Below are 144,179 nucleotides of genomic sequence, written 5' to 3' on the forward strand. Positions count from 1 at the left end.
AGTGGCAGCAGAAAGATATCAGATGGTAATAAGAATTGTAGCATTTGGAGAAGTGTTGGGTTTCACAACACTTAAATCTTGGCTTGTTACTGATTTTGATTCTGGAACCTATACAACATAAATATTCAGTTAACTTGTTTCCTACTCAGCTTCAGAAAGGCATGGATTATGAAAATAGGATTCAAACCCTTTAAGTGTACTTATAACTACAGAATCTATTCCTTTCTGATGCTGAAAACAAGTTGACTGAGTATTAATGTTGTATAGGTTCATCTGTGGCATAGATGGTACTAAATAATATGCAATATTGCAAGTCTCTTTGTTTCAGCCATTGACAAGTGCTTCATAAATCTCCCACTCTCATTCTGGGAAAGGAAATAAGCATTTGGAAAGGCTTCACACTTGTTGATAATGGACTTAGCAAACAATCCACAGTCCACTCCCATTGAAATCATTCTGAGAGCTTTATCACACCAGCGTTATACTGTGCAATCACAGCGAATTGCATGCAAAGGACTCAGAAGTTTTCCACCTTATAATCTGCTTTGATTGTGAAGTACTCCTTTGCATCCTGCCTTAATTGTGCTATAAAGCAAAAAGATTTTGCTATAAAGCAAAATGCTGTATTTAGCCCCTACTTTTTGAGCGTATCTTCCGAGCTGCCGCTGGGGCGTAGGAGCAGGATTTTAAAGAAATGCTTACTTCTGCGTAAGCTTTAAAGATAAAGACACCAAAATTGGCACAGTGATAGATATTATGGAGAGCTTTAAGCATACCAAATTTGAATTGAATTGAATTGGGTCATCCATTGATTTTTTATGATTTTTTTTACATTTCCCCCCTTAAACTCACTTCCTGGTATGCAAAGGATCGCTGTCGCCCGGTAGCAAAAACAACAACAACAACCGCGAAAGCTTAGTGCTACAGGGATAATTTGAGGGAAACTGGTAAGTGGGATGAAGCTCTAAATGGGGAAAACATCACTTCTGTGTTACCTTTCATTTCAAAGGAACTTGTGTAGGAGAATTTCTCTGTGGATTATGTCCATACTTTTCATCAAGACTGATGCTGTGCTTTTAAACAGAAAAAGCAACCTGAGAAAAGGGGTTGAACATAGTTAATATTATTCAGGCTTCTCTTTCATTTAAAATTTTAGATAGCATTAATCATTGGCAGTCAAAACCCCAGCAGCTATTCTCTTTTCTTCCAAGTGAATCTATTACAAAAAAGGTTATATATGAAATTACCGTCTTGATGAAAGTCTCTTTCTGGGAAGTAACACCCAATATCAAGTCCAAACAGAATCATACAGAGTGGGAAGTATAATTGTCATTATTATTATTATTATTATTATTATTATTATTATTAATAATAATAATAATAATGATACTCAAAGTAGATCATTTTATTTCCATACTGTGATGCCTTATATAATGTAATGCCAGAGTGGGCAGACTTCAGGCTTCCAGGATTTACTTTGTTATTAATAGAAACTTGAAGTTCACCAATTGGAGTCAGATGCAAAATAGTGTCTCAGGGCATACATATACCAGAGAAATGGGGCAGGGTGGTGGTGGTGGTTGCTGAGCACATGGCTCATGTGAAGAATTTGTTTTCACTAACAGAGTTTGCAGTTTTTTTGCACAAAAATCCACACCTGGTTTAGCCCGCAATCTTTCTTCATATTCACACCCTAATTTAAAGGATTTGCAGTGACTTTTGTTGTTACTGTTGTTAAATCATCAGGTACCAGAAACCCTTACAGATGTATTGCAAGTCACACAAAGATCTACCAGTGTATCTCAATCTTCCTTCTGCCCACCCTGGGATAAAATATATAGACAGGGTCTATGAGCCTGGTATTTTCCCCCATGTGGTTTGTATAGATAATTTCAAAAAGGACACTACAGAATTCAGCCTTTGGATCTTTCTCAGTCCAAGGGCTAGGGTAACCATATGGAAAGGAGGACAGAGCTCCTGTATCTTCAACAGTTGTATAGGAAAGGGAATTTCAGCAGGTGTCATTTGTATGCATGCAGCACCTGGTGAAATTCCCTCTTCAACACAACAGTTAAAGCTTCAGGAGCCCTGCCCTCTTTTGTATCTGGTCACTCAAGGGCAGGGCTCCTGCAGCTTTAACTGTTGTGATGAGGGGATTTCACCAGGTGCTGCATGCATACAAATAACACCTGCTGAAATTCCTTTTTCTATTCAACTGTTAAAGATACAGGAGACCTGTCCTCCTTTCCATATGGTCACCCTACCAAGGGCTGAATTCCAATCTGGGAAATGTCAGGGGGGGCACATTCCATCTGTGGATGGGACCAAAGGTGAAGTGGGTGTAGCCAAAGGCAAAGTAGACAGGAGTAAAATGTGATACTGATTTTAAGCTTACTGAGAAGTAAGGAAGACTAGCTTTTGCATGTCTCCTCAGAAGTAAGCAGGACTGGGGCCACAGCTAGACCTAAGGTTTATCCTGGGATCATCCAGGGTTCGCCCCTGCCTGAGCACTGGATCCCCTGTGTGTCACCTAGATGAACAGGTTTGACCTCTGGACGATCCAGGGATAAACCTTAGGTCTAGCTATGCCCTGAGTCACACAGCAGTACTTTCGAATAGCATCTAAAATACCAAGTCCCTGCATGTCTACTCAGAAGCAAGCATGACAGGAAGTCCACTCACAAGTAAGCACGGAAAACCTTTGCATGGCTATTCAGATATAACCAGAACTGTATCACTCAACAGCTTCCTCCCCAGGCTCCACCCCTTCTCCCCAACATGGAAAAACTCTTATTTCAAATCAGCACATGTTCAGAGATAAGAGCTTTTTTCCTGCTAAGGCCTGAGGAAGGCAGCTTTTTCAGTGCTAACTATCTCTGATAGTTAGGTGCTGATTGGAGTTAAGAGCATTTCCCTGCTCTGGGAGGTTTAATTAATTCATCATCTTCAAGGGGGCAATGGGGAATGCATTAAATGATGTGTGTCAGGATCAGCAAAAACTCCAGCCTCTATAAAGCGGCACCCACAGCCACATCTATAGGTCAGCTTGCCCCAGGCATGGCAGATTCAGGTGTGATAATGTTCTGGGTCTGATATAGTTAAGTCCTTCCTGACTCAGTAGAAGTTTAAATTGATCCATTCTGGGCTACAGTTGGCTGGCTAGACATTTTCCTAAGCAGGGATTGCCTGCATGTCCAAGCCTTCAATCATTTGGAACAGAATCGATCTACTGAGCTTGGGCTTTTCTCAGTTCTTCCCAGGGATTAGTCAGTGGACTAAATGTGGATGGAATGGAAAATAAAGTTGCATTGCAGTATTAGGCCTGCTTGTTCACTTCTGCCGTTTTGGGCCTAACCCATATACCACACACCAGCTGTGAATTCTAGCCAGTGATATCTCTTGACCAGTATCTCCTGGTATCTACTGGCATAGTTCCCAGTTTCACTCATTCTTCAGCAGTTGCATGAGAATTTGATGAAAAGGGCTAGAAGATATTCAAAGTGGAGATTTCACAGATGGAATAGCACTAGGTTGTAGACTAAACTGAACATCCATAAATCCTGCACTTTAAAACACACATGACTAATAGTTCGTGTCTCCACATCTCTCGGAAATATTCCACCCCATCCCATCATTGGTATCAAATTGTAAAGAGACTTTTGGTTTTCCTTTGAAGAGTTTTTACCCATTTTTAACATGATCCAACCTTTTGTTATAAAATAAAATATAAGGAACTTAAACCAAATACACTTGTCAAAGTAATGTACCAAAATAGATATATAACTACACTTGTCAAAATAATTCTCAAAAATAGATATTCTAATGTCTTTCCCAGTCTGTTATGTTCAATTGTTGATTCCAAAGAGAAAGCAGTTTCACTGATGTAACTGAAACTAGTTGGGGTCTTAAATAACACATCAGTGTAAGTGCTTTGCTTCACTGGAGCCTCATAGTCTGTTCTTAAACAATCTATTACTGATATTTATGTCTGTGATTATTCTTAGTCTTTATTTGGATATATTTTTCATTTGTGCCTGGATGCCTTCAACTTTATTTGGCATCTTTAGAGCTTCAGCAAATCAAGAGTACTGCATACACTTGTTGGTTGCTATTTTTGTAGCATACTTTCCTTACTATCATCCTGAGTTTTGCTGTACCAGGGAACAGTACTTATTTTGAAGTGCACTTACTGTAGTTCCACTGAAACATCATAAATCATGAAATTACGTCAGTGTGGGAGGCTTATTTATTTATTTATTTATTTATTTATTTATTACATTTTTATACCGCCCAATAGCCGAAGCTCTCTGGGCAGTTCACGAAAATTACACTAGTAGTGCAGGCAGACATAGCAGCACAAATGTTAGTTTCTTTATTATTTATTTAGTTGAAAGAGGGGTTTTTTTACCCCACTTTTCAGCCAAAAACCATAACCAAAAACCTCTCTGACAGCAGCTTACAATGATCAGTCAATGGTCCCTGCGCTTAGGCTTACCTTCTAAAAGACATGACTCAAAAGGAAATGGGATGGGGAAGCAGGAGGGGGGGAAAAGCAAACTCAGACTTTAGGGCTTAGTTACAAAGTTCTTATAGTGACCAGCTGGAACACTTCAAAGACAGAAGGAGCCCAAAGTTGCTGGTCCCTCAGCTGGGGTGAGGGAGTGGCCATGCTTACCTTCTCTTCCTTCCTCTGCTATAGCATGATGCCATGCCTGCTGTCAGGTAACAGTGGATGGAAGGAGGAGCCCTTCAATGCCCTACTTGTAAGCTGTTCATAAATATACCCTAAGAAACTTTCACAGAAACTTGTACCTCATTGTTGGACCTCCCCTGTAATCTGTTTCTTAAATGTCCTAGAACTACTGAAGGAACTGTCAGTAGATGAGTAGACACAGTGATAGAACTTTGTCCTAGGCTGAGACGTAAACTTATTCTAACCAGTTCTCACAAGAGGCACAACCTAGTTCTAAGCAATTTATTTGGGAGAAAGTTTTTGGGACTCCAGGGGGATTTGATTCCTATGTACCCTGCATTAGTTCTTGCATTTTCTCCAATGATTTCATTATCATGTTCAATCAGGTTGCGCTCTTAAAAAATACCAGGTTACCATTTGCTATTGAAGGGAATCTACCACCGTAAGGAGAGCTCATTTCACCATGGAAAAAATGGCACTAGGTGTCTGATAATGTGCAATTTATGGGTCTTTTTAATGTATGTAACACTAAACTGTGGTTTAGCATTATTTAAACAAGCCTTTGTCTCATCCTCTGGTATGGCTCCAAGGTTGGATGTGATGGGGAAGTCTGGTTAGTTAAATAGCAAAAGTGGATGCTTCCAGTCTTCATTTAGCCCAACCAGAGAAAGAAAGGGAGTGGGGTAGGGTGCAGCCCCCAGGGATGGCGTGTGCACATAACACTAAGCCATAGGGCTTCTTTAAATGACCGTTTTATAGCACACTCATGACTGGCCACTCACGGATATTCACAGGTCATTTTGATGCCATCATGAGCCTCCTGCATATCTTCCACTCCATTTCCCAGTTTTAGCAATAAATAAAAACCACTAGAGGATACCGTCCCATTGAACTGTATTATTACACTGTACAAGCCACTTGGTCACTGCTCTCTTCCCCCTATAATTTCAGCTTGTTTCAAATGCAGAAGAGAAGCAGGAAGCAGAGCCATGGTAAGGAAACACAATTTCTCCCTGTCTGAAAGTCCTCATAGTTTGCATTATATGTCTGAACCAGGCCAAAATCTACAGAAGGCTATATTCCAGACTTACCAGGCATTCTTTCTACCAGGGAAACCACTGTAACAACTGTAATTACATGAGGGTCATTAGGATCTCTAACAGAAAATTCTTAGCATGCTCACTATGCTACAATTCCCAGGAAACTTTGGGGAGAAAACATTCAGAACTTCACAAAATAAGATGAAGGGATCATAACTTAGAGGTCGAGCACATGCTTTGCGTACAGAAGCTCCCTAGCAAAAGGATCTGGTAGCAGGTGATAGAAGAAATCTTCGCCTGAGACCCTAGAGAGCCACCATGAACTAGATGGATACATAGCCTGACCAGGTACAACAGTTTCCCTAGTCCCCCAATAGTAAGCCGGTGTGTAAAAAGCCCAAAACAAAACTAATGTTTGATTTATAATCACTGATGATAATAATGTGCTTAATTTGTTTCAAAGTTAACTTCTACACAATGCAAGATCATAAAAGCAAGGACTCCTGAAGCTTATCTTTGACTGAGAGAATCTTTAATTTTACTAAAACTAAGGGGATATTTCCTTTGCTTGTTAACGAAAACAGAAGTTTTCACCTGAGTGGGATTCCAAGTGTAATCATTAATGAAATTAATAGTCTCCTTTTTTCCAATTCTGTAACTATGCATTCCAATGCTGTGATTATGTAACTGTCATTTCTTCTTGTAGATCAAAAATCAGAGGCATCGTGAATATGGAGATTTTGATCATGAGGTGAAGGAGAAGAACGTGTGTGAACTGCACTGAATATAAATATTGAATGATTTGATGGTTTTATTTTATGACATTGTAAAATTCTATCGGTGTGCCAGGCACTCAGGCACTCAAATTTTTAAAAGGTTTATTATAGGCATTTTACAGATTAAATGAAACAATTTTAGCTTTATACAGGACCTTTCTGGTTTCTGGTCTTTCTGGTTACTTTAATTAAGTAACAGTCATAACTGTTACCCACTCTTATGCTAAAAGGGTTTGCTGGAAGGCAGCTCGCCCACTTCACCACGTCCAGTGGAAATAACCTGCAGGTATATTGCATGCCAAAGGACACTTATGCACATATTCCTCCAAAGGAGGCACTTCCTTTTGAGTGGATTTTGATAGAAGTCAAATCTCTGCAAATATAGAAGAGCTAGCAGCCCAGGCTGACTGCGCAGCACAAAGCTCCTAGTTTAATATAGATTGTATGTATGGCTCGAAATAAACAATTCTCCTTGTGATGGCTTTTTAAAAAAAGAAGACAAGAATGAAGCTTCAGTGGGCTGTGAATCTGATCAGAACAGGACCAGATAGAAGAGATGCTTAAACTTTTCCCATGGGCCGTTTCTCTGATTAAAATGCACTCCCCAAGCTGCCTTTCTTTTTTGGAGAGAAAAGTTACATGGTCCCCCTATCTTTTTTTTCTATTTTTTTCCTCTATTTTTCTTTCCATCTTTTTGTTTTTTCAACAAGGCCTTCTAGCTCACTGGCTGCAGGGGGGAAGCAAGCCAGGGCTATGAAACTGGCCATCTTGTGTGGTAGCTCATCTCAATAAATGTAAAGAGGTTAAAAGAAGTGAAGCACCCATGCGAGTTTAGCAACATGGTGAGGAGGCCAGGGCAGACAACTTTTCTCTGCCTCCTGCTCAAAAATACCTCTTCCCCCCCCCCTGCCCCCAGGGAAACAATCCCAATGATAACAATAACAGAAATAACTAAGCAGGTAGAAAACCACCAGGGATGGGAGCTTTCTGCTTTACTACGCTGACTGTCACATGTATGACTATCTGCTTGCTGGACAGAAGTTTATTTATTTATTTTATTTATTTAAAGCATTTTTATAGCGCCGCCTCACCATTTCTGGCATCGAGGCACTTTACAATAACATGTAAAACAATTCCATTAAAACCCTCAACTCACATTAAGAAAATTCCATTAAAACCCTCATCCTCAAACCATTAAAAGCCCTCAACCCCAATTTAAACCACCCCCTCCCCAAACTCTTGTGAAAATAAAAACGCCTTACAAAGGCGTTTGAAGCAATTGAGAGTGGGAGCTTGTCTAACCTCCAGTAGCACATTATTCCATAACCGGGGGCCAGCCACTGAAAAAGCCCTGGCCCCCACACATTCCAATTTGTTGCGGGGAGAGCGAGTCTGCTCCTGAGAGGGAGTCTGCCAGTGGTGAGACACAGGAGAGAGGCGAGTGCTCAGGTATCCAGGACCCAAGCAATGCAGGGCTTTATACATGGTCAACAAGACCTTGTAGCGCACCCTAGCAGCCACCGGCAGCCAATGGAGCTCTTGAAGCACCAAAGTGATAGAAGACCACTTTGGGAGCCCCTTGACCAACTTGGCTGCTGCATTTTGTACAGCATGTAGGTGTTGGATTTGCTTCAAGGGGAGCCCTGTGTACAACAGATTGCAATAGTCCAGTCTGGAAAGAACCAGGGCCTGGACTGCGGTGGTAAGATCAGCCTCTGACAGAAAGCGGCAAACTTGGCGGAGCACATGTAGTTGATAAAAGCAACTCCGAACCACGGCCCCCACCTGTGATGACATAGTTAGGGACTGGTCAAGAATAACACCCAGGTCCCACGCCTCAGTCACAATCCTTGGTCGGATTCCTGAAATAGGCAAATTTACAAGTTGTGGGCATGTGCCCATTGTGCTCCTGGTCTTCAGAGAAGCCAAGTTTGCTGACCTGGAGAAGTTGGGAGAGGCAGAGAGGTTTGTGTTTGAGAAGTTCAAGGACCTGATAATGGAATGCCAACCCTGGGTGATAGCTCCTCAGCGGTCACAGACAATGGGAGTCTTAGGGAAGCAAGGCATTATGGCAGGGAGGAGGGAAATGACCCCTTAGAAAAGGGATGGGGGTAGGATTTTGAGGAGTACAACATAGAGAGCATCAAGAAAGAACTCTTTGAAACTTCAGAAGCAAGAAACCAGCTAGTGAGGCAATTGGACTGCTGGGTGATAATGGAGTTAAAGGACTACAAGAAGATTTCAGAGAAGCTAAATGAGGTCATCTGTCTTCACTGCAGAAGATGTAGGGCATTTACCCATACCAGAATTGATATTTTCAGGAAGGGAGTCTTAGAAACTCAAGCAAATAGTGGCAACAAGAGACAAAGTTCTAGTCCTTATTGACAAATTGCAAGTTAATAAATCACCAGATGTCTAGATGTCACCCATCCTAGAGTACTTAAAGAAGCAAATGTGAAAATACTGATCTTCTAACAAAAATATGTAGCACATCCCTAAGATCAGCTTCTGTACTGAGGACTAGAAAGTGGCGAACATAACACCAATTTTTAAAAAGGGATCCATTTGGGGTCCAGGCGTTAAGGACAAGCTTAATGTCTGTTATAATTAAAATGGTGGAAAAAATATTAAAAATAAAATATTTGTACTGGTGCTTTTAAAGTTGTTCATAAATGATCTGGAATTAGAAGTGAACAATGAGGTGGTAAAATTCTCCAATGACACTAATTATTTAAGGTGGTTAAAACAAAAAGGGACTGTGAGGAGTCCCAAAAGGAACTCTTCAAATTGGGAGGACCTTAAAATGGCAAATGAAGTTCAGTGTAAGAAAATGTGATTCATGGGGCAAAAAAATCCCAGCCACTTATATACTGATGGTATCTGAGCTGGTAGTGACTGATCAAGAAAGAGATTTGGGGGCTGTGGTAGATAGCTTGATGAAAATGTCTGCCCAGTGTGTGGTTGTTGTGAAAAAGGAAAATTCCATATTGGGCAGAATTAGAAAAGGAATTTAAAATAAAACTTCCAATATCATTATCAGACAAATCTATGATGCAACCACAGTTGGAATAGTGTGGAGAGCCCTGGTCACCGCATCTCAAAAAACATATTGTAGCCTTGGAAAAGGCGCAGAAAAGGGCAACCAAAATGATCTGGAACTGGAACAACTCCCTATGAGACAATGTTACAATATCCGAAACTGTTTAGCTTAGAAAAAAGTTGAGTACCAGGGGCGGGAGCGTGATTGAGGTGTAAAAGGTATGTCTTGGACCAGCCCTGATACCTTGTAAAGAGGCTGGGAACTGAAGTCTGTAAGGGTGACATTGGTGAAAAGGTGTGGTGGGAGGTGAGAATGTATTTATTATATTGAATTATATATTTTATTTTATTTATTCTATTTCTATATTGCCTTCATGAAACCAAACATGGAGCTTTACAAAAACTACATAAAACCCCCCATAATGAAATAAAAACAGAGTACAACATTAAGAACAACCTTAAAAACCATAGCAACCATTTAAAAGGCCAAGTTAAGAAGATTTTGGTTCAAAATAACCAGCCAATATTCGGTTACACGTACCTGTTTTTTATTTTGTATCTATTCTATCCAGTGTTTATCAATGGAATAAATTATTTTTCTACATTCATTAGGAAAATGACTCTGAAGTACTTTTGCCTAGTTGATGCGAGCCCTTATGCTGAATTGTAAAATAGATGGTTTTACTTGGAGCCCATGTAGCCCATGTCAGGTCTCTGCATGTAAGCACCAGTCAGCATTCTTTCCTTTGGCTTAGAGCACTTTTCAGTAAGTGCTAAAGAATTGCTTTAAGAGCTAGGAAAAGCTGTCATATCCCCTGTGAGATTAAATGAATACACTTGCTGGAACAGAAACGAAAGGGAAATCTGCTTGTTCAGGGCAGGCATGTTTTGGCTTGCTGCTGTCAGAACAAGAGTATGCTAGGTACTGCTGGTAAAGATTTTGAGGCCTGAAATATTTCCCTACATGGTTAAGCAACATTGAAGGTAATGGAATGCCATTTCACCCCTTCATTCTTTTCTCTTTTATTACTTTAATAAAAAAATAATACTGACTAACAAAAAATCTAAATACAGAGTTGGATATTAAACAGATCTATCGTTGCTGAAATTTAGACATTTGGGGGAAATAAACCTTTTGTTAGGTCTAATTTTGTACATGGAAACATCTATCTTTCTTTGATCAATTTCTTTGCTTTCTTTTCTTACAATGTAGGGCCACTACAACTAGGGCTCCATCACACCAGTGTTTTATCACACTTTTGTCCTGCATTATTTACCGTTTTGCCCTGTGACCCTCACACAATGTCATCCCTGCCCTGCAGTCATCTCGCATCTTCCCCTCAATTTTCCATGTTTTTTCTAGGATGGGGAAAGTGTGGCATTTTTTCTCCACACAGGATAGACCCATTCTTCTGTCCCCATGTATTGCCATCCTTGTGCTATGTTGCAGAGCCTCTCTTCTTGGGGCCATCTGTGTTGAAGGGTGGTCTTGCTGATGAAAGAGGAGAGTGCGCTGAGTTGCTTGAATGACTGGCTTGTGATGAATTGCTCAAATGGACTTCTGCGGCTCCAACCCCACTCTCATTGCTCTCTCATTGCTATTTCTTCCTCTCAAAAGACAGAAATGTCACCTAATTGATCAAACGCTAAATCGTTAAAACAGTAGACAACAAAACCAGAGCGAGGGGGGAAGGTTCCCACGTCCATCACAATGTCCATCAACCACAAGAACCAATGAACTGGAGGGGGAAGGAAAAGGCATGGAGTGGGGCAAGCACAGTGGCAATACCGGGAAGCGCCAGCCGGCGTAGGTCAAACGGTAAACAAGGTAAAATAACGCAACAACGCAACAATGTGAAAGTGACCAGTGCTTGACATGCTAATGAAACAGAGGTGGAAATCATGGATGCATACCAGGAAAAAAAGTAGGTATGATGGAGCTCCTAATCTAATGGGGATAGGGCTGGGACCGATTGCAGAAAATGGTCCATGGAGCACAATGACAAGTAGGAAAGAGTGGTAGCAGAGTCAAAAGCTTAAAACACAGTTAAAAGCAAGGGGACAATCCAGTGTTGGAGAGGGACAGATATGAAGCAAGTGGGGCAAAGAACAATCTGGATTGTAGAAAGATCTAAGATAAAGAATTAGAGAGACATGGAACGCCTAACTAAGGAAGATGGAGTTCATGGAAGATGGAGTTCACTCCTTTCCCCAGTGAGCCCAAAGCAGATGTGAGTATATGTGTTTCCCTTTCCCCTCCCACCCCAGTATGTGTGTGTGATCCTATTCCCCACCTCAGTGTGTGTTGCCCTCACCCCCACTGGCAAAACCAGATCTGTCTCTTGGGGCCCAAAGGTTGTACAACCATGTGTTCAGGCAAACACATATTGACTGGCCCATCTCCAATAATTAGAAAGTAAACCCATAACAATGTTCTCATCCTCAGAAGCAGCATCCACAGCCTACTCCCCACCCCCACCATTTCTAGAACAACTGTTTTGTAAGAACATTATTCTTACTGGATGCAAAGGAAGGTTGTCGGATCCGGACACTTGGGGGCATTAAAACAGAAAATCAGAAACATTCTTAGGCCTTAGCTAGACCTAAGGTTCATCCCGGGATCGTCCTGGGGTCATCCCTTCCTGCTTCCGGGATCCCCTGTGTGTCATTTACCTGAACAGGGATGACCCCGGATAAAATTTAGGTCTAGCTAAGGCCTCACTCTCTTTAGAAGTTGCTGTTACTGAAAAGTATGGCACTCCCCTAGTATTTATGGTATGAATGAGAGCTTGAAGACAAAGATTTTGATAGGTGAGAAATGGACGAACAGTAGTTAAGTGCAGCATGCAACATAATCAGATCTTTAATGTTCTGCATGACCAAGAGTAATAAAAGAAATGGATTTCAGTCTTCCTGGGGAGGCCTGAATAGTGTGCAAATGTATTATTTTGCTGAACTGCAATGAGCAAATCTCAGAGTGGAGAGACGGCTAATTGCAAAGCTTGATTGCAACAGCTAATCAGAGTCGTAGGGAAAAGAAGTGTAGGGAATTAATTAGGCAAGGACCTTGAGAACAGCAGCAGGAAACCTCCTAGTGACCTTTATTTACAGTCAGTTAAACAGAAGTGTGACTAAAAATGCCAAGGAGCAAATCACATTATTAATATTGATTGCTTAAAGAAAATGAATAATTTAGAAGTAGTCAGAATAAATATGCAGCGAAAGATAAAGAAAAAAGAAAAAAAGCTCAGCACACTGCCTTTTGAACATTCATCTTTCATACAGCAGTATCCAAAGCTCTGAAATGGGGAGTTTTTGCCATCACAAAACATAATTAGTTTCATGACCCAGCATGCTTGCTTATTTGTGCCACTAAGGGATGCTTCTAGGTTGCAAAATGGGGCAAACACACTCTGCTGAACAAATGATTATATACATTTTAAATATAGCACAGTGTTTGCCTTCAGATTTGGTGGTGGTGGTGATGGTAAAGGTGATGGAATACAAGTCTTTCCAAGAACTTACCTGGCCTCTGACAATTCAGAATAAATATCCTCACCTATTCAATATCCTCTATTTACCCTACATCTATCTACTTACAGCTAATGCTTATAAAAGATCCAGTGTGGGCAATACATTTGTCACAGATGGCAAGGACTGAAACTTGTGTAGGGTCACATTTTTTCTGGCGTTTACCTTAGAATATTTTAGCTTTACCCCAGGGAAAGCTGCTGTACCTGTTCATTGTTTTGCAAAGCATGCTGAGTTTCTGCCCTCTCTCATTCAGAAGGCAGGATTGTACGTGTTGAAAGGAAATCATTTGTGCAAATCTCTCTGTCGTGGGCAGAAACTTGGAACTGCGTGTTTTACAGGGACATATTGCAGTCTGCCCTTTGCTCGTAGCAGGGCCTTCGATGTGGAAATTGCTTTTCCAGATATCTTGCTGTTTCTCTCTCCTTTCCTTTAAATAACACCTGGATGCTTCTATATCATCCGTGGCCTTTACAGAAGCTACCAGTGTTTCTCCTCAAGACAAATCATATTTGTGGCTATTTGTGTGATTGCTACTAATGATGTGGAACACTCCACACCATAGTATAAAATGAAGAAATTTCAAGAAAACACAAAAGACGTTATATGTACTGCACGTACTTCGCACAACATGATAATTTGTAGTTGTTATCCTTAATTGCTATCTCTGTTTTCAAATGTTTACAAAATCTGTACAGACAGGGCCGGCATTACCATCAGGCCAAGTAGGCAGCCGCCTAGGGCGCAGACCCCAGAGGGGTGCAGTACTGCCCTTTAAGGGTCACAGTTTTATACAAATTAGCTGTCTTAAGAATAAAACATAATAAAAGGAAAATATAATAGTTCAGAAACTCTTCTTGAACAGCTGAATCAAAGTTGGCAATTTTTGGCTGTGTGTGTGTGTATGCAAGTAGCTAGCCTTGCCTAGGGCACAAAATAGTCTGGCACCTGCCCTGTGTACAGACTTCTAGAGAGGGAGCCATGTTAGGTTGTTGCAGCCAAAAGAATAAAGAGTCTTGTGTTACCTTGGGCTTGGATCCAGAAGCATTACTGGATAACCACCCCCAAAATATGAAGGCATTTTCCGCCCGCAGAAGCATTGCTTGGGTGGATTTCTGACAGATTGCTCCTGATGGTCTTGCAACAGGTGAGGTGAATGCTTAATCTCTAAAAAGGGCTTTAATCTGTGGGGATATATTCCATCATTTTTAAGTGTGTGGGGAGCTGCAATTGCTCACTGGTGAAAGAATCACATTCTGCATATGCTCAGAGGCACTCTTTATTTCAGTTATTTTTTGCTATCATTTTTCAAATGTAAAAAAATTGTAATAATTCTAAATTTGCATGCATACACACGTATATTCACATATTTTAATCTTATATTTTAAATTTTATAATCTTATAATTTTGCTGCGTGGTTTTATCCTGGTTGTGCTTTTGATACTGTATTTTTTATTTGTTTTTAACCTATTGGTAGTTTTATTATGGTTTTAATTTTTGTGAACCGCCCAGAGAGCTTCGGCTATTGGGCGGTATAAAAAAGTTATAAATAAATAAATAATGTACATGCACATCGTCTATCTATCTATCTATCTATCTATCTATCTATGAACATTTCTGTAATGGGCCTATGCCCATTAAATACCTTCACTATTTTTAAGTACTTAGCAATGCCCCTACCTGCTCATGGAAAGGGTGGTGGGTGGGGAGAGATTTTTGCCAATTACCTTTCCTTTTGCATTGTCCAGCGCAAACTCCATCACTGTTATAGAGGGTTCTCCACCCCTCTGGAACAGATTGGGGAGGATTGGGGAATGAAACAGCAAAGGTCCAATTATCCCCTATGCTATGCTGTATTGGAAACCTTCCATAGATGGAAGGATCCAGTCCATCCATGGTAGAATAACCATGAATCCAATCCTAAGAAATTCATTATGGCAAAAGCTTTTGTTGTTGTTGACTTCACTTACTGAAGTGTTTTCCTCAGTAGACAGCTGTATGTGTGAGTGTGTGTGAGGGCTGTGCACGGACCCCCCGATCCACTCCAGATCCCAATCTGCAACTTCTGGATTGGGTCCGCTCTGCCCCGCATCGATCCGCCTATGGTCAGCTCTGCTGCGGAGCTCCGGATCCGGATCGGAGCTCCGTGTTCCTCCCCCCAATAGACTTGCATTGAAATTCAAATACCTATAACTTTTTTACTGTTAACGTTACAAACCTCAAAATCAGCACCATGAGAGCTTATGCATGTATCCACATTCATTCCAAGCAAATCCAAGCATGCCCTGATTTTTGGTGATTTTTTTTTCCGTTTTAAGCATCATCCCCACCCCCAATTCCCACCCTTTTCTAGAACTCTATCAGTTTTCATGTTAGAAACCTCAAAATTGGCCCCATGAAAGCTTATCAATGTATCCACCTTCATGCCCAGTTAAAAGCAAATCCAAGCCTCCACTGATTTTGGAGGAATTTTTGAAAATCCTACACCCCATGTTCAGAAATGGGATTTACTCTGACACTTTTACAGATACAAACTTGCAAATGGGCACCGCCACAGATGTCACATTCATGGTATGTTTCAAGCAAATCCGAGCATGCTCTGATTTTTGGCATTTTTTTTTTCATTTTAAGCAGCATCCCCTAACCCCAATTCACACCCCTTTTGAGAACTCCATCAGTTTTCACGTTAGAAACCTCAAAATCGCCAACCTGAGAGCTTATCCATGTATCCACATTCATGCCCAGTTGGAAGGAAATCTGAGCCTCCACTGATTTGGGGGGGAATATATGAAAATTCCTCACCCCATTTTCAGAAATGCTAATAGCTCTTACATCTTTCCATACCTGCCCATAAGGATCCATTGCAAAGCACTTGCCAATAGCAATCAATAATAGCACAGAATTCTCCATAGAGAAACCACAGGGATCCATCGCAAATCACTTGCCCATAGCAATCAATAGGACAGATGATTTGGGGGAATAAAGATTTTTTCTAAATAAAGATCTTCATCTCAGGTGAAACATTTCAAAAATTCACACACACACCAAGAAATCTTAAACAGGGTGAGCATGCAATGCAGCTGCCTTTTATCACAAGGAAGGATACCCTGAGTCAAAGCAAGACACACACAAACCATCCCTGTGGGATGGGCACAGAGGAAGACAGGCAGCACTGGGAGCAAGCATGCCAGAGGCTTGTGGGGTTGAACCACAAAGCCCATCATCTAGTACATCTCCCAGGCACCAGGAGGACAGAGAGGCAGGCAGAGATGTTTGACTATGCCATATATTTGTAAACTGCCCAGAGAGCTTCAGCTATTGGGCAGTACAGAAATGCAATAAATAAATAAATAAATAAATAAATAAACAAACAAACAAACAAACAAACAAACAAACAAATAAATAAATAAATGGGGAAGTAAGTCCCAGCAGATACCCCACAACAACAGCACCCAGGCGGAAATGGGAAGGCAGGCATGCAGCAGACATTTCTGGGGGCACAAGTAAGTGAGCCAAGGATTGCTTCAAACCGTCCCTGTGAGGCAGGAACAGCACAGAGAGATGCCTTTTCATTTGCATCCCATAACTAATAGGGAGCTAGGAGAATAAGAATAAAGCTTTGTGATCCTTGCTTCAGAGTTGATTGACTGCACTGTGATCACAGCCATTATTAAACAACAACAACAACAACAACAACAACAACGTTAATAATAGCAGTACTACTACTACTACTAACAATAATAATAATAATAATAATCACAACAACAATAAGAAGTTGAACCACAATGAAAGCCTGCCTGACTTCACTGAAGAGGGAAAGCCAGGAGAGCTTGGGCTACGGGGTGGTATATAAATGTAATAAATAAACAAACAAACAAACAAACACAGGAGGGGTGGAATTAAAAGCAGCAGTGTTGCTGAATCAAAACAACAAGAAGATTTTTGATTTTTTTTAAAAAAAGAGGCTATGTCTGTCTTTTACCAGTAAGAGGAAAGTGGACGTGCCCAGGGGGAGGGGAACTATTGTGCCAATTTGACTAGTCCTGTCTAGGTACCAGTCTTTCAGAAGCTACCACACACTTTAACTCGTGACAGGCATAGCTTCCTCCACTGGCTAACCTTTGGAGGGTTCTGATGACCCCCTAAGGCAGGGCAGTGTGCACTGGGCATGTCCACATGCCCTATGGACATCATCCCCTTGCCCCACATCTATTCAGTTGTTCACCAAGGTTAGGGTGGGTAGCAGTGCTGTGTTTCCTATCTGTTATTTATTTACTTAGTAGTATATGATTTAAGGTTGTGTTTGTGCGTTTGGTGGGGCTACTGTTTAAAAAAAAACACTGGAAAAAGTCCATTCAGACAAAAAAAAAGAAAAGTTACCCAGTATCCCAAGTTACTAAGTATCCCGTTTTGCTTATTCCCCCCCCCCCAACATTGGGATTAGAGGATGCTTCATTAGGTGATCATTATTGGGAGTTGAATCTACCTTTCATTGCTTCAAAAAAAGTTACCCCCTCCCACTTTTAGCCAATCTAAACAAATTAATAGCAAGCAAACCACACAATGAAAAGGTCTGAACATCTCCACAAATGACCCCCAACCACCACTCTCTAAGCACAGTAAGTTTCAGGGATATAGGTTTCAAAAGAAAAAAGTTCTATGCTAATCTTTTCCGCAATGCAATCCTATGGGGAAAATTATCCAAAATGGTGGGCGGATCAATCCGTGGAAAGCGAATCATTCCGTTTGTGGTCACTTCTCTTTACTATGCTTCGCTAGCCACTCGACTTGTTTCTCCTCCGCTTTTAATAGAGGCAAAACACTCCGCTCCACTATCGCTTCTAAGAACTGAAGAGAATCGGAACATAGCCCTAGTGTGTGACCATTAATTGAAGCTTAATGTATGCAAAAATAAGTGTATGTCATTTATGTTATTAATGGCCAATGTGCTTATTTCAAGATTAATGGAAGTGGCCCTGTGTAGTTTAATTCCAATTTTAGAAACAAGACATTATCATTAACACATAAAATACTTCTCCTTTTACGTAATTATTTGTTTTACTTCACAATATATGGCATACATGAAGTAAATTCAAAGTAGTCTAGAATGTATAGAGTTATCATCTTTAAATAGTTTAGTTTTAATTTTCTCTGCTGCCACTGATATAATAACATACAAATGTAAAAACAAAACAAAAAACTTGGGAGATTTGTTTTTTCTATCATTGTTTCTGCTTCTGCAGGATTTCAGTATTTGCAGTTAAGTAGGGTGACCATATTTTGGAAACCAAAAAGGAGGACAACATGATCGGCCCCCAAGGGGGCGTGTCCAGCACCAAAGGGGCATGACCACCCGAACATAGCCTTGGTCATATGTCTGATTTTACAGCACACATTTAAGACAAATCTATTCTACATAGCATCTTAATGTTAAAATCACTGAAATAAAGAACAAGTGAGAGATTCAATGTATCTGAAATTAACTTCACTCACTCCTACTTTTGTTGGTTTTGCTGTACTTTGAAGCTTTTGCTATGCTTTGTGTGATACAGTCTCCCCTTCCCTCAAATATCTTTTCTGACTGTGTCTTCACTCATTGCAAGCTGCTGTTGTTGTTAACAGGGTTTGCTACTGGCCGGCCGGATGGCTGGCTTTTTTTAATTTCAATTTTTTAAAAAAGCTTGTGTATAATTGTCACAAGTTTCTCTACTCTAACATTAGGGTGGGTGTTGTGGCAGTTTACCTAAAGACTGGAGATCCCCTTTATGCCAAGGGCTGAAACTGCTCAATATGCAAAACCCCAAAGAGGAGGTTTAACAACCTGAGTTCGAAGGATATGGCTCCAGCAGTTTTAAAACACAATAATTTTAAAACTTTGAACTTTTTAAAAAATCCTAAAAAAACAATGGATAAACAGATCTGAATCAAACCTGGCATGGCTAAATCTCTCCTTAAGAGCTATCATGGTGCCAACTTTCAGCCCTTTATCTTTTAAAAATCTCATTTTTAAAAAATAATTTTAAAACCTCAAACTTTTTTTAAAAATCCTAAAACTCAATGGATGGACAGATCTGTTTCAAACTTGGCATAGCTAAAGTCCTTGTTAAGAGCAATCATGGTGTCAAGTTTCATCTCTTTATCTTTAAAAATAATATTTTTAAAAAGCATTTTTTAAAATCCTCAAATTTTAAAAAATTCCTAAAAATCAATGGATAAACAGATCTGTTTCAAATTTGGTATGGCTAAAGCTCTACCTAAAAGCTATCATGGTGCGAAGTTTCATCTCTATCTTTAAAAATGACAATTTTAAAAATAATAATGTTAAAACCTCAATTTTTAAAAAAATCCTAAAAAATCAATGGATGAACGGATCTGTTTCAAATTTGGTGTAACTAAAGCCATCCCTAAGAGCTACCATTGTGCCAAGTTTCATGTCTTTATCTTAAAAAATGACAGAGTTATAAACATTTTAGTTAATTCCCATTAGAGCTGCTCTTTGGAAAAATCCGGATTCCCCCTCTTCCCGGATTTGTCATCAAAAACCCAGACAAATCCGGTCAAATCCAGTCATATGGTCACCTGTTAAGTTAGTACGTCTGAAATGCTCAGAGTTAAGGCAAGCCCATGCATGTTGAGTTGGATGTATGCACCATCATATTAAACCTGCTAAGGATTTTTTTTTAAGTAGACAACCATGCCTATTAGATTCCCATATAAGGGCCTAATGTATAATAGCACTCACAACCCTAGAGCCTTGTCAAAGGTACTGTTGATATTGTGCCCTTCAGATGACCTGGTTCCATGGGGGATGCACTGCAGGTTGGCTGAGAACATGTCATGTGTGCAAAGAAAGATTTGTAATGAGAGTAACTGAAATTTATGCCAATTGTTTACCAAATTTTGTCATGAATAGGCAATTGTCCATAGTAAATATGGATGCATTAATAAGATGCAATACTAGGGTAAAAAAGATTGCCTGGTTAGACCAAAGACATTCTCCTTGTTGGCACTAATCAATCACATGCCAGGGAAAGACCACATTGAAAGCATCATGGCAATATCCACTCCTTGGCCAGAATCCAATTGGTTTTGCATAATCTACCATGCAGTAGAGAATTGTTTGTTTATTTGTTGCATTTCTTAGATGCCTTTCAAGACTGAAATCTACCTAAGGCAGTATTTTCATTTCCCTTTGCAGTAGCAGACCCACACACTCTTTAAAAGCTGCCCCTAAAGGTCAGGAGAGTGGCATTCCATGAAGTGAAATTCCATCAGTCAGGAAGAGACAGGAAATGGCTTTCCATGACCCAATTCATTGGGGGGTTTTTTTTGGTTTTTTTTTAAAGGGTTGGATTATGCCAGATTGGCCAAAGTTTCACCCGTGATTAGACCAGCTCTGGGAAAAGGCTAAGAAAGAACTAGCTGTGCCATCCATGGTGGAATTGGCTGTGGCAGGTTTGCCCCCAGAGGGGTGACACCAAAGGGGGTTGCCCCTTTGGGTGCCACTTGAGGGAGCCAAGTGAGGGAGCCATGTCCCTTGTTGAATATGAATGCTATCAGGTTCCTGTGTGAGAGTGCAGTGACTCTGACCTAGGGGGAGAGTCTGGATGGGAATTTGTGGTATAAGCCTCTCCCCTTGAGTAAGAGTTAGGGGAGGAAAAAGAGGGGAACATAGATTACAAGCTCCATCCAACTGGAAGTGGGATGTAACCACCCATGTAGTTTTATTTATCTGCCCTTGTTCCTCAGATATTTTCCCCTCCTTTTCCTTCATTCCTTTCTTTCCTTTCTTCTCTTTTTTTCTCCTTGCTAATTTCTTCTCATTATTTATTCTTGCTAAGCCAAGACATGTCAGGGTGGAAGGGAGAATGGCATGGAGGTAGAAGGTGCCCCCATAATAGTTGTCATGGGTAAGGGAATGTGTGGTATGATAGGGAGGAAATTTCATCCGAGTCAAGCCAATCCCCTTTCTGATCCACCCGGCCCCCATCCTGCAGATTCCTGGCAGACTGGCTACTGCCTGGTTGTGGTGTAGGTGAATGCTACGTCAGTTTGCATCAAGACCTCATTCATAATTATATCATGGATGATGGACCTGACCTGGGGGGGGGGAGGGATCTACACTACTGCTTTTAAAGCGCTTTAAAGCACTTTGAAAACGTTTTGAAAACTGTATATGCAGTGTGTCCTGAGCCCAAACAGTTCTCAAAACTGTTATAAAGCGCTTTAAAGCGCTTTAAAGCAGTAGTGTAGACCCCCCCCCATTGTGCATTACAGGGACCTAGGTGGGTGAGCTGGGTTTGTGTAGACATGATCCAGCTTTGCCCACTTGGTTACTCAGTGTAGCACTAACCCAGGCTAGAGGACCAGGGTAGGGGAAGTCATCATGATCAATAAAAGTTAAATCTCACTAACCAGGAAACCCCTCCACCCTGGAATAGATTGTGAGGGCCTGCACCTGGTGTTGGCTAAAGAGATAGATTAGGGATACTGTCCAATGGATTCCCTGACTGAGCTGGCTGAAGCAGTCTTGGATGTGATATTGGAAAATCCTTTGCTCTTGGAAGATTTCAATATTCATGCTAAGGCTGCCTTAACAGGACTAGCTTGGAACATTGTGTCTTCCATGACAACCATGGGGCTGTCTCAGTTTCTCACCAGTCCAACACATAAAGCAGGTCTTTGCCTCTGGGTGTGAGCCATATCCAGTGGTATCTAATCTGTCTCTTTGGCTAACACAGTGTACAGGCCCTCACTGTCTGTTTGAGGGGACATTGGAAATTACCCTTTCAGACCACTATCTAGTGAAATTTGGTCTCATGGCCAGTCCCTCCCTGCAAGGATGAGGGAACCCATTAAGACAGTCTGCCTCCAGAGACTTATGAAATACAAACAATTCCTGAATGTTCTGGGGGATTTTTATGTAGCCAGAGCTGGTGAAGCTGTTGAGAACCTTGTTGCACTATGGAACAAGGCCATTGATACAATCACTCCTGAGTGCCCTCTTCAGCACTGTGGAGCTCAGAAGGCTCTGGACAATGAAACAGGTCAAAAGACGGCTGGAGCATAAGTGGCTTAAGACTTGTCATGAAGGTGACTGAACATACGTAAGAGTGTACATAATCATGCCTACTGCATGGCAGTGAAGGCAGAGAAGGCGGCTTACTTCGCAACGTCCATCACAACCTTGAGTCCAGCCAACTTTTTGTGGGATCAATTTCAGTTTTTGGAGCCTGAGGATGTGGAGAAGACCCTTGCATCTGTTCAACTCATGACATGCTCTCTCAACTTTTGCCCATCATGGCTTATTCAAAATAGCCTTGGGGGGCTGACCAGATAGATCAGGGGAGTGGCAAATGCATCATTGCATGATGGTGTGGTCCCTATTGCCTTGAAGGAAGCAGTGGTATGACAAGTCCTGAAAAAACCCTCCCTTGATCCAGATATTCATGCGAACTATCATCCAGTTGCAAATACTATGTAAGGTGTTGAGAAACTGGTGGTGTCCCAGCTGCAGGCAATCTTGAATGAAACTGATTATTTGAATCCATTCCAGTCTGAATTCAGGCCTGGTTTTGGGATGGAATTGGCCTTGTTGTCCCAATGGATGACTTTCTTCAGGAGAGGAACAGGGGGAGTGTGGCTCTATTATTTTTTCTCTATCTCTCAGCAGCTTTTGAAATCATTGACCACAGTATCTTCCTAGACTGCCTCTGTGAGTTGAAGGCACTGTTCTACAGTAGTTCACCTTGTACTCGTACTTGTAGGGTCAGTTCCAGAAAATAGCATTGGGTCACTGTACCTCAGCCCCATGACAGTTGAATTGTGGGGTGCCACAGGGTCCCCAGGTCTAGGAATTGGGCTGCTTGCCTGTTCTGGATGGGGTTGCGCTCCCTCTGAAGGAGTTGTTCAATAGTTTTTGTGTGTGTACATGGAGGGGGTGCCTGGATCCATCTTTGTCTCTGGAGCCACATGTGGTCTCGCTGGCCCAGAGGGCCCATTACCAACTTCAGTTGGTAGACCAACTACACTGGTTCATGGCTAGAGATAGTCTAGCCATGGTGATCCATGGACTGGTAATCTCATGATTAGACTACTGCAATATGCTCTGTGTGGCTGCCCTCGTGTGTGACGTAGAAGCTGCAACTAGTGCAGAATGCAGCAGTTAGGGTGTCAGTGGGATATCTAGCTGACACCTGTGTTAAGAGAACTGCACTGGCTGCATATTAGCTACTGAGCCATGTACAAGGTTATGTTATTGTCATAAAAGCTCTAAGCAACGTGGAGCCAGGATACCTAGCAAACTGCCTTCCCTTATTCATACCCAGGTAACCTTTAAGATCAGCAGGAGAGGCCTTGGCCGGATCTACACTAGTCTTATAACGTTGCTAGTGTCCCTTTCTAACGTGGTTCTCTGTATCGGTTCTCTGTAGCTGTAACGTTACTGCAGGGCACATTGTTAAATCCTTTCGTTGCTGGGTTTGCTCCGCCCACTGCCTGCCTCATTCCTAGCCAGCAGTGCAGGGCAAGTCATAAGCACTCACAATCTCCCTCCCTCCCAAAACATCTTAACACGAGTCCCAGGGAACTGCCTCAATGCACAGGAGCCAGCCACTTTGCTGAAGCTAAGCTGGGTCGGGTTGGGTCTGGTCAGGGTTGGGATGGGAGACCAAATTGAAAAGTTTTAGCAGCAGCCGCATTTAAGCCCCGCTGGTCATGAGTTTTGGACTTTGGACCTTGTTAATTTTCCTGCAGGGAGCTACAGCTCCTTTGCAAAGAGGGGGGAAATGTTTTTTTAAAAAATCGTTAAAAAATCAACCGATGACCGAATTTGATTCAAATTTTAAGGCAGGATGCATGGGAGTACTTCACAATAAAAGCAGATTCTAAGGTGGAAAACTTCTGAGTCCTTTGCATGCAATGGTCAGTGATTGCACAGTATAAGGCTGGTGTGATTTATCTGCTGTAGCAGATAAGATGCAGGGCAATAGTCATAACAGCTCCCACCATCTGGAAAACACTTTCTAGTGTAGTGTAGAGGCAAAAAAAGCGACATCTTTTTAATGCTCCTAAAAACACCCTTGTTCATCCAGGCTTTCCATGAGCCATAAGTAAACTAATTATGCTGCTCCATTTTACTGCTCCTTGATTATTATTTCTTTACTGTAGTTGAAAAAGTTTTTTTAATGTTGTGTTTTAATGCTATATTTTAATAATGTATTTTAATGCTGTGATTTTAATATTGTGTTTTAATAGCATGAACCACTGAGAGATTTTTCTTGGAGAGATTCAGTGGTATATCCATGCTACAAATTGAATGAATAAATAAAGGAAGATGCTTTTCTTAATTAATCTCTGTTCATTACTGAGTGGTATTGGAAGAACAAAAAAGGTAGGTATGGCTTTATATAATTATTATTATTTTTTAAAAAAATATCCTTCTCTCTATGTCTATGGAAGAGATACCCAAAGTAAGAATAGCCAGTACCTAATGAGTTAAGTATATCTTTGAGTCAGATTGTTCTCAGCAGAAGGAAATGTTATGATCTCCACTTAAATCTCTGTTAGCTTTTACAGATAAAGCTGAATCAGTTTTTTGGCTTTTAGCTGAAAATCTGTTGCATATTAATTATGCCATAAACTTTTATTCCGTCTAAATTCCTGTTGTGTGAATTCTGAGACTGGGCAAACCCTATATGAACGTTTCTATGAATATTTATTGAAATAATTAACTACAATTGGTTGCACTTCTGCCTCTTTTGTGTTTGTATTCTGCCAGCGTTTCATTATTATTACAAGCCTACTTGCATGAGTGCAAAGCAAATATTACGTTTCCAACCCTGATATTTATGACATTTATGTGTTTCTGTAAATAGGAGAAACTGATGTGGTAGGAATAGTAAACCCATCCCTAATTTGCTCATGGGTAGGTGGTTCAGTTTGCTATTTTAAGTGACGCATTTATCCTTTACAGTGTTTCCTTTTCCTCGTTCTTTTTCTGATGCCTGTGTATCAACAGAAGAAAAATAAGGGTAACAACAAATGACTCAAAATGAATTAAACAGAACTCTAGTGCAAATGTACCCTAAGGGGAACTTCAGATATCAGGTTTTAAGAACATAAGAGCTCTGCTATATCAAGCCAAAGGTCTATCTCAGCTTTCCCCACCTGTGTTCTCCAGATGTTTTAGACTTTAACTCCCATGAGCCCCAGCCAACATGGCCAGTGGACTGGAATCTTTGGAGTTGTAAGGCACATGTTGGCCTACCAGGTGTCTATAGGAAGCACAAAAGCATGGGATCCTCCAGCAACAAAAGCTCCCACACCAGCTATGGGGAACTTTTTTTTCACCCTAAGGGACAAGTTCTTATCTAGGGAGGGTCTTGGGGGCACATTCCAGATGTGGGCAGGACCCAAGGCAAAGTTGGCAAAATCAAAATGTAATTCTAACTTATTTTAAGTATACTGAAAATGCACTGAGAGTCACTGTAATGTAGTGGTTGGAGTATTGGACTGGGATTAGGGAAACATGGGTTCAAGCCCCCACTCAGCAACTGGGTGGTTTGGGGCAAGTTACTGACTCTCAGCCTAACTTGCCAAACAGCATTGTTGTAAGGATAAAATGGAAAGGAGACGGATCATGCACGATGCCTTTGGTTGCTTGGAGAAAAAGTTGGGATAGAAATGTGACAAATAAATATATGCAAATAAATATTCAGAAGTAAGCAGGACAAACCTCTGTGTGTCTACTTAGAGCAGGACTGAATTACTCAGCAGCACTTTTAAATCGTATCTCAAATAGCAAGCCTCTGCATGTCTATTCAGAAATATGAGATGTCTACTCACAAGTAATCAGGAAAGCCTCAGAGGTAAGGAAGACTGATTCATTGAGCAGCTTTCTTCAAAAGCCCCACCCCAACTCCCTGGCATCGAAAAGTTCTTATTTCCAGCTAGCAGAAAAGTTCTTATTTCCTTGCCATGAAAGGAGTCAGGGTTCATAGAATTATGGAATAGTAGAGGTGGAAGGGGCCTATAAGGCCATCGAGTCCAACCCTCTGCTCAATGCAGGAACCCAGAGGTGTAGCCATGACCACACTGGCTACAAGGAGGAGGGGAAAGGAGCACAATTTCTGGGCTTGAAGGTCAGAGGCCTGTTTCCAACCTTGGAGCCCAGAAACCGAACAATCCTATGTGCACACCCTCTCACACCCACACCGATGCTGTCTGTGGGGAACATAGGGTCATTGCCTTAAATTAAGACAAAATCAAACCTACAAAAAATAAATATGTTCAAGTTGATAAATCTATCAATAAAGCTAGGTAGTGTACCAACTGATGCCACCTGATAACTATATCTATCTAGGCTACAAAGCTTCACAAATAATTTGGTTATAAATAGCTGGATTTTGTTAATACGTAGCCTGAATAATTTAAATACATCCCATTTCATTGAGCCATTCTGTTCCTTTTACTTCTCCAAAACCAAAGCAAAATATATCACAATTTCTTTCGATTTCTTTGTTGTCTCATGCTTCTTATCTTGAAATTATGGGCAGCTCCGCACACGCTTTCAACACATTCCAGTCTTTGTTTGTTTATTTTATTTAGCTCATTTGTATCCTGAACTTCTTTCTGTGAACTCAGCCAGAGCTTCTACACCACTGAAAAGCACCCTTGGCTCGCTAAAGACACACTATGCATCAGCTTGAAATGCTTAGCTAAAGAAATACATCTATCTCAACTAAACTACATGTTATCCTTTGTGTACAGTCTTTTAGAATCTTGTTACATGTACTCGAGTTTTCTGTCCTTATTAAGACAAATCTCCTATTGAATTTACCTTGCTTAAGGGAAACTTTTGCATGAGTCAAGACGCCAAATGATGTTGAAGCCAATGGAAAATCTCCCCTACAATTCAATATGTCCTGGATCACATCTATATGGACTGGCCCTCCTTTATGTGAACACTTTAGGGAATTTGAAATACGCAAGAAACGCCTTCTTAAACAAAGGCTGTTGGATTTGTTTCTGCATTATTATGTGCTTAAAAAAAAAAAAAAAAGCAACAACAAGCCAGCCTGGAATTGAGGACAATATTCACAGCAAAATTCACAGAGGAGGGGCCATAGCTAAGTGGTAGAGATTTGCATACAAAGGATCTCACCTTTTGCATTAATTTCCAGGTAAGGCTGGGAAAAACTGCTGTCCTGAAACCTTGGAAAACTGCAGCCAGTCGTTCTAGACTTGAGCTGTGTGCAAATGGCATCTCTAAATTCTCCATCCTATTTGTGGGGAGAGAAATTTGTTAGTTAATTTCACTGAATTTCTCAGGTAGGCCTCACTATTGGCAAGGGTTCTAGCGCAGATGCTTTTTCCCCCCTGAAGGGATTTTTGTTTTGTTTTTTCCACACTGCCACTGCAAGTGGCAATTGCATCAACTGTGCTAGCAGCCTGTTTCCCATTTTGCATCCTCCACAATACCCCATACATAGCATAATTCCAGAGCATTGGGCTAGGAGAAAGGAATGCAAACACCCCAAAAAGTAATGGTGAAGAAAATTTGGAAAAAATTCTATAAAGCAAGGTGACCATATGACCGGATTTGCCTGGATTTGCCCGGGCTTTTGATGGCAAATCCGGGCGGGGGAAGGGAAATCCGGATTTCCCCCCCAAAAGAGCAGCTCTAATGGGAATTAACAAAAATGCTTATAACTCCATCATTTTTTAATATAAAGACATGAAACTTGGCACAATGGTAGCTCTTAGGAAGGGCTTTAGTCATACCAAATTTGAAACAGATCCGTTCATCCATTGATTTTTTAGGAATTTTTTAAAAATTGAGGTTTTAAAATTATTATTTGTAAAATCGTCATTTTTAAAGTTAAAGAGATGAAACTTTGTACCATGATAGGATTTAGGTAGAGCTTTAGCCACACCAAATTTGAAACAGGTCTGTTCATCCATTGATTTTTTTAAAAAATAAGATTTTAAAATTATTTTTTAAGCTGTCATTTTTAAAGATAAAGAGCTGAAAGTTGGCACCATGATAGCTTTTAGGTAGCGCTATAGCCATACCAAATTTGAAACAGATCTGGGGCCAGTAGCAAACCCTGTTAACAACAACAGCAGCTTGCAATGAGTGAAGATACAGTCAGAAAAGATATTTGAGGGAAGGGGAGAATGTAACACACAGAGTATAGCAAAAGCTTCAAAGTACAGCAAAACCTACAAAAGTAGGAGTGAGTGAAGTTAATTTCAGATACGTTGAATCTCTCACTTGTTCTTTATTTCAGTGATTTTAACATTAAGATGTTATGTAGAACAGATTTGTCTTAAATGTGTGCTGTAAAATCAGACATGCGACCAAGGCTATGTCTTTGAAATTTTAGCTCTGCTCTAATTGTCATTCTTCAAGGTTTAGCGTCTTTCCTGTGGTCTTCCAAATGTTAAATTTCTGAGGTTTGGTTGTGGATACATCTGATCATACTACTGATCATACCACTCCTACCCTGCAAGCAGCACAGCAGGGGAGGGCGGTCAGAGTTGTATCCAGCTCTAGTGAAGAGGTGGCGTTAGTGCTGTGCCAAATGGGATTTGGACTCATGGGATTTGGAGTCCAACAACATCTGGAAGGCCACAGATCCTTGGCATGATACTTTAATACATAAAGTAACTCCATGTTGTACAGCAATGTGCCTTTATTTATTTATTTATTTATTTATTTATTTCTCTATGAAAGAGAGGTTCTTCCCTTCAGCAAAACAGTTTATATAGGGGAGGGGGGGAGAGATTTCATTTTCTAATAACTAGCATTTGTTGATTTGCTCTCATGTGGAAAAAAATGTTTACCCTCACTAGAACTCTTCAACACTTTCTTTTCTAGAAAATCATGCATTTGTCTGGATGAGAACTACAGGAAAAACTTTAAAGGACATTTCAAACTGGAAGAACAAATATAATAACTGCCAGTCCTTTTTTTAGGTTCGAGTTCAGTACGCTCCAATAGTTGGTTCCAGCTAAGTGATTTGCAAAATCATAATAAAATGCTCTTTCAAAGTCAGTGTAAAATAATAGCTTGGAGCATGGTGGAGGAGAATGAAGCCAAATGCTTTCAAAATATGTTGAGGGAGGAGAAGATAATAATTATTTAGGTTTAGTGAAAGATGGCTTTGAGTAAAAGAAAGAACAAACACATAAATGCTTCTTGAAATCAGAAGAACATTTCTGTAAAGCTCCCATCTCACTTTCCCTCAAGGTGGGGAAGACCCTGATGGGAAATGTTAGGGGCCCCACATTACTATGTGATTCCTTCCTATAGCAGCATCAGCCCTCCTGGAATGTGGAACAATGCTGGTGTGGGGAGGAGTTGTATCCCACATTTCTTGCATGTGGTGCAGGTGTTCTAATGTTAGTCAAGTATCATTGGAAGGAGTTATGAAGATGAGACAAGAAGGTAGCACATAAATCCATGGGGCAGTCTCCATGGAATACTCATAGAAGAAAAGAAGCACAAGACAGAGGACACAAACCAACCACCAGGGCAGGCAACACAACTAAAGAAATACATGGATTTCTTTGTTTATTATTTTTTCAAACGATTTTAAGGGAAATCTGGTGTTATTATTAATGATTCGGTGACTTCTATATTATATTACTGCAATGCAATTCCTTGAAGATGGCATGGTTCAGAATTTGGCTGGTTGTTGACATTTTTATTGGCTCCCACTGTGTTTCCACACTGAAAGCCCTAAAACGTTTGGGTCCTGTATAGGGACATCAGAGAAATCTTCAACAGAACCATATGAGTTTGAATCTGACCTGCAGATTCTGCAGTAGACTGGCTTTTCAAATGTCAAGTGTTTCAGAGTTTTGTGCATAGTTTGTTGTAGAAAAATATGCACTTTTTTAAAAAAATGCCCCAATTGTTCATTTCCCCCAAAGGTTAAAGCATGAAAATGCACATTTGGGGGGAACTTGTGCATTTTTGCATGTGTGAATTTGCACAAATTTGGAAACTGGAAAAAATATAATTCTGTCAATGGACAGGTAACAAAATGAAAGGTGCCTGACAATCTGTGAAACACAGAAGGAGTGGAATTTACACAATCTGTGTATCCCTAGTCCTGAGTAACTCAGGGAGGCCCTTCTCCTATATGACCCCTTCCCCCATCATTAAGTTCTTCCCTATGATGATCTGATCCTGGTAACATTAACTAGGTGGTCCTCAGCAAGGAGTAGGGGGTCCTTGAGGTGCAAGGGTGGGCAACTTGTTGACCTCTATATATTTTGGCCTACAACTCTGATAAGTGAACTGCCCAGAGAGCTTCGGCTATTGGGAGGTATAAAAATGTAATAAATAAATAAGGCCTAGCCATCATAGCCAATGGTGAAGGATTGTGGGAGTTGAAGGCCAAAACATCTGGAAGGCCACAAGTTCCCCATTACTGCTGTAGAAGCTCTTAATTTTAAAAATTCTTCCCATTTGCAAATGGCAAAACCTTTTTTGTTTCAGCAGGCTTTTGGAACTATACTGGACTTGTGTTAATGTATTGGATTCCCCTCCCTTTTAATCTGTTAAAGTTTTTTTTAAAAAAATTTTTTAACATGCTTTTAATTTTACTGTAGATTTAATTCTATTTTAACTTTTGTTATTTATAGTTCTATGTTTTAATTGTACATGTTTTAATCTTGTAAACTGCCTTGAGACCCAGTGCTGGGGAAAAGGCGGGATATAAATATCTCCACCATACATCTACTTAAAGGGGTATGCAACTTGTGGCCCTCCCTCCAGATGTTGTTGGACTGCAACTCCCATCACCGTTAGCTAGGATAGCCAATGCATAATGGGAATTGTAGTCCAACAACACCTGGCAAGCTACAAATTGCCAACCCCTGCCTTATTAACAAACAGCCATTTGAAGAGTGTTGACTAACTAGAGCTCATATGGGCTAATGAAGTTCAACCTGAAAGCATTGAGCAGTTTACATCCTGCCCAATATTGATAATGGCAGAAAGGTCACCTTGGCATGAAAAAACTTGGAACCGTCTAGAATACAAGAGCGGAACTGATTCGGAGACCAGTGTTTAGCCACAACTACCTAATTAACACATTGATATTTTCATATGGTTTAGGCCTTCATTGATGCCTTTCAGCATAGTTAAGCCAGCTACAAACAAAGGTTGACACAGAGTTCCCACACTATAGCGAGCAATATTGAACAATTGCACATATCATCCATGGGGGAGGAGGCAAGAGGAAAGAGAAGCAGATCAAAATAACTATTAGAACCATACTTGGAACAGATTTCTCAGTGCCAGAAAAATGTGATGACAAATAGAAATCAATAAAAGTTATCTACCCCTCCCCCCTTTTAAACCTAATGAATAGGAAAGCAGTTCTTTCCTTCTTTAAAAAAAGAAAGAAAGAAAAACATTCTTAGTATTATTGGTGAGGGTGAGGGAAAATGAGGATTTTGTTACTGACTGATGCTATTTTGTATTTCCATGTTTATTACTTGCTTCATAATATGGCTACCTGGTCAGAATCTTTACCATTCAAATAGATAACACCTATTGCATGAATCTACTTTGTCTTCCTTGATGGAACATTATATGCTTTTAAAAAGGAGCAGCTCAAGTATCTAGTAATTGCCTGCTGACTTACTCCAGTAGACTGTAAAGGATGAGCTCTTTGTGCATCCCAAGGCCCAGCTTTTTAATTATATCTTTCCCATGTTTACATGAACTTTAGTTTCCTTTTCAATGGGCTCATAGAACAATCCTTGCCACTGACCCGTACATACTGGTGAATTTTGCCATAAAGTGAGTATTGATGAGCTGAAAAGTTCAGTGAACAGGAAAATTCTGCTGCTTTTATTGCCAGTGTGACAGGTTACTTTATTACCATGCCTTTCACAGCAATTTAACAGTTACCCTGGTAACGGATTCGGCGAGGTAATGGGATCACAGGCATTAGAGAGGAGGGAAGGCTAGCCTACCAGAGAAAGCCATCTGCTGGCTTATGTTCCTGAGGCTGTTGGCTCATTGGATGTTTCTCAGTCTGACAGTCATTGTACTTGTATGTAAATGAGGTGGGTTAAACCACAGGCCTGCCCTATTTAGCTCGACTCTGGTGATTTGTCTTTCTAATTCTATTGAAATAATAATCAGGATTTGTTTCTGATTAATTAACTAACCTTTTGGTAAAAAGATTAGATAACGAAATTGCTGCCTATTCAGAGATAATGAGATTTTTATTACTCTGTCAAATTGGGGGACGGGGCGAAGAGCATTTATGTGTCACTAGCCGCCATGTCGGGGAACAGGGAGGGGAGGTGGATGTAAATCTTGCTGCCAGACATTTATTTTCCTCCACGGATTTAAGTGTGTATTTAATTCGGTGGCACTGCATCATCTGCTTTAAAACATTTCTTTTAAAAACTGCAAATAAGACAGTAAACACATTGGCGAGGAGGATGTGCTCTGGTGCTAATTTGTTTTAAGGGGGTGTGGGGAGAGAAAGTCTCCCAAATGCTTGGAGAGTCAGCAACCTGCCTAAGTACTATGTTGGTGTTTTTATGTAGGTGTGACAGTGTGAAGAAAGCAGTAAAATCTCAGTGAGAGCACTATAAATTAAGTGATATTTGTAAACACACTGCTTTCTACAGGCTTGCCTAATGGTCCTGGCACATTCATCTACCTGCAGATGGCTCGACTATGCCTAATATAGATGAAAAAGTGCATGCAAAACCATCAGTAGCAAGCACTGGGAATAATCTGTCTTATTTATATACACAATGGGTCACAAAGGACCATGTGTATTATTATTCATAATCTGGATAGCTCTTGTCCATGCACAATATGCTTTACCATTCTTATCGTCTACAATATAGGTTAGAATAATTGATGGTCAAACCAGAGATGACAGTGACAACCATGTTTGTGTATTCAACTCTCTGCACATGGCAGGTGAGGGATCTAATTTTAACATCAAACGGACGAAGGGAACCATTCCACTCTTTACTAGGGATGATTGAAGAATTTGATCTTTGCAAACTCTGATGTCAATAGATCTGTCCCTCCAGGATGAAAGTGCAGGTCAGAACATAATTATTTATTTTATTATTCAAATTTATATACTGCTTTTTACTGAGGTATGAAAGCAGTGAACATAAAATGCAATACTATCAAAGCAACAATAAATGATAACAATAAAACAACACAATAATAAGTTAATCAACTGTAAAACTACATACTCCACTGTGTGCTACAGACCATAGTTGGCTGGGTCACATTTCAGGGAAAGCCTGTGTGAAGCAATGGGTCTTGAGAAGACATCTAAATGTCAGGACTGTGAGAACCTGTCCAATGAAAGTTGGGAAGGCGTTCCAGAGGGTGGGTGAGGCCACCCTAAATGCACTTCTTCAAGAGCATGTGGAACCCTCAGAGGTCCTCCCTCTGATGATCACAGATAGCAGACAGAGAAATAAGGGGTGAGCTGCTTCCCTAAGGTAACCAGGACCCAAGTTATTTATGCTTATATGATAACTACATCTTAAATGTGGCTCAGTACACTTTGGATGTTGCCTTTCTCTGAATTTTGTGATACAGCTCTAGTTTCAAAAATGTACCCAAACACATTTTAAAATATGTATTGTAAGATGTTGCATGTTTAGAAATGCATGCATATAGGTAAAATACATTTATCAATGTGTGTTTTGTGAGAAAACACATTCAACAAGCCTATTGGAATACATGTTTACTGTATTTGCAAACATAAAATATATGTAAGTACATCTTGGTCATTGGAAATGTCACAAATGTACAGGAATATTGGGGGAGTGGGATTGCTGTAGTGTTGATGGTTACAATAAAACCACAATCATTGGATGCTAATAGGCTATTCTGTAATGATGAGCTGTTAATGAATAATATTCCAGAAATCAATGAGACACATAGACATTGAATATGTTGTGTATACCTGACATTTACACCAGAACATGTGATAGAAAATCATGTGCAAGACAATTGCCGCATGTTGCTACATTTGATAGAGACAGACTCATAGGCTCAAGATTCACAGGGAGCCAACATGCATCTTTTAATGGGGAGGGTGGAAGTTTCCTGGTTGGAGACTAGCAAAAAATGGAAGAGCTATTCACCTGTGCATCAGCTTTTCTGACTCATGTGGTAACCCCTGAAACAGACTAAAGCAGAAATATTGGTGGCCAATGTGTTCTGTTGAAGTGAAACTACGAGCATCATCAGACGAGTGTTCTATCGCACGCTCACTACTGCCCACTTAAAAATGTCCATGCATCCTTTAGATGACAATGCCCACTTCCCGGATGTCTCCTGCTCCTTCTTGCCTGTTTTCTGTCACGAAACAGACCCCTTTCAATCGGACTTTTTTTAAAAATGGAATGTGCCTCCATTTCCTGCTGTGTGCAGGAAAAATGGCATGATCAAAACAGCCCCTGAATGGGCAACGTGGTCTTTGTTTACCTTTTCTTTCTTCTCCAGATAGGAAGATGAAGTATTGTGGGACAAGAGCGGGTCCGGAGAAGCGGTGGTAGGGAACTGCGATTCCCACCACCACCACCCGTCTGATGATGCTCTACTATTATTGGTTTGGATCCAAATTTAGTCTTACTTTGAGTAGACCCATTGAAATAAACAAGACTTACATGATTCATGAATAAGTCCTACTGATTTCAGTAAGTTTACTCAAAGTATGACTAAATCAGCATCCAAACCTTAATATTTAGTTTTTGAACCAGCCCCTAATGTTTATGAAATGCTACAATTTATGATGCTAAGCTAGTATAGTGGTCATTGCGTGCCATACATGAGCTGCTTTTCCAGGGTTGTATCTCAAAGAATTGAGACATGAAAAGAAAAGTGTTGAAAAAGATCAAAATTAACACTCTTTATTAAAATTAGCGAAGTGTTGTCAGGCAGCTTAAATGGTGATCCCACACCCCCACCCACCCCGGCACCCGAACAACCATTTTATTCAGAAAATGACATCTGCGGCTTTGCACGTCTTTCATGAAATGACTATACTTAACAACAACATTACTTCATTGTCACGGAATTTCTTTTGTGCCTAGCAGCAACCCTGTAATTGTTCACTTCAATTACAATATTACTATTTTAAACCAAAAACTCATTTTATCTGCATGCCAGCTTTTTTATTTGTTTTACCAACTATATCTATTTCCATTACTGCAAGGCTGGTGGTTTGTCTCAAGAGGAAATCAAATCCATTAATTCGTAAATTTCAAGCACGGCTACCTCTGCCGTAAGCAGCATTTCTTATGCTAATAGCAAATGTGCTGAGAGACTGAAAAGGACTGACACAGACCTGGGCTGGGTTATATTATTTCTTAAGCATTTTTTGTAAAAAGAAAGGAAGAAAGGAAGAGGCAGATCTAATAGCTCTAGGAAAATATAAGTGTTATGACATATAATTCTCTTTAGTGGGATCTGCATGAACCTCAGGTTTGCTCAATGGTAGTTTTAATTATAGCCCTGGCAGATTTTTTGCTTGTTAGGCAGTTTCAGTTAGAACTTTATCTTGGTTATCCAAAGGTACATCTAGAATAATTATGTTAGATTTAGCTGGGTGATCTCAGCCACATACAATGCAATAACTGGAAATCGGGATACATTGCTTTCTATTCAGCTTGAATGCAACAGACTTATCAAACTAGATCTTTTTTGTTTAAAACTAAATGGAAAAAAATCGACTTAAAAATACAATATAGATATGTTGTTGAATCCAGACTTGCGATTGCAGAGTTCTACTCATGTTAGAGGAAGGGGAGAGAGAGGTGATTTTCATCACTTCTGCCTATTCTCTATTGCCCACTGAAAATCTTCTCTGGAGGTTTTGAGATTTTCCTGAGCAACATAAAACGCAGCATGAGGGGGCTTCAGAGAAAGGGAGGTCATTAAAAATTGCCTCCCATACTTTCTCCAGAAAGGAGCCTCTGCTAGATTTCCATCCCCTCTGTGAATGGAAGGAGGCAGAAGAGCCAATCTCCATCCAAATCATGATCTTTTCATCAAATTTGATCATTTGCAGTGCAAGTCTATAAATGCCTACTCAGAAGTAAGATCTGTTACATTCAGTGGGATTTACTTACCAGTAAGTGCAGACAGAAAATTGAAAGCCAAGTATCTCCTGACCTCAGAGGCCATTGCAACATCTTCACTCTGCTGCGTGCGAGGTAAAAGATATATAGGATTGTCTGCCAAGTTTCATAAAGTATCTGTAACTGGACAGTACACTTGAAGCTCACCAATTTGTATGTATCAAACTCAGGTAGCCATATTGATTCATCAGAATAATATTCACAGCATGAATAAAACTATCTTTATTGAGAACAATGAAGTTTACAGTTTGAACTTCTCAGAGTGGCTGTTCAAGAAATTATTTTAAAGTGAGGAGTAGCCATGATGTCGAGTCATAATCAAATGAAATTACTTCCCATGATCCCTGCACTTAATTTCAATGGAGGGACCATATTTGAATGGGTACAAGAACTTCTATCCCCAATGAAACAAATGGATCAACTATGTGCATTGGAGTATCTGAGGTGTTCTGAAACAGGGCAATAATTTACAGCTATACAATGTCTTTATCTCTTCCCATTTCCACAACACACACAAAATATTAACTGAAGGGTAGTAGTTGATTTTTTCCCAACCCAATGCATCAGCAATAGGTTTTGGTCAAGCTATATTAAACAAGTTTGAAGCAACTGTATTCCCGCAAATGCCACAGAAGAAAACCTGTCCCATCCCCCGCCCCAACCACAATCTTGTCTCCTCATTTAATGCACTTGTCTCATTTGTATCACATGGTTTTGTGTTCAATTAGTGGGCTTAACAAGATAAAGCCAGACACTGACCCAGAAAAAACAAACCAGATTGCTGCTGAGTCGCCTGTTAAGCTTTTCTAGGTGCTATGACCTGTTTATGTCAATGTAAAATGCAAGATAACGCTCTCACAAGATTGGAATAAGTTTTTGAGGTTTCTGGGGTTTGTTTTTTTTGTGGGGGGAAGCATACACAAAGCTGGCTATTGCCCATGCCATTCATTTTCACTGCAACCCCCTTCAGTGCTGCAAATCAGAGCTCATTGGAAGCGCTTATATACTGACCGCTGATAAGCTGCTGAGAAGCAGACAGGGCTTTTAGGAATTGCTGAACCATGAAGCTGACCTGCTTAGTGTTTTGTTGTAGGCTATTAAATCCAGGATTGGTGTTTTAAGATGATTCGGCTTTCTTCTTCTCTTGGCCTGGTTAAGCAACTCAACCCCCAGCTCATTATTTTAGCTGATTAAAATAAAAACGGGTATAAGAAAACCTGCTGTTTGAGAAGCCTACCTTCAGCCATCAAATTAATGAGACTGTCTCACGCCGACATAGTTTATGGGCTTATGCAATTTGACACTAATTTTCCAGCTAAGAAAAGATTTAATAACTGTGTGTATGTGCTACCCTCTTTTATTGGACAGGAAGGTGATTCTTCCATCCAAAAGCGAGTTTTTAAATCTTGCACATAATTTGGTTGCCACACTGAACATAGATCCAGGCTACTTGTGCTACAAACTCCTTTCTAATTCATTGGTAAAAGTTCAGTTTCACAAGGAGTCGGGACATAAGGTTAGGGCAATCTCAATGTCACAAAAGCAAGAAAATTCAAAATTAAACAATTCCCGCTTTCAGGGAGCCAGACAGTGCCTTTCATTGCATGAAGACATAATAATAGAAATAGTTCCACAAAATATTAACTAATAACCTATTTTAAAGGCTTACAAATGATTCAGTTGCAAGGATTTTAGCTGAATTAGTACATATAGCTTATTTCTAGATTTCCATTTTTCATACACTTGCTAGGGTTCAGAACATAAGGAAGGCCAAAGGTCTTCTGCTGTCTCAGTTTTGTAAACTACAATTTAACATCTTAAGCTATAGATGATTCAAGGCAGCCTACATTTACAACAGGAATTTTCCCATCATGTGCAAATTTCCCATGACTCAGTACAGCCCTCACTACTGAACAAGATACCCTCCTCTTGTCTCTCATTTGCTTAATAAACCTAAGTGGGGTGTTTTGTTCCTAGTCACGGAGCAATATGCACAGGGCTGATTGTACAACTGCAGCTTTGCACATTGGTATAGGAGAGAATATTGTGTTGCTCAGTTAGACGGCAGTATCCAGTCAGTTGTAAAATATTTACACAATACCTTAGGAGCCTGTTCTCAGATCACTGCACATGCATAATTCCCATTACCATTAATGGAAGTTATACACTGGCAAGAAAATAAAATGGCTCTTTAATTGGAATAATGGGATTCTAAGGATAGGAAGCATTTGGAAACTAGTGGGAAATAGTATTTACTTTAATACATATAACACAAATTCAAATCAAAATTCTACCCCCAAATACTACATACCACATGAAATAAGGATGAAAACTTTGTAACATAAATTTCAGTCTGGCAGCATTGGTTTTAATTTTTGATGGGAAATACATGAGGTCTATATTGGGTGAGCAGAAAGTAGAGGGCTGGGTGTTTTGATTATTTGCCATGCTGGTAGGGTATCTGTGAGTTGAAGTCCAAAACATCTGGAGAACTGCTTTCTGCCCACCACTGTTCTAGAGAGGGAGAAAGAAAGCTCCATTCGACGAGCGTTTTATTGCACGCTCGTTACTGGGTACTCGTGGAGTTTGCTCAGGTCCCTCACATGATGTCATCTGCCTCCCTCATGCCTCCCACCCCTTCTGGCCTTCCTTGTGTGACAAAAGACCCCCTCATTAAGTCCGACGTATTTTTAATCTCGGAATCGCTGTGTGTAGGAGAAGCAGCACCATTATAACAGTGGACCCAATGGGCCTCGTGCGCATTCTGAACTTCCTCTTTTGAAAAGAGGGAGTAACTAAGGAACGAAAACATGACGGTAGGGAATGTGTTAACCCCTGGTGTGATGGAGCTGAGAGAGAGAGAGAGAGATCATCTCTGCAGGACATTTTGCCTTACATTGAGTTTAATCCAATGCTAGTATTACACAAATGCAGACATAGGCAATTTGGTTGGACTACAACTCCCATAATTCATGACCATTGGACATGCTGGCTGAGGATGATAGAAGTTGCAATCCAAGACAGCTGGAGCACATCAGGTTGCCCATCCCTGCACTAACGTAAAGTGCTTCCACTGGCACATGGCATGACACCCAGTTTTCACTGACTTCCTCAACTTAATGCAGGTCCCCATGCATATTTGTAAGAGATTGCGTGAAGACATGCAATATATTGTCTAGATCAGAGGTGGGTAACTTCTCACCTTCCCAATGTTGTCTGATTTCAACACCCATCAGCCCTAGCTGGCATATCCAGTGGGTGAAGGATGATATTAGTCCCAGCAACATCTGGAAGACCACAAGTTGTCCACACCTCTTCTAGTTATTAGGGGAGTCTACACGAGCTGTTTATTGCAGGATTGTAACATAGTCGACACTAACGGAGCACATAACATTCACCTGCTCCCATGGTGATCTTGGCTCCACATCTCACTTTTACTGGAATATCCCTACTTTTGTCATGTTTTTTCCGGCTCTCTCGCTTCCATTGTGAAAAATGTGTGCAGTGTGCCCCCCTTTGTGAGGTTGTTTCTGTTCACCATGAGTTACGGGCTCAGTGAACAGCCAAGCAGCTGCTATGGATGTGGGCATGGGTTTCAGTGTGTTTTACCACTGAGATCTTTTGTTTTTAATATAAGCTTATCTCTGTGCAGGAGCGCATATTTGATGGAGTTCCTATCCCCCCATGTGTTGCTGCATGTCTGCACTCCTGCACAACCCTCACATGTCATTAAACAATCCTGTGCTTCATATCCATCTACCTAGCCCCACCCACTTCTACCGATACACATGCGGAACCACCGGGGTACACGTGCTCCCACAGTGGCACGCCTGTAATTGTGGTACAGATCAGTTGTGGGTGCCCCATGAGGGCCAATTGCAGAAGTGGGGAAACTTCAGGAGCATGTGCCTCTTCTGTTGCAAAAGGGCTGCAGGTGTAGATTAGCCCATTGTGGATGTGGCTTTTCGGGATATCGTGATGTGGTTCTGAGCTTGTGGAGGGAGGCACCACATCCATTTTGTCCCCCTGCCTTGCACAGAGCTTAGGTCTTCAGTCAACACCTTTGCAGACCCAAGACCACTGTGGCTTGTGAAGCCACATCACCCCTCTTTTTCCAGTTCAGCTTTAGCAGTAAAAGAGAAAGCAATATCATGACTGTCTTTGAATGCAGATATGTCCTGACTGATGAGAAAATTCATTTCTACTATGAGTTGAAAACATCTGATTTTGGCTTAATGTTAACAAAACAATAAAATAAATGAAATAAAAAATGTTAGTCTTAGTATGTGCTTACTAGACTTCTGGTTTTATCCCTTTTCTCCCCACAGGATATATGCATTTTGAGCACATGTAGGGAGAGTTGGATGGGGATATGGGGAGTATTCACAGATTTCCTATTCTCAATAGAGGTCTGTTGTACACAAATGCTAGGGGAAATATATAGTAGTTGTCCATGCAGAAGTGTTGCACCTTCATCTGGGAGAAGAAGATCATCCCCTAAATATTATCACTATTTAAATGAAACAGTAGTTTGTACAAGCCCTTTCTAGCCTTTTCACATGGTGCCTGTCAACATTGGGCAGTACATATGATAAGAATGTAATCACCTAATCTTATATTAGCTAAGGTTGCAATTCTAAATTTGTCTCATTCAGAAATAAGCCCCATTTGGTTCAAGGGAACTTACTTTCAGGTAAATGATATAGGATTGCAACAGAAAAAAATGTGATTTATATAGAACCCATGCAATAATCCTACCAATGGGAGGACCTTTTTGGTGGCTGTTCTCCGCTCTGCAACTTCCTGCTGAGGGAGGCAAGGTTGGCTTCCTCTCTGTTGTCCTTCCACTGGCAGGCAAATATGTTTTGATTCAAGCACACCTTTGGCATGTAAACTGGTTTGTTGCTGGAGGGACTTTTAATGGGTTGGAAGCTGTATATTTCCTTTATTGTGGGTTTTAAAATTTTCTTCTTTGTGTGTTATGTTTTAATTAAGTTTTGTTTTAATCTCAGTGTCTTATTGTTAGTCATTCTGAGCACCATTTTTGTTGTAAAGGTAGAATATAAATAAAATCAATAATAATAATAATAATAATAATAATAATAATAATAATAATAATAGTATTTTATGACAAGCTGATCATAGAAAACAGGCACAGTTCTTAAAATTTCAATTACTGGGAGTTCTCCAGGAGGAGGAGGAGGAGAATTATTATTATTATTATTATTATTATTATTATTATTATTATTATTATTATTTCAAACTTGCCACCAGCCTTTTACAAAACAGTGGATGCTATTGTGAATTAACATCTTGAAATTTGAGGGTCCAAAGGCTACAGCTTTGGAGACAGAGGCTGAAATCCCCACTCAGGCATTATGCTTCCTAGGAGGAAAAGCAGGATGAGGATACAAAATATTAATTGGGCTAGGGAAAGGGGGCTAAAAGAACAGTGAGATAATGAAAAGTGATGTGCCCAATATGGGCAGCAACATCACTGTAGTATTTAATGTTCCTTTTATTTGTAGAACGCTCTCCAGACAGCATATAAAGAGTAACCTTTATTGAGTAAGTCACAATACATACTAACTGCCCTCCAATACCAGGTGAATGCCTTTATACAAATCATTGTAACACTCAGTCAAGTTAATTGATACAATTAACACACAATCTTTACAACCACCAGTAGATAAGTTCATAACCCTAAGCTGTCCCCCACCCCTGTGATTGAAAATGTATGATACAGCATTCCCTATTTTCCAAGAACAAAGATGGCAAGAAAATATAGTGAAAATCCAATTTGAACTTCCTAGACCTATTAATTTGCTGACTAGGTTTGGAAACTTTCCTAATTCTTAATGTTTTGCAAAAGTCATCAAATCAAAACCTGCTATTACATCTGTTGAGCACACAAGTGATTAGATTTAATTTTAAAATCCAAAGGGAATGTGTAAGTATTGGTTTCTTAGTGTACCCTTTCACCAATGTGCAATTTACCTAATCATTAGACAAAGCTGACAAATATCATATATTTTCAAGTTTTGCTACCATTTTTTTTACTTTCATGACATTTCCCCACTTACATCAAGAATATATTTAAAAGCAGTATTTATTCTTAATCCTTCTACCTCTGTTTACTGAGAGTAGCTTTCATTAGTATTATACTTTTGAATCATATTATTCTTGATTCTAAAAGTGTCTGGTAAATGGGAATTGCAATGAGCCAAAAATTAATCAGTCGAACACTATAGTGCATGAAAGGAAATTATTAATTTTATCACATTTACATAGTGAACAGAGGGTTAGGAAACTACTATAGAAGTTATCGTGTGAAGACAAGATTTGGGCTTTAGTACATCTGTGCTTTTGTACTGGAATAATGCTAAGGCATCTCCACTCACATGTGGCAAATAAATTTATAGTACTTGAGAGAGTGAGAGAGGAAGTGATATCAACAAACCACTTTCACAGGTTCTGGTGAACCTCTGATGAACCATTGATGAAGGATGTGTATGCTGTATCAAATGAATTACCCTTGGGTGTTGTTGTTTCTTAATACCCTACCTACATTTGGGGGGGGGGGAAATCTAGACCAAGTGATGGGCTTAGGAATTGTGTATTCACAGCCTACAAGGATGGACAACCAGTGCCCCTCCAGATGGTTCATGAACTACAACTGCCATAATCCCTGATCATTGACCATGCTGGTTGGGGCTGATGGGAGTTAGATTCCTTGAGGGCAGGGATGGTAAATCTGTGCCCCCCAGTTGTTGTTGGACTCCAACAACATCTAGAGTTGTAGTCTAGTTGCCAGTCATACATTCTCTATTATTGATGTGGACTGTTTGATATTGTGGATGGAATATCCTTACACATATAATCCTCTGCTTTTCATACCTTTCTTATCAGGCCACAAGCTTCTAAAAGTACTTCTGCTGGCATCTCCCAAAATGTCTGTCACTGATCTTTTGAGCACAACCTGTTCCTGATATGGGTCTTGCTATGTACTGTGTTATCTGTACAGCACCATGTACATTGATGGTGCTATATAAATAAATAAATAATAATAATAATAATAATAATAATGGAGCATGAGAACAAATTAAGATGGTAGTAGCTTTAGATGGGGGGGGGGAAGTTCACACCATATGTGAGCTTGGTAATATATCAACTTCGGGTGAGTACAGGTGTCATGTTTACAATATATAGCTTCATGTCAACGTTCTCCATCATAGCACTACATTCAAGAAGTCTGCTTTATGTGATGGGCTGGCATTCAGCCTTTGTAATACCAGTTTGTACAATGCTGTTTTGCTAGCTAGATGTAGGTGACAGAAAGGAAGGAATGGAGAGAGAGAGAACTGCCATTTTAGTCCTTGTTTCTTGTATATAGTTTATGGCCCACTATATATTTACTATATAAATAAGCATTCTTCTAGGATGCTTGACTTATATGGGACATGGAGGCACTGTGTTGCTGTGGTTCCAGTCCTATTTGGTTTAGCATGCCTCCATCAGAAAACTGTTCTCTGGAGAAAGTGGAAGAGACCCCAATGAATGATGGTGCCCAGATCCTGCCAGGATCTTCACTGCAACATGTGGAGGAGCCAGTGAGGTACCAACCCTCATGATTAGGGGGAATTTCCTCAGAGGAGAAGGCTGAGTGCCTGCCAAATTCCAGGGAGTGGCAGTGTGTTCCAGTGAGTAATGGTGTGTTTGAATCTGGCTCCAACCTGCTACCTGCCTAGAGATATGGCCTTCTGCTTGGACCCCTCTCTGTACATAACATTGGTTTGGATTTGATTACGCTCTCTGCACAACTCCTTTTGTCTATACTATCTTGCTTTGCTATTTGCTACTTTCGATCAGACTAGGACTGTTTGTGGACTCTGACTCAACTTAACCCTTTGTTGTACCTTCAGCTGCTAACTTACCAGACCCAGCCCACCCTCAACACCTGTGGGGGAGGAATAGGACAGATGTGTGTTTTGACTCAGCCCCTGTGCAGTTCTGCAGTTAGCTGAAAATGTGAGTTACCCTGTGCAAAGGGAATGGTTTAAATCTCACTGTGTAGCCTAGAAAATTTAACTGGTTCTGTCAGTAAATCTTGGTCATCTGGTCATATATGTGCTATCACCAAGAGCAAAAGATCCTCAGAAAGTCAACAACATCTGGAGGGAGTTTAACCAGGAAAGGTAAAGTAAACATTTTGAGCTGTCTGTGGAAAATGGCTTTTCCATGTGCAGATGTACTGCAGATGTACAGTTGATGGAACTGCAGATGTGAAGCTGAATGCACATCCACACCTGCATTGGAAAGGTTGTTGTTGAGATTCTGCTGAATGGCCTGGATGCAACTGGAGAAGTAAATCCCAATTTAGGGCCATGATGGATTGCACACAACTAATTCTGGATCAGCCCCATTATCTCTTTATGGATTGCAATTCCTGAAGGTCACACCAATGTTTCCTGCACCAAATGAAATTGTGGATAACAGATTCCCAAATACATGTAACTGGGGACACTAGTACAATCAAGATTCCCAGATGAAAATACATTTTTAAATTTAAAATTATTTTTAAGTTGCCTTTAAGGATAAAACCCTCTCATAATACATAAGCTTTACTCACTTATTCATCCATGTGTTCACTGAACAGGGAAGAGTAGGACCTACAGACATCCAAGAAAACTGCAATGGAATCGAATTTAGATGTTTATGAATCTGACCCATGGATTCTACAGCAGATCAGCTTTTCCCCAGTTGGGCGAATTCTGTGTGCTTGGGGACTCTTTTTCTAACTTTCCAAAATTCTGTGCAAATTTATCAATAGAAAAAATATTCAAAATTTAAAAAAAAACTCACAAGAATGCACATTTCCCCCAGTTTTTTTGGGGGGGGGGATTTGCCCATTGTGCAAATTCGTAAACTCAATGATTCCGTTAATGAGTGAACAATGGAATGAGAGCCCCCTGACAAAGGGAAGTATATGTTTAAAGATTGTCCTCATTTTAATTATAAATAACCATATGAAAGAGTCCCTTGAACAGGTATTATTTGTTCATAAGCTATGTTTTAACAACAACAATCCTCCCTCATGCCACCACCACCCCACTGCACTTTCAGCCCCTTTCAGAATTACTCGCTTCCCTATTAATTTTCAAGTACAGTGTTCTGCCTTCAGGAAAAAGAACAAATATTGTTCTGACAATCTCTATTTGCTGGTATCCGATACTGACTGGAAACATAAACAAGGCCATTGTTCTGCTTGCAACTCATTCTCGCCTCTGTAACTGGAGTGTAGGAAAATGGCTCTGATTATATCTAGAGGTTGACTCTCAAGGTTTTCTTTTTATTAAGTAGCAGTGCTCAGTTCACCAACGTCCTCCTTTTCACAACTTCCCCCTTCCATTACAGACAGTTAAGCTCCACAAACTGGATCAGCTAAGCATCAAGACTCAGTTACAGTAAATGAAGAGCTGTAAGCTTACATCAGACTAATTAGTCTGAGAGATAAAGGCAGGGAGGGGGGAGTGGAAAGGAGAGGAGGAAAGACTTTTCAGGTTGCTTTGTGAAAGGCAGTTTCCTTAATTAAGCCTAGTATTAATTGTTAAATATTTTCCAGGCATTAACAGAGCTACGCTGAGTGTAATTAAATTTTGATTTTAGTGGTATTTGCAGGGATTAAAATCACAATCTGCTGAGGCACCGGGGTTAGTTAATATTCACTTCACCGCCACAGCTGTCCTCCATTACATTACAAAGGACAGGAAAAAAAGAGACAGCAGAATAGGGTGAAGTAATGAGAAAGCTATTCATTCATTTGAACCAGCTCCACACTGTACAGCCTTGTACAAATAGATCTGATCTGTATGACACACAGCTAGGTATTAAATTGAATTTAATTTGATACTAAAAAAAGGAGGGAAAGCTAATCTCTAATGCATTTTTATTTTTATTCTTGAGCACTATGCAATGCATCAAAAACATAATCATATGATTATTGTATGACTAAATTCAACTAGCTTTTCTCTACAGGAATCATCTCTATAGAAATCCACCAGGACCCTAAACCTATCCCTGCTAAGCGGTTATTTGTCTCAGATGTGCTTGAATGAACCCTACACATTTGTGAAATGTGACATTTCATCCTGAGGGGAATATTTACCAGCGAGATCAGTGTTCTAGGCTGCAATTCTATATCACTTCCCTGGAAGTAAGCTCTTCTGAACTCAACTACTTCTTGGTAAACACATATTGGATTGCAATGTTAATCTATCCATCTATCTATCATCTTTCACATTTGACTGGTTAAATAACTATATGGAGAATAGGATAGACTAAAACTACCATACATAGCTTTCCACAAATGTTAGGATGTACACAATTAAACTCCGTCATGAGCAAACCAGCCCAGAAATGTCATGGAAAGAGTTTCAGCCTAATATGAAAAATCTGTTGAGGACCATTCTCCTATGTAACCTTTTAAAATTGCTGATCAGATTGCAATGCAGACATAAGTAATCACAACACTAGATGTTTGCATAATAGAATTGTGGATAACATTAAACATGTAGAAGAAAAACAATAACTTCATATGCATAACATCATAGTCTAAATTTACTTTTAGATGTGTAGATGTTTGCAGCAATTTGTGGACAGCAAGGAATTTAATGGACAACAGAAATGCCCCTTTTGATTCTGAGCAATTGACAGACCCTGATTTCACAGCTTCTGAATGTTTAGTAGTAAAAATAAAACTTAAAATTAAGGCTAGGACAGGAGTTTTTTAAAGCAAATTTTCTAGCTACACAAATGCCCTGTCAGCCACACACACACACACACACACACACACACACACACACACACACTGCCCCCACCCAAGCCAAACACATTATTTTTCTTTCACAATTAGACAGATAATCACCAACACTAATAGCACCTTAAAGTCAGATTGACAGGCCTATACGGATACTCAGGAAGGATGACAGATCAAGAGAAGTACACCACTGGTTGTCACTTACAGTCCCCATTTGAAACCACTGCAACAGATCATCAGTGAACTCCAACCCATCATGAGCACAGACACTTCTCCCTCACAAGCCTTGGGAGGCAGACCAGTCCTGGCCTATAGACAACCTCCCAACCTGAAGCAGATGCTAACCAGCAACAGTATATATAACAGAGACACAGACAGAGGGACCAGACCATGCAATAGACCCAAGTACCAACTCTGCCCCCACATCTATTTAGGTAACACTGTCACAGAACCCAACAACATCAGTCACACCATCAAGGGCTCTTTCACCTTCATTCTTATATAATTTGTGTGACATACCATCCCTGACATTGTCTATTGTTAAGTTCTTAATAAATACATAACATGTGTCTTCTTCTTTTCACCATGTTTTCAACTGCACATTATCAGATTTCCAACTGCACATTTTGTGTCCAACTGCACTCTAAAAAAAACCCTGGGCTAGGACCATGAAATGGTAGCACGTGGTGGTGGGGATGACTGTGGAGCAAAGAAGTAGCAAGGTAGATTGGGGTGGTAGTGGTGGGCTGAGGCCATTGGGCACACCCCTTTTCTCCAGCCCATTTGTTTAGTAAACATGTGGAAAGGCACATCTGAATGGCTCTAAGGGCCTGACTTGATGAGGGGTTTGCCCCAGGGTGGATCCACAGTGGCGGCAGGTCATCTTTATGTTGCAGCCACCATCGTGGAGCTGTCCCGGGCTTTCCGCTGAAGATCTGATTTATTTATTTATTTGTTTATTACATTTATATACTGCCCCACAGCCAAAACTCTCTGGACTTACCCCAACTTTTTCCACTTGGAGCAAGGTGACAAAGGCATCTGCCGTCTGTCACCTTGCTCTGGAGCTGCTTTAGAGGCGTGTCCGGGCAGATGGCAAACCCTGATTGGTCTCCATCTGCCCAGGGAGGGATGGGCCAGCGAGAAGCCCCAAAAGGTTTTTAAAAACAGGGATGAGAGGAGGTGCAGGCACCCTGGTGCATGGGCACAACACCTCCTCCGAAGAAAAGGTAAAAAACTCCACAACCTGGGATGAGAGGAGGTGTGGGCACCCCAGTGCACGGGTGCTCCTCCTCACATGAAAACCGCTGCAATTGCTCATTTTCGTGGGGATAACACAAAGGAGTGCAGATGTGGGGATTTCGGGGCTCCCGTCAATGTGGCGTCATCAAGGCGAACCCTAGGAGGGAATGTTAAGCTGAAACCACAATAGGGATGGTAGTTCCAATAAATAAATAAATAGTTCCTGGAGTCCAAATATTGTTATTGACCGCGGCTGAGATTTTGCTCTTGACCTCTGTTCTCTGTTGTCCCAAATTCATTCAAATGTCTCATACCAAGTAGTTTGCCAGCAGAGAGGATTTGCTCATGATTCTGTACATTCTCTCTGAATGTATTCTGCCTGAGTCCTGAGTGCCAGCCAGTAGCTAAGAAAAGAAGCATGGTGATGAATTGTAGTCTGCCAAAAAAAATCTCTGCTAGCCTTGAGGGGAAGGGGTAGGCAGATCTCTGAGTGGATAGTCCCCACCCATCCCATTCTCCCTGTGGTGCTACTTGTGGAACAATATAAACACACACACACTAAATAAAAGAGAACATTTGAGTAATTTAGGCCATAGTCCACTCTTCCCCATATGTTTTGGACTACAAATCTTATCTGTCCCATGGATGATGAGAGTTGTAGTCCAAAACATCTGGAGGATACCAGGATAAGGAAGGCTGCTAGAGCCAATCATTTGAAGATGGCTAGAAAAATGAAAAAGTGAAGTAAAATCTTTGCCTTTTTATGAAATAGCCAAGAAGCAGTAGGTAGTCCAAATAGTTTTTGAGTCCCAAGTAATTTTGATTGTCACAAAATCCAAATCCTCCCCCCCACAATAAAATAGAATACTAAATTCAATAACTGACAATTGACCACACTTTCAATGTTTTCCCCAACCTGGCATCTAAAGTGAGTACTGCACTTTATCTCAAAGTTATCTCTGGCCATGAAAAAAGAAGGACATGGGCAGGATGAGGAGAATTTAAAAACAAAGAAGCATCCTAATGATTCAGAAATGATTAGTCTACAATCCAGCCCATGATTAAGTATTACTTATGTCTAACAGTGGACACAGAAATACAATAATTGAAAATATATTTTCTCTTAACCATCCAAGGCTTTTCCAAATGACCAAATTCCTTCTTCAAATACAAATTCCTCAAATGTTACCTTTGTCCTAGAGCTACAAATGAATTATTCCATAGGAAAAAAATGGATATTAGAGATTATAATTCATACCAAGATTATATTACATAAGTAAATGAACAATAAAAATGATACATTGTCCAATAGAAAAGATTAGAGAAATAATGCCTTCACATATTCTACATTCATTACATTGACTTTCCTGGGTAATTACTTTAACATTTCTACCTATGATTCACCATGGAGTTTGGGATCATAAATTAGGGAGTGAATATTTTACACATTCTCCTAAACCTATTCCAAAAGCCTATACCAAAAATATGTTAAGCATCCTTCTCATGAGTGGTTGAATAGCGGGACATATCTTGGCAGAATTTCTGTGATAGTCTAAGTCTTTTGAATTGTTGAAGCTTTGCTCCAGGAGTATCATTTCAGCTTTTAGTAGAGGTGGAAGGAAAAGGTATTCAGAGCAAGGTTGAAATGCGCACTATTGAATAATTCAGTATTAAGTTACAAAAGAAGAAAGAAAAGAAAAGTATTTTAAGATAATTAGTTTTGGCTCCTTTTTATTTCTCATAAAAACTATTAGCAATACTGGTCAAACAGTTATCTTTCTTTTTCTTTAAGCAAATTTTTGTCATTGTTGTTCTTAGCTAGTACATAGTCTCCATTATGGACCAAAGAACATGTTACATGGAGATGCATAAGTGCTGTCCTGCCCCAATATTTAGTAGAAGGAAGAAAAACAGTGGGTTTTGATTGGCTGTTGAATGCCAGAACATCTGGATGTGGGATTGGGATGGATGAGGGCAAACAATCTAAAACTTAATCCAGACAAGACTGAGGTAGAGAAATTGACCAATCTGGATTGAGGAACACATCTAGATATGTGATTGCCTCCCCCCGACCCCCGAAGAAACAAGTGTGCAGTTTGGGTATGTTCTTGGGCTCTGTGCTAATGGGGGAATCTCAGATAGTGGCGATGGTCTGTACTTTTTACCAGTTTAGTCTGAAGATGAAGGCTTTTGCCTTGGTCATTCATGTTCTGGTGACATCCCGGCTGGACTACTGTAATGTGATCTACATGGAGGTGCCTTTAGAGATTGTTCAGAAACTTCAGCTTGTGTAGAATGCACCAGCCCAGATACTGGTAGAGCTGGGTGACCTGTTTATGTGACACCAGTACTGTGCCAGCTGTCTTGTTCCAATGTGTTTTTGAGCCAAATTTAAAGTACTGGTTTTATTTATTTATTTATTTATTTATTTATTTATTATTAAATTTATATACCACCCCATAGCCGAAGCTCTCTGGGCTGTTTACAAAAGTAAGCCTTTAAAGCCTTAAATGGTTTGGGCCCAAGTTACTTATTTTATTTTTAATTACTTATTTTATTTTTATTTCCCCACCTTTTTCCCCACCAAGAAACTCAAGGTGGTGTACACAATCTTCCTTCTCTCCATTTTATCTTAACAACATTTTATCTTTACAACAACAACCCTGTGAGGTAGATTAGGTTGAGAGTCTGTGATTGGCCCAAAGTCACCCAATGAGCTTCCATGGCCGAATGGGGACTAGAACCTGAATGTCCTGACTCCCAGCCCAACACTTTAACCACTATACCACATTGGCTCTCCTGTACCAATCTGTCCACATTCTAAAGTCATCAGCAGAGGCCCTTCTCACTTGCCTCCTGTCAATGGTGCTTAGGCTGATGAATACAAGGGAGAGGGCCTTCTCAGTGGTAGCCCCACACCTCTAGAATTCCCTCCATCAGGGGTTCATCAGGACCATTCTTCCCAGGTCTTATATAGTGGTGTTGACATTTAAAGAGGGATTTGGGCTCTAACAAAGAGGAGCTGGGATTAGGATGGGGAAATTATTCCACAGGAAAAAAAGACATATTCTGTCTTTTTTATCACTGTATTTCTGTGGCATACAATACATGCCACTGTGTGCGTGTGTGTGTTTATGAGAGAGAGAGAGAGAGAGAGAGAGAGAGAGAGAGAGAGAGAGAGAGAGAGAGAGAGAGAGAATGAATATGTCTTCAAGGTACCACAAGATTCTTCATTGATTTTTCTCTTTAAAATGGTGTAAAGTACAAACACACACACACACACACACACACACACAGAGATCAGAGGTAACTTTGCCAGTATTCTTTCAGAGTGTTCTGTCTCTACTGGTAGCAGTATGAGTAATGCAAGGTTATTGCAGTAAGTACACATTTCTTATTAGATATCAGAGAAAAATACGTGTGTAAAATGCATGTAATTTGATGGCGCATAGATCACCTCTACCCTTGAGAGTATTGTATCACGGAGCGTCGTATTTAGCACAGTAAAATATTTCCCTGCTTTCACTGAGGAGATTTTACAAATGTGAGAAAGAAAGTCTTATAAATCACGTCCTGCGCACAACAGGCGACACAAGGTGCCATCCATTTTGCTATAGTGACATTTTTGTTTTAAGTGTTCCCTCTCCCACCACTGTTTTTAGCAGTGGCCTTGAATTACAGTCACACTCTTTATGGGAATTCATGCAAGCTTCTCGTGAATACCAAATGTATACTTTATGAGCAAGATGAATTCCAAATGAAAATAGCTTGTGTGTCTCAGTGTGTTTGTGTGTGTGCGTATGTGTGCATGTACAGAACTTAACCTTCAAGACAAGTCAATGCATTTCGTACAATCTAAGTCTTCTTTTCATTTGTAAAACAGATTTAAATAACGTCACAGTTGACGAGAACCAGAGCTACTCATAGCTATGAGGAATGGGGGGAGCGAGGGGTGGGGGGAAAGACGGGCACCGTGAGAGAAAGAGGAGTGAAATGAGAGCCAACAGCAGCTCCCTTGGGGCCTGTATTAATCAGCAGACAAATGGTCTATACCCTTAGCATGAATTCATTCTTCACTATGGAGCTGCCAGCAAGAGATTTTCCTGTTGGAAATACAGACTTAGCTTTCCTCCATTCAGATTCTGGGGGGTGGGGAAGGGGGAAAAAAACCTGCTGGCAAACACTGCTTTGGGCATTTGACACTGCTTTTCGATCTAGTTACAGCGAGAGTGTAAAATGAACAAATTAGGAATTTACTACAAAGGAGCCTCAGTTCTAGCCTGCTTAAGCGTTGCTTGTGCTTTATAAAAATAAAGGCTGTTTCTTTCTTTCTTTCTTTGCCCTCCCTCCTTCTGGAGAATATAAAAACAAAAGCTTCCCTTTTCATTTGGACTGAGCAAATGTGATTTCTCTCTCTCCTCACCACCAGTAATTGTGCTGTTGGAAGCCTTGCAACTATTTCCGTGCAATGAAACCTGACTTTTAAATGGGGAGATTTGTAGATATTTTAAAGCTAATTCACATTTTTCAAGCTGAACTTGGGCACAAAATGTACCTACATTGGAACCCATGCAGCACTAATGCCTGTGAATGTCACATGCATGTCAAAATGGTCAAGTATAAAGGACCATGACTCCATTTCAGTGGCTATTGAAAGCAGCTGTGCAACTAAGTAATTTTAGACCCTGAACTTATTTATGGTTGGCTAAGGAATGATGGGAGTTGTAGGACTTTTTTTCTATCTGAACATGCATAGGATTGTGTCCTTAATGATCTACTGCTACATTCAATGGACTTTATGGTCTTATGAGTGGGGGCCTTTAGATACACATATGTACTACTTTGGTTGTGAGGCATGCAAGTAACATTTCTCTACCAACATTTCCCTCCTGTTGGCCTCCCATTGGTATCCCATGCTTTATATCTGCTTCTACATTACAGAAATTCTAGAAAAACAGCATCAGTCTTTGCCAACAGTGATTGAAGAAAACACTCTGTGCATGTGCAGTTTTGCATTTTCAAGTCAATGGAAGCATAGCACCATCATAACTACAGGAATAAGATTATGTGCTTATGTAGTTGCTGCTTTTTGTGTAGTCATTGGGGGGGGGAGAAGTGGGGTATGGGGGCCAAAGTCCAGCCCTGGCTGCATCACTGATGGAAAGCAGTACTCAAATTAGAAGCAGGCATCTCCATGCCTTTTGTGATGTACTCCGTAGCTCCTGTTTTTATAAGCTACCAGAAAGAGAATTATTTCATTAAAACTGGGCAGAGTTAAGGGTGGGGCTTATGGGTTTCAGTAAGACCCTCCACTATTGCCCTACATAATTTGAACACTGATCAGTGTATGTGTACTATTAAAAATTGATGCTGTCATGGGATATTTTTCCTTTTGAATTTGACACAAATAATTTTTGTACTTGACTTCACAAAAACAGTGTAAATTGGTGCTTAAACATATGAAACACATAAATGTGTATTTCAGAACATCTTTTTCCCCCTATCTGCTTATAGCAAGAGTTAATTAGAGATAGGATGTTCACCTTTTAGCCACTGCAATGAAATGGGTATCCATGTAATAATTATAGTTCATAAAATACATTCCAGCCATTAATTTGCAAAGTAAATTTTCATCTCATGTGTGTAAGTTATTTTAAAAGCATTTTTATGTGGACATAACCCCTGTGAAACATGCGAATACAGAGGCAATGTGCTCTGAAGCATGCTATGTGATGACTGCATATGGGCAATCTTGGAAAACATTCTTTTGAAATCTAATCACATTTCATTTTAGCAGGGAAAGTAAGGAAATGGAAATGAGATAGGAATATCAGCAGCAAGCCAAATATCAGTCATTCCACAAAAGACCTACTTATGCATCATTAAATGTGATTATTTTTGGTTAATTCAGTGATGCAGATGGATTCAGTAGTATAGCAACTTGGCATTTCTTACATCACAAATAGGTTGATAGATATGGATATATGGCTGCAAGGTAGCATAGCATTCTTCTGTCCTATCAGTGATGCTGTTATCAGTCTGCCATGAAAAAGCTATTTCCCGCTTCCTGTGACAAGCACATTACACCTTTTCAAAGATCTTCAGAAATGCATGCTCTGGTGTAAAGGACGGCATCATCATATTATGGGATGACTAAAACTATTTGAAGCAAGTCATCCTATAGGCGATGTTAGAACTTTGCAGGTTTATTGATTTACAATATGTATTTACTGCTCCATATTCAAAGATTTCAGAGTGGTGAACAGCAGATAGGATAAATGAATAAAACACCATGTTAAAATAATTACTATTTTACCACAATTAACCACAATTCCCTAAAATCAAATGTATAATGCAAAGAGAGAGAGAGGGAGGGAGGGAGGGAGAGAGAGAGAGAGAGGGAGGAAAGAACAGAAAAGACTCTTCACCTATTGACCTTGGGTAACAAACAATGCAGCAAAGTCATCAGCATCATAATCTGTTTGAAATTGCTTAAGATTGCAATCCTATGCTTCCTGGGACAGCACCCCATGGTGGATTTCTCCCTCTGAGGTCAAAGAAGGAGCTCTGACCTCAGATCCCTCCTCTCTGCCCTGTCAGAACATCCGCATCTCTCTTCTCTCCTATGTCAGAAAGGGTAGAAAGGGGGAAAATTGGGGGCATGGGGTGGATAGATCCAAAGCCCTATATCCCCAATACAGGGGAGGATTTACTTCAGAGCTAGCATCTCTCCCATAGTAACCAAAAAATGGAAATAGATGTAAATGCCACTCTTCCAGCCAGGCTTCAGGATAAATTGAAGCTCCACCATCAGAACCCTCCAAACTGGGAGGTAGGATTGCACTGCCCATGTACTAAGTGCTATAAAACATTTCATCATAAAAATCAACCAAGATCTGGCCTACATGCTTACAATTGAAAAATATAGGAAAAAGAGAAAAATGTGGAAAAGAGACAGAAATGTGCTTAATGGGGATGCTGAAACTACTTTAAGTTATCACATGATAATGAATGATATTCATCCAGCACCCCACTTTAGCTGTCCAGTGCAGCACAATCCCACTAACTCCTTCTCCACGTTTAGAAGGTACACATGAAGAACACTGAATGGGGCCATTATCTCTGACACTGACATTTTGTCAGATGGGATAAGCATGTTATGATGTAGTCTGTCTCTCCAGCATGAGTCCCTAATATCTTCCACCGTGGCCAAAGCTTCCAAAGTATCATTTCTAATCAGCATCTGGATACATGATAGGGAGTTCAGGCAATCCTTTCACTTGTGTTTCCATTCAGTCTAGGCATACATTGAATAAAAGTCACAAAGGTTGTGTGAATTGTCTTTCAGATCAGTCCCTTGCAGTGTAGCATTAATAACCATGCAGCTACTCAGTTTAGACCCTTATTATGGTAATACAGCCAACATCTCATCCGAGGAAGACAAATCACTTCCAGACTAAAGTATTTGGTACCTTGACTATTGTCCTATATTCAAGCTGTCCTACATGCATCATTTATTCCAGACACATTTTCAAGGCAGCTGGAAATAAACAGAAGAGCCTGTCTGTGAATGTTGACTGTGTAGGCCCTACACTGTAGGGAGACTGGCATTTTTAGGTAAACACTGAGATATTTCATCCATACTATGCAGCAGCTGCTACAGATACTGATACAACTTCTGACACTGATAGTGACGAGTGAAGTGTAATGTCAGTTCAAGATGAGAGACTGCAGCATCCTGGAGAGCAATCCATTGAACACGAATCCCTTGGCACCATAGCAGCTGATTTTCCTGTTTGGAAGATGGCTGCCCTTTACTCAGGCAACAGTGTCAAATAAATTGTCAAGACCAGTAGTAAAAAGTTAAACAAAAGCTAGTTATTTAAGTTCATCCTGAGAGGGTCAGTTCCAAAATAAATCAGCTGGTTAAAAAATCCCCAAAGTTACTACTCTTGTACTCAGAGTGCCACACAGTTGAAGAAGGAGGAGGAGGAGGAGGAGGAGGAGGAGGAGGAGGAGGAGACACTACTCCTATGTACTAGGAAAGATTTACTAATTGGTAACAGAAGGAGTGGGACTGCCATCCCAGCACCAATCTTCTAGGGTAGACCACTGGCCATCTTATTGCAATTGCCATCATTCACTCTGGCAATCTAAATCAGGGCAAGAGGGGGCCCTATGAGGTATGTTTTATTTACCCAATCTTCCATTTTTGGAGAAAGTGATTGAGTGGGAGGTTGCTGCCCAAATTCAGGCACTTCTGCATCATACTAATTATCTGGACCCATTTCGATGGTGTTTCAGGCCTGGTTTTGGGGTAGGGATTTCCCTGCCAGGAGAAAGACAGGTGTGTGTGTGTCCCTGCTGGTTCTCCTAGAACTCTCAGCAACTTTCAATACCATCCTTCTGGTACTTACAACATTATCAAAGACATTAAAAAAAGAGCTAAGACCAATTTTCTTTAAAATACCAAGTCAAGAGAAGACAACTAAAGCATTAGAAAAATATAACTGAAACAACTGAATGTAAAACAAGCCCATCATATGCCAAATGCCTGGGAGTAGAGGAAAGTCTTGACATGGTGCTGAAAAGATGACAGCATTGGCATCAGATGGACCTCACTGGAGGGAGTGTTCCACAGTTAGGGGACACCACTGAAAATGCTCTCTTCCTTGTTGCCATCATCCAAACCTCCCTTGGAGGAGGGCCTCAGTTGTTGATTGTAATGTGTGGGTAGGTTCCTACTGGGACAGGTGCTCCATCAGGTATTTATTTATTTATTATTTATTTATTACATTTCTATACCGCCCAATAGCCGGAGCTCTCTGGGCGGTTCACAAAAATTGTGTTCCTGAGCTGTATAAGGCTTTATAGGTCAGAACTAGCACTTTGAATTGGGCTGAAATGTATATGCCGCCAGCAAAGGCTGGGCAGAATTGGTGTGATATGCCAATCATCTGATCTGCATTATCTAACTGCCACATTTTACACAAGCTACAGTTTCCAAACCATCTTCAAACACAGCCCCGTATAGACTGCATTGCCGTGTTCTAACCTGGAGGTTAATAAAGCATAAATTACGGATGCCAGCTTATCTCTGTCCACATATAGGCATAGCTGGGCCACTAGCCAAGCTGCCGAAAGGCACACTTTTCCACTGAGACTACCTGAGCCTCAAGTGACTGTGATGGCTCCGGGGAAAACCCCAAGCTATCAACTGTCTTCTTCAGGGAGAGCACAATCAAACAAAGACCATCTCTTTAAACAATCAACCAAAGACAATTCAGTACCTGAATAAAAACTCATTATATGCTGCCAAATGCCTGAGAGAAGGCATTGAAAAGATAACCTGGCACTAAAAAGATAACAATGTTGGTACCAGGTTGGCCTCATCAGGGAGATCATTGTTATTGGGGGGCCACCACTGAGAAGGCCTTCTCTCTTTTTGCTGCCCTCTGAGCCTCCCTTGGAGGAGGCATCTGGAGGAGGGCCTTAAATGCTGAATGCAGTATATGGGTAGGTTCATGCTAGGAGAGGAATTCCATCCGGTATTGTGGTCTGAGCCATGTATGGCTTTATAGGTCAGAACCAGCACCTTGAATCGGGTTTGGAAACATAAAGGCATCCAGTGCAAGTGGGCCAGAATTGGTGTCATATATTTGAACCTTCTTGTCCCAGTTAGCAATCTGGCCACAGCATTTGGAATAAGCTGAACCAAATGTCCCCTTTTGGCCCTTTCTGCAGGTGAATATCCATAGCTTACCGCAGATATAACAGGTGGAGCAGATGGGGGCTGTGGTGACACTCCTTTCCACTAGCGAACTGACACCTATGCCATTTCCTATGGTCCCTCTGCAAGACAAATGCAGGCTGTAAGATTAAACCCTAAGAGAAGGAGTAGGTAATAGAATACACACCAAGCTCCAAAGTCAGGGGTTTCCCCAGAGTTCATGGAATGAACAAGAGACAGGGTCTTTCACTTAACATGAAATCTGGATCAGACCAAGTGTTCATCTAGTCCAGCACATTGTTCACACAGTGGCCAACCAGCTGTCAACCAGGAACCCACAAGTATGTTCCATGTTCACCAGGAACTGGTGTAGATAACCTTACTGCCTCATATACTGGAGGAAGCACATAGCCATCAGTACTAGTAGCCTTCTCCTTCAGGAGTTTATCCAGCCCCCTTTTACAGCCATCCAATTTGATGGCCATCACAACATCTTTTGTTAATGAATTCCATAGTTTAACTATGCACTGTGTTAAAAAGTACTTCCTTCATGGGATGACCTTGGGTTCTAGTATTACGAGAGAGGGAGAAAAATGTTGTCTGATCCTCATTGTCCATATCATGTCTCCCCATAGCCTCCTTTTTCCAAGCTAAATAGTCCTAGCAACTGTAAGCTTCCCTCATAGTGGAGATGCTCCAGCCCCTTGATCATTTTAGTTGACCTTTTCTGCACTTTTTCCAGCTGTACAATATCTTTTCTAGCCTTGCTGACCAGAACTGTACTCTAAGTGTGGTCGCACCATAGATTTGTATAAAGGCAGTATGATACTGGCAGTTTAATTCTCAATTTATATAAAGGCAGTATTTGTGCTTTTAACCTGTTGGTTGTTTTATTATGGTTTTAATTTTTGTGAACCGCCCAGAGAGCTTCGGCTATTGGGCGGTATAAAAATGTAATAAATAAATAAATAAATAAATAAATAAATAAATTATGGCTAAAATGGAGTTTGCCTACTTTACAGCAGCTGCACACTGGGTTGACACTTTCATCAAGCTATCCACCACACCCCAAGGTCACTGCTAGCTCAGATCCCATCAGGTTATACTTGAAGTTGGGATTTTTTGCCCCAACATGCATCACTTTGCACTTGCTTACATTGAACTGCATTTGTCATTTGGATGCCCATTCTCCCAGTCTGGAGGGAACCTCACAATCCCTTTTTTGTTTTAACCACCTTAAATAATTTTGGGGGATTCTACACGTCGTACTGAGGGTGCTTCCATGCGCCCCCAGTGCGACCCCAAAGCGATCGTGTACTTGCCTGGCGAAGAGACGAGGAAGAGGCGTCCTTGCCGCCACCCACCTCCCTCCTTGCTGGCCGGGTCGGAGAGCTTGGCGGAAGAAGGCGGGGTGGAGAGCGGCTCTCCACCCCGCCTTCTTCGGCCGAGCTCTCCGACCCAGCCGGCGAGGAGGGAGGTGGGTGGTGGCGGCGGCAAGGATGCCTCTTCCTCGTCTCTTTGAACAGGGAACTTACACGATCGCTTTGGGGTCGCACTGGGGGCGCATGGAAGCGCCCTCAGTATGACGTGTGGAATCCCCCCTGGTGTCATCAGCAAATTTGGCCACTTCATTGCCCACCCCTAATTCCAGATCATTTATGAACGAGTTGAAAAGAACTGGTCCCAATACCAATCTCTGTGGGACCCCATTATTTACTTGCCTTCATTGAGAGAATTTCCCATTTATTCCTACTGTCTGCTTTCTGTTCTCTAACCAGTTACTGATCCATAAGAGGACCTCTCCTCTTATTCCATGACTGCTAAGTTTGTTCAGGAGTCTTTGGTGAGGGACTTTATCAAAATCCTTTTGGAAGTCCAAGTAGACAATGTCCACTGGATCACCCCTGTCTACATGTTCTTGTCGTGGGAAAAAGGCTTGGTCCCCTACTTTTTTTTAACATGCGTTTAAATCCTGCTGACATGCACTTTTACTGATTGGTTTGAAATTGCCTCAAGTTTAAAATGTTTAAACTACTGTTGTATGGTTATGTTGTTTGTTTTAGATGATATTTTTATATGGCTAACAGAGGAAGGGGCAATGGGGACATTGGAAATGGAGGTAGAAGTAGCAGTGGCAGCAGCTGGTGGAAAGGACAAAGGATACTTAGCAGTCAGTTTTATCATAGAAACGTAGGAAGGAATATAGAAAGCTGCCTCATACCAAGTCAGACCATTGGTCTATCTAGCCCAGTATTGTCGACACCCCAGGATTTCAGGCAGGATTCTTTCCAGCCCTACTTGGAGATGCCAGGGATTGAACCTAGGACCTTCTTCATGTTCACAGTCACATGCATTTCCCCCCATAAAACTGCTGAGGTCTTCATGTCACCTGGCACATAGCATAGTAGCATACAAATAAAGCACGGTATGACATTAATGAAACCCATTTCTTCCAAGCCTGACTTTGACTCTGCTTCCCGAGTGTTTGTTTTATACGCCTTCTGTATTCAGTAGTTTCTCCTCTGTTGCATCATAACCACAAATCATACAAATAATAATTAGAAAGCAATGTTCATGTGGCTTCAAAGAGTGGAAAAAAGTTAATTTTGCCTTGGGAGTCTGTGTGTGTGGTACATGCACCATGGGTCTGATGTTTCAGATGACCACATTAGACTTGAGTGGTTGAAGACAATAGAAAAAGCAACATTGTATTTATTTATTTTTAGTTTCTGACCTCCTCCTCCTCCTCCTCCTCCTCCTCCTCCTCCTCCTCCTCCTCCTCCTCCTTCTCTGTCTTCTCTTTCTTACTCATACACTTGGGGCAAATAAAAAGCAGCTTGGAGCAGCAAACCTTGCTGACTCATTTTGTGATTCTCTCCTCTTTCCACTCTCGAGCCTCAACAACATTGATCGGTGTATCCGATGTTTGGCTGCAGAACATTCATAATGGCTTTTGAACTGTGTGCAGGTGGGGAGATTTCTCTAGGGGCACAACATATTCTGCACCAGCGAACTCCAGGCTTTCAGCTGCATAGCCAGACTGAAGCCCCTAAAGCATTGTTTAAAATTACACTTGATCAAATAATAGATTGTCACGGCACCTTCCATTGTTCATAAGGGGGACATGGACTATGTAAACTTCATAAGAGATGTGCAAAGAATATTCTGGGAGATATCAAATTTAGCAGAAAGCATGCATTTCTCAAGCTCGCAGCTGTTCTTTATAATTCCAGATTTTATAAAGAGTATGTTTGTACTGCAATGCTTATTACATACTTGCTCTTCCTGTTCAAAGAGCTATCGGCATTGAGTCAGAGTCTTAAGCTGAGGGAGAGAAAGTCAGAAAAGGAGGTCAATCATTTCCCCTGCCAAACCTACAGCATTACACTTGTGAACAGGTTGTATGAGACCCAGATATATTGCTTTTGCTACTTCTCAAGGAACCAGGAGTCAAACAAATTGTGCAACATCCCTAATGCATGTCTTATCTTTTGCAAGACACCAGGACACTTAAGCTAGGGATCCTGGCTGGACAGTACAGGTGCATTCACCCCTGTGGGATCAAAGCAGCTCTCAGGCAGGAGGCATTATCAACCTCATCCCTGCTGTTCTGCAGTGCTACCCATCCAATCATAGAATCATAGAAAAGCAGAGTTGGAAGGGGCCTACAAGGCCATCGAGTCCAACCCCCTGATCAATGCAGGAATCCACCGTAAAGCATCCCTGACAGATGGTTGTCTATAAGCTTTTCATTTCAGCTAGGTCAAGTGACTCAAGTAACCATATGGAACATAGGAAGCTGCTTTATATTGAGTCAGACCATTGGGCCATCTAGCTCAGTATTGTCAGCAGCATCTCTCCAAGGATTCAGGCAGATGTTTTTCAAGCCTTACCTGGAGAGAACAGGAGATGAACCTGGGACTTTCTGCATGCAAAAATGGGGCTCTACTACTGAGCCATGGCCCAACCAATATGAGTCAACTCATACTGTTGTGTAAAGCTCAGTTCCTTAGCTTCAGCAAATTGTCCCTGGAATAACCATGCAGACTCCCTTGTCTTGCTTCACTTGCCTACTAAAACATAAACACCGACCTGTCTTGGACCCCATTGCCTGCTCCTGCCTTCAGCACACTTTGCTCCTGCTTTTGGAGTGGACCTGGATTCACAATTTGCCTGCTGGGCTCTTCTATTTTGGAACCGTGGGCTCATCAGGGCTACATTGTGCCCAATCATGCCGACTCCTGGTGCTGGCTCCGGCTAATAGAGCTGCCTCTCAGAAGTGAATGGGGAAACCTCCTAAGGCAAGAGCTTTGGGATCCAAAAACAGTGTGTCAGTTAAATATTCAAAATACTGCATTCGGTGAAAAAGAGAATTCAAATGTGAAATTCCTGACAAAACAAAGCAGGCAGATGTCTTTCAAACTACAAAATATGCATGGATAAAGCCAGGATGATGATGATGATGATGATGATGATGATGATGATGATGATGATGATGATGATATTTTCATCATGAATACTATATCACAACCCCAAGTGGAGGTGTGTGCTTTGGGGCTGCAATTTACAGTATTCATCATCGTCATCATCATCATCATCATCATCATCCTGGCTTTCCTCTTTAAACAATCACGTGAATTCTATAATTTCCACTGTGCTAGTTGAAAGTTGAACAAAATGGAAACTCACAGGTATAGAGTTACTAATTTTTGAAAAATAAGGTAAAAGATCTTACATTACGGGTTTGACTTCAGCAAAGTCAGGATTTTGCCCATAAGTTAAATTTTAACATGTAGTCACATGTATATGAGTCCAATTGCCATTAACTAGGCTTACATGAGCATTATTGTGTACAGAATGGCAGCCATAATTTTCTGGTGGATTAGATTCATCTGCACCATTTGCCAAAATAGAACTAACTAGCTTTGCTTTTGAAAGATAGAGCATTTTCTATATAAGTGATTGCTTGGGACACATGGAGGCCTTGCATGTGAGCTGGCAAGTAGTGAGCAATTATGATTGGAGATAATGTAGGAAATGGAACTAAGACAGAATTACTTCTGGGTAATACAGTGGAACTGATTTTCATGATCAGAGAAAATGTAGTTAGTGATTTCCATAGGAAAAAGGGGAAACACTTTGCTTCAATGTATGTTACACAACTAGACATTTAACTCCTTTGCAATGTAGTTTTAACTACATCAGCATAGCTCCTTTAAAGTTACTGGAAATAAATCAGCATTAAACAAGATTTAACTGGTATTTCCAAATAAATGTGCTTAGGGTGGGCTGTAAATTACACTAAAGTGATGACTTGTCTAAAGGATTTGCTCTTAACGGGAATTTTGACCAACCTGGCTAGCCAACTAAATTGTAGCTAAATAGGATTAAATGAATGTATACCAATAGCAAACTAGATTTTGAGGCTGTTATATACAGATTTAAATATCAGGAAATGGAAAGTCTAAAGAAAATAGTTTTAGCATGCAGTTATATCCTAAACACATGTTGTAAAACCTGCAAAAAGTACACTTAATAAATATTGCAAACTCTTGGAACTTCCTGCTCACTTACATGTTACTCAGTGAATACGGAGCAAAGTCATGGAAGACTTGAAAATGCACCTTGATTTGTTAATGTTTATTTTTAACAATGTCAGTAATAATACTGCATGGACATTTATAGTAATATCTCAAGATGCTGGAGCATTAGAACATTAGGAAGTGTCCTTCTCCCTCCATACATGGCAAGCAAGGTGCAAGGAGGGGGAACTCCCCTTGGGTGCACAATATAACTCTATCCTCTGCTGACATGTCTCCCATGTACGGTAGTTGTGCTGTCCTGGGAATGTTGTAATGTGCTGGGCCATTCATTGAGAGCTTTCGGGCCCTTTATTCCCATGCTTGACCTTGCAGCCTCCAGTAGCCAAATCATGAGACAAATTTGATCGTCTTCACAACTGATGAGAAATGTGGAGTAGTAGGGTCATGGTGGAATTTTCTAGGGGTGTGCATGGACCCCCCAATCCGCTTCGTGGCCCGATCCGGAAAATCCGGATCAGGCCCGATCCTCTTCGCGCCGCTCTACCCGTCTCCCGCTCCGCTCCACGGAGCGAGATCCGGCTTCGCCGCCGTCACTATATGGACGGTGGCGGCAGCGCAAGAGAAACCACCCAGCCACCCCGCCACCCCACCCCCTTACCTTTCTCCGTCGCGGGATACAATTGAGGCCCCAGTTGAAGCCGGAAGAGGCCTCGGCCTTCACTTCGGGCTTCAACCGGGGCCTCAATTGAAGCCCGCGACGGAGGAAGGTAAGCGCCCCTCCTCCTTGCTCCCTTACCTGGCGCCGCCACCACCGGCGCATGGATGGCGGCATCAGGTAGGCCAGGCCCCCACCCCGGCCCAGCCCCCGCCCTGGCCCCCGCCCTGGCCCCTGCCCCCTTACCTTCCTCCGTCGTGGGCTTCAATTCACTTCCGGCTTCAACGGGGGCCTCAATTGAAGCCCGCGACGGAGGAAGGTAAGCATCCCTCCTCCCTGCTCCCTTACCTGGTGCCACCGCCGCCGTCACTGCATGGATGGCGGCGCCGGTGGCGCCAGGTAGGCCAGGCCTCCGCCCCGGCCCCTGCCCCGGCCCTCGCCCCCTTACCTTCCTCCATCGCAGGCTTCAATTGAGGCCCCGGTTGAAGCCGGAAGAGGCCTCGGACTTCACTTCCGGCTTCAATGGGGGCCTCAATTGAAGCCCAAAATGGAGGAAGGTAAGCGTCCCTCCTCCCTGCTCCCTTACCTGGTGCTGCCGCTGCATGGATGGCGGTGCCGGCAGCGCCAGATTAGTCCCCCTCCCCCCCCCACTTACCTTCAGGCGAAGCTCCGGATTGAGGCGATCCTCTTCGCCTCGATCTGCAGGCCCCCTGACTCTCTTCGCCTCCGCCTTTTCCGGAGGCGAATTAGGCCGCCTTGCTCCTGCTTCTCTGAACCGAAGAGAAGCGGAGCACATCCCTAGAATTTTCCTTGGTAGGTGGGCAATTTCTACACATGACCAATTCCCCATGCAGGCGGACACTTGTACCAAACAGCAATCTCGTACAAGCAGTGTCTGTGTGAAATATATAATTCTAACTAAATAGACATGTCTGAGGAGGCACAGATCAGTGTAGGGGGAACCAGCAGCTAATCAGCAGCTAAACAGAATGAACCTGACTCTTCTCAACCATTGTTGTCCAATCTTGAACATCTTTGTCAAAGCCTTGCATCTTCTCTGAACTCCTTGGATCAGTGGGCCATTTGCCATCCCCTCCTAATCACTATTGAGCTTCTCTGTGTTAAGGGAAATCCTGTTATTTATCCAGCACTGTTGTGCTTCCTGTTTCTTTGGCAGAATTGATACAAATTGATATGAGTTGGGTTTAATGGGAGAAGAGGGAAGATCCTCCTGCTGTTTCCCAGGCTCCTTTAAATGGCAGGCACAGTTGAATTAAGGGAGTGCCTCTTTCCCTTCCTTGCTCATTGGCATGTGTGCAAAGGAGGTTTTTTTTTCTTGTTATCTGTTTCCTCCCAGCCCACAGGAAAGCTAGAAGAAAGATTTTGTTGTAAGTTCACAATCCTCATCACACTTAGTTGGGAGTAAGCCCAATTGAACACAATGGGACTTACTTCTGAGTAGACACATGTGGAACAAATCTGCCTCCCTTTATTTCAGGGAGGCATTTTATTTATTTATTTATTTGTTTATTTATTTATTTATTGAAAAAGTTGTATCCCATTCTATATCACAAGGATCTCAGGGCGTTGTACAGATAAAAATCATACAAACAATATCAAACAATAAATACCCTCCTCTCCTTCTGTTCAAAGTCCTCCCTCCCTTCCTCAACAGGTTCATAGCATCATTCCAGCTTTACACGATGCCGATTTCATGCCATTAGGGGTTTATTCCAGTTTATCTGTGATGTATTTTAAAATGGAATAAGAGAGGGGACGACTGTGAATATCATAACTATGAATAACATAACTATTATCGCGTTAAAAACCCAGTGCTACAGTGAATGGACTGCTGCATCATGTGTCCTGAAACACAAATCTGTGCATTTATGTCGGGGTAAAGAAGCCGTGTAGACAACCCCCTAATTCAGCACAGCGCTGTTAAATAGACCCAGGGGGGAATCCGCATGTCCTTCTCAGGCCGCTTCTAAGCGACCCCAGTGCGGCCCCAAAGCGAGAAGAGCTGAGGAAGAGACGTCCTCGCCACTGCTGCTGCCACCCAACTCCCTCCTCGCCGGCCGGCGAGGAGGGAGTTGGGTGGCAGCAGCGGTGGCGGCGGCGGCGAGGACGTCTCTTCCTCGGCTCTTCTCGCTTTGGGGCCGCACTGGGGTCGCTTAGAAGCGGCCTGAGAACGATGTGCGGATTCCCCCCCAGAAACTTCCATGAGTGGCCAGAAACGAGCGTACTATAAAGAGCTCATATAGAGAACAACACTTACATAGGGTGACCATATGAAAAGGAGGACAGGGATCCTGTATCTTTAACAATTGTATTGAAAAGGAAATTTCAGGAGGTGTCATAATTGTATTGAAAAGGAAATTTCAGTAGGTGTCATTTGTACATATGGAGAACCTGGTGAAATTTCCTCTTCATCACAACAGTTAAACCTACAGGTGCCCTGCCCTCTTTTAAATCTGGTCACTCTAGTATAGTTCCTGCACCTTTAACTGTTGTGATGAAGAGGGAATTTCACCAGGTTCCTCATATGTACAAATGACACCTGCTGAAATTCCCTTTTCTATGCAGCTGTTAAAGATACAGGAGATCTGTCCTCCTTTTCATATGGTCACCCTAACTTACATGGTACTCTGTTCTAACTAAGCAGTATTGAGGTGGAGGGGGATTTTTTTCCAGAGTAGGAGCAGGGACATTTCCTGTCTGCATACCTGGGTAATGGACAAATTATCTTTGCTCTGGTAAGTGAAGGAGGTGGTAACAAGGCTTTCAGGTTTTATTGTTGTCTGTGATAGATTCACATCGAGAAAGTCAGAGAATGAGGGAAATAATCAAGCAGAGGCTAGAGACTTCATTCTCTCTTTTTGTTGAAGTTCTTACTTCAGCTTTGCAGTTTAGATGGCAGCACTTATATTGCACTCCTTTTGAACCCGGTGAAGACCTTCTTATTTCCCCAGCATTTTAATGTTCTAGTCTTTTAGCTCTGCTATTTCAAATCTGTATTTTAAACCTCATTATTACTGATAGGCTTTATTCTGGTTGTACTTTTATATTGTAGTTTTAATCAGTTATGTTTTAATTTTTTTTTATTTATTATACATTTTTATCCTACCCTATATCATTGGGATCTCAGGGCAGCACCCAGATAAAATCAAACAATATAAAACAATAAATAACGTACACAGCTAAAAATGTATTAGATCATTAACAAGCTAAAATCAGTAGAAAATTTAAAAACAATTAAAACTACATGCAGCTTTATCCCTTAAAGTCTTTGATAATAAGCCATGTTTTAACTTGGGACTGAAACGAAGCCAGCGTCAGCACCAGTCGGGCCTCCAAGGGAAGGGCCTTCCACAGCTGGGGTGCCACAAGAGACGAAGCCCTCTCCCATGTCCCACCATAATATATGTCTTGTGTTGGTGGGATGCAGAGGAGACCTCTTCCAACAGATCTCAAATCTTGGGCAGGCATATTTAGTGAGAAACACTCCGTCAAATATTAAGGTCCAAAGTCATTTACAACATTGTGCTGACAGTTAAAATAAAAACAACATTGCAATTAGTGTTTTGGTTGGTTGGCTGGCTAGTTGATCCTTCTACAGGTCAAAAATGTAATATCTTCATTTGAGGAATTTATATCCCTTGTTTGATCAGCAGGATAAATGCAAAAAAAAAAATCTTCAAATTAAATGTATTTTTGTTGGGAGAAGCAGGAATTAGTTAAAAGGGGGGTTAATAAAGCATTTTGAAAAGATAATTTATACTTTTTTTAATTATTAAAATATTACATCAAGAGCAAAATGGAGTATGGAAGGCTATACAGTTTTTGATCTAGTTTCACCATAGTTGGAAACAAGGAAAATAAAATGAAACTGACATGGAGTGTATTTTCATGGCCATTAATGGCTGGCTGCCCTATGTGTTCTATAGACTACTGTTAACCTTGCTGGACAGGAGGTGGTGCTTCCAAGAATTATTATTCTTAATGGCCTCTGAATACAGCTGTCCCAAGCCACTTAGTCCCTGGTGGATAACATTTTTCAGCCATTTCCAGATGAGAAAATGATAAGGAGCCAGTAAGACAGTTGACCACTCCTGGGTGACTGCCAGCAAAATTACTGTAAAATAAATCACCAAATCTGAGTTTATTTATCCAGTACATTTCTCTATAGCAGATTATAAAAATCCCACTTTGATATCAACTAAAGTGGAAATAATAATAATAATAATAATAATAATAATAATAATAATAATGCTCAAGCAAGTTTGTTCTACAGAGACATTGCTAGTCCTTGTCCACAGTTGATGTATTATTTTACAGTTGATGTATATTTGAACATTATTTTCACTAATATACACATGTTTCACTTGGAGAATTCCATTGCAAAATCTGGGGAGGTGTAACTTTTAAAGTATAACTAAATTGGGAGTTTTGTACAGGTTCTGAAGTTAGGCTAGGTCATATTAAAATACAAAACAAATGAATTTCCCCCCTTCCTATCCAAAGTTTGCCTTTCCCCAAACATATTCCATGATCTTAACTGTTGACTACATTACCAAACCAAGGACTAGGGTTTCATAGGTCACACAGAATCTGTGGATATAAAGTGCTATTCTCTGTGAGAATGGCAGACTGTAAAGAAAGAATGGGATAAATGCTCAACTCCATGGTGAGTGCTCAAAACAAAAATATGTTAGATTTCTAATCCCACATCCAAAGAAACGGGGGTGGGGGTGGGGGTGGGGGTTTGGTTAAACCCAGCTGTCAAACCTTTGTGGTGAACTTTATCTCCTGAGCCAAATGATTTGTCACTGCTATTTTGTGCTGGCAGATATAAAATGTATTTTGTATGTTACTTATTTATCTTGATCCAATAGATAAATAAAATCAACATCATTCTTGTTAGCAATCCCATCTTATATTTAAGTTGAAACCCTATTCCTGGGGGAGAGATGCAGTGGACCAAGCAATAAACTCTGTGTACATTATCCCCTACTTCCTGCTGGCCACAGATATAGAAGTGGAGATTTACAGGAATCTTTACCTTCATTCCAAATAAGCTGAAACATTGTCTGGAATTGAAGAGCAATGAAAGCTTTCCACAGGAGAAAGAACACTAGGTCATACAGTAAATGTAAGTATATCATCAGGTTTTAGAAAGAAATTGCATTGATAAAACAAGTATTGTAAACTTCCATGTCTACATGTATCTGCTTGTCTTATTCAGCAATTTTTTTTTGTTTCGGGTCTATTGGACTCCACCACACCTTTTTAATAAGGGTTTGGCTAACTTGCATAACTGTTGGAGATGTAATGCATCTAATGCTTCTTTAACTGATATGTTTTGGCAATGCCCAGTACTTGCCCCCTTTTGGGAGGAGGTTAAACTAAGGATGAAATTTGTACTGAAACAATCAATAATATGGAATAATGTACATCTCCTCCTAAATTACCTACCGACTTCTTGGAAGTTAACACATGGTCAGTGCAGATGGCTCTTCAGAGCCCTTATGACAGCCAAAAGACTTATCACATTGGAAGGACAAGTTCACACCTCCCATAATGCAATGGATCAAGGACCTAATAACATTATCAACTTTTGAACGACTTTTATATAGACACAACTTTCAAGTGGAAAAATATACAGATATTTGGTCTGTTTTTCTTGAAACCTTTGTATAACTCTCTCCCTTTTTGTTTTTTTAACTGTTCATACAATGGTAATGATGACAATTCTATATACACAATGTATGGGATTCCCCCCTTGTTTTCATGATGTATTTTCAGTTTTGTTTGTTGATATTCACAATAAAAAGGTAAAAAAAAGTATATTTGCTAATTATATTTTATTTTTAATCTTTGTTGTTTTTTCTGCATTGAGCGCTGCAATTTTTAACTCACACATCACCATAATCGGATAGTAGTATTTGATATTCCTTCATCCAGTTAATACTATTTAGCATATCTATATATTGTTCAAGACTGCATTTCTTTGGCAATCTATTCTCCCCAAAATATGGATAATTGAAAATGTTACATAAGCATGACAGTATGTTTTGAATTGTTACTGAAGAAAGCAATCGTCAAACCGGTAACTTGCTCTTCTAGATGTGCTCTGCAAGATCATTGATCTGATATAATAAATTAATTGACAGGCCTGGTTCATAATTATCTTGGGAGCATCAGAGGGATAAGACGCAAATGAATTGTCCATCGGCATTATCATCACAAAGGTTTGACAGCTGGGTTTAACCAAACCACCCCCACCCCCGTTTCTTTGGATGTGGGATTAGAAATGCTAACATATTTTTGTTTTGAGCACTCACCATGGAGTTGAGCATTTATCCCATGCTTTCTTTACAGTCTGCCATTCTCACAGAGAATAGCACTTTATATCCACAGATTCTGTGTGACCTATGAAACCCTAGTTCTTGGTTTGGTAATGTAGTCAACAGTTAAGATCATGGAATATGTTTGGGGAAAGGCAAACTTTGGATAGGAAGGGGGAAAATTCATTTGTTTTGTATTTTAATATGACCTAGCCTAACTTCAGAACCTGTACAAAACTCCCAAATTAGTTATACTTTAAAAGTTACACCTCCCCAGATTTTGCAATGGAATTCTCCAAGTGAAAAATGTGTATATTAGTGAAAATAATGTTCAAACATGTGTTCTATTAGAGGAAATAATTTGCAAAAAAAATGTGCATATTACAGATACTTAGAGATTACTTGATCTCCTACCGGTCAGATCAGTTGCTGTGTTCATCGGGAGGTATGTACCTGGTGGTACCCCAGATTTAGAGGTTTGGGTCATTGCTAGACCTACCTGAAAGTCCAGTCGGGAGGAGGGGCGAGCCTGCACTGCAGCTAGCGCAGGCTGTCGCTCCAGTCTACACGTCAGATGCGACGGGCTACAGGAAAGCTCCGTTGCGTCTGCCATTTTTTTCTCTTAAAGGGCCAGATGTGCAGGAACGCACCAGCGACCAAGATAAGTTCCTTTAAAAAAGGGGGGTTCCCTGCTCCCCCCTGCCCCTGCTCCCCATCTCTCCCCGGCTGCAATCTCTACCCCCCCGATCTCTCTCCCCAACTCTGATCTCTTCCCCCATCTCTCTCCCCAGCTCCGATCTCTTCCCCCATCTCTCTCCCCAGCTCCAATCTCTTCTCCCCCATCTCTCTTCCCGGCTCCGATCTCCCCCCCCCCAGCTCCCCACCCCAGCTCCAATCTCTTCTCCCCCATCTCTCTTCCTGGCTCCAATCTCCCCCTGCCCCAGCTCCCCACCCCAGCTCCGATTTCTTCTCCCCAATCTCCCCACCCCAGCTCCGATGGGCCCAGTGCTCATGTGGAGCGCTGTGCCCCGTGCTCGGCTTCTCCCAGCTACACGCGAGTAAGCTGTGTATCCGGGAAAAGCTGCGGAACGGACTAGACCTTCTGCGATCCCAGGCTCAGCCTGGGACTGCAAAAATACCGGGCTACAAGTGGAGCCTGTTACCCCTGGCCAAGGGAGGGTTGACCCCTGCCTGAGCCCAGGATCCCCTGTGCATCATCTGGATGCGCAGGGGCGAGCCCTGGTATCAACCTGGGCTAATCCGTGGTCTAGCAATGGCCTTGGTCTGTCATGGCTTAGAATAGGGTCTTTAGTGTTGCAGCACCCACTCTTTGGAACTCCCTACCACTGGAAATCAAGCAGGTGCCAACCGTCCTGTGTTTTTGGCACCAACAAAAACATACCTCTTCCAACATGTGTTCCTAGGAAGGTGGTCTGGTCCACTGTATGAAGAATTAGTTTAGTATATCACTTTGAAAATTCTTTAATGTAAGTGATTCAGATAGATAGATAGATAGATAGATAGATAGATGATAGATATATGGCAAAATTGCATGCAAAACACATTAGAAGAAATGTATGCAAAAATGTATAAGAATTTTCCAGTGAACTTTTGGGAAATCTCAAACTGATGTTGAATCAGGATGAAATGAACTTAACATTGGAAAAATGAGAATCAGAGAGAAACCCAAACTGACAGATTTATCATGGACAGTCAGAAATTTCACCCTTTGTGCTTGTCGGTTCCAGGAGAGGAGCAACACAGAATGAAGCATCTCCAACATATACTCTCAGCCTGCAGGCACTAAAGTAGTGTTGAAACATGGGTCTTCATTTGAAAAGTGTTTGGAAACTTCAACTGGTCCTGAATGCTGCAGTCAGACTGCTGCCTGGAGATGGATATTGTATGTAAACTGTTTTTATGCTTTTTATGCTTTTAAATTTTGTATATTTATTTTTAATGTTCCATGTTTTAATCTTTGTAAACTGCCAGAGAGCTTTGGCAATGGGGCAGTATATAAATGTAAATAATAATAATAATAATAATAATAATAATAATAACAACAACAACAACAATAATAATAATAATAACAGGTAGGGATGTTGCGAGAGTCCTGTGTGGGTGGAGTCTGGCAAAGTCTCCCCCATTTGACCCCCTGGACCCTGCTCATTGAACCCCCAGGTGCTTGCAGACCGACTCATTGAGTACTGTGTGGTCTGCAAGTCCCCGGTGGCCACCCGTCGAGTGATACCACTTTGCATAAAAATGGTAGGCCCATTTATGCAACAATACGAGCATGAATGGGCCATTCCCACCTATAATGTTGCATAAATGGCCCCCTTAAGGTGCCATTTATGCAACAGTAGATTTCCAGAAATCCCCAAGCTGCCACTTTTATGCAAAAAGGTGGCTTGCTAAGAGGATGGGTGGCCCCATGGTGCTTGCCCGCATGGCATGGCAAATGGGGTGGGTGGGTTGCAAATCTAGCCATGGGTGAGTCCATCCATCCCTAATTACAGGGGGCATGTGACTTTCTTGTTAAAACAGCTTGACTTCCTACCAGTCTGTTTCTGGGCAGAATTCAAAGTGCTGGCTATGATCTATCTAACATCATCATCATCATAATAATAATAATAATAATAATAATAATAATAATAATAATAATAATAATAATTTATTACCTGCCTCTCCCTTTGGAGCGAGGTGGGGAACAACATTAGAACAGGAATCAATACATCTTAAAAATTCTTGATTTTACATTGATCTGGATAGGCCTGCCGGAAAAGGCTAGTCTTTAAAGCTGCCTTAAAATCACACAGAGAGTTAATTTTATAAATCTCCTCTGGCAGGCCATTCCACAATCTGAGGGCGACAGAAGAAAAGATCCTCTGGGAAACTGATGTCAGCCTGGTTTTAGCTGACTGAAGTAAGTTCACCCCAGAGGACCTGAGTATGCGGGGCGGACTGTATGGGAGAAGGCGATCCCGCAGGTAACCTGGACCCAAACCATTTAAGGATTTAAAGGTAATGACCAACACTTTGTACTTTGCCCGGAAACTAATTGGCAGCCAGTGGAGTGATTTTAATGTTGTGGTAATATGCTCACCCCTAGATGTACTGTTGACCAACCTGGCTGCCATATTTTGCACTAGTTGAAGTTTCCGAACTAGGCACAATGGTAGCCCTATGTAGAGCACATTGTATAAGTCAAGCCTTGCGGTTACCAGCGCGTGCACTACTGTCTTTAGGTCTTCTGACTCTAAGAAGGGGTGCAGCTGGCGTATCAGCCGAAGTTGATAGTAGGCACTCCTGGCTGTCGCATCTATCTGGGCTGTCATTTGGAGTGACGGATCCAGGAGCACCCCCAAACTGCGAACACAGTATTTCAGGGGGAGTGTAGCCCCATCTAGAATTGGTTGACACACTTCCAAACCTAGGTCAGAGCCCTTGACAGCAAGCACCTCTGTTTTGTCTGGATTCAGCTTCAGTTTGTTTTTCCTCATCCAGCCCATTACCACCTCCAAGCATTCATTCAGAGGAGACACCCTATCCTTACCTGATGCTGTTATTGAAGGCATAGAAAAATATATTTGGGTGTCATCAGCATACTGATAGCACCCCACCCCATGCCTCCAGATGATCTCTCCCAGCGGTTTCATGTAGATGTTAAACAGCATTGGGGATAGGATGGCACCTTGTGGTATGCCATACAACAGCTCCTTTTTTGAGGAGCAACTATCCCCAACCATCACCATCTGGAATCTACCTGAGAGGTAGGACCGGAACCACCGGAGCACAGTGCCCCCGATTCCCAAACCCTTCAGGCATTCCAGAAGGATACCATGGTCGATGGTATCGAAAGCCGCTGAAAGGTCCAAAAGTACCAGCAGGGACACGCTCCCCCTGTCAATACTCATTCGGAGATCATCCACTAAGGCAACCATGGCTGTCTCAACTCTGTATCCCACCCTAAAGCCTGTTTGAAATGGGTCTAAAAAATCTGTATCATCCAAAACTGCTTGGAGTTGGAAGGCAACTGCCCTCTCAATCACCTTGCCCAAAAATGGAAGATTTTATACTGGTCTGTAATTATTAAGGTCCAGGGAGGGCTTTTTTAGAAGCAGCTGTACAACTGCTTCTTTTAAACATGGTGGAAAACTCCCCTCCCTGAGAGATTCATTAATAATATGTTGTAGTTGTAGTTGTAGTCTAACCCTGGGCGACCAGCCAAGAAGTACAGGGATCGAGAGGACAAGTTGTCTTCCTTACTCGTCCAAGCAGCTTGTCCACATCATCAGTACTCACCAACTGAAACTGATCCAGTGTAATCCTACTCACGGAGTTGCTGGATACTTCATCTTCAGTTTCTATTATAACGAAGGCATCTAAATTGGCTCTTATCCGAGAGATTTTATCTGTGAAATGATCATTAAATGCATCACAGCTAAGTACCAAAGGCTCTAAAACTGGATTCAGGGGAGGAGGTGCCTGAGTTAGACCCCTCACCACCCTAAACAATTCTGCTGGACATGAATTCGAAGATGCAATGCAGGCAGAGAAGAAAGCTTTTTTTGCTGCACGTACTGCCACCCCATAGGAACGAAGATGTTCTCTATGCTGTGCCTTGTTGGATATGAGATGACATTTCTGCCATTGGTGCTCTGGTAGTTGACCTTCCCACTTCAACTTCCTGAGATCTTCTGTGTACCAAAGTGCCCAATTGGAAGCAGGTTGGAGAGGATGTTTGGGGGCAATTGTGTCGATAGCCCTAGTTAGGTCTTGATTTCATCTATTGACAAGGGCTTCAACAGGATCGTCGACAATACCAGCCATAGCACCCTCTAAGCTTTTCTGGAATCCAAGAGGACCCATCAGCCTTCGAGGGCGGACCATCTTAACAGGTCCGCCACCCCTGCAGGGGCAGATGGTAGCCATGATATTAACCCTGATCAGAAAATGGTCTGTCCATGACAACGCAGAGGTATTTATCACCTCCGCCCACAGATCTGTCTGTTCCGAACTGAAAACAGCATATAGCTAGAGTCCAGGTTAACTGAAAGGCCACCTTGCCCCATATGAGCATGCCGGGTTTTAAAATAATTTTGGGGGGGGACCCTTCTCTCAGTCCACTGCCATCACAAGCTCATTTGTTGGGGGACCTGAGAGAGGGCCTTCTCAGTGACTGTACCCAGGCTTTGGAGTTCTCTGCAGAGAGAATGGTGAGCTTTAGTCTCTGGCCATAGCTAGATGGGGCTTTATCTCGGGGTGATCCCCAGGATTGTCCCTGTGCATCCACATGACACACAGGGGATCCCGGGATCAGGGAGAGATGATCCCTCCCTTGCCCCGGGATCTCGCCCACCCCTTTAGGCCCAGGGACTGAGCCTGAGACTGTGGAACGTGTGGCCAGGCACCGCAGTTTGTCCCGGCTCCTCGTCGTTCCTTGTGAGGAGCTAGGACTGGAACACGGGGCACATAGCTCCTCAGGAGCACTGCGCCCATTGAGGGTGGGGTGGGAGGAGCAGGGATTTTTTTTTAAAAAAAAAATCCACTTATCTTTTGCGCACATGTAGTCGTGCGCTGCTGGCTCTTTAAGAAAAAAAATGGTGGGCGCAACACTTCTCTGTCTGAATTGAGGGGCAGATCTCATGATGAAAAAATCATGAGATCTTCATCCCTCGATCCCGCTAGACCGCTAGTTCTAGCTAAGGCCTCTCTCTGGGCTCATCTACACCATGCAGGATATAGCACTATGAAAGTGGTATGAAAAAGGTATATGGTCTGTGTCAGTGGGCCCCAACAGTTGTCAGTGCACTTCAATACCACTATAAAGCAGTAGTGTGGCTCCTGCCTTTTATATAATGCTTTCTTACCACTTTCATAGTGGAATATCCTGCTTGGTATAGATGAGCCCTCTGTTGCCCTTCCACTGGCCCAAAGACTTTTATTCAGGCAGGCCTCTGGCATGAAAGTTGGTCTGTTGCTGTTAAATTCGTTGGTAGCTGTTTCTTTTATCGTTGTGTTTTTCTAATTTTGTGTGTGTGCTGTTTTAATTAAGGTTATGCATTTAATCTCTGCATTGTTAGCTTCCTTGTGTACCATTTTTGGGCAGAAAGGTAGGCAAATAAATAAATAAATAAATAAATAAATAAATAAGGCTGATCCCTGACAGCACTGTTGTCTGCATGGATCAAATTGCTAGCCATATAATTTTTTCATCCAAAGCAATTTATATAAATCCAGAAAAAAGCCCCAGTAATAATTAACACAATGCAGCTTTAAAAAAAAAGCCCAAATCAAATAAATAAACAAGTGATATCATCAAGCTATTTCACTTTAAAACTCAGGGACACGATGGTCAAAAATAAAACCTATTAAAATGTTTTTAAACTAGAGAAGCTTTCAAGAATAAAGGAATAACTTTTCCTTACAAAAGCAAATTCCACTTTGGTTTAGATTGAGCATCGGAAAAGCAAACCTTACAGCCGCTAATCAGCAAGAGAGGGACAAAAGAAAGGCAAGAAGAGTCTTAGGCATATGGAACTAGACAATTGAAGAGTTGAGGGAGCTAGAAGGATGCGTAATGTGCATACAGTCTGCCTCATTACCGGAGAGTGAAAGGTCATCAAAATCAATTTGCAGCATGATGTACAAAGGTCATTATCAGACTCAGATTTTCTGAGCCCATTTAGAACACAATAAAAACACCAAGAGCTTCCTTTAATAACTGTGATTAGTAAAAGAAAACGGCAGATTATTGAGCCATTTATTTAAACATTTTTGCTGCCTTGGGTTTTTATTAAAGACATCACAAATAATGAGAGGCGTTTCAAAGATTTTCGGTTCTTCAGCACTTCAGATTTAATAATGTGGACAGAAGCAGGTCGTTTCCCCCAAAAGACAGTCCTTCAAAGTGAAGACTGTACACAACATATTCATTCCTTCTGAGCCATTTAACAACATTTTGTTATTATTTGTCTGGTTATTTTATGGGATGAACCAAACTAGAACTCAGAATCTTTTTGGACCCACAGCTAAGTTATTAGCATAAGCAACCTGAAATGACCTAAATAGTGTTATAATGATGTACTGAATATAGAAACACATGTAGGACAACAGGATACAACTTTTAAGGAATGTGAAATAACAAATACTGATTCTGAAAACTTATATAATGTTACGTAGTGGAGTAGAGAGAGCTGTGTTCTTCCCTGATGCGGGGGGGGGGGGGGGGGAAATGGGACCAAAGGAATCTCTGTATGGTTCCCAGTTTTCTCTAAATAAGGGAGGTTCTACCCTCTCATGCATGCCTCATTGGAATCAACGTGAGTAGCCTGAAGGTGGGGAATACTTGGAGATTTGGATCTGGCTTTGCTAGGTAATTCCATGCTGATAACTGAAAGGACCATAGGAGGCTTGGTTTCTAGATTGATGGCCTGTTTTCCAGTCAATAAAAGGAAATAACAGTCACAAATGGAATGCATGGCTTGCTGTGTGCAGAGGATGAACAAGCAGACCTGTGGCATGTAATTGGGTCGGTTGGCTTGGATGCCATTTTATTCTGTTGTTGTCTTGTATTTTATTGTGTTTTTATTTATTTATTTATTTATTTATTTATTTATTTATTTAAGACTATGGAAAATTAGCCAGAAGGGAAATGTTTAAGCAGCTCCTTCTCTTCCTGCCCCCATTGTGTTAATCAGAGAAAAGACACATGAAGCTCCTCGTAATTGACCTTCACAGTTGCCATCCTACCATAACAGAAAAAAAATTCTGCGTCTTGACACTGATTTTCTTTTGCCTGCACGTTTCAGATTTAATCATGTAATATACAAAATAAGGAAATTTAAATCCTTGAAACAAATTTCCCCATTCTGTTAGCAATCTGCCCAGGATAGCTGATGTCATACACTGGATTACATACTGGGATTCATATCTTATTTATAATGATTTCCCCAAAAGAGAGTTAATTGTGCTTGCTCAAGATAGCTGCCAATGTACCCAGTAAATTCTAAGAGATTAACTGTGTGAGTAAGGAGAGCAGCTCAGTATTTCTCCTTTCCTTGCCAGTAAAAGGAAATTTCACCATGGTTTATATAGAAGATAAAAATAGATAGTGTCCTAAGAGAATAATTGGATGAAAACATTTGAAATGGTGATGATGATGATGATGATGATGATAATACCTTTTTCCTTTCCCCCCTTCACTAATGAATGTTTCTTTTGTCATTCTGTGCATTTTCTGTTTGAATGGGTTTTGTTTTAGTGCTTCCTTACAGTATAGTAACCTGCAATCCAGTTTGAGCATTGCAGTGAGAACCTAGTCAAATCACATTAAAAACCCTAGCAGTCTCTCCATACATGGTAGTGCCTTGCTTAGTGCTCTAAAATGTCACTGTTTACATCTGGAAAAACTCAAAATAACTGAGAAACTCTTTCTGTTTTGGTATAGGAAATCCCGCAATGTACTTTCTGCATGTTGTGTTCAAAGTATTTCTAGCGTAAGAAGGGCACTGTGCAATCCATACGGTGAGTGGGGTGGGGTGGAGGCATGAAACTGTACTGAACTGTGGAGGCCTGAGGCATGTTTGCAGAGCTGCCACCTTTTTCCTGCCTGAGAATCGGTGTTTTCACAGGCCCTGGCCTGACATAGAATGCCTTCTGCCTAAAGCAACTGTTACAGGCGATTGGCAGGTCCGATCTATCTCTTCTAATAAAATGCAGCTACAAAAGGCAGGATGAAGAAGGAGCTTCTCCCACCCTTCTTCTTTCTTCATCCAATGCTTCTTTCCTCATCCCCCCTGGGCTGGGGCAAAATAATGGGAATATTTGCTAAAGCAAGTGGGCATCCATGTTGCAAGTGGGAGGGAGCAGTGGGCAGAAGAACTGAGGCAGAAGTGTGGTGGGAGAAGAGCCTGAGGTGCATTGACTTTTGCCACTGGGAACCATTGCCTTTGCTTTGGATCTCTAAGTTATCCAGAGTGCTCCCTGCATGGCAATACTCGCAATTGCAATACCTGCTGGAATCTAGGTTTGGCCCAGCTGCTTTTACAGCTTCGGAGCCTCCGGCACTGTTAGAAACACTTTTAACAGTTGAACTGACACGTCGATCCACGGCCCATATATGTAACTATTTTGTTGCAGTAAATGAATATGATACTCACAATTTAAGACAGGATTGGAATAGTGAATTGGAATCCCATTTTGCCTAATCAATGGACTGTTGCCCTAGCATCCATTATGGACCTTAGGCTATGTCTTATTCAGCAAAAAAAAAAAAAAAAAAAAGGTTTCAGGTTTATTGGACTCCACAACCCCTTTTCAACACAGGTCTGCCTAACTGTAACAAATCTAATGCTTCCTTAACTCATATGTTTTGGCAATGACCTGTAATCACCTCTTTTTGGGAGGAGGTTATAATAAGGATGAACTTTGTACTGAAACAATCTATAATATGGAACAATGTGCATGTCCTCCTAAATTACCTACTGACTTCTTGGAAGTTAACACATGGTCAGCGCAGATGGATCTTCAGGGCCCACACGACAGCTAAAAAACTTATACTATCATGTTGGAAGGACAAATGCTTACTTCCCATAATGCAATGGACTGAGAACCTAATAACAGTATAAATTCTTGAATGGGTGTTATATAGGCGCAACTTGTGAGTGGATAAATACATGGATATCTGGTCTGCTTTTCTTGAAACCAATGTATAACTCCCCTTCTTTCTTTCTTTTTTGAATGAATGGTATACATGATGAAAAATGACAATATTCCTATATATGTAGTGTGTGTGTATTTTCTGTTCTATTTTGTTGATATTCACAATAAAAAAGGGGGGATTCAGAGTGGCCTCTGCTGATTAATGGAACAATGTGAGTTAATTGAAATGGACATCTCACTAAGGTAAGAAACTCTCTAATACTGATTTTTTTGTTGAGCCAAAAAGAAGGCTGAAGTATACATATTTCACTGGTTAATGCTAAAAATGTTGCTGTGTGTAAAAGATAATGAAGTAATGGGATTTCAAAGTTTGCCTGCAGGTACATGAAGAGCACAAAACATCTGATCTTCATGAAACATCTAGCAAAGTAGAAGAAAAAGCATGCCTGGCTATGGATGGATGTTCTAAAGAATTCTCTGTCTAGCACAATCTATCACACTTTCCCTTCTTCTCTGAGTCTGCTGGGAATCTTTGGAATTATCTGATTTGCTCTATTTCTTACTGGATCTCCATGTTAAACTTGGCTGATGCTTGTTCTGTGGGCTAGCCCTGCATGTTTTCCAAGTGGAAGCCTTGAATTAAACTGATTCAGTGTTCAGTGCTGGACACAAGAGCTCCAATACACACACGTATACATTTCTTATCTGGAATGGCATGTCCATTTAATTCATTGCTATTTCATGCATATCCATGTATTGTGTGGGCACACATCCAGTTCTGATGCAACTCTGGATCATGGGGGACATCTCCTGGAATACATTTTCATTGGAACTTGCCAATATTGTAGCCTTTCCTTCCAATGGTGCCATCAGTGTAGGATTTTGAGGCAGATGGCCAAGGCCCCACTCAACAGAATCACACACACACACCCCATGCACACACTGCATCAGGGCTGACTTACCATATTTTGAAGTAAGAGAAGTTATACACATTATCATCTTCAGAGGAGCTCCTCTTAAGAGCGCTAAGAGCAGAATCTAAAATTACTTAGCTGCACCACTGTTTCATTCTCTCCTTATAGGTCAAATCAGGATGCTAGCAATGGCCCAGTGTATCACTTTCCCCTGCAACCAAGGCCAGATATACACCAAGCAGGGTGGGACACTTTGATAACGATTTGAAAACTGAACACGAGTATGTCCTGGGCCTCAACAGTTGTCATTACTGTTATAAACCATTTTAAAGCAGCAGTGTTGATCCTGCCCAAATTACATTCTAATAAGATCACTTCTGATTTGAAGCCAGCTCTGGTCAAAACAAGGCATTCTGTAAATGTTATGTTAAGATTTTATATCGCTTTTCCTGTTGCGAATTTCAGCATGCTTGCATCAGGGAGCTTTGAATTAAAGCTAATTTAACTGGCTTGCTGCCTTGCAGCAAAGGTCAGCATGTCACTTCCTGCATCCTGTTTTGTGATCAGTTCAAGCTTCCCTATCAGTTGTTGACATGAAGTTTGTTGATGAATGAGTCCTGAGAGGATCATAAAACAATTTGTGGAGTAAACTGGAAGGAATGTAATGCTCTGTTCCCTCCCCACACCACCACATCTCCCTCACAGCATATATTCATACCTGCTGTACAATATGCACAAGAGAAGAATGAAGTTAATAATAACCATCTTGTACTTCCTAGTCTCCCCTCCCTTGCTTCTATTGGACTTTTTCATTGGACGGGTTCGATAAAAGGATAAAGGAACCCTATTCACCAGAAAAGAGTTATTTGGGTACAATCATTTGTACTTTGTCATAATATAATGGAGAGTGTAAATTTGCCTTTGAAGCATGTTTCATTAACTTTTTTTCTCTCTCCACAGAGTTACATCAAAAGAGTCTATAAATAAGTGATGTGTTCAGTCTGCCAGCTCTTACATGCATACCAATTACCTCTATTGGTTTCAGGGCACGTAGTCAGTACTTTAAACAACTCAGATAATATTGCCAACTGAAATATTCAACATCTCCATCTTGGTATACTGTCACCAAGCATAGAATGATTATAATTGGTAATCAGTTTCACTGCTGGTAAGTTGAGTGGCATCATGCATTTTATATCCATGCTTATGTCAAACTCAATTAACATTCTAACACACTGTGTTTCAGAGACACAGACCTAATCTAAGCGAACAACTCATTTATTTTCTCTCTCTTTTTTATGTTGGAAATTTCTTCTATTCCATAAAGAGGACGTGAAGTGCAAATACATTTATTAATACATTCACATTTCCCCTCCATTTTTGTTTACAGAAGGAAATGGAGATGAGCTTATACCTTTAAAATCACAAATGGGAGAGCTGAGGCTTAGGTACTTCCCAGAACACAAAATGGTCTTTAGTATGGCAACAAAAAGCTATTGCACTTGAACAAGACTTTGATTGTGAACAGACCTGAAATGAACGTTTCATTTTCCGCTCTTAATATATGTGGAAGGTGTTTTTTTTCTGTCTGAGTAGGTCAAGTCCTGAGTCAACCCAAAGATTTCCCCTGGATTACAAACCCATTCTTACCTTAAGCACTCAAACCCATCCCTCATGTAGCTAATCTCGAATGCACACAGAAACCAGCCACTAGGGATGGAGAAGAATTTTATCTGGGTGTTGTTGTTTTTAAATAAGAACTTAACAGAATTTGCAAATTTCTCATAAATGGGACAGAAAGAATTTAAGATTTTTAAAAAATGGATGTGGAAGAGAGCAAGCACTTTCAGATCCATTTATCCTGGCCCAGAGCTTTGAGTGCTTAGCTTTTAAATGTCTAGATTTGAATCCTTGTAAATTCAACCATATCTACAGTGCTAAATTAGGGTTGCCACCTCTTTTGACAGTCTATTAGCATTCAAGAAAACTATCAAGGCTGATCTCTTCTGGCAGGCCTATCCAGGGGAATTTTAGGATGTTTTTAGAATGTTTTTAGGATGTTTTAACAATGTATATTATGTTCTTAAGTCAGTTTTATGTATTTTATATTTACTGTTGTTCCCCGCCTTGATCAAAATGGAGAAGCGGGTAAGAATTATTATTATTATTATTATTATTATTATTATTATTATTATTATTATTATTATTTCTCATAGGCTCCTCATCTTTAAGAGTTACATGGCAGCCAGGTACAACATGGTCCTCTACATGCTGAGAACAGCTGTACCTTTTGAATTTCACTGGTGCAGATTGGTAGGAATTTTGTTTCATTTCATTTTTATAAGGATTTTTCACAATTTGCAGATTTCTTTATATGTATGACAGAAAGAATTATGTTGTTGTTTTTTAAGAAGTGAATGTGGGAGAAAGTGAATTGGACAGATTCATCCAACCCTATGAAAGCCACATCTCTAGCCATAATAGTTGCTTGGTGATCAGATTTTAGGCTCAGTTGATGCAAGTGCCTGAACAGAATTTATTTGGCAGTGTTCTGCTGTATTTAGAGAGGGTGCATTTCTCAGTTGACACCAGGTCACAGACAGTATGTGATGGTGACTCCTCCTTTCCAACTCTACTACTTTTGAGGATATACATTGTTTGCTTGGGAAAGGGATTCACAGCTGAAATCCTGTGACAAGCAAGATGGATGGTGACCCTATATCTATAGAACTGTCCATCCTCATGTCAAAATGCTTGTCCATTGTTATTGTTTTTCCTAGCAATACTTGCACAAACACATGGTAAGACAGCGACCTGACTTCTTTGAAATTTAATATTCTTGATAGTGACTTAGGCATTGGGAGATCTTTGGAGAACAAGCCAGTGGGGTACTAATTAATGAACACACAAATGATCAACAATGAACTAGATTCAAAACCTTAACCACAGTGCAGAAACTTGGTTAACAAGGGCTGGTCCTCAAAGTCACAGCCGGGTCTGGCAGCCACTGCATGTGTTTGGGCTTGAGAGGAAGGGCTTCCTGGGTGACTGAAGTCCTAAAGGCCTTCAGACATGAATGCCAGCTGACTGCCAATGCTACTTTCACTGCCAGCATTCCTTTTTGCTTCAGCTGTGGCTGCTGATGGATCCGGACAACCTAGCAATTATTTATTTATGTATTTATATATTTTAAATATTTCTTGGTCGCCTTTCAGGGCAGAAGCCATAATACATACATAATACATACATCCAACAATACATAAAACAGTTTAAAGCATTAAAAGCAATGAATACACAGTACAATAGCAATTAAAACAATAAAAGCCAACAATAAAATCATCAAGAACATCAAGGACAATAGCAGCAAAACAGTACTCATCATGGGAAGGCCATGGTAAAATAAAATGTTTTTAAGAACTTCTTAAAAGCCTGCAAGGATGGCACATAGTGGACCTCCGATGGGAGTTTGCTCCACAGGTGAGGGGCCACTGCTGAGAAAGTCCTCTCCCTTGATCTTTTGCCTTCCCTCCATCAGCTGCTACCACACTCCCTTGAGAGCATCATGTACCCTCAACATCTCTAGCTATTTCCTACTGTCACTGTGGCAGTTATTTACCTAGGGATTAGGCATGCATTGTGATGTCAGTGAGCCAGTGTCTGCAACAATCCATCTTTGCTTTCTGCCCCAATTGGCAGAGTCACTGGAAGACCCATGATGGTGTGGCTCCCACCATAATATATTAACCACAATTCCATTTCCCTCCTTCCCCGGTCAATTCAGTGGGACTGACACATCATCACACAGGCTTGGCAATGTTTGTATTCAGTTTGTATCCAGCGCTAGCAGATCTTTTGCATTTCAACATGAAGGAAGTGTTGCAATTTGGGTTCTTGTAATAAGAATCACAGACAAGTGATGCTCAAAACTCTCAGCAGAAATCCATAACAATGTATTGTTGTGTTCACTCCACTTCTCCAAGTGGTGAGGAATTCCAGGGCACGTCCAAATTTGCACAAATTCATAAAAAGGAAAAAGAATCCGATTCTGTCGATGGGCAGATGATGGAATGAAAGGCACTTGGCAAACTGTGAAGCACAGACGGAATGGATTTTACACGATGTGTACATCCCTAATTGAGGCACAGCTTAACTGCTCTGCTGGATAATGTCTCACATCTCCAGAGAGAGGTAGCACCCTAAAATGTTGTAAGCTTGCAGAACCCAAACTCTTTCTCTGTGTGTCTCTTTAACACAACTACTCAGAAAAAAGGCTCATTGTTTTCAATGGAGCTTACTCTCAGGGAAATGTGTATAGGATTGAAGTCTTAGGCCTTAGCTAAATGACAGGTTAGCCCGGGCTGATACCTGGGTTTGCCCCTGTGTGTCCAGATGATGCACAGGGGAGCCAGGGCTCAGGCAGGGGTCAACCCTCCCTTTCCCTGGGGTAATGGGCTCCACTTGTAGCCCAGTATTTCCTGCAGTCTCAGGCTGAGTCCAAGACTGCGAGTGTGTGGGCTGTTCCGCAGTTTCTCCCAGCTTCAGTGAGGAGCCAGGAGAAGCCACGCATGGGGCACAGCACTCCCCAGGAGCACTGCACCCATCGGGGCCAGTGGGGGAGAGATCGGGGCTGGGGGGATCAGGGAAGTTTTTCTTTTTAAAAAACGTACCATTTGTTGCAGCAATGCTCCTGCGCTGCTGCCCCTTGGAAAAAGAAAAGATGGCGGGCGCGACAGCTCTCTACTAGAGTCGTCTCGTTTCCTACATTTAGGAAATAGAAACCATTTCCTACATTTAGGAAATAGAAACCAAAGGCACAGTTACAAGATGAGAAATACTTGGCTCAGCAATACTACAAACAAGAAGGATCTTGGAATTGTTGTAGATCGCAAGCTGAATATGAGCCGACAGTGTGATATGGCTGCAAGAAAGGCAAATGCTATTTTGGGGCTGCATTAATAGAAGTATAGCTTCCAAATCACGTGAGGTACTGGTTCCTCTCTATTTGGCCCTGGTTAGGCCTCATCTAGAGTATTGCGTCCAGTTCTGGGCTCCACAATTCAAGACAGATGCAGACAAGCTGGAGCGTGTTCAGAGGAGGGCAACCAGGATGATCAGGGGTCTGGAAACAAAGCCCTATGAAGAGAGACTGAAAGAACTGGGCATGTTTAGCCTGGAGAAGAGAAGATTGAGGGGAGACATGAGAGCACTCTTCAAATACTTAAAAGGTTATCACAGAGAGGAGGGCCAGGATCTCTTCTCGATCCTCCCAGAGTGCAGGACACGGAATAACGGGCTCAAGTTACAGGACGCCAGATTCCAGCTGGACATCAGGAAAAACTTCCTGACTGTTAGAGCAGTACAACAATGGAATCAGTTGCCGGGAGAGGTTGTGGCCTCTCCCCCACTAGAGGCCTTCAAGAGGCAGCTGGACAACCATCTGTCAGGGATGCTTTAGGGTGGTTTCCTGCATTGAGCAGGGGGTTGGACTCGATGGCCTTGTAGGCCCCTTCCAACTCTGCTATTCTATGATTCTATGATGGTGGGATCTTGTGTTATTTACAATGCAAGATCACCCCTCCTCAAGCCCGGATTTCACGGTAGGTCTAGCAAAGGCCTTAGTCTATCCGTCCTGAACACTGAAGTCTGTTGTTTCTGTCTACACACCAACACCTAGTTATCCCTAGCTAGGTAATTCATAGCTAGGAGTGGGGGGTGGGGGAAGGTATGTTTCCTTTCAGGTATTTTCTAACCCAGCTACCCTCCAGATATTTTGGACTACAAATCCTATTGGCCATGCTGTCTGGAGCTGCTGGGAGTTGAAGTCCAAAACATCTGAAGGGCTGTCCTAATTATCCAGAAGACTTAAGGAAGTTTGTATAATAACAACTAGCTCCCATGGGAACACATCAGTGGAATATACCAGCTATTACCACTCCTTTGTCATGACTCTGGCTAGGATTGCCTCAAGTGGACCACAGCAATAGACCCATTCAAAAAATATGACAGGAAACCTATAAGATTAACTATCCAGTTGCTATACCAGTGCAATCCTGTGTATATTTACCAAGAAGTAAATTTGACTGTGTTCATTGGTGTTTATACAACTCAAATAAACAAACCAAAACATCTTTCATTGAGAAAAATCAGAGTAATATATTTCAAAGGAAGCCTCAACACTGAAAGAAGGCCAAATTCTTCAAAATCAATTGTATGCATCTATCCAGTATTCAGCAGCAAATTCTGATATGCCCTCTGAATGCATAAATCCCCTTTCCAGCTGGACGTGGTCACATTAGACTTCATACAAGGCTTGGCACACTGGTATGGCATTATACGGCCCAATAATGTAATCAGACCATTTTATTTCTTTAGTTTGTTTTTTATTGTATAAGAAATCTGCACTCCTGTACATCATCCCCATTTTCATTTCCCTTTGGTTATCATTGCCCGAATTAATCGAAAGCTTGGGAAATATTTATAATTAAAAGCATGCCATGTACTATTTATATTCCCTATGTTCAGATTATCTATTTTTCAATATGGTTGCTTCAAATCCCCACAAACTCTATGACATTGATTTATTGAATTACTTGATGATATCAATTCTCAGCTTGCAGTAGACAGTGAGATTGTTGTTGTTGTTGTTGTTGTTGTTGTTTTAAATGGCCCCTGCATGAAGTAAGACATGAATACTCTGATCCAGCATCCCTTGAATGCACAAAGAAGGCAGAGCTCATGTACTTACAGAAATGCTACATTTACTTCAATGGTTGGGGCATCTCTGCATCTGCAAAGCAATGCCTCCGGGAAGCTGACAAATTGATTATTTATTTGATATGTACCTGCCTTTCTGCCAAAAAAGGGGACAAGGCACTTTTAAGGCAATAGTCTTTCTCAGGTTGCCCCTAGGTTGTCTCCAATACTCAGAAACACATCTCTTCTGAGCACGGAGGTGCCATAAAGACATATCCTCCACTGCTGTTGCTGCTCCACCACTGCCTTGTCTTTCTGCCCTGACTTTACAGTTCCTTCCAGTGCTATAATGAAACTAGGTCAAAACACTGGAACTTTTTGAATAACAGGGCTAATGACATCATCTGCAACCCTCTCAGGCTTCCCATTCCCTCTCAACTTAGTTGAAGTCTTCCCAGTAGCTGTGGGGTGGGAAATGATTTTCAAAGAAGCAATACATTTTCTAAGAAACAATACTTACCTAGCAGGGGAGACACCTTGATCATTGTAATGCAAGTATTTAGTTCTGGCCTGGGCTTTCTCTGACCTGTAATCATTCATGACCACTGCTCTGTTTTAATGCTTTTGTTCTAGTATTTTTTAAGGTATTTATTGTTTATGCCATTTTTATTATTGCATTGGATGTGTTTTTATGTATACCACTTGGAGATCCAGGGATGCCAAGCGGTATAGATGCAGCTTAAATATATATATGTGTGTGTGTGTGTGTGTGTGTGTGTGTGTGTGTATCTGAATGGGCACTTAAGACCTATTAACATTATGAAAGACCTCTCCTGATGGAGATGAAAACTGGTAAAACTGGTTTGTTGATATGGATCAACACCGCTGGTTCCATTTTTGGCATCTCCTTGAGGGCGTAGCTATGGAGACTGTTATGAGGAGTGCCTGCACTTCAAAATGCACCACTATGCCACTGGCTCTTTTGTTTTGGCAACCACAGGGCCGTGACTTGAGTCTCCTGCCAGCATCACAGTCCTTCCAGTTTCTAATTCTCTCCAGGCTGAATAAGATGGGGAACAATCACACAGCTTCAGCAGTGATAGTATTGAAATCATAGCCAGAAACAAAGAAAACACTGCACCAAACAGAAGCCAGGAAACTGCAGCACATGCATCTTTAATACCAATGGACTATATTCAGGCAGTTATTCTCTGACTAAGAACATTCCTATTCTAACATAGAATAGATATTCTGTACAAAATCTCCCTCTAATTCATATCAAAACGTACTATTGTTGGGTTCTTCAGCCATTCTCCTGCACTGAAATTCTAGTCTACAAATCCATGTTTGAATGGTAGGGATGTGCACGGACCCCCCAATCCTCTTTGCGCCTGATCCGAAAATTGCGGATTGGGCCCGCTCCGCCCTGCCTCAATCTGCCTAGGGCCTGCTCCGCTCCGCTGAGGAGCTCTGGCTCCGAATCAGAGCTCCCCAGTGGCGGGGAGTGGCACCAGGTAAGGCCCCCCCTCCCTCCTTCCCCTTACCTGTGTCCGTCCCGGCCCATCCCAGCTTCACTAGAGCCCGCGGCTCAACCAGGAACTGTAGGCCCCGATTATGGCATACACTTCCTGGTTGAGCAGCGGGCCCTAGTGAAGGTGGCGACAGGCTGCGACGGATGCAGGTAAGACCCCCCCTCCCCCTTACCTGGCTCTGCCACCGTCACCGCACGGGTGGCGGCGGCTGCAGGGCCAGGTAACCCCCCCTCCCACCTCTCTCTTACTTGTGTCCATCTGCGGTCCCGCGGCTGCTTCAACAGAGCCCGAGGCCTCAACCAAAAAGACCAGGCCGCAGTTGCGGCCTAGTCTTCCTGTTTGAGGCCTTGGGCTCCATTGAAGCAGCCGCGGGACCGCAGACGGATGCAGGTAAAATCCCCTTCCCCCTTGCCCCCTTACCTGGCTCTGCCGCCATCGCCGCATAGGCGGCGGCAGCAGGGCCAGATAACCCCCCCTCCCTCCTTTCCCTTACCTGCATCCATCCGCGGTTCCGCGGCTGCTTCAATTGAGCCTGAGTAGTCTTCCTGTTTGAGTCCTCGGGCTCAGTTGAAGCAGCCGCGGGACCACGGACAGATGCAGGTAAGACCCCCCCTCCCCCTTACCTGGCTCTGCCGCCATCGCCACATGGGCGGCCGCGACAGTGGCAGGGCGAAGTAAACCCCCTTACCTTTTTTGTGGAGCTCCGGATCGAGGTGAAGGATCCGCCTTCACCTCGATCCGCTCCGCAACGCTCTGCAGCTCCCCCGATCCTCTTCGCCTCCACCTTAAGCGAAGCCCCCCGATCCGCTCCTGCTTCTCCGGTCCAAGGAGAAGTGGAGCACATCCCTATCAAATGGCTACAGACAAATACAACATAAAAACAGAAACTAGTTTTCAAAATGCTGCCTTCAACCAGGTTAAGTTTAATTTCTTTAATAAAGTAGCTATATGTTTTAAGTGGGATATAAAGGACTAATTACACCTGCAGCTCTTTTGCAACAGAAGAGTCATGCTCCTGAAGATTCCCCGCTTCCGTGATCGCCTCTTGGAGCACACACAACTGATCTGTACCACAATTAGAGAAGTGCTGTTGCGGGAGCACTTGTGCCCCTTTATAGCAGTTCTGCATGTGTAGGTAGACGTGGGTGGGGCTAGGCAGATGGCACAGGATTTTTTTTAATGACTCATGAGGGATGCGCAGGAGCACTGACATGCAGCAACACATGGGAGGATAGGAACTCCATCGAATATGTGCTCCTATGCAGAGATATGTTTGTTTGTTTTAAAAAACACTCAGTGGTAAACCATGCCAATACCCATGCACATGCCCCTCACAGATAATTGGCTGTTCACCGAGCCCAGAACTCATGGCGAACAGCAACATCCTCGCAAAGGGGGGGGGCACACTGCAAATGTTCTTCACAATGGAAGCAAGAGAACAGGGAAAAAATGACAAAATCAGTCAGGGATGTTCTGGTAAAAGTGAGAGGTGGATCTGAGACCACTGCGGGAGCAGGTGAACATGATGTGGCCCGTTAGTGACGACTACGATACAATCCTGCAAAAAACGGATGATGTAGACTCTCCCTGAGTCTGCTTAGACTATACCTTTCATTGGAAAGGTACATCAGAAGGAACAATATATCCACTGTATGTATTAGCACTCCCGGCTTTCATCCCATCTACCCAGTAGCCTTGAAGCAAAATTAGTGAAAGGATTCAGTCCATAATGCAGTATACTAGAATACAGCCAACCACATAATTAATGGTGAGCAGAAGCATTGACTAGAACAGAAACACCTTTGAAGCACTACTACGAAAGGGAGCACAGAGAGTATAGGAGTTATTATAACAAGGCAGCAGTATCTTTGGGACTAGGAAAGATTTGCTAAATGCTGGGAAGCCAGTTATATCAACATGCTATGCAGTTAATGACTGACTCACACACCTCTTTGTTTACTATCACCAGTTATCACCAGATGTTCATAGTGCCTATATTTAGCGGTCATTTGGGGACCTGCATGATGTCAAGAAGTATGTTATTCTTCACTGAAACAAATATTTTAACCAGTGTAGAAGCCAGCTTGTGTACAGGCAGCATTGTACGTGGGCAGTCCTGGAACAACTGCCATTTTTGGTTCTGCTGTGATTAAACTCCTCCAAAGAAGTGCCCATGTGTGGCATAGTGGTTAAAGTGTTGGACAGAAACTGGGGAATCCTGGTTTCAAGTCCCCGCTCAGCCACTGACTCTCATCCTAACCTACCTCACAGGATAAAAATGGAGAGGAAGAGGACCGTGTATGCTGCCCTGGGCTACTTGGAGGAAAAGGTGGGTTATAAATGTAACAAATTAAATAGATACATGCAAATAAGGAAACTAGCTGTTTATATCATTCCCAAAATAAAATGGAAGCACATTTGCCAAATAAACAGAAGCCTATAGATCAGAAGTGGGGACAGAAGGTAGGTTGGGATTTACCAGGAGATCTTTGGGTGGTTTGAAACAGATCAGCAAGGGTTTCTGACTCACAATAGTTTAACAATGGGAACAACAAAAGGAGTCCAAAATGACTGGAAGGACTGCGAGTTCAAGTCACTACTGGTACTTAAAACAAATTCCTGGATTCAGAATGGATGTCTTTTGCAGCTGGTTCTGGTAGGTGAATCTCAGGGTTCTGACTGAAAACGAAGTAGTCCCCACAAGCCCTCTGCCCTGCTATAGATAAAGAGTGACCCAGCTTAGTTCCATTGTCAGATGTTTGGAGGAATGGCCTTTCAGAATATCTACATGATGCTGCCTCTCTCATCTCCTTCACAACCATTTTCAAAACCCACCTTGTTCATGAAGCATTTGCCACAAACCCATTGTCCTGTCTCTACTGAAAGCACATGTAACTGAAATGAAAGAATATTCTTCCACTGAACCTCTTCTCAATCCTCTATCCCTCCCTCTATTGCCTACCGTTTTATATTATTGGCTGCTAAGGACAGGGCCCTGTCTTTTTGCTATTTCTCTGTAAAGTACCAGGAGAATTGATGGTGCTATATTAATAATAATAATGACTAATCATCATAGTCGTAGCTTGCACATATGATGTTATCACAATGTGTCAGAGTGTAGTGGTCTCCAGTCTTGCTATGGCATGCACAGCCAAGACCAGGCCCTAATCTACACCAAGCAGGATATTGCACTATGAAAGCAGTATGAAAGTGGTATATAAAAGGCAGGAGCCATACTACTGCTTTATAGTGGTATTGAAGTGCACTGACAACTGTTGGGGCCCATTGACACATACCATATACCGCTTTCATAGTGCTATATCCTGCTTAGTGTAGATTAGGCCCAGGTTACAGCTGCTGGGGAGGGAAAGGAGACAATCTAGTAACAGGAAGGAATTCCTCGGGGTGTGACTGCCATGCCTGTAAAACTAACCCTGGGGCACTGTCTTCATGATGCCACTTTGCCACTCCTTCCTGGCGAAAGCCCGTGGTATTGCAGCTGCAGAGTGGGGATGGGAAATCCCTAAGACAGGAGGGAACATGGGCTTTCTGGTGGCCACCTGGTTTGCCAAGCCCACCCCCCTACCCCCTGCCCCCTGACTGGCCTCCCTGTGTTTCTGGGGACCAATCAGTGGCTGTGATCCACCCCCAGCATTAACTCAAAGCGAGATCACCACTGACACATGGAAGAAGGATAGTGGTGACCTCATAAAAATGAAAAAGTCACGATAAGCCTGTGACTTGTTTTAGTGTGCAGCTTCGGGGAAATGCTCCATGATGGCTCTGAGTTGGCTGTGTCATATAACCGACACAGCGTCATCACACAGCCACTACTGGGTAAATAGGACATTTAGACAAGCCCCTTAACATATCCTGGGAAGGAGAAATTAGGTATAAGGGGAACTTGTGGATCCTGTGATTGCCTGATGACTTCCCAGCCCACATCAACCTCTCTACTCAAACTGTTCTGCTCTAGTTTTTAAAAGCAGACCTCTTCTCACTTGTTCTTTAGGTTTCATTCCCTTTGGTGCTGGGCATGGACGTATTACAAACATGATCTATCATGTATTTCTTGTGTCAGGGTGTTCTTTCCACTCAAAAACTGTTTTGGAAAATGATCTGTTTTTATAAGTGATGCAGTAACACCACAATTGTGAGCATTCATTGGCTTCACTAACATTAAAACAAGGAGAATAGCAGAATCTCATTTCAGAAAATAGCTCCATAATTTCCTCCACCTATAATAAAAAGAAGTAAATTGACACCCTGCCAGGAGTAGCCAGAGGAGATCTTAGAAGAGAGTTCTTAATGATAGTATTGCCATATTGCATGCCTGTAAATAATTCATTAAGTCAACCATCCCTTTGTTTTAAGCAAACATGAGCATATGTCTTTTGAAATAGGATGCGGGCACTTTTTTCACAGCATAACATGAGTGTAATATGATACTTGAAAAGAATAATGTCTTTTGTATATTGATTTTTGGTCTCTCATAATTAACAATGGTTACATCTGTCACTTATCAAGAACCTTTGTTTGTTTTTATCCTTTATTTTACTTTCTTTCCTTACATGTGTGTCTGTTTGCATGTGCGCATATTAAATTTCCTCATTTACTGCAAGGTTGGAGAAGCTAGCAATGCACATTAAAAACATTTTTTAAAAGCTTCTTTCTTATTTAAGAATAAGTGTTCTAAGAGTTTGATCTTAGGCATTGCCTGAGAATTTGATCTTATTTCTAAATTATTCAAAACATTTAAGCTTGTTCCAGAATGTCTGCATTTAAAAAATTATTTTGAACAGAGCCAGTAGCATAAGCTACTGTATCATTTGTATCATTTGATCAACTTCCATTGTTACCTAAGACCACAACCGTATAACCGCATAATAGTTGTTAAAGTTGCAACAGAGGCCTTAGCTAGACCTAAGGTTTATCCTGGAATCATCCTGGGGTCATCCCTGTTCCTGTAAATGACACACAGAGGATCCCGGGAGCAGGCAGGGATGACCCCGGGATAAACCTCAGGTCTAGCTAAGGCCAGAGAGAAAGAATGAAAGGAAAGGGTGGTGAAAGACATATTTGACCATTTTAGATATCTCAAATGCCAGTTTGGACTTGGGTTGAACATCCAGGGAAATAGTGCAGTTCATCCAATTTAGTTCTGAATCAGACAAGGTACAGACCACCATTGGTTTTCATACACTTCAGGCTATATTCTGGTAAGAAAAGCAAACAAACACTGAAACAAGTCCCAGAAAAATGACCAGTATTTTGTTGCAATACATATACATATATTTGGGAATATGTGCTGCAGGATTATTCATGTTTTGGGCAGTTGACAATAATTAAAAACACACACAACCCCCACAATAAAATAATGAAAGAAAAATACAACTGTAAAGATATCAAAATAATACAATATTAAACATTAAAAACATTGAAAAAATATTAAAACAATTAAAGAGCTAGCAATAAAATTAATAACCAGAGCATCCAATTAAAGGTTAAAAGCTTAAGCTGGTGTCTAAATGTATATAATGTAGATGTGAGATGACACCACTACAGAGATCCTATTGTTATTAGTAACACAGCCTCACCACCAATGCCCAGTGTACTTTAGGGATGGTTTCTAATATGGTTTGTTGTTAAGTACAGGAAAAGGTGGGTCTATATCCATGTTCTACAGCTTCACATAACCTTTTTCAACGTGAGGAGGGCATTTTAATTTTCTTTAAAAAAAAAAGAATGAAATTAACTAGAACAGCATCTACTCAATATCAAGTCTCCTTTGAAATTCATGGGACTAGAGGGAATGACTGTAAATTGGAATTAGGAAACCAGAGAGACAGAAGAAAGAGTCAGAACGGGAGAAAGAGAGATGGGTACAAAGAGAGAGAGAGAGAGAGAGAGAGGAAAGGGAATGACAAATAGAGGCAAGAAGATCTGACTCCTCCCACTTTAGGCTCTTGCCCCGTTTACCTCCAGCTCCTGCCCTGCCCACTGGTGGTACGTGGCCCTCTGATCAATTATCCCCAAGAGAATGCAGCCCTCAGCATAAAAGATTCCCCGCCCCTGTCTTATAGCAACACCCTTGTCAATAAGATCCCCACCTTTTATGGAACCTTAAGCACCATGAATAGTTGAGAGTAAGGATTTAGAACAGCAACCAAGTTTCCATGTGGGGAAGAAAATGCTTACCGCAGAGCTTATACAGTTGCTAACCCTTTAGTATTCAGCTCATAGAGTAATTTTGTTCTTTCCACTGCATTGTGATTATGGAGAGGTGTGTGTGTAAAAAAAATAAAAAAAAATCTTATCTCTAGCCTTGTTCTATTCGTCTTCCCTCCAACCTGAAAAATAATGTTCTCAACAGGGGAAAAAAGCCTTCTTAATCCTATTTACTAAATCTGACTTGAATATAGAAACCCATTTTAATGCAAAAATATTTCACCTTCCCTACTCTCCTACCATCGATTTCCATTCCAGATCTCATTGCATTCTGTGCATGTCTCTCAGCTGAACATGTTAAAACAAAGGGTGCGCGTTGATTAAAAACAAATCACACACTTGAACGCTCAGATGAAAAGACTGTTAAATTTCTATCTGTCATTTTAATCATATCTGTTAGGTAAAAAAACATGCGTAAATCACAATTTTAAAACAAACACTCTCAAAACCTTAAATTGCTCCTGACATAAGAAACAAAATATTCAATACCACAACATTTTATTTCAAGTCACCTAGTTCAAGTTTTAGGATGTAGTTCACAAAACAGACAATCTCTAATATTTACATGGGAACCTGAGGCTGGAGGTGGGAAGGCAAGCCCTAGTTTTGGAATCACAGCTTTTGTGACACATGTTACTAGGAACACTTTCTGCTTTTCAGAGGCAGCTTTAGGGGCAAACACCAAACAGATGTTCGGAGTCTCATTATAATCTAGTAAATAAAATGGAATGCATACGCACACTTTATTGGTCCAGCTAATATTACTGAAAGGTTATAGCTTACTTCTTTTTCACATTTTGCAGTGTGTTATGCACTATGTAGGAGAAATTTCTTGCATGGGAATTACACTTTTATGCTCTAACATAGCACTCGAAAGGTCTTTTAAGCTATTTGTTTTTAAATGGTTATCGTGACTTTGTGCCCACTTCACTACGCTGTTTTCTGTTTTCTGTTGATGTAACAGAAAGCGTGGAAGACCGTTGTTCAAGGCTATTGTTTCTCCCTGTTTTGCGATGTTGGCTCCGATAGCACAGGAAGGGATCTGGCCCTGCTGAGGTTTCCAGGCTGGAGTTCTCAGACCCTGAGCATGATGGCAGCATGGCTCCTCAGGCCGGGAAGGTGGTGGTGAGATGGGATCCTCAGGCACCAGGGCTTAGGGTGCTACTTAGACATCTCCCCCAAAAGAGGATGCGTGTTACCAAAAAAAGAGGATAAAAGGGTATCAGTTTGCATAAAATTTGCATATGCTAATTTATATGTATAAATACAAATCTGAAAATATTTATTATAATTTAAAGAGAACTACATCTCACCACAGTGGGGTGCCTGCTCAGTCCAATTGCTAAATGTTGATGGGCAGCTTGAAGTTTTCTACTCTACATCTCTATGATTCTTTATTTTAAACAGGACATGGGCCAGATATGGGCCAGATACCAAGCAGGATATGACACCTTGAAACTGGTTTGAAAACTGCATATGGAATATGTCCTGGGCTCCAACAGTTGTCACTACTGTTATAAACCGTTTTAAAGCAGTAGTGAAAAATCCTGCCTTGGACTCGACAGCCTTTTAAATAGAGAACAGTCCTCTGACAGCCCTTCAAACAGAGGATGGCCTTCTATAAAGTTGGACACATGGCCACCCTACGTGGAGCTTCTGAGGGAGTGGGATCCTCCAATATCAGTGCGGAGGTCATTCCCTTCTTCACTCTGGGGTTCTTCCACATTGATAGCTCCTTACACTACTGATTGAAAGGCATTGTGCAGTTGTTCCATTTCCCCCTCCTTAACAGATTTTCTGTGGTAAGAAAAATGATGGAAGAAGCAGTAGATAAACATGGGAGGAGGTGAAATGGCATTGTCTAGACCCACCCCTTAAAATTCTGTGAATGACGTACAGTGTTTGCATCATAAAAGACTTCTCTGGACTGTGAGCACCCACTACCTACTCCTCAGAGTTTCTAATGTCATCCCCAGAACATGGATTATGTGACACACACACCCAAGGGCCATCACACCAATTCATCATGCAAATAATACATGTAATACAAACAATATTTGTCTTAACTTAATAAATAATCCACATGGGATTTGTTTTTGTTTTTGTTTTTTAAAAAAGCAACCTTCATTTACTATCACCACAAATGGTAATAGCTTATCTGAGATGCTGTCACCAATTATAGGTTAAGTACTACCCTAATTGCAAAATGGTACAATAGAGAAGAAGGAGGAGGAGGAGGAGGAGGAGGAGGAGGAATGGGATTCATGGCTGATTAGAGACTAGTAAGAAGGGGCATAGAAATTTGGCATAAGATTGATGACGTATGGTAGAAGCTGTGAAAAATGAAAAGGTCCAGCATAGGTCACTGGAGTCCCTTTGAACAATAGCCTTGTGACCTGATCTCATGGTCAGCTCAATTATATGGAATTACTTCTCTGGAGAATTTCAGTTTCCTATAATCTGTTTAGCATGATTTGATCATAACTTTTAGTGAATCTTTTCTCTACCTGCCTAAAGTGGCCATAGCTTAGTGGCGCTTTGCATTCTGAAGATCTCAGGTTCAATGCCTTGAATCTCCAGGTAGGTCTAGAAAAATTCCTGCCTGAAACCCTGGAGAGCTGCTGCCAGTCAGTGTCAACAATACTGAGCTAGATAGGCCAATGGTGTCACTAGTGTAAGGCACATTTGTATGATCCCAAGTTTCTTTCTGCAGCTATGAAAGCTAAAATGTTGGCCTTTTACGAAAAAAAATGAAATTCGGAGTTTTCAGCAGTCATACTGACACTGTGAACAATTACAGATAGTATATTGCAGGGCATGTTGTGCCATTAAACTAAGTTCACTTACTGGATTGGTTTTATTTATGTTCAGGGTCTTCTTGGTTGTCATATTTAGAAAGAAAGAAACATTTCCCCTCTTTCCTTGCAAGTGTAGTTGGCCTCAGACAGCTCAGCATGCCTCATCTAAATCTGTAGCATGAGCTTGATTCACATATGTTGATCTGGGCGACTAGGGAATGATGTTCCTCCTCATAACAGGAAGCTGAACTAGAAGATCCACCAGCTGTTCACCATTCATTGCCCTCTGTTCTTGACAGTCAAAGAAGACAAAGGCCTTTGCTAGACCTACCTTAAAATCCATGACGGAGGAGGGGAGAGCCCGCGATGCAACTATCGCGGGCTTTCACCCTTCTCTAGACATTAGATGCGATGGGCTAAAGGAAAGACCTGTCGCATCCGCCATTTTTTTTAAAAAAAATTAAAGGGCCAGCTGCGCAGGAGTGCACAAATGGCTTAAGGTAAGTTTTAATTTCCCCGCTCCCCCCACCCTGCCTCTGATGGGCGCAGCTTCTCCTGGCTACGCGTGAGTAATTGCATGAAGCCGGGAAAAGCGGCAGAACAGGCTACACACTCGCGGTCTCGGGCTCAGCCCGAGACCGTGGGAAAATTTGGGCTAAAAGGGGTAGGCTATATCCTGGGAACAGGGAGGGTTGATCCCTCCCTGAGCCCGGGATCCCCTGTGCATCATCTGGATGCACAGGGGCGATCCCGGGTATCAGCCCGGGATATAGCCTAGTCTAGCAATGGCCAATGTAGTTCCAAATTCCAGAAAACAAATGTTAATAGATGTATTATTATTATTGGCTTGCCATTTATTTGGCATTTATTGACCTCAACTTTGGATGCTTATTTAAAAAGCAATCAAATCATCATCATCATCATCATCATCATCATCATCATCTGTTGCTTTTAAGGCTAGATGTAATGAATGGCTTCATCTATTTTCTCATTGCTGTTTGTAATTATGTCACTTTGGGAGATTTACAGCATGCTTAATTTTGTTTTAGTTCACAAAAAAATATCAGCTCAAATCTTTTTGGAAGATTTACAGTATTAATAACCAAAGGGTATTTGAAGTCACAGCTTGTCTTTATGACAGCTGTGCTTAGCTGGGATAGTCTTCTCTTTATCTGGATGCAACCTGTTGGGAAAAATAAAGTTTTGTGCATCTAGAACTTGAGATTGTAAGCTCCATCCAACACACATTTTACTGCACGCTAGTTCCTGGGCATTCACGGATTGATCACATGACGTCGTCTGCCTCTTGTGCATCTTCTGCCCCTTCTGGCCTTTGTTGCACTGCAAAAAAAAAAAAAAACCAGAAAAAGTCTGGTTGCTGCTCTCTCCTACTGGACTGAATTGGCCTAATTACTTCCTGTTTTCAGGAAGCGATGTCAGAGGAGCTGCACGTTTCGACCGAGATGTGATGGGGCTCTGTGATTCCCCACCCTATTTCTGACAGCACCTCAAAGTTAGCAAGAATCACTAAGAAGACTATCCAAAGTGTTCTTATCCCCATTCCCAAAGCACCAGATTCAACGTTCTGCAGCTTTTCTCTTTATTAAGGCTAAATCCTACAGGCTCAAGTTTTGAGGCTACAATAGATCAACACAGGGAAGTAACACCAAGTGCAAACATCAACACTTGGGAAGAAACTGGCTGCAACTTTCCCTGGGATGCACTGCCCCCCACACAGAGAGAGAGGGGGAGGGAAGGGGATGATCCTGGACTTACCTGCATCCAAGATCATCCCTGAGCATCTAAATGGAGGTGTGACATCCCAGAAGGGAAGAGGGCCATTGCACCTTTTGCACACACCATTTTTTTTAAAAAAAAAAACAGGAGCCAGAGCACACTTGTGCTCCAGAGAAAAGTAAGTGGGGGGGGGAAATGCCCCCTGCCCCGCTTGACTCATTCCCTCTGCTGATGTGCACTAAGGAGGGAAAATGCTGGGATGCGCACCCACAGTGCCCGCACTGACCTTGTTCAGATGACACACTAAGCCATGGTGGTTAAGCATTTTGAGCTAAACACTATAGCATTTCATGTCAACCATGACTTAGCATGTCATGAGAACCATTCCTAACCATCATGGCTACATGACCACGCTTTAAACATGCTCACTAACCTTTTGTTGCAAAAGGGTTAGTGGCCTAACCATGACTTAGCGTGCTGCCTGAACAGGCCCACAGAGATTAAAAATCATGGAAGTCATGGCCATCTTCATATATCTTTGACATGGTTTATCTCAACAAGTGTTCTTAAAAATCTCCATTATCAGAAAGCTACCATGCTGCAATGCTATGCCTGTTTACTTGAAAGTAAATCATACTGTATTCAAAGGGATTTATTCCTCTCTGTGTGTAGGATTGTCGCCCTAAGGTTTTTGAGGCTTTTGCCATCTGTAGTTTGCATGGTAAATAAAAACAGTAACAATCTGTATTAAGCATTTATTATTATATTTAAGTTTACAGAAGATGGCCTATATAACATGCAATACATTATTGCTAACAAACACATTTAATAACATACTATAATTTGCCTTTTTGTTATTAAGATGAACTTATAAACCAAATAATTTTACCCTACTTGAAAAGACAGCTGCATTTGGGATGAGAATAACATTTCATATTATAAAACACAATGTTACAGAACATTGCAAGAAAAGCAAATGATGTTCAGTTCCCATAGAGCAGGGAGAAACTCAAAAACTAGTTTAAAGAGAACAAACAGTAGCCAGATTGAGATTAACCCATTCAAAAACTTGATGCCAAATGGTATTATAATTGGATAATTGAGGCTGTTGGTCTGTGTACCACAGGGTTCTGTTCTGGTTTTTATGTTATTTCATTTCTACCACTGGAAGAAGTTATTCAGAACTTTGGAGTGAGACGCCATGAATAAGCGGATGAACCCAGCAACGTTGCACTTTGCTACCTGACTCCAAGGAAGGCGTCAACACCTTTGAATGTGGCTTACATTTGATAATGGGCTGCATGAGGATGAACAAACTGATATTAAATCCAGAAGAGGCAGAGCTGCTGTTGGTCAATAGTATGCCTGGCTTGGGGACTGGGATTCAACTTGTTCTGAGCAGGATCTACACGACTGCTTATAACGGTTTATAATGATTATGACAACTGTTCAGGCCCAGGACACATTACATATATTATTTTCATACTGTTTTTAAAGTGTTATATCCTGCTTGGTGTAGATCGGCCCTCGGATGGGATCATGCTCCCCATGAAAGATCGGTTCATAGCTTGGAAGTGCGTCCACATCCTGTGCTGTCCTTGGAGCTGGCAACAGTTACCCATGTCTTATTTTTGTCTAGGCTGGCCTACTGCGATGGGCTCTGCATGGGGCTACCTTTGAAGAGCATCCTGAAGCTTCAGTTGGTGCAAAATGCGGCAGCTAGGCTGCTAACCAGTGAGTGGTATCATGAACATATCACCACAATACTGAAAGATCTACATTGGTTGACAATTGTTTTCCAGGCTCAATTCAAAGTGTTGGTTTTATCCTTCAAAGCTGTAAACAGCTAAGGGCCTGGCTATCTGAGGTACCCCCAAACTTGGCATGAATCTGCTCAATTATTTGTTATTTTACTGCTGAAATTCATAACAACAAAAAAAGAGAACTTTAATGATGTATATGTATAAGCTACTTTCTGTTCTTTTGTGCATTCAAAGATTTTCAATGATGTGTTTAAAACTTTTTAAAAAAGACACATCTTTTTAACTTGACTTTTTAAACTGTTGTTATGGCTCTTAAGATAGTTTTTAATCTTTTACTGTGTTTTTGTTTGATTGTGATTTTCTTTTCCTGTTTGTATACTGCCTTGGTTGGCTTCAGGAAGGTGGTATAGAAATATAATAAATAAATGGTGATGGGTGAACCCTTCTAGACATTATTTGGATTGGAGCCAGCAATTACAAGTAAGCCCTAAACCTGCATCTTGGCATCAGTGACTGCTAGATTTCAGTAGCTGGTGGATTCTAGTGGTGGCTGTAACAGGAACAAAGGCTATTTCCCTTCTTCCTCTCTTGTCCCATCTTTCTTAACTTTCACCCTCCCTGGGACCTGCAATGCTGCCATAGCCAGAAGAAGAAGAGATAGGCAAAGGGAGAGTTGTTACCAAATTCCAGGTCAGGGATGGGCTGAGACTGGCAGAATTCTATCTTACAATACTTTATTTACAGAGAAGATGGTTTATTGTATTTCAAAATGTCCCTTGTCTCAGTTGCTAGCTAGAAGCACTCCCTCATGTACAGGACGCAGCTGAGAAAGCCTCCTGGTGTTGTAACGATTTGGAGTGCTTTAAGCTGAAAGATCTCATTCCTAAGCCCAATGACACTGTGGTTTTAGGCTGTCAGTCACACACTATCACTGAACATGCCAGGTTCTTCAGAAGCAAATGAGACAGGCCAGATCTACACCAAGCAGGATATAGCACTATGAAAGCGGTATGAAAGCAGTATATGAGAGGCAGAAGCCACACTACTGTTTTATAGCGGTATTGAAGTGCACTGACATCTGTTGGGGCCCATGACACATACCATATACCACTTTCATACTGCTTTCATAGTGCTATATCCTGCTTGGTGTAGATCTGGCCTGGCACACTCCTTTGCAGTTTACACACCATACAGGTAACATTTATTAAAGCAATCCTTTAAACAAACTATAAGCAATCCAACAAAAAACTATAAACAAGTTCAAAATATATTCTAACAAAGCAATCCGATTCATTCATAGTCACATCCAAGCACAGTGGATGTCCAAGCCAAGCATTTGGGGCCATGTGGGACTAGAGAAACTGGTCTACATGTGTCACGCCTCTCTGCCTGTCTTGTTTACTAGACCAGTTCTTATACTTTTAGTCCTCTGGGTTCCACCTTTAGCATGCCCATTGGCTGGGCACCACTTCTCCCGACAATGTCTGCCCATTAGTTCCAGTGGTCAGCAGTCCTTATCTCCTTTTGCTATCCCAGTCAGGCTCCATTCATACTGGCTCAAGCCTTCCTGGATCGTCCCATCCTCCTTCGCCATCTGCTGTCTGTCACAGACCAAGGTCAGGTAATCTACAGAGTTTTCCATGTTATCATAGGGCTTTGCTAGACCAGGGTTTAGCCCAGGCTGACACCCGGGCTCACCCCTGTGTGTCCAGAGGACGCACAGGGAATCCCGAGCTCAGGCAGGGGTCAACCCTGCCTGGCCCTGGAGCAACGGGCACCACTTTTTGCCTGGTATTTCCACAGTCTTGGGCTGAGCCCAGGACCGTGGAAGGTCTAGCCTGTTCCATGGCTTTTCCTGGCTACACCACTTACTTGCACGTAGCCAGGAGAAGCCAGGAGTGCTATGCCCATTGGGGCAGGGGGAGAGATCAGAGCCGGGGGGAGATCGGAGCCAGGGAGGTCGGGGTGGAGATTGGAGCTGGGGGGGGGAGATCGGGGACAGGGGGAGCGGGGAGAATGATTTTTTTTTAAAAAAATACTTGCCTAAGTGCACAAGCGTTCGTGCGCATCTGGCCCTTTAAATACAAAAAAAATGGCAGACGCGACGGGGGTTTTCTTTAACCCATCACATCTGACATCTAGATTAGAGCAACAGCCCACAGTAGCTGCACCGCGGGCTCACCCCTCCTGCTGCATGGATTAAGAGGTAGGTCTAGCAAAGGCCTTAGTTCCCAAATGGTTGTAGCCAACTGGAACAGTTCTTATTTTTCTAGAAACCACACATACCCCATTCGTTCACCTTCAGCAATTACTTGCACAGTCAGTCAGTCACCCTTGCAAGGAGGCCTAAAAGAGGCCATGCAGGAAAAGCAAGTTAATAAAATACAGGCCCCAAATCCTTTGAGACTGTAACAAGTAGGCTGAGGAAAGAGAGAAACCTTCCTCTCTTTCCACTGCCACTGCTGCTGAAGCACTGATCCAATCCTTCCATAGAATAGACCTATTGACAGTACACAAATCAAGGTTACCCATGCGGATAACCATCAGGCAATCATAATCTGGTTATTTTCAGGTTGTTTGTGTTCATCCTGCCAGGGGAATCAATCAAGCCCTTGCACGACTGTAGACTGATCATTGCAGAATGTTTCAGAGGGGTGGGGGGAGCACAACTCCTCTCCCCCAACTGTGGAAAGTCAGTTGTAATTCCACATATAACGTTCAGTGGGAGAGCAATGACTGGGTAGTGCTAGAACTGGCCAGTCTGGAAGCATCCTTTCTAATTAGCGACTCTTCCAAATTAGTCAGCTCACTAGTCAAACTTTGCCTTTTTGTAATGCTCAGTTTTTTTAATGAGCCTGAATCTGTGTTTCACAAATTTGTTGTTAAGTTCAGAATTGATCATGAGCTTCTGAACAGGTGAAGTCAGTACCTAAAAATGCTATTGGTTGGATTAACCCTTTTCTTACCTATGGTAAACTGTAAAGGTGTCACATCTCTCTCTTCCTCTTGTCGGATTGGGTTTGGGTCATAGTTGCTTGTACAGTACTTTTTTTTTGTTCGGTAATTACTGCTGCTGGTGGGTGGAGTGTTTCTGTGAGAGACCATACAAAACCAACCAATCAGGAAGACGGCCCGTAATGTGGTAATTCATGATGTCATGAAACACTACGCATTTCCAAACTACAGCTTGCAAGATGCATTTTGATATTTCACATGTGCAAAAGCTCATTTAAGTGGAACAAGAGTTCATTTTAAGGGAGAACTTTCATCTGAGCTTACATGGATGTTTGTTATTATCTGAGGAAATAACGAGTTCACCCAGGGTAAGTTGGCCCAACACTTCTAATTAGTAATGCACATGTTTTGCTAGTTGACTAAAAACTTATCTATACTACAATTGTGTATGGAACTGGTTATATTGGTTTAACTGTCACTTCTCCCCAAAGCATTATGGAACTTATTTACTGAAGGTGATGAAAAATTTCTTATACATCCCCAGCCCCTAACTCACAGAATGAGTTCCCAGGATTCCCCAAGGTGATGCTGTATTTATTAAACCAGTTAGTTCACTTGTTAGTCACTTTAGGTTTGTAATATAAATAGGCCACAAGATATGCCTTGATTATCCTTTGCCATGTCTTTATGGAAACAACTTCCCACAGGATGAGATCTTCTGGAACTCCCCTATCAAATAAGGTCTGCTTGTTGCAGCTGACTTTGGGCTGATCTAGACATAACACCATTCATGAAATTAGCAATTATGTGAATGTGTTTAAAGAGTTAATAGTAGGTGTGATGGGGGGTGGGATCTAGTGTGAGATCCTGGGGGTAGGTTAGGGGCAGTGCTGGCTCTAGGTTTGGAGGGCCCATAGGCAAGATGCAAGGGGGGCTCTCAATGGGCCCCCTATATCAGTGAGTCTGCCTTCTTATTGCCATTGTCACCAGCTGCTATTGCTCCTCATCCTCATTCTCATCATTGCTGCCACTTGCTTGCTTGACAAGCAGTGAGCCAGTGAGCAAGCAAGCCGTGGTCTCTACTGCTCTTCCTTCTCACCACCACCATTGTCTGGGCGAAAGCGGGAGGCAAGTAAACCAACAGGTTGCAAATAATGAAGAGTAACAGCTCCAGGGGGCTTTTGTCAGTGGGCATGGGATGTGGACCCTTGGCACGTCCAACCATGCTTACCTTTTATGCTGGCCCAAGACAGGGGTTTAAAGCCTTTGCCCTCTGTGCCTACTACTTGCATTGGAAGGAAAGCTCTAATCCTGATGCAAACACAAGTGCTGTGCTCTTGATCCATAAGGGACTGGGGATGTACTCATTACTCCCTCCAGCCTACTGAGGAATGGAAAAGACAAGGAGTGAAGTTGAGGAATCAGTGCTTCATTACACTCAGAGTCAAGTTGCATGAAACCACTACTCTCAAGTGGATTGGGCCCTTACACCTAGCATTTTTTCTTAAGGACATAGGAAGCTGCTTTATGCTGAGTCATAACATTACTCCATCTAGCTCAGTATTGTCTGTACCAGCCTTTCCCAACCTGGTGTCCTCCAGATGTTTGGGGCCACAACTCCCAACATGTCTGACCATCAGCCTTACTAGCTGTGGCAGAAGGGAGTTGCAGTACAAAACATCTGGAATTAACCACATTAGGGAAGGGTGGTTTGCACTGTTTGGCAGCAGTTCTCCGGGGCTTCAGACAGGTGCCTCTCCCAGCCCCATGAGTGGTGATCTCAGGCACTGAAAGCGGGACTTTTCCACATGTAACACATGTGCTCCACCATTCCCACTAAGCTGCAGCCCTTTCCTGAAACCACGCCTAAATCGTCTTTAAAGACCATTTAAGCAATTGCTGGTGGCATGGGGCACATCTACACTAAGGGTTTGCCTCAGGGCTGCTTCGCAGCTGCCATTGCAAAGCCATCTGGGGCAAATCCTGGAAACTCCACTCCAAAAAAGTCTGGCAATTACCCCAACTTTTTTGGCAGCGGAGCCCATGGCGACCCCTGATTGGTCACCATGGGCAGTCCCATGCCTCTGGAGAAGTAAAAAAAAATGGGGTGGGGAGGAGAGGAACGGGCCATTCCTCCCCCCTTTTAAAAAAATCTATATCTGCAGAGCTCCGCAGATACAGATAAGAAAAATAAAAAGAAATGGGGGTAAGTGGGGATGAACAGGCAGCCAGAGGGAGGAGATGTGGTTCACCCAGTCCTTCTTCTGTCCTCCTCCTTCACCCTGTTTTTATTTTTATTATTTGTATCTGCAGAGCTCCGCAGATACAGATTATAAAATTAAAAAGGGGGAGGAACAGCCCCATTCCTCTCCTCCCCACTTTTTAAAAAAACTTTTCCAGAGGTGTGGGGTGGAAAATTTGCAATTGCCTTCCTTCTCATGCAGATATTGGGAAGGAACGCAACTGCGGGGGTGCAAGGTGCCTGGCGGCACCAAAGCACTGCCATAAAGACGGGGGCCTGGTCTTATGTCTAGTTTGACAGTTTATGCAGCTGGTAGTAGGGCAGGCAGGGATGGGTGGCGCTGAAGAGGTGGACATAGAGTTTAACTTTGTCAGGGAAAATGTTTAAATATCTATTTTAAAATATGATGTGATCATAGGGATGAATGGCTAACAGTCAAAATATATGAATGAATAAATGAAATCATTGAAAAACAAAAAAACAAAAGTTCTTTCGGCCACATCAACAGCACTTAGGTTTCCAAAGGCTAATTGCATTAATCTGGGAAGGAGCTCAGACACACACATTAAAAAGAATTCTCTTTGAACCCTATGAATCCTCTTCTTCCTTCCTAAGTCTTGCTGATGCCCCATCCATCCAATCATTTTGTTCATTAAATCACTCCTCATTAGCCTTCCTCAGAGAACTCAGAGACAGCCGCATTGAGTGTTGCCATAGCAGTAGGTTATTACTTCCATAAGGACAAGAAATGTTGTTGACATTCTTTGCTTTCTGTTTCTGCACAATAATAGCGACAACAAAGTATAAGCTGCTTTTCTCTGAGAGAGAGGAGCACCCTCACCAAACATAAGACAGGAAAAGAGAGCATGAATAGCATGAAAAGGGCTGATCACATCTCTTTCGTTTCTCTGGCCTTACATCTCACTTTCTCTTATATAGTCTTATATGAGAATGCTGGATATTTTTCAAGTTATGTGTGCGCTGTGTACAGTCTTCACTCATGGAGCATAGAGGATTTGAACAACACTTGTTTCCCCATTCAGCCCTGAAGCACTCTTTCTCAGCCTATCCCACAAGGTGGTTCCAAGGGAGAATAAAGGCATGTCTACGTGTTAGAGTGTCACGAGAAGGCCACTGGAAGTAGCAGCTGCTGCTGCTGCTCTTGGTGGCATTCATATTATCCAGGTTTGGTGTGTGTGTGTGTGTTTTACCTCACAGACTGCCCAAATGCTGTCGAGATTCTATGACACTGGGAAACAGTACTTGATGGAAGTGCTGTGGAAATGCCACACTTCAGAAATGATGGGGGGGGGAGAGACCACAGCACCACCCTCTCCTCACTGTGGTGGTAATACTGCAACTGCCCATATGTGTGGGAGGCAACGACAATATAGATCTTCCGGTGAAGAGGTTCAGACTTAGGTGAGCCACAGTGGGCATTTATTTAGATCAATACACTTACGGTTAAAGGTTTAGCTCCCTTTTTTAAGAGCCTCTCCAAAATTGATGAAGGAGGTTTGACCCCCCCCCATGCTTGATTTTCAACAACAATTTTCTCTTATCCCCTAAGAGAACATGACAAACCCTCCGATGGATTTGAGTGTATATGTGCTGTACAAAATGCCCTTTCTCAGGGCTCCAACTCACATCTCTTTCCCTCTAGACTGTGGGAGAAGGCCCTGCCTGGCCTGGCGTACAAATGCCTGGCTTGGAGGGCACATCGATCAACCATGGCCAGAAGAAAGAAAAAAGAAAAGAAAATTAATTTGCAGAGCTCAGGCCAGCATCTTTTGCAACATAGCCCCTTGCAAGGGAAGCACAAGCTCTAGCTGAAACCGTCCAGCCTACACGAACCACTTAATCATGTTTATATATAACTTGCATATTAAAAAGCAATATCCAGTGTCAATGGCTTTGATATAAAAATATCTTAATAGTCAGTAACTGACTAATGAATACTACCGTAATAACAGTTTAATTTGAAGAATTCTGGCAGCTGGTTGCCTTGATGAGTGCTGTTACCAAGGAGCCCCCGTCTCATGCTGGGAACATCCGCAGCCATGCTGATTTATAGCAGCAGTGCAGAGCTGTTTAATGTCAGCGCCTCTCGGCTAAAGCAATAATAAACAGGAATGTTATGGTTTATTTTTTCTGTATGAATTGTTCAGGCTCTGAATGGTAAGTACCAACTCAATAGGGGATAATAGCTGCCATACCCCCAGAGGGTTGTAGTGGAGGTTTAAGCAGGGTGTATTATTATTATTATTATTATTATTATTATTATTATTATTATTATTATTATTGTCCCAGTTTGTAGAGCAAAATTAATCTAGTACAGATTGTGTTTCCAAGCATCCCTTTAAAAATAAATAAATTGGGACAAACTCATCAGGACGTGCTCCTACAAAAGCCCCAGGACTATGTTCATACGTAGCTCTTATTCATGGGGTGTATGCGCAAGAGAACTTCCCAGCAGGCTGTGTCCTTGGGCTCTTATTTCCTCAGACTAATCCTATGCAGTTAGAGTCACCAAAGCAGGTCCCAGATAAATGCTGCTTACTTGCAATTAAATGCATTTAGCCTAAGGGTCAGTGGATGAAATCTATAACTTGCAGATGATGATGATGATGATGATGATGATGATGATGATATTTTTTGGCAACCTTTGAAATGAGCAAATATATACATGTTCTTTTAATAATGGGCAATTCCTTTATTAGTAGATGCTGATTGAACTATAGATTATGCATATTCTGCAGTTTCATTACACTGTAGGAAAGTTGCAGAATGGGTGCAGAATTCAGTATCTTCTCAAATTTCATTTTTTAAAAAAGGGTTTTAGTTGTTACTGCTGTAAAGGTCTTTTTAAAGTGAAATCTATGCTTGGTGAATTCTCCAAAAGAGAGGCTGGATCAGTAGGAATTCTGGTGATTAAGGGTGCAATCCCTTCCATGTTTAGACAGGGTGGGGGAATCATATAACTCCCAGCACCCTCCAGCCAGCCATGCCAGATGCAGAATGCTGGGAGTTGTAGGACATTTTTCAGTCTAATCATGGATAGGATTGTACCCTAAGTTGAGGTTTCAGTGCCTCCATAATACATTGCCACTTCCATAATTAGTAAAGATAAGGATGAGATCTTTGCAAATTTGCTGAATAAGCATAGTTTATGCAAGTCATATTATTCAAATTTTCTTGGTACAGAATTTGGATTTCTAAAATAAAATGAAAAACAACGAATAGTCTACATAAATGCTGGCTTATAAAGATATAAGAACATAAGAAGTGCCATGCTGGATCAGACCATCTAGTCCAGCACTCTGTTCACAAAGTGGCCAACCAGCCATTGACCAGGGACCAACGAGGTAGAACACGGTGCAACAGCACCCTCCCACCCATGTTCCCCAGCAACTGGTGCATACAGGCTTATTGCCTTTAATACTGGAGATAGCACACAACCATCAGTGCTAGTAGCCACTGATAGCTTTCATCTCCAGGAATTTATCCAACCCCTTTTAAAGCCATCCAAATTGGTGGCCATCAGGATAATGGACATGAGGAGAATAATGGGCATGTGTACATCATTCTGTTAACACAGTTCAGTAAATCATTTGTGCAGTCTCAAGACCATAAAATGCTTGCCTTTTAAGATGGCATTTTATATTATGAATACCTAGTTGCAAGAATGCTCCATGGAAGAAAAAGGAACCAAACATTGTATCATACCATTGACTTAGGTTCATTAATATTATAGTCTTGCTGCCTCAGAATGACATAAATCCTCTTTTAGATTCATTTTTTCCATTCTAAAGATGTCTCATTCACAATTCTCATATATTAAAATCGTGAAATATAGCTGCCTTTCAGTACCATTGCCATAAGTAGTGTGTGATATCCCCTCATATAACTTAGCTGGCTTCAAACTAGAAATAATAAAGAACACATTGATGCAATTAATTATAAGCAGCAAGGAATGTTCCAAGTTATGCCCCAACCCCCACAGTATTTATAAAACACACAATTTCATAATGACTTATGACTGTAGAAATCAGCAGAGTGGCTCGCCCATAATGGCAGGCTAGTTGCCTGGTGAAAGGACCTATTCAGATTCCCACACTTGTGCAGATCCAGGGAGGGGTGAAGTTCCCTTATTACATAGAGGCCCTAGTAGTTTATCCCAAGCTCTGGTGTCTGTGTCTTCATTCCATGGGTTCCTTCTCCGCTCACAAGTAGAAATCTCCATCTATCCTGAGCAGACTGAAATGTTTGTGGATCACATTTATCGAAGTACAGAATTTGGAAGAACCCCACCCTCAATAGTGCAATCCTATGTATGTCTTCTAAGAAGTGAGTCTCTTTTGAGTTCAATTGGACTTATTCCTAGTGAGTGTATTTAGGATTACAGCATATATATATTTCAAGTATCCATATCCTGCCTTTCACTACAACTATCACATGACAATAAAACTGTAAAATAATCAATTGAGCAGCAAATAAAAACGGCAACAGTGACCTGGCAAGTAAAATTTCTTAAAACAGCAATTCAAATGGTAGCAATGTCAGGCATGTCTGCACCATGCCTATATCTCGGGGTTGTCCTTGGATCATCCCTATGTGTCCACATGATGCAGAGGGGATCCTGGGGCCAACCTGGGACTAGCAAGGACTTACCTCGGGATATCAGGAACTGCAGCAAACCTGACTTTTCCGTGCTTCCAGGACCATCCTGCAGAGCGCAGCTGTGCGGCTGTTGCTCCCGGGTTGTCATGTCCTCCCCGCAAGTAGCAGGGACCATAAAATGGGCACAGAGTTGCACAGCAGCAGTCCGTGCCCATCGCAGGTGGGGAGTGGGGTCTGGTTCTTTTTTTTTTCTTACTGGTGCTGGAGCGAGAGTGTGTTGTTTTTTAAAAATGGTGGCCACAACATCCTTCCAGGATGTCATGCGGCCGTTTAGACACCTAGGGAGGATTGCGGAAGCCGGTAAGTCCATGATCCTTTCCCTACACCCTTGTGGTGTAGACATACCCGTCATGAAAAGCCACCCAATGCTATTAAAACCCTAAGAGAAGAACTTTGGGGGATTCTCACCTGATCTCCAATTTTTTTTGAAAATTCGAACATGTATGACTGTGGTGCCACCAGGGAAAAGGCCCTCTCTCTCTCTGATATCCACCTGCCTAGCTACAGAACAGAACTAGCCCAAGACATTTTGCTGTATGAAGCAAGAACAAGATGGTGCCTCCTCGCATTCCATATACAAAAGCTGGCAGGACTAGCAGATGAATCTGTCTTCAGCATTGATGATAGGACAGCATCCTCCACTGCACCTGGAGGTAGCAGACTTACTGGAGAGCTGAGCACCCAGCATGGCATACATCTCTCCTCCAACACCTTGCATCTGTTGCCTAAGGCATCTGCTTCACCCTGCCTAATAATACGGCCAGTTGTGCTTCAGAAGGCTTGGACACCTAGAGAAGGACCTCTGATGAAGGTCTTAACTTATAGATAGGTTTCAATGTCTTTGAGAAGGTGGTCCTTCCAATGGTTCAATGCTGCAAACGGCAAGTGTCACAATTCATCCAAGGTTAGGTACTTTTAAGCCCCAATGATGTCAATGGGAAAAAGTTAAGGTCATACTTAACTCTCCCACTGAAACCAATGAACTTTGCTTACTTAAATTGGCTAGGGTGGTGTCTATTGTGCTGTGTATGCAGTTTAAGGAGAATATGTGCTTCAGTTTCCGAAATGGAGAAGCAAAATGTGAGTGTGTTTTCATATAGTAGCAGTTTCTTGCATCTATGTTGATAATACTTTTATTTAAATAACTCTGGGAAGCCCTATTCTATCATTTTAAAAGATATCAACAAAGTATCTGGATCAATTGTGAAATGTGGCAATTATTAAGGTAACCAGTAAGCAATGACATCTAAGAAGCTTCATTTCCCTTCCTCCCATCCACCCCCTCTCTCATTCAGGAATCGTTTGGTTAGAATGTCAAAAATTGCCTGAGGGATTAGCTCATACTGAATGGACTGTACCATCTGTTTTTGCAAGGAAAAGGCTTGGTATTAACAAACTGTTATCTAGGTGGTAGGCCTTGGTCTGTCAACTCTGCTGTCAACTGTTGTCCTTGTTGAAACCATGACCCCTAAAGGAATTAGTTGCATGATTGACTGACTGATGATAATTGACGTACTCACAAACACACATTTAACTCCTCAGATGCCGAAGCCTATGAATTCTTGAATGAGACAAATGTTTTTGGAAAGTGCAATATAAGCACATTTCTCATTATTCAGCATGCTACATTTCAATTCTCAAACACATTTACTCAGTCAAAGCCATTGTTCTTTGCATGCGTATTGCTCTCCGCCATTTGTAGAACCACATACCTGAGTCATTTCAAGAAACGTGCCAAGATACGCTAAACTCTACTACACACCCAAAGGCAGTTATGGAGCCTTTTCCCCCAGTATTGCTTCCAGTGCAATCTTATATGAGTCTACTGAGAAGTAAGTCCCATTGAGTTCAATGGGGCTTACTCCCAGGTATGAATGTATAAGACTGCAACATTAGTATGTTGTCAAAAAATAACCAAGGGTGGGAAGCAGCATGCTTATAAAATTCCCCATGGATTTTGGTGTAGTCTCAAAGTGCAGCTCTTTTCAATGAAGAAAGCTTCCACCAACAAAGTTAACAGGATTCAGATGTTCAGATGTTCCTAATTCTCAGTAGAACAGGGGGTATGGACCGCAAGTGGCACCAGCTATTCCCTGCTACCCTGCAAAATAATAATTTAGAATTCTACAATAAAAATGGTGTTTGGGGCAGCTACAGAGCAAATTCATCTTGCTTGAAAGCTGAATTTGCCACAAAGCTGTTACTGAGCTAAACCATAGTAGTGCTCTGTAGTGCTATGGAGTGGTTTGTTACTGAATCTCTATGGCAAACTTGCAACATCACTCTTTTGATGGGGTGCCCCATGGAATACTTAATTCCTCATGGACTGCATGAGGGGGTGGGGGTGGGACCAAGGACTGAAAATGGCTCTGGACCTCCAAACAGTTCCCAAATCTGCTGAAGAAGGAAAGCTGTTCTGCCAAAATAAACAGTGTGCTTCTGAGATTCAGCACAGTACAGAGTTTCTCATTTTCAGTTGTCTTCAATGGATGGAGTGCAAGCAGTTAGTTCAAGGAATTCTGGGATACATACTCCTGCATGCCAATCCAGTGATTCCTATAGATTTAGGAACTGGGAGGGAAGTAGTCAGCTCCCAGCCCTGCAATACTGGCGTTCATTCCAGTGGAAGGAGCAGATTGTCTTGCACATTGTTTTGATTTGGAATGGAAGACCTGGGGCACCCCAGAGATGTAAAAGATCCATGTTCACATCTGAGCAAACATAGGTTCTGGATCAGAGTGAAAGTATTCTAAACTTTTTACAGAAATAAGGCCCTTACTCTTGGATAATTCCTGTGATGCTGTTTTTCTTTGCTAATATGAACAAAGCTGCTGTGGTGTGGCTATGTTTTGGGGTCAGGGGGTGTTGCTTCTCTTGTTGCATGCTTGTTTCATCCATTTCTCTTTGTCCGCATTGCCCTGCAGCTAAAGAGAGAGAAACGAGCCAGCGGTTTAAGAAAAGGATTGAAAGACAGACAGTCTTGTTTGTGTTCCTGGCTGGGCTGCTGACTCATTGCCTTACTACACAAATCATTTCTGCACTTTATGCTTGAATTTACTGCTCCCTAAAGGGGGATTCAGATGGGTTTTGAGAACATAGAAACATGAATGACTACAAAGTGTTTTGAGAATCTTAGATTTAGCATGCTATGGGAAAGCATCGCTCATAATATTTATGGCTGTTTGAGCATTACATTACACACACTTGTGTATTTCGCTTCAAATGTATGGAATATCTGAACGTATGGCTGGAATATGTAGTACATGGGGAGAGGATAGCAAGATTATATTATTACTTTTCATGGGGCTTTGGCCACTATGTATGGTGTAAGCACCACAACATCCTGTTGTACTTGTTTTCATATAACATTATTCCTTATTTGTCTTGAAATAATCTCTAAGATTTTCCATATATTTCTCATCTAGGGATACTGGAATTGTTTCTAAACAAACAATAATGCTCAGTGGTCACAGCCATAACTGAACCAGAGCTACTTTAGAAACAGGGTCTCTATATAATGCTTCCTCAGTGCTCAGAGCCCTAACAGCAGGGGGGTGTCTTCACAGCACTCGGTTGGTGCTGCTCTGCCATCAAACCCTGCACCATCACTGGAACATGGCAGCGGTGAGTTGTCTTTTCAAGGGGAGAAAGAGCAGACTTTCCAACAGCCATTAGGCTCACCCAGCCCGGCCCCTCCTCCTCCCGTGGCTTCCAGAGTCCTTCCACCCAGGAACGCCCCCGAAGTGGCTCCAAGTGAGGACAGACCAGCAGAAGGGCTGGGCTGACCTCACTCTGGCTGGAAAAGTCAGGGTTATTCCCCGACTTTCAGTGGTGGCACCAGAAAAAAAAATTCAGGGGGGCACAGAAGGGGCAAAGTATATTTCTGGGTGGAGAGCCTGTGTCCCACATGTTAAGATCTCTGAAAGAAAAAATAACTGTATATCTCACACTAAAACTGCAGTCCTAACCATATATTCTGAAATAAGTCATATATTAATTCAGGTGTTTTTTTTTTAATATAGCATGCATTAGCCAAATTCAAATTACAGTAAGGAAAAGGGCTTTCAAAGAAGGCAGAGTCACTACACTAGCAATTCCTTGACGTACAGATTAGACAGACAGAACACTTTCTTTAGAAAATAGTTACTTTTGAACCAGTGCAGGCAGAACCAGAAAGCGTAAAGAAAGTAAGAGCAAACTGAGACACCTGGGCCCTGTACACCTAGGAAACCCAACGCATGTTTTTGTGTATATAAGTTATAGCCATCTCTGGCTGATTAGATTGTTACTCACTAAGAGGGAATGGAGAAGTAGGTAGATCTAAAGAAGTTGAATACACTGATTCTTATACACTTCCGCAAAATGATTGACTACAGTTTCAAAGTCCAGGGCTTCTGATAGTTTCTTTTCAGTTGCCAGTATAGCAATATTAATTATTATTATTATTATTATTATTATTATTATTATTTACATTTTTATACCACCCCATAGCCAAAGCTCTCTGGGCGGTTTACAGAAGTTAAAAACAGTGAATATATATATATAAAATTTAAAACCATAAAAAGCATAAAATACTAACAAAAACAGACAATATCCATCTAAAACTACTATTCTGGGGTCAGTTAAAAAAGTCAGCATATGCTGTTAAATGCCTGGGAGAAGAGAAAAGTCTTGACCTGGCGCCGAAAGGATAACAACGTTGGCGCCAGGCGAGCCTCGTCAGGGAGATCATTCCATAATTGAGGGGCCACCACTGAAAAGGCCCTCTCCCTGGTTTCCACTCTCCGAACTTCCCTAGGGGTAGGCACCTGGAGGAGGACCTTAGATGTTGAGCATAGCGTAAGGGTAGGTTTGTGTCAGGAGAGGCGTTCCGTCAGGTATTGTGGTCCCAAGCTGTATAAGGCTTTATAGGTTAAAACCAGCACCTTGAATTGGGCTTGGAAACTTATAGGCAGCCAATGCAAGCGGGCCAGAGTCAGTCTTATATGCTCGAACCTTCTGGTTCCAGTTATCAATCTGGCCGCTGCATTTTGCACAAGCTGCAGCTTCTGAACCATCTTCAAAGGCAGCCCCACAAAGAGGGCATTGCAGTAATATAATTTGGAGGTTACCAGAGCATAGACAACTGAAGCTAGGTTATCTCTGTCCAAATAGGGGCGTAGCTGGGCCACCAGCCAAAGCTGGTAGAAGGCACTCCATGCCACCGAGGCCACCTGGGCCGCAAGTGACAGGGCTGGTTCTAGGAGAACCCCCAAGCTATGAACCTGCTCCTTCAGGGGGAGTGCAACCCCATCCAGAACAGGTTGAACACCCATTGTCCGGTCAGAGGAACCACCCACTAACAGCATCTCAGTCTTGTCTGGATTGAGTTTCAGTTTATTAGCCCTCATCCTTAGACATTCATCACTCTTACTGCAGAGCTTGGATAAGGGGAAATGCCTGGGAAATGTAACCTGGTCTTATTAAGTCGTAGAAGGTGCCATAGATACCCAAAGGGGCTGAAGTGACCTTGAGAGAATAGTGGAGGCTGGTAGAACCTAGAAGGTTATGAGAGGGCAGAGGCTAGGAGGTCCCCATCCTTCCCCCTTGCAAAGAAACAGTGGACAGCCTTCAGAGTTGTGTGTCAGAAATTAAACAGGGTAAGCCCTTTATACTATGGAAATACAACAACCCTGTGAGGTAGATTAGGTGGAGTTAAGAGACTGCCATTTGAAGGGGTGACATATTGGAAATAGTTCATATTGGGGAAATTATATCCATGGAAAGTAGCAGCCTTAAGAAGAAACAGCAAGATCAGATGGAAGGAAGGGAAAGATGGAAAGAATTAGAGGGAAAGGAAATAAGAAACGGGAGAACAGAAGGGGAAATTCCTTCATGTCAAGTTGGAGAGGCACTAAGGAAAAAATAGAAATCTGGAAGAAAAAAGCCTGGTGTTTTCTATTAGCTTACTGCAAAGTAGTGCTATTGAGTTTGGTTACCTGAAGTCACTATCCCAAATCACATAATGGCTCCCCATTGATTAGTTTAACTGAACTGTGTGGTTCTACTGTGAGGATTGATACCTGCCACTGACTTTACTTGGGGTGACACAGCTGAAATATAAGGATTCCAACTCAACTGCATTAAGGAACAAACTGTAGACCAAACACATATAGCATGCAAAGCCACGTAAAATTAAAGTGAATAGAGAAAAGGAAGGAGGGAGAGAGAAAACAGAGAAACAAAACGAGATGAGAGCAGAGGGTCCTGAAGTGATCCTGTGATGAGATGTACTTCCAGTTAGTGTGTATATTTGTGCACATGAATGCTGCAATTTACAATATTGAATTAAAGTGCTGATCATTAGTAGCTCTGAGAAACTGTATAATATCCCCTTTTAATAAGCATTAGGAAGGAAAAGTGTATTTTATTTATAATTATATTTTATGAACCCAAATACAAGCTGACAGTAATGAGAAGCTGGTGTCGCTAAATCTATTTTTATGTTAATTGCCACAGTTAAAATATTCCAAGAGCTGTAAGGACAGTTAATGAACCTTGTTAGAAATGTCTGCCTCAGACCCTGATCTTCTCTTTAAGCCACGATAACGATTATCCCTTCATAGTTTAATATGTTTATTGTTTCCCTTCATGACACTGTAATTAGAGTAGTTTATCTTATATTTCCCCTCTTATTACTGGGCATCTAACAGACCACGATTGAATTAAATATGAAGAATTATTAGGGTGTAAAACATTAATTTAAAAATCAAGACTCATGCTAGTTGTTCACCCTGGAAGGGGAAAAGGATAAAGTAACCAGCTTCATTATACAAACTAGATAGCCCGGAGCCGTGATAAAGAGGAGAAAGATCAGCATCTCTCCAGTTACGCCACAAGCCGCTCTTCATGTTAACTACCTTTTTAAGGGCTCTTTCTTTGAAAGGTGCTCTTAGAGCTAAGAACTAACATCACATTGTGACTTTTAAACATTATTTTGAATGTTGAGCAGGACCAAGCAGTTTTTAGCTGGCAAAGAGAGGCAAAGAAGGCAAATCTGCCTTCTTTCACTGGAAGCTTTGCCCCCAAATCTGTCAGAGAAAATGGCTTCAGCAAAGGCACACCAACAAAGGCTTTAGCTGTGAGTTGGGCACCTCATGAGAGGCTCAGATGACGAGGTCAATGCATGCCAAACTCTGCATGGATCCACATTTTATTTATTACATTTCTATACTTCCCAATAGCCAAAGCTCTCTGGGTGGTTCACAAATATTTAAACCCTAAAATTAAAACTGAAAAACATGGGTGAATTAAAAACAAACAAACCTCTTCATCTGGCACTGAGAAGGTCACAATGTAGATGCAAGACAAGCCTTTCTGAGGAGGGCATTCCACAACAGGGGTGCCACCACTGAAAAGTCCCTCTGCCGCACCTCATCCAGGCAGACTGATATGGGAGGAAACCATTTTTAAGGTATCTCAAATCCATTCTCAACACACCTACTTGGTTGTGTGACTTAACTGCTGGGCACAGAGGAAGTTATATGATGACTCTGGGACACTTAAGCTGAAGATAATAAAAAGTGGGTTCCCACTCTTCAGCCATGCTGTAAACCTTTCTTCACCACTAAATCTTTGTAAACCGCCCAGAGAACTTCAGCTATGGGGTGATGATATTATTATTATTATTATTATTATTATTATTATTATTATTATTATTATTATTATGCCAGTGAAGCAAATGCTGGTTTGAGCTCTAGGCATCCTGCCCCCACCCCTGGCCTGCTTGCTGCTACCTTGACCTTTTCTCAGAAACTGAGAGAAGCACACGCACAGCCTTCACCCTTAAGATGGAGAGAGGGAAGGAGGAAAGGGAAGCACTCTGCACATGCCCAGAAACAGGCTTGACAAAGGCAGGCAAGTGCCCAGCCCAGTCCTGGCCCTTCAGTACAGGCTTCTGATGGAGCACTTCGTGGGTGAGAAGTGTGGGCTGAGGCAGTCCCAGCAGGACTTGGCTGGAGTTGTGCGTGTCTACTGACAGCTGCTTACCTCCCCTCCTTGGCAATGCTGCTACTCAATGCTCTGTCAAGGAGCAGGAGCAGCAACAAGAGGAGGAAAGCGCCTCTCAGAGGACATGGGCACCTGAGGGCCTCCAAAGGCATGCTGGGAGGTATAGGACTGGCATCAGTATCTCAGGGCTCCATCCAACATGTGTTTTATTGCACACTTGTTAGTGGGCACTCACAGATTTTTCATAGGTCCCTCACATGACGTTGTCTTCCTCACACACGCCTTCCGCCCCTTCTGGCCTTCCTTGCGCCACAAGAAAACCCCCAGAAGGTCTGAAATATTTTTAAAACTGGAAGTTGCTTCTCTCTCCTGCTGTGTGCAGGAGAAGCAGCATGATTAGAACACCTGACTGAATGGGCCTAAAGATGAATAAGTTGCATAGAAATTCATTATATGAAATAAATGTTATAAACATTATTCACGGACCTGAGCTACGCCAGGCATATCAGCTAGTATATATCTAAACTTAAAAGAAGAAGAACACAGCCTTCCCTATTTGGGCACCCTCCAGATGTCTTAACTACAACCTCCATCATCCATCATGATGGCTGGGATTATGGGAATTATAGTCCAACACACCTGGACAATTCCAGGCTGGGTAAATGTGGCCTAACAAATGCATTTTATTTCATCCGTTCAGTATCATCTCTCAGGTTAATTGAGGACAAAGAATGCCATTGACAGAAACACTGGTTTAATAAGATTATATTTATTAAATTGATTAAAGAGCTGTTTAACTCTATAACCAAACCAGAGAATGTTGTTTGTGCAATTAGAAATGGATTAAGATACACTCTGCCAAATTGAATGTCTTCTATAACAAGTTGTGATCTGAGAGTGAATGGTGGCAACTGTGCTTTTATGGGTTTGGAGGTTGGGTTGGGTTTTGTTACACACTCTGCTGCACTCTGTAGAGCTGTGTGCTTTGGCTCTCATTTGCTGAAGAAGAATACAATGTCATTGTTACATTGGAAACATTCAGCCTGCCAAGGGTTTGGGCTCTGCTACCCTGGCAATATGAAGTTCTGCCAAGAACCAGAATTGTATCAAGACAACCTGGCTTCCATGCTCCATAAACTAGAGGGTAAATGAGCACATCACAGTGGTGGTGATCAAGAACAGAAGAGTCTGTTAGGATGGCTGCCTCTCTTTCTGAAACACCAAGTAGCAAGTACTTTGTAGGACTGAGACAAAATTACCTCAGAAAAGACTAATAGATATTTTTTATTTTATGTTTTGGAAATGTTCTTTTTCAAGGTGTTCGTGGAGCAGGGCTGAGCAACTTGTGGCTCTCCAGATGTTTTGCATGCAATTCCCATGATCCCTAACCACTAGCTATGGCTGGCTATGGCTGATGGGAATTGTAGGTCAAAACATCTGGAGGCTATGAGTTGTCCACCCTGTTTGGAAAATTTCTGTAGTCTATTGGAGAATATTTGGCAAAAAAGGCTTCCCCAATTTTGCCATCCATGAATAGGGCAAATAATTTGGGGCACAATTATGGATCCAGTTTTAAGATTGTTTAATATTTTACTCTTTTTGAAGGAAGCAATGGGCTTGGCCCGTACTCTTTCCATTCTTCCTCTCTTAGCCCATTGCTTCCTTTATCAACCAGTATGAGACAATAATAGAATTTTAGTCTACATTTAGTGAGCCAAAACTTCCCAGAAGTGAGCATTGTCTTCCCTATTTCATCCCCTACAGATAGCATGGAGAGTTTGTAGAGGCCATTTTTGCTCACTTCTAGAACATGGTTTGCATTTGTGTTATCCAGTAATTTTCCAATCTCAAAATTCATTTTTAGTGTTTGAGTATTTATACCATTCTGATGAAAATGCCAAAATCAAGTAATCGTGCTTGCCGACAAAAGCTCATTTTACAATAAATTAGTATTTTAGGTGCTCTAGGTCTTGTTGGCTTTCTAACTGAATGCATCATTTTGGAATGTTATGTAGAAAGCAGAAGAGTGATGGTTTTAAATTGAATTACATTCTGGTTAGCAGAACTCTGTCAGTCTATGAATGGATAAAGGAAATTCACCCATCAATTTAATGAAGTTGCTCTCTTTATTAGGGTTTTTTGAAGCTGGATGTTGATTATTGAAGCTTGCCTTTCTGGAGCCATAACATATTCTCTCTTCATACTGCCCCTGACAAACATGGGCCTCATCTACAAGGAGGTGTCTTCCAACACTGATACAGTTTAAAAACACATTTTCTTGAATGCACATTTACTCGTCCTGTGACACACATAGCCAATTAATCAGGTATAGATGTAATATAAATCCCACTTCCATGAGGCAAACGTGATCTGAAACCTCATTAATTTGGATATATGTAGCTGGAGTTTCATATTTCATTCTCTCTCTCTCTCTCTCTCTCTCTCTCTCCATCCATTAAGTTTATGAGCAGCTGCAATGGTGTGAAGGAGTAGAGGGTTTTTGTTGTTGTTTTTAAAATGTCATTCCAGAAAGCAATGTACTGACTTTCCCTGGAGTAAGCCTCATTGAAAACAATGTGATTTACTTCTGAGCAGACATGTGTTTTCAACTAGCTGTTCCTCAAGGCAAGGAAATCAAAATGACAAAGAAGGGAATTGGGAAGACATTCAAAACTAATTTTTTCAAAGGCAGGGGGAGGGGAAGCATAGGGATGGACAGACTCACCTCTGTCAGTGCCACCAGCCACACACACACACACACACACACACACACACACACACACACGCACACACATGCTCAGCTCCCTGGGTGGCCTCCCATTATTTCTGCGACCCACCATTATGCCTATAATGTTCCTTAAAAACCCCTTTTTCGGCACCATTTAAGAAACATTACATTTACAAAAAATTCATAGCTGCCATTTTTTTCACAAAATGGCAGATCACTGAGGGAACAGGTGGCCACGTACCACTCGCTAGGCGCTTGTGCATTCTCCAGGGGTTCAGTGAATGGGGTCCAGTAAGCTTGGTGGTCCATGGACCGGACTCTGGGAGGCGAAGCAGGGGGGAGTCCACCCCCCTCTCAAACTCCTGTGACATCCCTAGGGAAGCAGCATTGCATTCACTCTTTTGTTCACTAGGCAAGGCAGTGGGAGACACACACACACACACACAGAGAGAGAGAGAGAAGCTATTTGGGAGATGTAAGGCAAACGGGAAAGCAACTGAAGGCTGATGGGGCTTCTCTCCTCCTCAAAGTTGCTGCTGTTTGGCCAAGGCGGCTCACACTGAGCAGAGCCATGAACAGCCTTCCTCACTCAGCATTTGAAGCAATGTGAAATGTGTGTGTTTTTCACAGATCCACACCTCTGTAGGTGCATGTTAGCAAATAGATTTTTTTTAAGCCCGATCTTGTTCAGTGGCGGATGGAGTCAACAGGAATAGGTTAACACCTCTCTGCATGAGAGGAGTCAACCCATTGCTATCGGGTCCACTTTTTTGTTTCTCCTCACAGCACCATTCCTCCAAGCCAGCCATCCTCCCCCTCCCCTCCCTCACAGAGTAATACTACAAGTTTAGGACACACTGGCCCCATTCAGAAGACACCTTAAACCACAGCTTTAACCATGGTGGTTAAGCCAGAAAGCCGGGCTGTGTTCAGAAGACACCTTATAGCATGGCTTTAACCACAGTGAATAAGGCTTTCTGGCTTAACCACCATGGTTAAAGCCGTGGTTTAAGGTGTCTTCTGAACAGGGCAACTGAGTCCCCAAACTGTAAAATGTAAAAGGAAAATCTATCACAAAATCTATCTTGCATTTTTCTTTGCAAAAATGCAAGAAAACCCGGAATTGATACATACTGGGGATAACATTATGTGTCGCGGCCTTGTGTGAAGCACAGTAGCACTACAGTAAATTCTCTTGTAGATTGTGCCATGTTTGCAATTAAGGAATTAATGTTAGTGCAATTCAGGCAACATTACAAAAGTCTGTGCATCCATACATGCATAGTCGGATAGTCTATGCATGCTTTCTATGACTACTTATATGAGAACAAGCCCCCTGAACACAAGGGCTGAGCTCTAGACTACTGTAGTGGGACATTTCCACTGGAAGAAGGTGGGGGAGGACATTTTCACCAGTTTCTCCTCCCTCCTGTGGCTGCCTATGATTCTGCAACCACCACCAAACTGTTCTGGAGGATCCTTGTTCATGAAGGAAGTAAATTAAGTAATTAATGCAGACCTGTTCCCTTGCTTGGGGTGGAGGGAATATAGTATTTAGCATGTGCAACAAATTTTTGTGATCTCTCTGAATGAACTGATCTCAGGGTGGTCCAACTGTAGCCGTGTTTCAAAGAAGAAACTATTTGCTCCAGAATGTGGAAAGGAATACACATTTGAATGAGTATCCCACTGAAAGCAAGGAAGTGAATATAGATGGCATCCGGCCATCCACGGATACACATTCCAACATATACATCTGATTTTCCCATCAGATCTGGATCAGATTTGTTTCTGATCCAATGTGTAGAGGTGCATGTGTGAAGCTCATTAGCTTGACTGGAATGCTTGTATTTTATAAACACTCTGTTCATTTAATCATACTAAAATAATATTAAGCAATAAACAAGGAAAAGTTAAATACGTGGATCTAGCAAACCGTTTCAACAGTAGGGGAAAATATAACCAAAGAGAAAATGAAATTGTGCACAGTGCAGAATTGTGAATTCTAATCAAAGGCTTTTGTGTGACTAACTATTGTGAGCTTTACAATCAAGTATGGAAGAGGAAAATTAGCTTCCGAAATAGTGTTATTCGTTTTGAATACATGCTTGATTAAATAGGCAGCCATTTCAAAAGATTTATTAAATGGCCAGTAAAAATGGCCACTAAAAGAATAAAGTGACATAAGCATTGAATGGCCACTGGACAATGGAACTGAAAAAAAATCTGCCTACTTATGGCAAAGCTAGATCCTGATCTTGTCATGCTCTATTGCTTTTAATGAGACATAAAGGCTTGAATTTGGCCTTTCACTACAAATCAATGCAAATGTCTTTGTAAAATCGTACTGAGCTCGACAAATAATAAACTCTTTATACAGTCCTGATGCATTTAATTAGAGACAATATAATGAATTCAAATGCCCAAGAAGGTTAGTTCTGATGCATGCAATTTAAAAAACAAAACAAAAGATCTTTCCTGCTTTTCAGAACTATGGATGGACTTGAATGTTGTGGAAGAAGTTAAATTTTTGGTGTAATATAACCTAAAATAGAAAGAAACTGCATTATTATGTCAAAGACAGTAAAAGTAATTTAAATGTTTGAGACAAGCTGTCATTGGCCCCAATCCACAAGGCAATGCACTGCAGAATTATATGAGAATGTAATCTGTGCAACTTTGCACCAGGCAGTTCACACTGATGCAAGTTGGGTTTTCCAATTCTCTGGATCTTCTTTATGTAGATTTCTGTGGCAGATTCTCTGCATGGCTTACACTCTAAATTTACTTTGCAAGATTGGAGGTGAACGCTAGAATTCAGGAAGGAAGGGGTTGGGGGTCAGCAAAGTTCAAAGGCTCACAGAAGTGTGAAAAGGCAATTGTTGTAATTAAATATTTTCTGAAGTACTAAAATCACAATATTCACATTATGATGGTCTCAGCTTTCATTTTCTTTGGGGAAAATACTGACCATTATTACCCCCAGAAACCCAAACATTCAGTGTTCTTTATCCAAATCTGGATTTATTATTAATCTCTGTATTTAATTACTATATTTTATAAACCCAGCTCATTACTTTGGACAGACTAGACTTGACATTTTGAGCAGATGAACGAGGCAATATTCTGGTCGCTTCTCATTTAGGGTTACACAATTTCATTTAGCTGATCCAGTCAAAGATGATTGCTAGTGTGTAACTAGACCAGGCCAAGGGGCGGGGGCAGGGGCAGGAAACCTCTTTCATCCCGAGGGCAGAATTCCATTTCACGAAAGCCATCAAGAGCATTATTCCAGTGATGGGCAAGGTGAAGGCAAAAGGGGCAGGACCAAGATAGATAGAGTTTTAGTAACTAATTCTTAGGAGAGGCATTTCAACCTTTTAGAATGGGGAAGAAAAACTGCTCCAAAGCCAGGAAACCACCATTTAATTGGTGGTTGGGGGAAAGAGGCAGGGCCAGAGGAAGGGGGCGTGACCTTCTGGGGAAACCTGGTGGGCCCGATTGCGACCCCTCAAGGGCCCTGAGGCTGAGGTTTTCCACATGTGGACCATCTCCATCCACCTTGTAAACGAAACCTGCATATCAAGTGGCAGATCAAAGCGTACGCCTACACAATTCCAAAACAGATTGCAAAAGAAAAAGAAAAAGAAAAGAAAAGAAAGTCCTACCAAACTCAGTATTGCTATCTTCTTGATAAATATATTCATAAACCCAGGATCAGGCTTCTTAAAGTGCATTGTATGGTATCCCAAATATATAGATTATATTCTGCAATGTGATTTATTTATTTTTTAAAGGCTTAAAATTTTCATTTACATGTTCGCTAAGAGACATATGCCCATTAGTTACAGGAACTAATTTAAATGATAATGTTTTCAAATGGCCAACATCAAATAAACTTAGGGAGCAAATATCATTGCAACGTGGTAAACAAGCTATGAAGTGCAGTTGAGTGTGAAGATGATTATCAAGGGATGGGGGTTTGTGAGTACAGGGCAACTAAACCAATCTACTTTCAGATAATAATGTAATTTTCTCATGCAATATGCCAGATTACTTCTCCCTCAGCTCCTCTTGTGCTGCTCTCTACTTCAATAACATCATCCATTTGGTACACTCCACTTCTAAGCTGAAGCTCACAAGGCCAAGGCTTATCAGACTGCGTGTGTATGTGTGGGTGTGTGCGTGAGCACACACGCACTGCTACTACATTAATGTATTCAATGGCTGTAAGATGTTCACAGTTTCCAGAATGCTCATTGATTTGTTTCATCAAACAGAAAACACTGAAGTACTTGTAAACCAAAGCGCATGAAACATAATTAATCCGTCCTCTCCCAGTAGAAATGATTAAAATAAAAATATTGCCATGGCGCAAAATCAGAACAGCTTTAATTGTACTTCCCTCCTTGTTTTACTTTAGGGTTTGTTTTTCATTTTTCATTTAGGGGGATATATTATACTCAATAAATAAAGGGGGGAACCCCACTTATTACTGATTTGCATGCACCAGGCACAATTACTTTAACTACTTTGCCTTGTTCATTCTGTCTTTCTGTACTGCAGGAAGGACGTATCTAACCAAAGGCATTTGTCTTCCTTTCCCCTTTCATTTTAATATAAAATGTACTGCTGGGGTATCATTTAACGTTGGGAATCATATTGATCTTAGGAAGCAAGAGTTTTTGGCTTTCAAGAACCAGAGAGATGGGTAATGAGGGAAGAGATTTTGTCACTTTTTCAACCCTATATACCAGAGATGAGAAATTGCTTGATTGGTTATAGTTATGTATTTGTGACCACTATTGGTTTTTGGTGCTGGCCTCTTTGATGGGTTTTTCTAAGTCTGTGATTTGCTGTTCTTCATTGACTCTGATGTATTTCCCAAGGTGGGCTTTAGCAGTCAGGAGATACAGGAAAGAGGAAAAGATGGGATTAAGAACATAAGAAGAGCAATGCTAGATGGGATCTGTCCACACTAAGCAGGACACAGGTGCAATGCACCCTCTCAGCTATTTCCCCAGCAAATGGTGTGCATAGGCTTACTGTAGGGTAGGGTGACCATATGAAAAGGAGGACAGGGCTCCTGTATCTTTTAACAGTTGTATAGAAAAGGGAATTTCAGCAGGTGTCATTGGTATGCATGCAGCACCTGGTGAAATTCCCTCTTCATCATAACAGTTAAAGCTGCAGGAGCCCTGCCCTCTGTTGTATCAGGTCATTCTGGGCAAATGCTTAACTCCTTTCCATATGGTCACCCTAGCTTACTGCCTCTGATACTTAGAGGTAGCACATAGCCATCAGGAGTAGTAGCCATTAATAACTTTCTTACTCTAGGAATTTATCCAATCCCCTTTGAACACCATCCAAAGTATAATTTATAGTTTACCTATGCACTGTGTGAAGAAGGACTTCCTTTTATCTGTCCTGAATCTCCCACTAATCAGTTTCATGGAATGACCCTGGGTTCTAATATTATGGGAGAGGAAGAAAAGTGTATCTCTATCCACATTCTCTACACCATGCATAATTTTGTACACCTCTATCATGTCTCTCCCTACCTTCCTTTTCCCCAAGTTAAAAGGTCCCATCTTTCATAGGGGAGATGTTCCTACCACTTGACTATTGTTGCTTCCCTTTTCTTAGGGATGTTATGAGCACCCGGTTGGGTCCATGAAGGCAGCAGATCCCCTTGCACCCAGCCCTTACAGACCCAACCGGACACACTCAGTACAAGGGCAGACCTACGTCCGAGTGTTCGCAAGCTTCCACAACCTCTTGGGTGCAGATCCACCCTGGGAAAGTTTGTTTTCCAGAGCCTCTGGAAAGTGCACAATTCCACCATTAGCATGCAAGGGAGAATTATGCACTTTCCAGAGCCTCCAGAAATCATGCATTTCCCCCTTTCGTGCCAATAGGCTTTGCCTATTGGCTGGAGTGGGTGGGTGGGAATGACTTGCACTTTCCAGGGTCTCTGGAAAGTGCATTTTCACCCTTCCACACTAATGGAACCATTAGCGTGCTTGGGGGAATTGCACACTTTCCAGTGGCTCCAGAAAGTACACTTTCTCATGTGGACCCATGGCCAAGCGCTTGTGGGCACTTGTGAGTGCTTGTGAGGTCTCGGACGCAGGTCCACCCTCACACTAGGTGCATCCGGTTGGGTCCATAAATGGCTGGACGTGAGGGAGTCCACTACCCTCGTGGACCCAACCAGACACTCAGGTTATCCCTAGCACTACTTTCTGGTGAGCTGGGGGATTGAGTCACAATATAGGATGCAATCTGCATGACCAAGTACCCCATCTGGGAGATCACCTCTGCTGAATGCTTGCACCTGGTATTGGGCTCTAGAGGCAGAACAAAGATTGTGCTGATGTCCTGGCCATCCCTCTGCCAAGCAGGTTCTCTCTCTGAGCCGACATATGTGGTCCTATGCTGATCTTGACATTTAAATCCCTAAGTGGTGGGACACCACTGCCTCTTGTGATATGAGGCTCTCTGTGTACTTAGGCCTTCAGATAGTCTGCTCCAAGTGCCAGCAGTGGTAGAGCACAGCTTTGAATGCAAAATGTCCTAAGTTCAATCCCTATTATCGCCACTTAAATGGTCAGTTATCAGTTGATGGTGAAGATCTCTGCCAGAGACCCTAGAGAGCCACTGGCAGTCAGAACAAAGCATTTTATGGGAGGCCTAACTGATGTTTTATTGGAACTTGATTCTATTATGGGTTTGCAATTGTCACTTATAAACATTTAATTTATTATGGTTTTAATTGTTTTTAGATTGCTGCAAGTCACCCTGAAACTTTATAGGAACATGAGGAGGGATATAAATTGGAGGAGAAAAAAATCATAAATAAAAAGCCGTGTCACTGTACTAGTACTCTCCCCTAGGTAGGACAGCAGAACATCCTCAGTGGTACTAAATCTGTAACTGAGGATTCATTCATGCAGTTCTTCATGCAGCTTGATTCTATGGTGCCACTAAAATGGTTGCTGATGTAGTGGAGGCTGGTGGTTCTGATTTCGGTTGGGACATGAATCCATTCTGGGTTTCAGTCAGAACCAGCGAAATTGGAGCCACCAGCCTCCGCTGTGCCACACCATTGTTTCCACATTCATGACTTAACTAGCATTTGGGATCGTAACTGGGCAGCAATCCTACAACAACCTATTACTGTAGGACAAACCAGTGACAATGTCACCCAGAGAACCTGTAGAAATAGTGTTTTCCCTCTGTTGCACACCGTTCATGAGGTACATGAGAACTAGAGGAGGAGGGTAGAAGGGGAACAGTGTGAAGACACCTGTAACCCGTTCTACACTGATGTTGCAACCCCTTCCTCCTGCCATATCTCCTTCTGCCCCAAATCACTGGAATAGTGGCTCCCCCTCCATGTGTCCCTGCATCACGGCTTCCCAAAAACATCTTTACCTACACCACCTATGCACTCACTCACCATTCAAACCCACACTCAGTCATACAAACAACACAAGTCACATTTCTCACTTGTGGTAACCAGCCACTGGTCACAGATGGACATCAGGCTACTACCAACTAAGCGATAAAGTGCTTTCCCCCGCCCCCACAATCTCCCTCTCTTAGTAACTGCTAATTCTACTACTACCTGATGTGTGGCCACACTCTTCCCCCTGCCTCTCACACAGGGGAGCCTCCTGCTTCAAGTACCACAGCCTCTCACTCTGGGCAGATGAAGCAGCTATAATTGGTGAAGCCCCCAACCTCTGCCTCAGGGTGGGGAAGACACAAGAAGTAATTATATCATTTCCCATGAGATCCCTGCTCTCACTCAGGGAAACTCTTCTCACACAACCGAGGTAATGGTTAAAAGAAGCAGTGAGTTGACAGCCCAGGGGAAGAGAGAGAAATAGAGAACCACCCTCACCCTCATGGCATCCCAAAGGGGCAAACCAAAGGGGCGCACCCCCTTTGGGGTCGCCCCTTTGGGGACGCCCTGACCGGGGTGGCCCACCAGAGGCGGCCCACCACCTCGTGGCAGGGCAGTTCTTATGGTTTTCAAGCCTCAAGGTCTCAACAGGCTTGGAGACAGCACTCTTCTGCCAATTGGCTGGATAGAACCTTGGCAGTTGGCTCCACTCAGCAATCAATGGAACTGGGAGGTGGGCGGGGGAGTGACACAAGCAGCAGGCTGCTGTGGATGGTAGAGCAGTCCTCTCCCCCAGTTCTCTTCTCTCACCAGCCCTGAAGTCTTCCCAGCCTCGTGGCAGGGCAGTTCTTATGGTCTTCAAGCCTCAAGGTCTCAACAGCTTTTTTGACCCGGGATAGAGGGAGGGAGGGAGAGGATCTCGCGAAATCCTGATCACGAGATCCTCCCCTTAGTCCACATGCAGGCGTGACATCCCGAGAGGAAGGAGGGTGTCGCGCCCACCTTTTTTTTTTAAGGGAGATGAGCGCATTCGCTCCAACTAAACGTAAGTTCTTTTTAAAAAACAAAAAACAAAAAAACCCAACCCCACTTCCCCCAGTTCCTCCCAGCCCAGTTCCTTCCCTCTACTGATCCCTGCTACTCATGGGGAGGGAAGAAGCCAGCACAGGCAGCCCCACCTACCATGTTCTCAAGATGATCCCGAGACCGTGGGGAGAATCGGGTTTCCCCGGGGAGTACTTATCGCTGGGAAAACCCGTTCTTCTCCTTCCTTCCTCCTGGGAGTCCCCGTGTGTCATTTGAATGCACAGGGAGTCGGCCGTGACCAGCCTGGATTTTCGGGCTGGTGTAGAAACAGCCTTTGTTTAAGCTGTGGGTTGCTGCCTACTGCAGCTGCAGCAGGTCCACCTCTGCCCATTCTACAGTTGATATGTGCAGTAAATGTAAAAAATGAGAAGATACCACACAAGCGACCTTAATTGAACAAAACTTAAATTTAACAAGGCTGTCATTTGCATTTTGTCCAACAAACAAAATCGACTAATTAATAAGAAATTACAGTTTTCTCCAACTGAGATTAGTCTAGTACAAGCCAGTTCCTGAGCAGGTTTGGCTAATTTCTTGTGGGTACTCTGGCCGACCTTTCTGTTGTCTCCCCTTTTCACATTGGAAGCCCCTTGGGGCAGGAGTCTGTCTGTATACTGATGACACTCTATATGTAACTAATCATGTTTCTGAAGCCACCTTCTTTCTTGGAAAGAGCTTAGTGCATCATGTCATATCATCCTAAGAGACATTTCACCACCCCATGTCAATGCACAGCTCTGCACCTGATACACTGTAATAAACACTGATAATGCAGCTGACATGTAACACAGCAAGACTTGTACCTGTAACTCAGGATGGGGAATGTGTTAACTGGTGCACTTTATACAAACTAGCAATTTACGGTTTAACAGGCCTCACAAAATAAAACCCAGCAAATTTAGAAAGCCATAAACCTTTCGTTTTAACTTCAAATGGCTACAAGATATTGCCAGCAAATAATTACACTGAGCTCAAAATGTGGCACTCCAGTTCATGTTCTTTTTCAGGCCCATTTATGGCTTAGATGCCTGAGTGACTATTTCTATATAAGTGACATGGTTATATCGCCTTTAGTTAATCAGTGCAGTTCAGGAGCTAAAATGGAAAGTGCTTAAATGCCACAGCAATCCAAGGTCGATAGACAGGGCTCCAGTAACTGTCATGGGAGAGATACAAATTACACATAAATATTTCTAATGCCTTAAGCATTTTCCCACAACACCCAAAAGCTATGTTGGCCCAGTTCCCTTTATGGAACAGGCCTAAATCCTGTCAGCCCCTCAGCACAAGCATAAGCAGTTAGCGCTATTAATGCAAACAGACAGCCATGCATGCTATAACCAAATTGCAGTTACAGAAAAAATATCAGCTAAGGAAAGGGTAATTTCTTTTGCTCCCACAGTTCATTTCTGTAAATAGTCTAGTACTTCCTCGTTCCTCTTGAGAGGTCTGCTGAACAGCTTTTCTAAAAAAAAAAAAAACACAGAATTTTACCTCACCTGAAATGAACTGATTGTTCCATTGTACAAAACAGCCCCAAAGAAGCACGCAGATGCTTATAATACTTATTTAGCCTGCAGTTCTCTGGCACTTATCTTGTTGGGATCAGCATTTATTTCTGAAATCTCTCTGGATTTTTTTAAAAAATCTTTTCTTGCACAGTGTGACGATTGAAATTTGCTAGCCCTACAAAGCAGATAATGCTGCAAATATACAAGGTCGTGCAGAAATAATATACCTTTCTGGTAGGTTGGCTACTGATTTGCCTAGCTCTAGACCTAGGGTGACCACTTACAAACTGTTGAAAGAGAGAAAATACACTACCAAAAAGAGGAGAAAATGGATGCTGATTTGCATAAAATTTGTATGCGCTGATGTGTACGTATGGAAGCAAATCTAGAAATAATTATTATATTTTAAATAGAAATACAGTCCATCTCATCATAGTGTGGAAGACTCTGACCTGGTGATTTGTATGCTTGCCTGTACAGTCTGTTCTCCAGGTGCTAATGGTTGATGGGCAACAGTTCTTATGGTTCTTTACCATTAAACCTGGTATTGGACAGGATAACCCTTCAATAGAGAACTGTTCTCTGTAAAAGACAACACATACCTACCCTATCTGGACCTATAGTGAAGGAGCTTCTCTGATGAGAAAATGGATTCCAGCCACAGAACTTAATAATACTAATGAACTCCACTGCAAGACTTAGTATCTGCCACTATTCACTGCATTTTACCTGCAGTAAGGCATTACAACCACGCCTGGCCCAGCCTGGGCATGGTGATGCAGTTGCGGGTGGGGGTGAGTGAGGCGAGGCGTGGAGGCGAGCGATTGGTGGCCTCCATGTGGTGCCACTGTGTGTGAGGGGCCTGCAATTCCCTCCTTAAGGGGAGTTCGCCCCCCTTCCTTTTCTTCTTGGCGTGGCTCCCGTCCTTCCTCCCTGTAGACATTGTAGATTTGCTGGTCACCCCTCAGGGGGCCAAGTAGGATTTTTTTGCTCTTAATCAATTTCTGATTGGGAGTTTTTTCACCTACTTCACACTGTAAGACAGCAGGGGAGTATTAATTAGGTTAATTTGGTACAATTTGGTCACATTTATCTTGGGGAAAGGTGTACGGGCATCGGGAGCAAGGTTAGGGTTAGTGAGCATTCTTAGGCACTGTTGAGGTGAATGGTAATACCTGAGGAGTATTACCTCAGCTTGGAGTCTTGCAGCACCTGATGATGGGATAAGGGTTACCTCTGAGGCCAACCTTACTCATTTACTCAGAGTTTTGCAACATGAGGGGAAGTGACATCAGAAGGCCTCCCAACCCGAAAAGGGGAATCAGGATGGGTGGCGACATATGAGCTCGTCCGATCCCAATACTGCCTATAAGTGGCTTAGTCAGGATGCCTGTTTAGGCTTCCATCACCCTTTGCTCAACTTAATAAATGCGCCCTATTTTAAATCCAATACTTTTGTCTCATCTTGCTATTTCACCTTCCACTTCCGCAATTGTGTGTGATGGATTAATTCCTTCATCCTAGACTTTAATCAGAAGAACGAGGCTCATCCTTTAGAGGTCTTCCACTGGACTACAAGTCTAGAGGGCATCTAGGAAGACAAAGCAGGGTGTCCTTTAGCTCTATGCCTGCATGTATCCAGAGACAGTGTTTGCTCACTGTTCAAAACATCTAGCTCAAGTGTCTGTTACTGCTGTGTAATACTATCCCAGGTCACAGAGAAACAACAGCTATCAGAGGAATTGGCAATTATTCCTTCCTCCATTTACTGTTCTTCCCACTTCCCACCTGCCCAAAAGCACGGCTGATATTTAAGGCTGCCACCAAAACAGCCTGCACAGATGGGGCTAATTCTACATTTGGCTGCTACCTCCCCCACAGTGGTAGAAATGGCCAAGCAATTTTCAATGAGGGTGGTGGTTGTCCTCCTATGGCGAGGTTGCTTACTTGTTCCTTGCATATTAAAAGTACTTTGAGATACTTTAATTACCTTGTAATTAAAGCTAGATAGTGGGAGGTAGCAGGGAGACAGAATGGTGCCCCCTTGAGTCCATGGTTTTTGTGTCCCACCTGTTTTGCAATTGTGCTCTTCTTCCAGGCCAGAACCTATAAAACAGATAAGGACAGAGAGCTGCCCATTCCAGCACCATCCCCATAGGCCAGACTGCTGGCAAAGTGTCCTCCAACAGTTTACAGCTACCACCACACACTTGTAGTCAGACTAAGGGGCTGCCTAGATGGTCTGAAAGCCCCATGGTGGGTGCACAGTGGTACTCCGTCAGCTTTCCCATGAAGCTGCAACTTTAAATAGTTGGGGACTTAGCCCAACTTTTTCCTAAGGAGTGAGGCAAGTGTAGCGCATCTGCTGTCTATCCTCACTCTGGGGTTGCAGCAGAGGCATTCCTGGGCGAATGGTGACCCCTGATTGGTCACCATCTGCCTGGGGAGAGGAGAGAGGGTGGGCCCAGTGTGTCAATGGACACTGGAAACCCTGCACCCTCCCTCTGCATCAGGATTAGCTGCCGTCACCCCACTGCAGAGAAAGTGTGGGGTTTTAACCAAGTTAACAGCAACCTGATGCCATTTAGGCAGCCTCTAAGTTGGGAGTGAGTGCACTTCATCCAATGTGTGGTGTTTTTACTCAGGAGTAGGGGAGACTATCAGCCAAGCTTCCAGTCTCCTGCTGGTCAAGCCTCAGCCTGCTTTACTTCCTGTGGTGGCAAAATGGGATGGGGACAAAGGCAAAGGGGGCAGGGCTAAAATGCCAAAAATACCAGACTACTTTAGCTTAATCTCTTGCTGCCAGGAACTAACAGCATCTCTACATTAAGGGGAATCATATTGTTTACCTGGTCCTGTTGTGCTTCCTGATTCTCCGGCGCGATTGATATGGACTGCATTACATGGGAGGAGAAGGGCAACCAGGACAAAGATTGTGCTGTTTCCCAGGTCTCTTTTAAACAGCAGACACATTTGAATTGAGGGAGCACCTCCCTCCCTGGCATGTGTGCAAAGGAGGGGGGGGAGAGTCTTGTTTTCATCTGCTGAAAGTCTGCAACCCTTGACACACATACTTGGAAGTAAGCCCCATTGAACAGAATGGGACTTTTACTTCTGAATAGACACATGAGGAACTGCTGCAAAAACCAACAGAACAAAGAAAAAATAATTTAAAAGAATCACATTGAATTTAAATCTAGCACAACTATAATCTAACATAATGAAAGGTCTTGTCCTTGTGGCTTTATAGAACCCTCTATGTCCTTGCAGCACACTTACTTGGGAGTAGGGTCCATTGAACTAAAAGGGGTGCTCTTGGTGGGGTGGGGGATCAGAACTGTCTCCCTTTGTTGCAGGGAGACATTTTATCCTCTTATACCTCTGATAGCAGGGAAAGTCCTTCCTCGGTAAGTTCATAGTGCAATGCTAACTTTACATGTTGCCAATTTCATGCCATTAAGGGTTTATTCCAGCATTTCTCTGCTCTTTCTGGAAATGGGATAAGGGGAGGAAACTGTGGGTAATGTCCTGGCTGTTGCTGATGTCATTTAATTGGCCTGAAAACTTCCATGAGCAGCCAGTCACGAGGGTGTTATAAATCACTTGTTTAGAGAAGCCTTCTGCCTTACGAGAGGCATTTCAACCTTTTAGAATGGGGGGGGGGGGAACCATGCCAAAGCCAGGAATCCACCAAATGAACAGTGGGGCCAGGGGAAGTGGGCATGGCCAGATTGGGAAACAACAACCCACCCACCCCGAGTGCCGGATTTGGCCCATGGGCCTGTGGTGCTACACCCCTGTCCTCAAGCATAACTTAAGCAGTGTGTACTGATGTTATTAGTATAGGTTTTATTATAAGTCTTTTTATACCACTATATTCCCAGGATGGGAATATAGTGATTCATACTAACAGTGTAAACATCAATGGGCCGTATTGAAGCCATGATTTGAAGAAAGGCATACATATAAGAAGATGATGATTCCTTCTCCCTTTGGTCTGTTAGGCCCCACACATTCCCTAGCCTGACAAAAAAAAGGTGGGGGACTGATTCTTGATTGCTACGGAGATGTTTGTTCATCATGTTCCTTGTTCCCTGTGAGTGTGAAAAATAAGTCTGTTGGAAAGCTCACAGCACTGTAATTGACTCTATGGAGCAGCTGTCACAGGGGGGTTTACTATAAGGAATCATATTAGCTTTCCTTTTAAACTTGCTGAAGGTAATAAGTCATCCTTGACATTCACAAGTCATTCAACAAAATGTCTCTTTTCCCACCAAGACGGCATGCCTGGCATGTAATTAATATCAGATTTGTAAAGGGCTCAGAGGCAGGCCATTTTAGAGGCAACCTGCAAAGCCAAAAGGAACAGGTTGGTGAGCTTCTATTTATCACTGAAAATTAGTACAGGTACAACCAAAACAGTTCTATCACTGTATTTGTTTCCATGAAAAGGTCAAACAGAAAACTGAACAGTGTGTGTGTGTGTGTGTGTGTGTGTGTGTGTGTGTGTGTGTGTATAAGTCTGAGGTGGGTGGGTGACAAACATTTTATTCAGATATTCTCTATGACCACGCTTTCCTATTCATTTTAATGGAAGAGGTAGGTTTCCTCACATTTAGGAATCATTTATTTATTTACATTTCTGTAGCACCCAATAGCGGAAGCTCTCTGGGCAGTTCACAGAAAATTGAAACCATAAAAATACAGCACAGCACAATAAAACATAAGATGAAACTTTAAAAGTTTAAACCTACAGTATAAAAGGAAAATAAAAACCAAAAGTGGAGTGCCTACTATGCCAGGAGTGCCTACTATGCCAAGAGTTCCTACTATCAGCTTCGGCTGATACATCAGCTACACCCCTTCCTAGAGTTGAAAGACCTAAAGACGGTAGTGCATGCGCTGGTAACTTTGAGGCTTGACTTCTGCAATGCGCTCTACATGGGGCTACCTCTGTGCCTAGTCCGAAAATATGGCAGCCAGGCTGGTCACTGGTACACCTAGGGGTGACCACATTACACCAGTTTTAAAATCATTACACTGGCTGCCAATTAGTTTCCAGGCGAAGTGTAAAGTGTGGGTTATTACCTTTAAAGCCCTACATGGTTTGGGTCCAGGCTACCTGCGGGATCGCCTTCTCCCGTACAATCCACCCCACACACTCAGGTCATCTGGGAAGAATCTACTTTAGTCAACCAAAACTAGATTGACAACTGTTACCCAAAGGACCTTATATTCTGCTGCTCCTAGACTGTGGAATGGCCTGCCAGAGAAGATTCGACAACTTGACAGTCTTTTAGAATTTAAAAAAGCAATAAAGACTGATCTATTCCGGCAGGCCTACCCAGTGAAATTTTAGAATGTTTTTAGGATGTTTTAAGGATATTTTAATCATGTATGCTATGTTTTAATCAGTTTTAATGTGTTTTATATTCATTGTTGTTCCCCGCCTCGATCAAAGTGGAGAGGTGGATAAGAAATAAATTATTATTATTATTATTATTGATTTAAAATACAGTAAAAAAAATTAAAACAGCAGAAACTGAAAGATTAACATGCCTGGGAAAACAAGGTCTTCACTAGGTGCTGAAAAGACAACAATGTAGGCAGCAGGCAAGCCTCTCTGGGAAGTTCATTCCACAACCAGGGTGCCACAATGAAAAAGGCCCTCTCCTTATTAACCACCTGCCTCATTTCATTTTGCAAGAGCCCTTGGAGAATAGCCTCTGAAGACAATCTTAGGGTCTGGGCAGGTATATATGGGAGGAGACGATCCTTCAGGTAACCTGGCCCCAAGCCGTTTAGGGCTTTGAAAGCTAATGCTAGCATTTTGAATTGGCCTCAGAAATGGACTGGCAGCCAAAGCAGATGGAAAAGTATTGGCATAATATGATCACATTGGACTAGCTGAAGTTTCCAGACCATTTTCAAAAGCAGCCCCATGTATAGCATACTGCAGTAATCCAGATGAGAGGTTAACAGAGCATGGATAACTATAGCTAGGCTAATCTAAGAACATTGTAGTATATCTGCTTAAGCTGAATGAAGGTGCTCCGTCCTGTACCTTTACAATGCCATTCCACTGGGCCTGCTGAATAGCCACCTATATCAGGTTTATCCCTCAACCAGCAGCCATTCCAGTAGGCTGTAACAATGGGTGGTGAGATGGGAAGCAGGGCCATTCCACTGACACTGATAACAGACTACTTCCTTTTCCCTCTGCCCTCCCCATCCCCCCTTCTGTGTTATGTCTCTTTAGATTGTAAGCCTGTGGGCAGGGACTGTCTTGTTTAACAGATTTTAAGTTAACTGTTCTGGGAGCCTTTTGAAATCCTTTAACTGAGTAAATGAATTGAAATCCTTTAACTAAGCAAATGAATGAAGACATGTCTAGTAGGACATAAGCCCCATTGAGTTCAATGAGATGTACTCCCAGGTAATCTGTATTGGACTGCAGCAGTTCTTGTTTGTTCTTTTAAATAAATACAGAGGAGCTGGCATGGAGCTTCTCCACATAGTTGGACCAAACCATACAAAAGACATGATGTGGGAGAATTTAAAGTAGCCTTGACATAGACTGAATTATAGTTAAATCAATTATAGTTAAATGTTGTCCACATAATGGGACCACCATAGTCTGTATAGTCTGCAGACTTGACACTCTACTTAGAACTGTCCCTAGTGAAAAAGGCGCCTGATGTTGTTATGCTTCCTCTGTTTATGTGCCACTCCAGCAAGAAGTCACCATACGAGTGTCTGGGAAATCACCTGAAATGAGGGTGGCCACTCAACATCACCCCCAAAAGAGGAAGTGCATCATCCCAAAGAGCCAAAAGAGGACACAGATTTCATAACAGTGTGTGTGTGCTAATTTATTTGTATAAACACAGATTTATAAATAATTGCTGTATTTGAAGCAGAGTTACAGGCGTGGAGATCATTTCACTGTAGACCTCTCACAATAGTGGGGAAGACCAGCAGCAGATGATGTGTGTGGCTCCCATTCTGCTGCCCAGGGGCTAATCATTGATGGACTACCTCAAGGCCCCTGCCATCCTCTCTTATGGTCCTTCATCTTTCACTGGATTTGGACTCCTCGACCCTTGAAACAGAGGGCTTTTCTTTGTGAAAGAAGACGCATGGCCACCGTACCTTGAATGTGTTACACAGATCAAGGAATACACCTGTATCATTCACAATAATGAAATTACCAAAGAGGACATCTTGAGTAAGATTTTTAAATGCTCATCTTAACCCTGTGATTAATAAATTGAGAATTATCTATGTATAGTGTTGTATTTATTGATACTTTATCTGATTCAAAAGGTTCCCAGTTTGTTTTTCTTTTCAATATCTTTCCCAACTGATGTGGAACTCTGTCAGCATTCCCTGGGTTATAACAAGACTGTTATTGTTTGCTATGCATCCAACATCAGCTCTTTAAAAAAAATACCATCGCCTTCCCGTTCCTCCTTATTACGCTTATGACATTAAGCTGCTGCTAACGTTAAGGTTACGAAGAGAGTAGAAATGTGTCATTTGGAGGCGTCTAATTCAGCCCATTATAATCCTGCCTCCTGCTTTATATGGCTTTTAGAAGTGTTATTGGAGCTGGAGTATTGCCTTGTAACCTTCAGATTACTGCTGGGTGACTTCTGCAGAAGAGGAATTATCAATGCATTAAATTTGAATTAGCTCTGAGAAATCATGCAGATGTATGCACGTAACAGTACAGCAAGCAAGACGGTCTCCATGGAACGGCTGAATTGCTTTTATGCAGCTTTAAGGAATCACTTGAGCAGCCCTTAAATTGCACACATGATGAAGCTGAACCAGCAACTTTACTCTTTAACACACACACACATACAGATCAGATGCAACATTCAGAACTGCCTTTCAGGGAAACCTGATCACAAAGTGACTGCTGCTGAGTGGGCCATTTAGACTCAGACCCACCGTATTGGAAGGCACTGGTGCATATACTGCAGAAGTGTCACTTAGACTAATGATTATGAATTATGCAGAGGGTCACATCCTCTTAGTTACAAGTCATTTCCACAGTCTCTCTCTCTTTCTCTCTCTCTCTCTCATGCCTAACCTAGTTCCATTTTTATCCTTTTTAGCTGGTAGCAACAACTGCTTCGAATAGATTCTCAAAACTGCATTTATTGACATTTGATTTATTTTCATTCCTTGCACTGGGAAAAGGAACAGCATGATTTCCCCCCCTTTAAAGAGAGTTATCACTGGCAGGTTAGAAACACAATTCCACCTTTCAATCTGGGAAAACAGGTGGCAAATGAAAACTACCTTGCATGGCAAGGAGTGAAGGAGAGAGAAATCTTCCGCATCTTGTGATATATTCAGCTGCCATCTATGAATTGTATCTTCAAATGAAAAGCAAATCATTCTTGCCTTTCAAGGTTTCTAAACAATCAGCATCTTACAAACTTCATTTTTCCTAATGGGGAATTAACCTGGGAGCGCTAACTACCAAGTGTTTCAACTGAAATGTCAGCACAATGGATGGCTCTGTGCCTAAGATGCACACTAGATATGAGGGCAACTAATGTATTTTATCCAATATGCTTAGATACTATGGGAATGTCTTACAGTGCCAATTATGCTGGCAGGAATCCATCTTGATCCTGCTTGAAATTATCACCAGGTAGCTATGTTTATCAAAGAGCCATGTATGCAGGAGGTGAAAGTGTTACAACAATTCAGACAGATGATGGAGATTTTATAGAAGGATCTCATAACACTATGAGAACAAGCAACAGGAAGGCAGCTGAAGATCAGCATGAGTAAGCACAAAGAGGAGTACTTATAGGGGGGTTCCTAACACAATTAATATTCTGTTATGGGCTGTCTTAAGACTTTAAATGTCTAGCAGCTATGACTTATTTTCATCTTTATTCCAGAGGGAAGGTTGTCCAATCCAGATCTGAAAACCCACTCCTCCTCATGCTAGGGTCTAGATCCAGATCAGGGCTGCTGTGCCTCCCCTAGAGCAAAAAATGAACAAACAAGTGACATAACTGCTAGGCACACGTTAAAATAATGACCTGGGCCTAATCTATACCAAGCAAAATATTGCACTCTGAAAGCGGTATATAAAAGGCAGAAGCCACACCAAGCAGGATATAGCACTCTGAAAGCAGCATATGGTATGTGTCAATGGGCCCCAATAGTTGTCAGTGCAGTTCAATACTGCTATAAAGCAGTAGTGTGACTCCTGCCTCTTATATACCACTTTCATTCCACTTTCATAGTGCAATATCCTGCTTGGTGAAGATTAGGCCCTGGTTCACACATAATGCCCAGACTATGGGTTGAGTATGGGTTGTCATTCAATTGTGGGTTGTCATTATGAACAAACCCTGTACTATGGTTTAACTATGGGTTGTTAACCATGAACAACCCAGAGTTCACAACCCAACAACAAAAAATAAGTTTTCTTCCTTGGTTGTTCATGGTTAACACTTGCAGTCAAAGACATTTATATTCAAGCAGGCCTTCGACATGTCTGTTAGGTTGGGTGATATTTTTATTCTATTATTACTGTATTTTTTTAAGTTGTGTTTTAATATATTTCTTCCATGATTGTTTGAATTATTTTGTTATTTTAAACGTTGCATTTTATTGTTGTTAGCTGGCTTGAGTGCCATTTCCTGGTAGAAAGGAAGAGGATAAATTAAATCATTCAATCCATATCAATAAAGAAATACATTATTTTCCAGGAAGAAGAAGTCTCAATCTTGTGGAAGCCTTGGGGACTTGTGGTCCCACTTACAACCCCTTGCTGCACAGAAATTGAAAAGTGATTTGTGCTGTTCTGCATTTATCTGAAGATTTATGGGATCTCCTTGACCCCACAATTCATATCTCCTCTTCAGTTTTCCAAGAAATCAAGTAGTGGGGAACAGTTTACCTATATCATCCTATCAGAATAAAAGAGATGTACAATGTGCCCTGAGTGCCAATTGTGGATTGTTTTAAATTGGTGATAGGATTTTGATTTTTGGCCAAAGAAACCACAGTAATGCTCTAGCAAATGGCAGTGAGGAGCTGTTGGGCAAGTTAATTCTTAACAATGGTCTGAATGAATTCTTTCAGAAGAAAGTTAACAACAACAACAACAACAAGCAGCCCATAATATTGAGCTGTTACACATTTCTAGCATGATCACTGCAGAAAGTCCTTTAAAAGCCAAAGATTATGAAGTGAGGATTTGTGTGTAATGGGAGCAGGGGGAGCTTGTCCACTGCCTATACGGTATCTCTTAGAGGGCAACTTTGAACAGGTGGACATGGCAGCTGGAGCCCAATCCCAGACAGTGAACAGTAAGGCAGAGCAGCAGAAGAGCAACACCAGACAGTGAGCAGGTGGAGAGGGCAATGGAAGGACAACACGTATCATACCGGAATTGTCATTCATTAAACTTCAGGGATGGTTTCAGGATACTTTTGAAATATTAACAAACTGCTACAATCCACAAAATAATGTGCAGATTTGCATAATAATGTGCAACTAAATAATTCTGTAGTGATCATAGGTTTTAGTTGCCTCTTCTTAAAAAGCCGCAGTGGAGGCTGGTGGCTCTGATGTCAGCAATGCAGTGAATTTGCTCTGGGTTTCAGTCAGGACTCTAAAGGAGCTGTCCAACATGCAGAGCTCCTTTAGAGTTCTGACTGAAACCTGGCTTGAATTCACTGCCCCACTGACACCAGAGCCACCAGCTTTCACTGAGAACCTGAAGATGATGATCCTGCTGGTTTTTCTCACCCCCACAAAAAGCTATAAAGCCAACTCTGAAATCTTTAGGTATACTTGAAACAAAGGCAGAGTATCAGAAACCTCTTCACCAGTTTGCCAATGTAGAAAGTGTTGAATTGAGCAGCCCATCAGATGCGCACAGTCAACCAATTAACCCCAGCAAAACATGAGTTGAAATAAACTGGAACAGTGGGAGGAAGAGGAGAGCAACTGTGATTCAGATCTGCCAAATTCACTTCCTCAAGTACACCTGATTGTGGGGCAGCCTCACCTCCTTGGCACCCACTTGGCAGGACCACATGAATGGAGTTTCTTTGTTCTGATCTGTTCTGAAAGCCCTACCATCACCACCACTACACACACATTGCTTCTCTTTCTCCAACCCTGTCCCTTCTCTTGGCTCAGCCCAGCCTTTATTTGGAGGCAGAAGCAACTATTTTAAACACACATCCAAACCACAATCATACATTGGCAGAGAGGTGGTGGGGGAAGGAATGACTCTCCAATGAAGTTATTTTCTGCCCAAACACTATCCTCTGTATGATAAATTGAGACTTGTTTCATATGTCGGGCACATATTACTTCTAAATCAAATGCTGAAACATCTGGTATTTAGTCAAAAGTAAGCAGAACGTTGTAATTTATACTCATTGCAAAGCACACTGCAGCGAAAATGAAAGGAGACGATTAAATTTTAGTGCCTTGTCGGACTCCCTAAGAAGTGAATTGCTAGCCAGGTTTGACATGGTGTCATATTTCTCACACCACTGTGAATGTGCAGAAGTCACTTTGCATTTGCCATTTTCACTGGAGCTCATATGAGGGAGAAAAGGGAAATTTGAACTTGGATACTCTAGCCATTGCATAATTTCTTGTCCTTTCCAATCTAGGCTCT

This window comes from Elgaria multicarinata, chromosome 6, assembly GCF_023053635.1.
Source record: "Elgaria multicarinata webbii isolate HBS135686 ecotype San Diego chromosome 6, rElgMul1.1.pri, whole genome shotgun sequence".
In the NCBI taxonomy this organism is placed as follows: domain Eukaryota; kingdom Metazoa; phylum Chordata; class Lepidosauria; order Squamata; family Anguidae; genus Elgaria; species Elgaria multicarinata.